Genomic DNA, 144,179 nt, shown 5'->3' with positions numbered 1-144,179 from the left:
CAAAGGCGGAAATTTGACATAAACCTATTGACTGTGATGTTTTGTCCTGTCGTTCTGTTGTTTTGGAACACAGCTCTGTTGCACATAATTCTCTTACACCCTAATCCCAACTGCAAATCCTAAATTTGTTCAAGGACATATATGGATGTACCTAAAGCCTCGTACACACGCGTCGAAAATTGGCAGGGAATTTTCGTCCAACGACCGATCTGCCGATTTTCGGCTTGTTAGTATGATGCTTCCGACAACCGACTCCGACTTTTCGGCCGAAAAAAATCTGGTGTGCAGGCTATAAAATTTTTGTCTGCCGTCAAAACACGGCCGATTTTCCTGCAGTGAGTACAGATTTTGACAGGGAAAAATCTAATGAGCAAGACTGGGCATGCTCAGTGAAGAAAGAACACAAAGAAAGCAATCCAACACATGACATCACTTCTGAAGTAGAATTTTGTTGGGCGAGAAAATTTGTGTGCAGTCTAGGCACATTCCAACCAACAAAACACAACTCTGGACAAAAGACGGACGACCGGTCGGCCGATAATCGTTGCGTGTGTATGGGGTTTTATAGACCTAGAAATGGTCTCATCTGACCTAAAAATACTGAATGTTTGCCTTCTGTTTGTACACCACTGTACACCATCTATGCATAATCAATATCATATCAAATGTCCTTTTTCTCTATTCCTTTTGTAATGTTTATACCTTATATATCAATAAAGAAATATGGAAATTAAACATGTTGCTTACGGGTGCGGTGTATAGTACTGCATGCATTTGTAAGCAATATAATAGAAATAAATATGGCCATTCAGACCTGTGCATTGGGGGCCATAATGTAGCACTGCAACACGTTTAAACACATTTAAACACTGCGGATGTAAATGCACCTAAACATGTCTTAACAGTCTGCCAATAGAAACTGCGTATAGAACTAAAAAATGCACATGTGAACAAGGCCTTACAATGTGCTAATAACCACTATATGATTTTTGTCTCTGTAAGACACTATGTAAGAAATTGATTTTTGTAATTTTATATTACCAAAGATTACAATTACAAATTGGCAATACCAAAGAAATAAATATATGTATATATCAATAAATATATATTTATAAAAGGCAATACAAATACAATGCATATCCAATAAAAGGGGGGGGGGCTAATGGTACTATACAGATACTTAGCAAAAAAACAATAAAATGAGGAAATATATAATAATATACCTGCATACATCCACCAAAATAACAAATGCAGGGTCTTGTATTTCATTTCATTTTGTTGTAGTTGATTTAGGGCTCTTTCACACGGGCGCTCCGTATGTCCGCAAATCATCCTATTTTTTTGCGGATGATTTGCGGACATAATGTAAGTCTATGGCATTGCGGATGTCAGCGGAATACCATCCGCTGACATCCGATTTTCCTCCTGTCAGTTCTGTTCCGTTTTTTGGAACTGAAAAAATCCTATTTTTGTTCCGTTCAAAAAACGGAAAGGAAGGAAAATCGGATGTCAGCGGTGTCATCCGCTGACATCCGCAATCCCCATAGACTTACATTAGGTCCGCATATCATCCGCAAACGAAATGTCATCCGCTCCGTGAAAAAAAAAAAAAAAAAGTCCCGCAGCGGACCTTTCACACGGAAAGCCCATGTGAAAGAGCCCTTAGGCTCCTTTCACACGGCCGCTCCGTGTGTCCGCAAATCATCCCATCCGTTTGCGGATGATTTGCGGACATAATGTAAGTGAATGGCACTGCGGGTGTCAGCGGAATACCATCCGCTGACACCCGATTTTCCTCCTGTCAGTTCTGTTCCGTTTTTACGAATGGAACAGAACCCCATTTTTCCTTCCGTGTAAAAAACGGAAAGGAAGGAAAATCGGATGTCAGCGGTGTCATCCGCTGACATCCGCAGTGCCATATACTTACATTATGTCCGCATATCATCCGCAAACGGATGGGATGATATGCGGGCACACGGAGCGGATGACAGAAATGTCATCCGCTCCGTGGAAAAAAAAAAAAAAAAGTCCCGCAGCGGACCTTTCACACGGTGCGGCCATGTGAAAACGGAAAATTTATATCAAATACTTACCGTAATTTTCCTTTCCTGATGGACTCCATGGCAGCATACGTATCGGGTTTGGCCCCGCCTCCAAACCTACCCATAGGACCTCACTCCCATAAATCTTTGCTCCTGTTCAGCACACGTGTTCTGTAACTATCCTCCACAGAAATCCGGGAGGGAACTCCTGCTGCCATGGAGTCCATCAGGAAAGGAAAATTACGGTAAGTATTTGATATAAATTTTCCGTTTTCCTGACAGACTCCATGGCAGCATACGTATCGGGAAATAACTCGCCGTACACACAGGGTGGGCAGGTGCTGAACAGAAAAGTTTTAATGCATTTTGTCAAACAGACAGGACTTGCAAACCAAAATTCACAGAAGAAAGAGCCGCTGGCTCAACACAGTAATGGGATAAGAAAGTGTTAATAGAGGACCACGATGCTGCTCTGCAAATGACTTCAGGAGCCACATGTCTGGATACTGCCCAGGAGGTAGAGATGCTCCGCGTCGAATGAGCTGTAACTACTGCTGGAGGGGTCAAGCCCTTAGCCCTATAAGCCCACTGGATGGTCTGGATGATCCAAGAGGAAATGGATCTCGTCGAGGCTCTTGAACCTTTGTTTTTTCCATAAAAGGTAACGAAAAGATGTTCTGATTTTCTGAAAGAGGAAGTGGCCTTTAAATATTTCTTAATACACTCTCCAACATCCAGCGGATGAACCGAAGATTCTTCCTCTTCCTGTCTAAAGGTTGGTAATACTGTTTCTATGTTTTCATGGAAGACAGAGGTCCTTTTTGGTCTCGCATCCAGCATGGGGATGAGCACCACTCTGTCAGGAAAAAAGGTTAAGAAAGGCTCTTGTGTCCCAAAGGACCCAATTTCCGACACTCTTTTTGCTGAGGTTATAGCTACCAGAAACACTGTTATCAGTGTAAGCTCTCTTATGGTCAAAGAATCAGACATGTCTTGAATTTGACTCGCCAGGAAATCCAGAACTAGTGGCAGATCCCACTTGGGAAACCTGGGTTTTCTCTGAGGTCTGATTCTCACTGCCCCTTGGAAGAACTGACGAATTAGGGCATGAGTGGCCCAGGAGATCCCTGTAAAAGCGGAAATAGCCGAGACCTGGACTCTGAGCGAACTCACTGATAGAGGCAAATCCAGTCCTGATTGGAGAAAGCTCAATACATCCTGGATCTTAATTGAAGATTGAGGATCAGGCCTTGTATTCAGTTGTGCAGAAAATTTTTCCCAGATTCTCTGATACACCCTGTTCGTTGAGCTTCTTCTAGCACTAAGTAATGTCGAGATTGCCGTTTCTGGACAGCCTAAAGCCTGTAACCTCCTCCTCTCAACATCCAGACCTTGAGATGTAAACGGTCTGGGCACGGATGGAGTACAGACCCCTGGGACAACAGGTCCGGTCTGAAGGGTAGCGGGATTGGGTCTTGGACACTGAGTAGCGTCAGAAGGGGAAACCATGGCCTGTTCGGCCAGAAGGGAATCACCGCCACTACCTCCACTGGCTCCGACCTGAGTCTCCGAAGGAACTGCAACACAATCGGAATTGGTGGGAAGGCGTATGCCCTGTGGAATCTCCACTGATCCGAGAGTGCATCTATCCCTGATGCTTGTGGATCTCTGAATCTTGAGTAGTACTTCGGCAGTTTGTGATTGCAGGGGGAGGCGAAGAGGTCTACCTCTGGAGAAAACCCCAATGTTAGGATCCAGTCGAACGTTTCCTTGTGAAGGGACCACTCGTTGTTGTCCAGATCCACTCTGGACAAGAAGTCTGCTTTGACATTCTGGACTCCTGGAACATAAACCGCTGAAAGATTCGAGAGATTTTTCTGTGCCCAGGACATAATCGGCTCCACTTCCCTCAATAGGGACCAGCTGCGTGTACCCCCTTGTTTCCTGATGTATGCCACTGCTGAGGTGTTGTCCAGGCGCAGCATGACAGGTTGGTCTTTTGTCAGGTGAGCAAATGCTCGAAGAGCTTGGAATGCTGCTCGGAGTTCTAGTATGTTGGATACTATTCCTCGAGTGGAAAACTCCCACCTGCCCTGTGCCACCTCCGACAGACAGTGGGCACCCCAGCCTATGTTGCTGGCGTCCGAGGTAACCACTACCCACGGAGCTGGCTTCAGAGAGTGGCAGTTCAGCAGGTGGTCTCTGCATAGCCACCAAGGAAGACTCGCTCTCATTGAAGGGGTTAGGAAGATGCGTTGATCCAGATGCCACGTATCCCATTGCTGAAGGAATCCCTTCTGAAAGGGTCTCATCCTCCACAAGGCCCACTTCACCATGGGGACTACTGCGACCATAGTCCCGATCACCTTCAGACATTGACGTGCCTGAAGATGAGAGGATGAGAGGGCAAAGCGAATCCTGTCTCGGAGAGTCCCTATCTTTTCCTCTGGAAGAGAGATAGTCGCCTTCTCTGTGTCGAACAGAGCGCCCAGGTAGATCAGGGACTGAGTTGGAATCAGGTGACTCTTCTCCTTGTTGAGTAACCAACCAAACTTCTGGAGAGTGGACACGACCTGCTCCAGATGAACTAATAGTTGGTCTCTGTCTTGGGACAACAGGAGTAGATCGTCCAAATAGTGGTGAAGACGGATACCTTTCAATCTCAGTAGGGCTACCACGGCCAATAAGATTTTTGAAAAGGTCCGTGGAGATGTTGAGAGCCCGAATGGGAGACAGATAAACTGAAGATGTAATCCTCCCACTTCGAACCGGAGAAACCTTTGAAAATCTTCGTCCACAGGGACATGAAAGTAGGCGTCTTTCAAGTCGATGGACACCATCCAATCTGCCGGCTGGACTGACTGCTGTATGGACAACAGGGTCTCCATTTTGAACCTTTCTTTTTTTATGAATTTGTTCAAGAAGGTCAAATCTATTACTGGTCTCCATGATCCGTTCTTCTTTTGGACCAGAAAGAGCGGAGAATATATTCCTTGGCCTCGCTCGGACTCTGGAACGGAGATGACAGCCCCTTGAGCAATGAGAGCTTCGACGTAAGAAAACAAAATCTGACGCCTTTCTTCTAGACATGGTATGGCAGTAGGCAGGAACCTTGAGCCTGGCCTCTCCTTGAAGACCCACTTGTGGCCTGAAGACACCGTCCTGACGGCCCAGGGGTCCTGAATCGAAGCCGCCCAGACATGTCGGAAGGAGCGTAGACGCGCACCCACCCGACATGTCTGAGCGGGCCCACCTTCAAAAGGACTTAGTGGGCTCACGGTCCCCAGAGGAGACGTTCTTTGTCGTCTTCCTGGAAGACTGTCTGGATCTCCAGTTCCGGTTGAACTCCCGACCAGGTCTATAAGAACGAGCTTCCCTGGCCCGGTCAGGCACAAATTTTCTGGTAGGCTGTCCTTTCTTGACGTTGAACTGGCGCCGATCCTGGGGAAGAAACCCAGACTTACCGCCTGTAGCCCGGGTTATGGCCTCGTCCAGTTTATTCCCGAAAAGGGAGGACCCCTCAAAGGGAATACGGCACCAAACTTGCTTTGATGCCGGATCCGCCACCCAAGGGCGGAGCCAAAGAGCTCTCTTAGCTGTGACCGAGGACAGCATAACTCTTGCCAATAGACGGATCAAGTCTATGGAAGCCTCCCCAAGGAACGACGCGCCCAGCCTAAGCTCCTGGATTGGAGCGCTTCTGGCCACCTCCTCCGAAACCGATCTGACCGATTCGTCTACCACATCAGCCCAAGACTCCATGGCTTTGGATAGAGCAGCTAAAGCCAGGACTGGCTTACAGGCCATACCTGCTGTAAGGTAGATTCTCTTCAAATCAGAGTCCATCCTTCGGTCCAACGGGTCTTTAAATGAGACCGTATCCTCTAAGGGAAGGGTCACGTGCTTGACCAGTCTCATGACTGCTGCGTCAACTAGGGGAGGAGACTCAAGATGTTTCACATCATCCTCTTTGAAGGGGTAAAGTTTAGCCATCTTGGATACTAAGGAATTCTTTCGTTCCACCTTTTTCCACTCCTCCAAGATGATTTCACCCAACTCTCCCAGGAAGGGAAAATTAACACGCTCCTTATTGAGCTGTTTAAAGTACTTCTTCTGCTTGGGAGGGGGAACAGCTGACTCTTCCCAATTTAAGGTCTCTCTGACCGCTTTAACCAGGGAAGGCACCAAGGTATATTCAAAACCCAAGCAGGGATCCTCATCTTCAGAGTCGCTACCTGACAAGAGCATCGACTGATGGCTTGTGTGGGCTGACTCGAAATCTTCCTGTACCTGTAGTGCTACAGGGGAGGGGCTTGGGGAAGCCGTTGCAGTGTCTTGAGAACGACTGACACCCAACTCTGCCAAAGAGTCCTTAACCACTCTCTTGACCAAAGCCTCAATGCGCTGATCAGAAGTATCCCTTTCTCCCGCAGCCTGGGAGAAACATCTATCACAGAAAAGCTTCCTCTCCGGGACACTAGCGCCACAGCCTCTGCAACCTGCTTTGTCAGGTCTCCGTGCGTGGCTGGCTGAAGTAGATGATTTTTGATGATGTGAGCCCGAACGGGACTTTCCTGTAGAGTGCCGGTGGCGAGAGCTTGAGCGCCTTTCACTTCTTTGAGAAGAGTGCCTAGTCTCTGAACGAGGAGGGCTGTGAACAAGAGAAAAAAACAGAAAAAAACAGACAGGAAGCTAGGAACACTTGAGTTCCTACCCCCACCCCCTATAACCCACAGCCCCACCAAGAAGCCCCAAATACCTGTTAGGGGCGGGCTGACCACCGGAGGGCAAAGTAGCTTCCATTCTGATGCTGACCTACAAGAATGAGCCGGACAGCAATGTCAGAAAACCAGCAAAAGAGGAGGGGGGGGGGGGGGCTCCCAAACTGGGGCCAGTACTCACCAAGAACCAGAGGTTAGCAGGCAGAGCGGCAGCGAACAGCAGGCGTCCAAAAAACCGATCAGATGCGGAGTATAGAACACCCAGTATCAGCAGTGTGCATAAACACAACACTGCTGACAGTTCTGGGGTTTAAATATGGCGCCTGGTGACGTCATCAGCGATCGCCACCGACGCCAACTCACTGCGCATGCGCCGCGCTCTTACTGCGCACGCGCGAGAGCCAAGCCTCGTTCTCGAGGCGCCGCACATGCGCAGTAGCGTACCGCACCGGCGGCCGGTCAGGAAGTGAACCGCTGACCGGCCCCGGACCACTAGCCACCAGGGAAGGCAGGAAAGACCAGGTAAGAGATACATATATAAACAAGGCAATATAAGCATAAAAAATAGCTGCCATGGAGTGTACTCACGAACCGCAGACCACCAGGGATGGATGCACACCGGACTTATCTCTTCAAGGGTACCGGCCACCCGCAGCAGCTGGGCTTTTTGGCCAAGGCTGCTACATCTTCGCCCCTCCTCCATACCCCGCAGCAGCTGGGGCTTATTGGAGAGCTCCATACCCGACTGGTAGAGCCATCCATCACCCGGAATCCATCTTCAGGTAGGATATCAGGTAATCCTTTGGAGGACAAAAAAAGAACACGTGTGCTGAACAGGAGCAAAGATTTATGGGAGTGAGGTCCTATGGGTAGGTTTGGAGGCGGGGCCAAACCCGATACGTATGCTGCCATGGAGTCTGTCAGGAAAGGAGCCTTATACAGGTTCATTGTAACAATCCTCTTTTATTTGAATAAAATGTATTCATTTGGTTGTGCTGATTTTATACATGCTGCACTCCCCCTGCTGGCCAAGTAGCAAAATAAAGTAGAACTAAAGGCAATTTGTTTTTTTTTTTTTTTTGTTTTGTTTTTTTCATTTTGGATAGAGAAAAGGTAGGGTTTTAACCCCTGTGGGTTTTTTTTTTTTTTTTTTTTGCATTCTATGCCCCTTTGGGAAGTTTCCTTTACTTCCTCCCATATAGCCAAAACAGGAATTAATAGGAAATAAACTCTAAGAGGGTACTAGTAAGAAAATGCATGTTCCCCAGACCCCTAATCTGAGCATACAGCCTAGCTATCCAGGAGAGGGGGCAACAAGCATGCAGCTTTTCCCTACTGCGGAATCATACCAGGGCACATGCCTTTAACTTTGGGGGGGGGGGGGGATGCTTTGCCAGCAAGGCACCTTGTCCCCATGTCAATGAGGACACGGGCCTTATACCCACAACGCTTACCTAGTGGTTTTGGGACCCTATTGGAATCCGGAAGCACATTCATTAATAAGGGGACCCTCAGATATTGCTCTCCGCAAGAATGAGTATGAGGTAAATAGTACCCCTTTATTTTCACAGAAAAAAAAGAAGTCACCTAGAAATAAAGGCACCCAAACATTTGAGAAGTCCTTTATTAAAATAATAAAACCCCCAAAAGGTCCCGATGAAATGAGCAGCTTTGTGAACATCCTAGATGATGAGATTAGTAAATTTCAGATGAACATTTTCGGCAAACCTCTGATATTTCTGGAAGACACAAAGGATGGCAAAGTTTAAATAAATGCTATTCAGTTCGATTGAAAGTAGCCAGTCCCCTGGTTGAACCCCTGAGATCATAGTCTGTACGACTCCATCTTGGACTTCTCTAGTAATATATGTGTAGCACCCTACAAGGTAGGTGCTAGGTAAAGTGTAGTAGGTCTTGTCTGCTTATCAGCAGGGCCATGATTTTCAGCTAGGTTGTCATGGTTCCCAGGTGTGGCTGTTGAGACTGGGGAGTCTCCCCACTGTGCTCAATGAGGGCTCTCATTTGGGCAGTGGAGGAAACCCGACCAATGGCACAACCAGGCTTGTATATACCCCAGAAAGGCAGATTCTGCCGCACAGAATTCTGGGAGTGGGTATAAGTTTGAGGGGAGCACATGACGCAGTGTCTTAGGCGGGAAGTAGAGTCCCAGGAGGGAGAGCACGGCTGTTTCTCCTCCTGTCAAGAGGAATTGGGTGTCCCAGGTGGCTTGCCTGAGGGGACAGAGGGCTGAGCTGAGCTGCAGAGAGGATCCGGTGTGCTAAGGGACCAGCAGAGCTGAGAGGGGACAAGTTTCTGCAAAGCATTCCCAGTTGTGAGTACTGCAAACTGCCCCTGGGGGTCTGCCTAGTGAGAGGGGACCACTCCGGAGAAGGTCAGATGGATCCAGGAGCTAGCTAGCCAGTGCAGGAGCAAAGGAAAGGGGGTGCCAGTGTTGACCCTGAAGAGTAAAGGGGGTGCCAGTGGTTGGACCCTGAAGTATTCAGTGTACAGTGGAAGTGTACAGCGTGCAGTGTACAATGTACAATGTTGAGAGTTGCAGCAGCAGCAGTGTTACTAAAGGCTACCTCAGTCAGGAAGGACTGGAGGGAGCAGTGTCAAGGACTTCTGAGCTAACCAGAGTGTCAGAAGTCAGTCTTCAGGACAGTGCAGGCAAGTCAGTAATTTCAAGCGCCAGCAAGCGCTGGTTCGGCATCTAGCCGGCGTCAAGTCAGCGCTGAAAGGCATTTTTCTCAAGTGTCCCAATTTGTACCTAATTGAGCCAGAGGAGTATCCCACTCATTCCCTTCTCCCATCCCTATATCAAATAAACAAAACAAACCAAAGATGCCGGATTGTTCTTTGACTCAGATCTCACACTTGTGAAATTAGTTTAAATGTGCTGCTGGTGTTACCGGTAGGAATGAGCTTCGAGTTTGAGTCGAGGCTACGTTCGACTTGTACACCGGTTGTCCGATCGTTTGTCGAATGACGAACAAATGTGCTTCTTCGCGGTAAATTCGAGTTTCCATAATGCGGTGCGCGTGCAGTGCATTATGTGATTAGCCAAAGCATGCATCCTGACCTCATGCTTTGGCCAATCAAATGATCTCTGCCATGATTGGACTAAAGGCAGGCTTGCCTTTAGCCAATCATGGCTCAGGGGCCAAGTACACGCCCCACACTACATAAAGGCTGCTCACAGCGTGCAGTGTCATTGTGCAGGCGATCAGACAGGGACAGGCATGTCATTCACGCAGGGAGAGAGTAGTTTTTTTGGAGTCAGACAGTGCAGAGAGACATTTCTAGCAGTGTAGGGAGGGCGAGGTTCCTGTGTGAGGTAGGGATAGATTGATTTCTTTACATCATATCAGACAGTATAGCACCAGTGAGTGAGTAGCAGTGTAGGGAGGGCCAAGGTTCCTGTGTGAGGTAGGGATAGATTGATTTCTTTACATCATATCAGACAGTATAGCGCCAGTGAGTGAGTAGCAGTGTAGGGAGGGCCAAGGTTCCTGTGTGAGATAGGGATAGATTGATTTCTTTACATCAGATACCAGTACCAGTATTGTTCATCGGTCAGTTTCTGCAACTTTCTAAAATCTTTATAGAACTGTAGGAATAGAGATCAATACAGATATGAGCCACAGTATCCTTTGCTCAGTTGTGGTTTTTTCTATAGGGGTCACATACCTGTGTGAATAGAGATCACTACAGATATCAGCCACAGTAACCCTTGCTCAGTTGTGTTTTTTTCTATAGGGGTCACATACCTGTGGGAATAAAGATCACTACATATATCAGCCACAGTAACCTTTGCTCAGTTGTGGTTTTTACTTTAGGGGTCACATGCCCAGGGCCGGCGCTACCCCTAGGCAAACAAGGCAGCCGCCTAGGGTGCACTGCCACCTAGGGCGCAGCCATACCTCCCGCTCCCAAGCTTCCCTGATTTGCCGGGATTGTCCCCGGCGAATCAGGGCTGAGTCCTGGAATGCTCGTGGCGGTGCAGGTGGCTTGGTTCCAGCACGCCGCCCGCGAGTTACACACACACACGGCAGCTGGTCTCTCTCCCCAGCTGCCTGTGTCAGTGCAGAGAGCAGAGACGAGCACTGACTCTGCCCCTCCCCCTTCCTGTGTGTTTCCTGTACACAGAGGAGAGGAGGCGGGCAGCAGCTCTCCACTCTCTGCAACAGCACCGCTCTGATCTGAGGTCTGTGGTGTTTATAACTAATACTAACTTGCAAGGGGGTGGAGTGTATGGAGCTGGGGGGGTGTATAGTGCTAGGGGTTGGAGATGGAGGGGTGTGTGAAGCTGGGGGGGGTGTATGGAGATGAAGGGGTGTATGAAGCTGGGGGGGTGTATGGAGCTGTAGGGGTGTGCGAAGCTGGGGGGGGGGTGTATGGAGATGGAGGGGTGTATGAAGCTGGGGGGTGGTGCATGGAGATGGAGGGGTGTGTGAAGCTGGGGGGGTTGTATGGAGATGGAGGGGTGTGTGAAGCTGGGGGGGTGTATGGAGATGGAGGGGTGTGTGAAGCTGGGGGGGTGTATGGAGATGGAGGGGGGGATGTATGTCATCTTCCTACCACCCCACCTCCTGACATCTTCATCCCCCCTGTCATCTTCCCACCATCCCACCCCCTGTCATCTTCATCGCCCCTGTCATCTTGTATAATAATAATCTTCCCACCATCCCACCCCCTGTCATCTTCATCCCCTGTCAGCTTCATCCCCCATCAGCTTCCCCCCATCCCACCCCTATCATCTTCATCCCCCTGTCATCTTCCCACCATCCCACCCCCTGTCATCTTCATCCCCCCTGTCATCTTCCCACCATCCCACCCCCTGTCATCTTCATCCCCCATCAGCTTCCCCCCATCCCACCCCCTGTCATCTTCACCCCCCTGTAATCTTCACCCCCTGTCATCTTCATCCCCCTGTCATCTTCCTACCATCCCACCCCATTTCATCTTCATCTCCCCTGTCATGTTCATCCCCCTGTCATCTTCCTACCATCCCACCCCCTGTCATCTTCTTCCCCCCTGTCATCTTCCTACCATCCCACCCCGTCATCTTCACCCCCACTGTCATCTTCACCCCCCTGTCATCTTCATCCCCCCTGTCATCTTCATTCCCCCTGTCATCTTCCTACCATCCCACTCCTGTCATCTTCATCCCCCCTGTCATCTTCATCCCCCCTGTCATCTTCCTACCATACCACCCCCTGTCATCTTCATCCCCCCTGTCATCTTCCTACCATCCCACCCCCTGTCAGCTTCATCCCCACTGTCATCTTCCTACCATCCCACCCCCTGTCTTCTTCATCCCCCCTGTCATCTTCCTACCATCCCATCCCCTGTCATCTTCAGCCCCCCTGTCATCTTCCTACCATCCCACCCCCTGTCATCTTCCTACCATCCCACCCCCTGTCATCTTCATCCCCCCTGTCAGCTTCCTACCATCCCATCCCCTGTCATATTCATCCCCCCTGTACCCCACTACCAGCTTCCTACCACCCAAGCCCCTTAAATTTACTGGTGCAAATCATATATGATGGACGCAGAGAAATTTTTTTCTTCCAGTGAAACCACCAATGCAGGGAATTTTTTATTTCAGTGACACCAAGGATGCAGGGACAATCTTTTCTCCAGTGACACCACAGATGCATCTCTACCGAAAAACCTGCTCACCCATAGTGCAGTGACCCTGTTTTTAAAATGTTTTAAAATGTTTTTTTTTTGGGTGGGGGGCGCAAGTAGCTGGTCTTGCCTAGGGCGCCAAATACTCTAGGACCGGCCCTGCACATACCTGTGGGAATAGAGATCATTACAGATATCAGCCACAGTAACCATTGCTCAGTTGTGTATTTTACTATAGGGGTCACATACCTGTGTGGATAGAGATCACTACAGATATCAGCCACAGTAACCTTTGCTCAGTTGTGTTTTTTTCTATAAGGGTCACATACCTGTGGGAATAGAGATCACTACAGATATCAGCCACAGTAACCTTTGCTCAGTTGTGTATTTTACTATAGGGGTCACATACCTGTGTGAATGGAGATCACTACAGATATCAGCCACAGTATCCTTTGCTCAGTTGTGTTTTTTCTATAGGGGTCACATACCTGGGGGGAATATCTTCATCCCCCTGTCATCTTCCCACCATCCCACCCCCTGTCATCTTCATCGCCCCTGTCATCTTGTATAATAATAATCTTCCCACCATCCCACCCCCTGTCATCTTCATCCCCCATCAGCTTCCCCCCATCCCACCCCTGTCATCTTCATCCCCCTGTCATCTTCCCACCATCTCACCCCCTGTCATCTTCATCTCCCCTGTCATCTTCCCACCCTCCCACCCCCTGTCATCTTCATCCCCCATCAGCTTCCCCCCATCCCACCCCCTGTCATCTTCACCCCCCTGTAATCTTCACCCCCTGTCATCTTCATCCCCCTGTCATCTTCATCCCCCCTGTCATCTTCCTACCATCCCACCCCATTTCATCTTCATCTCCCCTGTCATGTTCATCCCCCCTGTCATCTTCCTACCATCCCACCCCCTGTCATCTTCACCCCCACTGTCATCTTCACCCCCCCCTGTCATCTTCATCCCCCCTGTCATCTCCATCCACCCTGTCATCTTCCTACCATCCCACTCCTGTCATCTTCATCCCCCCTGTCATCTTCCTACCATACCACCCCCCTGTCATCTTCATCCCCCCTGTCATCTTCTTACCATCCCACCCCCTGTCAGCTTCATCCCCACTGTCATCTTCCTACCATCCCACCCCCTGTCTTCTTCATCCCCCCTGTCATCTTCCTACCATCTCTACCGAAAAACCTGCTCACCCATAGTGCAGTGACCCTGTTTTTAAAATGTTTTAAAATGTCTTTTTATTTTTTGGGCGGGGGGCGCAAGTAGCTGGTCTTGCCTAGGGCGCAAAATAATCTAGGACCGGCCCTGCACATACCTGTGGGAATAGAGATCATTACAGATATCAGCCACAATATCCTTTGCTCAGTTGTGTTTTTTTCTATAGGGGTCACATACCTGTGGGAATAGAAATCACTACAGATATCAGCCACAGTAACCTTTGCTCAGTTGTGTTTTTTTTCTATAGGGGTCACATACCTGTGGGGATAGAGATCACTACAGATATCAGCCACAGTAACCTTTGCTCAGTTGTGTTTTTTTTCTATAGGGGTCACATACCTGTGGGAATAGAGATCACTACATATATCAGCCACAGTAACCTTTGCTCGGTTGTGTTTTTTTCTATAGGGGTCACATACCTGTGGGAATAGCGATCACTACAGATATCAGCCACAGTAACCTTTGCTCAGTTGAGTTGTTTTCTATAGGGGTCACATACCTGTGGGAATAGAGATCACTACAGATATCAGCCACAGTAACCTTTGCTCAGTTGTGTATTTTACTATAGGGGTCACATACCTGTGTGGATAGAGATCACTACAGATATCAGCCACAGTAATCTTTGCTCAGTTATGTTTTTTACTACAGATATCAGCCACAGTAACCTTTGCTCAGTTGTGTATTATACTATAGGGGTCACATACCTGTGTGAATAGAGATCACTACAGATATCAGCCACAGTAACCTTTGCTCAGTTGTGGTTTTTCTATAGGGGTCACATACCTGTGTGAATAGAGACCACTACAGATATCCGCCACAGTATCCTTTGCTCAGTTGTGTTTTTTTCTATAGGGGTCACATACCTGTGGGAATAGAGATCACTACAGATATCAGCCACAGTAACCTTTGCTCAGTTGCGTTTTTTTTTTCTATAGGGCCACATATCTGTGGAAATAGAGATCACAACAGATATCAGCCACAGTAACCTTTCCTCAGTTGTGGTTTTTACTATAGGGGTCACATTCCTGTGTGAATAGAGATCACTACAGATATCAACCACAGTAACCTTTGCTCAGTTGTGTTTTTTTTCTATAGTGGTCACATACCTGTGGGAATAGAGATCACTACAGATATCAGCCACAGTAACCTTTGCTCAGTTGTGTTTTTTTTCTATAGGGGTCACATACCTGTGGGAAAAGAGATCACTACAGATATCAGCCACAGTAACCTTTGCTCAGTTGTGTTTTTTTCTATAGGGGTCACATACCTGTGGGAATAGAGATCACTACAGATATCAGCCACAGTAACCTTTGCTCAGTTGTGGTTTTTCTATAGGCGTCACATACCTGTGGGAATAGAGATCACTACAGATATCAGCCACGGTAACCTTTGCTCAGTTGTGGTTTTTACCAGTGGACGCCTTCGTAAGGGGAAACACGTCGGGTGGAGAAGCCGCGCTATCACTACTCGCGGACTGTGCTGCAGAGCGGCCGCAAACATCTGTTACCTGTCCATTTTTTATGGGATAGCAGGCAGGACCTTATTCTATACATTTAAATAACTTAAACTAAAATAAAAGAGACTGACAACACCATTTGGAAAAATAAAGGCCGCGGCCGTTTTAATACTTGTATTAAAATTTTGTTAACATAAACTCAATAACTTTAACCTGATCACTGAGATCCAGGTTACCAACAAATTATCATATCAAAAAGCAAATTATCCACACATACTCATCCCAATAACAGGGGATAAAACACCAGAAAAAGTCCCTCTTTGCACCACGCAAAGATGACCCAACAAGTATAAACTGGCCGCGACAGCCAAGGGGAGGGGAGGGAGGGGAACAAAACTTTCAGCTTGACACGACGTTCTTCCTGAGGTAAGTGTGTGCTTCAGGAGCTGAGCCCCCCTTTAAATAGACCCTGGGCAGGCTCAAAGGCGGGAGAAAACAAGAAAATACCAGTTTAAATGTTATTCTTCCTAGCTACAGAATAAGCCCCACAGTGATTGGGGCTTATTCTGACCATACACTGGCTAGCCCAACTAAATCTGCCTAGTAACCTATCTGATATGACTAAAAGGATACCTATTTATTTTCAAAAAGGCCTGCCGCCATCCCATCTAGAAAAAGGGGTTATGAAACCCCTTTTTCTTTACATGGGATAGCAGGCAGGACCTTATTCTATACATTTAAATAACTTAAACTAAAATAAAAGAGACTGACAACACCATTTGGAAAAATAAAGGCCGCGGCCGTTTTAATACTTGTATTAAAATTTTGTTAACATAAACTCAATAACTTTAACCTGATCACTGAGATCCAGGTTACCAACAAATTATCATATCAAAAAGCAAATTATCCACCAGACAGGAGGCTAAAGCCCTCCTGTCACAACCCCCACAGCGCGGCCTTCTCAATACAAGTACTCAGATTGTTGTTGAGGATATCGAGTCCGATATCGGAGAGGTGAATGTCATCAGACCTGTAAAGCCCGGCGATACCACCTTCCAGCTCAAAATGCCGGAAAGATAGAATGCCTGCAGAGCCTAACCACCTAGCTAAGGCTTTGTTGATCCTCCTCCGCACCTTCTCCAACGGTTTAAGGTGCGGGTGTTTGAACCAGACAAGCCGAGGGACAACTTCAGAAAATACAATCCGCATACCAGGGTATGCAGAATGTAAATAAACTAAATCATCCCTTATCCTAAAAACTAGATCTAGTGACCTAAACTTTCCAATGTCATTTCCCCCCAGATGAATGACCATTACATCAGGGGGGGAAAGGACCTTAAGAAGCCTGCTAAGCTCGGGTAACAGTTCAGCCCAACACATGCCCCTCTTACTGAACCATTGGACATGATAGAAGCGTGGATCCAAACCAATGTTCTCCGAGTAAACTCGTCTCCTGGCTCTCGCACGGGCCCAATGAACAAAGGAGTGGCCAACGATCCATACAGAGAGGCAGACAGAACCTAAAAATCAACAACAATTGTTAGGACGAATATATGATACATAAGCATTCGACTTCCATCTACCAATTGCTTTCAAAGCCTGAGCTTTAACCCCCAACCTGGCGGCTTCAGTGGCCGCACCAATCCTAAAGGAATGCGAAGACAGGTGTAAATGCTCCAGGCCAGCAGATAACAAGCATTTGCGCAGAACGGCATTAAATTGGAATTTTGTCAAAGCTTTACCCGACCGATGAACAAAAAAGGGTCCCACAGCAGATGACCGCACTGCCAAAAAAACTGCGCAGCAACAAAACAGGGCACAGTGTAGAATGACGATATTGGTGTAAATTAATCCATTTTCCCACACCTAATTGATCCGTTTTAGAAAAACGCAATAAAATACCGACATCCGCCTCGCGAAGGTCGACGTCGGATAACAACAAATGTATGAGCTCAGAAATCCGCAAAGCGCCAAAAAACATGACCGAAAACGCCGCTTTAAAAAGTGCAGACTCGTAAGGCGAAAAACAAACGCGCTCGATTGCCAAACAAAGTTGCTCCAAAATATGGGGAGTGATCGCCTCCCTGCTATCAGGGCGCCAGTTTGCCTTCCGATAGCCTTTTAAAGCCTGTCGAACAGCAAAAAAGGCAGAGCAGGGCGGATGATTTTGCAGTTTTGCGAAAAAGGAAACGCCAGCAAGAAGCTTATTGACATGAGACCATGAATATTCCTTAGAAAACAAAAAATTCAAAAAGGACAAAACTAAACGTTCAGAAAATTTATCAGGAGATACACCCATGGAACATAGATGCGCCAACCACAGATCCCAAGCCGATTGATATCCGACTAGGGTAGCTGGGGCCAGAGAATTGGTGATATTAAGCGCAACCAGATCTATACAATGCCCCACAGCCGTGCCGGGTAATGACAACCCACTTGATCCGCGTCTGGAAATAGTCGAAAAAATCTCTCCATCTGCAGACGAGACAAAGAATCTGCCAAATCGTTATCCTTACCAGGCACATAGGCGGCCTTTATCCATATGTTCAGTTTCAAACAACGGGATACAAGGTACCGCAACAGATTCACAACAGGAGGAGATTTAGAAGACAAGCAGTTAATGGCAAACATCACCCCTTTATTATCAGTGCGAAACAAAATGCGCTTATTTCGGAAATGTGAACCCCAAACCTCCAGGGCCACAACAATTGGGAAAAGCTCCAACAGCACGCTGTTGCGAGTGTAACCCAATTGCTTCCATCTGTCAGGCCAAGAGTCAGCACACCAATGAGTCCGCCAAACGGCGGCAAAACCCACCGAGCCCGCTGAGTCTGTGGCGAGACAGAAATCCTGATCGGTGATAAACTCATCTTGCCACACCGCCCTGCCATTAAAATAAATCAAAAACTGCACCCAAACCAGCATATCCTCCTTGACATCCGAGGATAATCGGACGTGCGCAGTAGGTGATTTAAGACCCGAGATAGCAGCATAGAGCTTCCTGGCAAACAACTTACCCAGAGGGATGATCCGAGAAGCAAAAGCCAGTAGCCCCAACAGGGACTGCATCTCCTGTAAAGTAACCTTCTTCTTGCGAATCGTTGCTAACAAACAAGATGTCAGTTTTTCCACCTTTTCTTGGGGCAACCTAAATTCCATTAAAACCGAGTCTATGTGTATACCTAAAAATTGAACCTCAGTAGACGGCCACTCCGTCTTTTCATGCGCCAAGGGGATCCCAAACTGCTCACAAATGTCAAAAAATGTCTCAAGCAAATGCAAGCAATCAGAGGACCCCGCTTTACCCATGAACAAAAAATCGTCCAAATAATGGACGAGACAAGAAGAGCCCGACCTACTGGACACAACCCATTCTAGAAAAGTGGAAAAACACTCAAAGTAAAAACAAGAAAGTGAACAACCCATGGGAAGACACCTATCAAAGAAAAATTGATTCCAAAAGAAAAACCCCAAGGAGTTGAAGGAAGCAGGGTGGACTGGCAGCAAGCGAAAAGCGGATTTAATATCCGTCTTTGCCAGCAATGCCCCCCTTCCCAGACCCCGCAAAACCACCAAGGCATCCTCAAAGGAAGAATATTGTACAGAAGCGTCTTCTTCGCTGATCTCATCATTCAAAGACTCCCCCGGAGGGAATGACAAATGATGGATGAGACGATAAGAATTAGGCTCCCGCTTCTGAACAATGCCAAGAGGAGAAATGCGAAAACTGGGAAAAGGAGGAGATTCAAAAGGACCAGCAAACCGACCTGCCTGCAACTCCTTACAAATCTTCTCAGCGACCACATCCTCAAGATAAGTAACAGATTTTAAATTGTTTACCAGAGTGCAACCTGCGCCTTTAAAAATGGGCAAAAAGAAACCACAAGCAAAACCCTCAAGTACTAACGTGGCTTTCACCTTGTCGGGGTATTGCAGAAGCCACGGAAGCATTGCGCACAGCTTCACCGGGGTTGTTGCCTTTTGAAAAACCCCCTGCCGGTTGGGAACTCTGCATCTTTTTAAAGCATTTTGCAACTGGGTGGGAACCCGCACAAAATGCGCATTCGTGTCTATATCTACAATTCCCAGGCCATTTGCATTGGGAATCGTTATAACTGAAACAGACCCCTTTGCGAAAGGAATGGGAAGGAGTAGGCTGCTGAGTAATAGTAGACGGCTGCCTACCAAAGGACGGCTTCTGAGGTAACAAGAGATCCAGCCAAAGGCTGATATCCTTGACGCCCCATTTCAAATGCTGCTGCACAGCCAGCTTCTGGCGGAAGGCGACATCATAGGAGAACCATGCCGTCCCACCAAAATTTTTATAGGCCTCCAACACAATATCCAAGTGCTGGAAAAGACCAACACACTTGGAAGGGTGTTTCTCACAAAGCACAGCCGCATATATGAAAAACGCCTGCAGCCAGTTATAAAAATTCTTTGTCACTGGGCGCCTCCTCTCCTCCTCATCCTTCTTGTCACCCTTGGATACAAATTCCTTAACTGAAGGCAGCAAGGAAAGCATATCAACATACAAACCACTCCAGATTTTCTCCTTCACAGATTCGGATAGGTGAAAACCCAGAGGGGACATTTCGCAAGTCAATGCCTCCCTGAGGCATACCTCAGGGAGATTTTGAGTCCTAGCCAGGGTGACAGAAGCAGGAGGATCAGCTACAGGAGAGGCCAAACTAGATGGCGGATTAGTCACCGCGCTAATACCTAAAAGGCCACCAGATGGCGCCCACACATCCAGAGGGGAAGATGTCTGCACCCGAGCGTCAGCAGACGCACTAGATACAGCCAAATCCCCCCCCCCTGCGGGCACCGGGCCACTGCTAAGCCGTTGCAATGCGGGAGCAGAAATGACTTGCTTAAATTCTTTGAGAAAATCGTTGAGAACTATAGACATAGCATTAGCCGTGGCCAAATGAGGCACTCCCACCCCCCCTTGACTACCGCCCCACTCAGTACGCTGGTCCAACATGGTGGACGGTCGGTCCCGATCCGGAACCTGCTGGGCAGCCCAAGCATGTGGGGGAACCTGAGGAGGGAAAAAATTAGCCGCCTCACCTGGCCCCGGAACGGGGGGACGAACATCATGCTGCTGCTGCTGCTGCTGCTCCGGAACCGGGGTCTGCGACGGCGCCGGGGCCTCGACCAGCCCACCGGTGGGGTACGATGCCGAGCTGGATCGTCCATCCCTCCTGGCGACGAGCGGCTCACTCCGGGAGACGGGCGGCCCCCTCCGAACGATGGGCGGCTCCCTCCGGGCGACGGACGACTCCCTCCGGGCGACGGACGACTCCCTTCGTTCGATAGGCGGCTCCCTTCGGGCGATGGGCGGCCCTCCGCGGACAACCGGCGTCTCCTTCCCGACGATGGATGCTTCTTTCCTGGCAGCGGGCGGTGAGTAGCGGCGGCGGGGCGCCCTCTTCCTCTTCGCCGGGACGGCATCTTCTCCGCGAGTCTTCGGCGCGCCGCGCCTGCTCCCGACCGAAGGACGATCTTCTTCCGCCGGCTCCGGTGCTGGAATTGACCTCCGACCCTCGGCGGCGACGACATCCGGTCCGCTTCCCGACCCGGTGACGGCTTCCGTGCGCCCGCTTGACCCGAAGACGTCATTTTCTCGGAGACTTGACCCGGTGACGACATCCGCTCCACCACTTGACCCGGCGACGACATCCGCTTCACCGAGAGATTCTCCAGAAGACACCGAAGCTGGGAGACGAACAGCAGCCGGCAGAGGCTCCGCCGAAGAAGATGAAGCAGAAGACATGGCCAGGCAACGCCGGATCCAATCTTCGGAACCCTCCTTTCCGGCCCTCTCGAGCAGCTGGCGGATGAGACTCATCAGGACAGCAGAACTGGAACAAAACTTTCAGCTTGACACGACGTTCTTCCTGAGGTAAGTGTGTGCTTCAGGAGCTGAGCCCCCCTTTAAATAGACCCTGGGCAGGCTCAAAGGCGGGAGAAAACAAGAAAATACCAGTTTAAATGTTATTCTTCCTAGCTACAGAATAAGCCCCACAGTGATTGGGGCTTATTCTGACCATACACTGGCTAGCCCAACTAAATCTGCCTAGTAACCTATCTGATATGACTAAAAGGATACCTATTTATTTTCAAAAAGGCCTGCCGCCATCCCATCTAGAAAAAGGGGTTATGAAACCCCTTTTTCTTTACATTCCATCCACGTAAGTGTTTTTCTTTAATAAATTCTCTTGTTAAGAAGATAATGCACTATTGCTTGCCTATATTTTCTTGATACATGGGGAGCTATCCTGCGGATACCTATTGGGAGCCATCTCAAGCATAAGGTTTATGCTTAACACCTAAGAGGAAGGATTCTTTAAGGAACACCTATTCTTGGATAAACTGAGGAATCGAGACGTCCATCTTTTACCCTTCCTTTAAGCGATTGTTTATGTGACATCTGGTAAGAGTCCATCCACATTTGTTTGCACGGGGTGAATCATTTATAGTCTGAAGTTTCCTTGTGGTATTCCATGGGTTTTTTAACATCATGCATGCTCAAGTCATTAGTCGGTAAGGGTACCTTTTCCTCCTTCACAATTTGGTGACATGAGGGACCTGTGTATTCAGCATCTGCAACCTGATTTATGAGCACTTCATCATTAAGAACACTTATTTGCACCAATTTTTTGGACTTTATTTGGAAATTTTTGCATTTGTCAACTTCCTGTTCTCGTCAACAGAGACTTTCACATATTTGTGTACTGCACATGTCACATTCGATTGTGTTGTTAGTTGTGTTTATTTTTGTGGATATACACCTTTATTTGTACCTTCAGAAAGTACAGAAAGTACATATTTATATCAAGTGCACCTTATATCATTTTCCCATTTCACATCACTCCATCCAGGTTGGAGTATCGGTAGCAGCTGATAACCCCATCTTTTGTATTGCGCACCTTTTTTTCTTCATTTTCATACAATTTAAATGTCGTTTGTCACTTTTAACAGCAGGCCCTGTCCCTGTGCCCTGCTAACTGTGAGGGATTACGGTGTTCATGCACCACCTTCCACAAAGGCCCAATTTTTGGCACTTGTGTAGCACATGCGATTTCAAATTTGCATGGCATTCTTACCAGCAGGTCCCATTCCTGCACCAAGCAAGAGTAACTGCGAGGCCTTGGTTACGTTGTTCAGGCACCACCTTCCAGAAAGGCCCAATTTTTGGCACTTGTATAGCACATGCGATTTCAAATTTGCATGGCATTCTAACCAGCAGGTCCCATTCCTGCACCAAGCAAGAGTAACTGCGAGGCCTTGGTTACGGTGTTCAGGCACCACCTTCCACAAAGGTCCAATTTTTGGCACCTGTATAGCAAATGTGATTTCAAATTTGCATGGAATTCTTACCAGCAGGTCCCATTCCTGCACACAGCAAGAGCAACTGCGAGGCCTTGGTTACGGTGTTCAGGCACCACATACGGCAAAGGCCCAATTTTTGGCACTTGTATAGCACATGCGATTTCAAATTGGCATGGCATTCTTACCAGCAGGTCCCATTCCTGCACCAAGCAAGAGTAACTGCAAGGCCTTGGTTACGCTGTTCAGGCACCACCTTCCACAAAGGCTCAATTTTTGGCACTTGTGTACCACCTGCGATTTCAAATTTGCATGGCATTCTAACCAGCAGGTCCCATTCCTGCACCAAGCAAGAGTAACTGCGAGGCCTTGGTTATGGTGTTCAGGCACCACCTTCCACAAAGGCCCAATTTTTGGCACTTGTATAGTTGCTGCTCTGTGTTTACATTTGTGAACGGCTGTGAATGGATTCACAGCCAATCAGATGGTAAACAGCCACTGTCATTGGTTGTTTACCACTGCCGGTGACTAGCTGTGTTCCCTAGGAACACAGCGCCACCGACATGAACGCGCAGCGCGCTCCCGATCACTCATGCGCAGTCTGCTATTTTGGGCAGCACTATTGTGATCGGCTGTGATTAGATCACAGCCGATCACGTGGGAAACAGCCATGTCCATTGGCTGTTTCCCCCCTATCGGTGACGTGCTGTGTCTCAGGGACATGCCGCCACCGACAGTGCAGGGTGGCGCGCACACGATCACGCGCCTGCCCTGCCTGAATGGGCCGCCGTCATATGACGTCGGCCCAGAACAATAGCGGCACCGCTCCACCATCATTTGACGATGGGCGGGCGGCAAGTGGTTAAGGGCAGCAAGAAGCTATTCTGACATTAATAGCTATTACCTCAACGCCTAAGGTCCAGCCATCACTCCATTTTTGAAGTGGTGGCTTTTGATGTGAGTTTTTTTTATCTTTTTGTTTTTATTTTTGTACATTGTACTGGCTTAGAAATGTTTGAGAGCTCGCTCCTGTGACAGTGAAGGTGAACAGCTAGGCATCTCTTAGCAAACGTCCTTAGCATCATCCTAGGAGTTTTCTCAGTCAGGCTTCATGAGGTACGTAAATGGTCTACATCTGTAACAAGGACATTATTCAACTTTGGTCAAAACTGCACAGTTTGTTTTTATCTACAGACATACCTTATCTGCATAAGTAGCTTTTTTGGTAAAGGTGTACCATGTCTTAATTCAGAAAAAAACCTGGAGTTAGGCTTTAACTCATTTTACTTCTGATCAGGGATCTACTAGGTTAGCTTGTCATTTATTTGGACAAATGAGATTATAGAAGTCTGGACCATCTGTATTGTTTTAAATCACTTACATCAGCAGATGGCAGCAAAAGACTATTTGAACTCCAGTGGAGGTTTTTTTGTTTAACGTAAATTAAATTTGAACTCCAGTAAAAATAGAAAAAACATTAAAACTGCACTCTCCAACAACTCTAAAATAATTTTGCACTTACATGGCACAAGGAATAAGTTTTATTCCTTGTGGGTTCTCTTCCAGATCTCTGCAGCAGAAGCTGCAAGGTGCCCTACAAGTCTTCCTGTATACGTAGGTATGCCCTGCCAGTCCTTCTTGCCTCCATTTTGTGGGTTGTGTCCCTGTTTGATTGGAAAAATGAGCATGTGAGCTGAGTAATTAACCACTTCTGGACTGGAAGATTTTCCCCCTTAATGACCAGGCCATATTTTGCGATTCGGCACTGCATTATTTTAATGGTCAATTGCGCAGTCGTGCTACTCTATACCCAAATCAAATTGATGTCCTTTTTTACCCCACAAATAGAGCTTTTTTTTGGTGGTATTTTATCACCTTTATTTTTTGCGCTATTAACAAAAAAAGAGCGACAACTCTGAAAAAAAAATATATATTTTTCACTTTCTGCTATATAACATCCCCCCCCCCCCCCAAAAAAAAATGTAAAAATCTAATTTTTTTAACATTTTAGGCCAATTTGTTGTCTGCTACATATTTTTGGCAAAAAAAAAATTGCAATACGCATATTTTGATTGGTTTGCGCAAAAGTTATCACGTCTACTAACTACGGGAAAGATTTATGTCATTTTTATTGTTAGTTTTTTTACTGCAATCTTTTGCGGGACTGCGACATTGCGGCAGACAGATCGGACCCCTAACTGACATTTTTGACACTTTTGGGGGGACCAGTGACATTACTTCAGTAATCAGTGCTAAAAATCTGCACTGTACCTCTCATAATGACACTGGCAGGGAAGGGGTTAACACTGTGGGTGATCAAGGGGTTAAATGTGAGCCTAGGGGAGTGATTCTAACTGTGGGGGGGGCGTGGCTTGTGAAATTATCACAGAGACATGTGATCCTATATAGAAGGATCACAGGGGCTCTGTGATCATTCCAGAGAGAAGAATGGTCGGCTGTGTTTACAACAGCTGCCCGTCCTTCTCTCTCAGCGGGGAACGATCGCAAATGTCAGGTGGCAATCGGAGCCGCCTGCCTCGTGCATCGGAGTCCCCGCTGTCGAGTGGGGGCGGGAGCGCGCGCGCTCTCCCCCTAGCTGCAGGTGCACAACTGATGTAGGTCTACGTCGGTTCGTGCAGGAGAGCCGCACTGTAAATCGGCGGCGGGCGGTGGGGGACCGGTTAAAACACATACGTATTGCATTTTAATGCGTTTTCCCTGCATTTTGCATGCATTGCTATTAACTACAATACCAAAACACATAAAGGATGCAGTAGGTATACGTTTTCAAAAACACAATGCACTGCAATGTGAAGAGTTTCAAAGAATAAAAAAGGTAACCACATCCATGTGAAAAATTAAGTACATCCCATGGAAATGGTTGAATTCATTAACATATTTGAATAGTCAAACATTAGATTTTTATTAAAACAGAGCCTACAAACAAAAGTGTTATATTTTAATAAAAATAAATTAGCTTTTTCAGAGATTAAAATAACCTCAATAAATATAATGGAATACTGTGCAAAAAGTAAGTACACTTTTTACTTTAAAAGCTGGATTTCCCCTCTTTTGCAAACATTTTTTCCTGTAGTTGTTTTTCATAACTGACCACCAATTTCTGACATCAACGTGATATTTTTAAAACTTCTCCAAGCAAAATTTTCCAAATTTCCTCACAGTATTTCAATGGGAATCAATTCAAAGCGTAATTCCACTATTGTTGAGAAAAAACATTCCCCCCTGGGTGATCTCTGATATATTACAAGGATTATAACAACATTTGTTGCAGATTCCTACCTTTTGTTATTCTGAAGAAATCCCTGTGTGTTTGACTGTATCCATGTGGGAAAGTGAGTCTAATGGGAGTGATGTCAAAATTATCAGTCAGCTGCAGCACCTGCAGGGCTCTAATGTGGAAAGCTGCGCCTGCATCCCTTTAGATGTGATTTCCTATTTCCAAAAAATACATTTTTGTTGCAGGGGATGCCTGAAATCTGACTTGTATCTTAGTGCAGACTTCTGGGAAAATCGGCAAGCCAATCACACAAGCAGGAAATGATGTCTCCCAGAGAAGCCGGGTGACGTCACTTCCGGTCTACGGCCGAGACCGGAAGTATCGGAACATACCGCATCGGTGGTTGTTTGCTGTGTACTACTCGTATTGCTGCTATTTTAACTGTAAGTGTGCTATATTTTTTTGCAATTAAATTAAATTTACTGCACTATGAGAGCCCCCTCTTATCATACTTGATGAGCGAGTGTCCCAGGAATCCACTAAGAATATCGATCCTCATCTGCCAGAAGTGATGATCCTTTAGAAGGGAAGGGAGTATCTATTGTGCATTTTATCCTTGAAGACCTTTTTATATCTATAAGCCCTGATATTGGTGGAGACTATCTGGAGGTCCCCTTTGGTGATTGATCATACCAAAACGCTCATTTGAGTGTTAATGGAGGTGAGCGGCCATTGCACTTAATTTGGATTCAAAGCTCACAAATTATTGCACCTGGCTGTCACCGGAAGTATTTTCTTTTACTTAGCCACTGGATCACCAATGAACTTTTAGTTTCTTCACTTGTCATTAGTAGCGCCTTAGTTTGTGCACTCTAAGGTATCTTTTATATCTTATACACTTTTTTAGGATTGCTCTTTTACACTCATCCTTTTTACATTCATTGTTCTTCAGTTTACGTTCACATTGGCCATTATTATATATTTACAGTTTTATTTGTGGTCCACCACTTTTAGAAATTGAGCGCTTATTCCCTCTCTCTATATATCTTTTTAGTATGTTGTGACACTACTGAATCAGCTGCTGATTTCTGGTGTTCCACTAACACTCCATTTCTGACCCCACATTTTTCTGTACCTCATTGGTAGCGCATTGGTTCCCCTCTTCTTTTGTCTATATAGCAGGATCACATGAGCTCTGTGATCATTGTAGGGAGAAGGACGGTCGGCTGTGTTTACATCAGTCGACCGTCCTTCTCTCTCAGGGGAGAGAGATCGTGGGTGTCAGACGGCAATCGGAGCCACCTGACACCCGCATCGGCTTTCCCACTGACGTTCGGGGGCGCGCGCGTGCCGCAGGCGGTGCGCGAGCGCCCCCTATCGGCCTTAAGGCGAGTGACATAGACCTACGTCGCGTTGCCTGCCCGAGCCACCCTGCCACAGTAAAAAGGCAGCGGGTGGTCAGGAACTGGTTAATGGCACCCCCATACATCAGAAAACGTGGTGCTTTATCAGATGCATGAAACCACATGGTGCCACAGCACCGTGAAGTTCCAAGTGGCTGCATCTTAAAAAAGGGTCAGAGGCTTTCCCCATGTTTTCCCAGAGGTACAGCATCCTATTCAAGTGAATGGGCTGCTGTGCTTGCACAAACTCGGCATGCAGGACCCGAATATGTGTGAACCTAGCCTTAGACAATTTTATTACAGTGAATTGATTGATTGTGAATATTTGGTGACCTTTTTTATTTCCCCTACCAGACTCATAGGCATCCAAAATTTTCTTTATGATTGTTTTAGGTCCCTTTCACATAGGCACTGTACTTAATTTTGTAGTTTTCATGTGTTTTTAATATGCAGTGAACTTGTGTTATAGTACATATAAAACACAAAGATATGAATGGCCGCCAAGACACTGACAGCTCTGTCCAAAGCAGCAGAGTAACAATTTGCACAAATCAAAAACTTTCTTCATACATGTCTTGTCCAAAGATTAATTGCAGGGCAAGGCAAAATTGTAAAGGGCTAGAGCAGGTGAAGAAAGGCAGACATTGTTCTCAGTCAGATCACTACTCTGCCACCATGGATGTTCTGTCAGTGTCTTATATACTGATATATTGTTGAAATATGCCTTGTCAATGGAAAACGGTAACATATTCCTTCATTTTATGGAGCATAGAAACCACTAGAGCTGAAAAGAAGACCTGATCTGCAAAAGGAATGCCATACTACAAATACCTTCTTTTCTTCTGCCCAAGGTCCAGCTTTAAATCTGTGTATATTGTCTGCTGGATGTCACATCATGGTCCCTAAAGGGGTGACAGTCCTTAAGATATCATGTCTTGTTCCTCTACCTTCCAGAACTACCCCTCCTTTATATCTGAGTTATAAATCTGTATACATAAATACACTATTTAGTATGAAAAGATCATTTAGTCCAAGACTTTATGTTTAAAGAGGAAGTAAACTCTGCATTCTGTTTCTATTTTTTAATATAATGTCAATCTACAAGGTATTATCAATCACTGCACAGGGCAATGATAATCAAAATGCTTATTACTTAATATTTTTCTGTTTTTGAAATAAAATCTTCTTCCTGGAATAGGCTGCGCCATCTTTAGTAAGGCTTTCTGCCTCCCCTGTGGACGTAATTTCCTCCCTTCCTCGTTTCCCCACCCGAAATCCCACGCATGCGCGATCGCATGCTATTCAAGCCTCTTTTTCAATCGGCCTTACTGCGGGAGGAGAACCAGGAAGCTGAGAGGGAAAGGATAGTATCGCGAGTCTTTGTAGCTGTGCCGCTGTCAGAGGTAATTACATACACGGCTTGATGTGGATGGGGAAACGGCACACATTGCGTGCCGTAAATCAAATCACAGACCGCGCATGCGCAGATGACGTCAGGAAATACTGCAGGACGGATTGTAAGAAGAATACACAAGTAAGGAGAGTGTCACAGGGAACAATGAATAGTGTTACTAATGTGGCTTAGAATGTGAAAAATTTTTGATGACGAGTTTACTTCCTCTTTAACTTCCAAATGATTGCATATGTTTGAAACAATAATGCAAAGAAAAAACACCTTAACCACTTTACCGCTGCTCACTAGAGCTCTACTGCGGCAAAGTGGTTCGTTATCGTCTGGCGACGTAGACCTACGTCGCCAGACACTCCCCCTTCTCGGTGGCACGCGAGTGCCGCCGGAGGCTCGCTCCCGTTGTATTCAGTCAATGCGGGAGTCAGCCAGGGGAGGAGCGGTGGCGATCGCCGCTGTTCTTCCCCGATCGTGGGAGAATCGAGTCTGGAGATCCGCCCGCTTGTGTAAACAAAGCGGGCGGATCTTGTAAGTGACAGGCAGGGTCAGATTGCAGGGTTCAGCATAGCTGAACCTGCGATCTGTCCCTGTGTCACATAGTCACCTCCCCCCACACATGTCAGTAAGCACCAGGCATACATTAACCCCTCCCTCTCCAATAAAATTAACCCCTGCCAGTGTCATTTTTACAGTAACAGTGCATATTTATAGCACTGATTACTGTAGTAATGTCACTGGTAACCCCAAAAGTGTCAAAAATGTCAGTCAAGGGTCCGATCTGTCAGCCGCAATGTCGCAGTCCCGCAAAAAAAATCGCAGATCGCGGCCATTACTCGTTAAAAAAAAAAACACCAAAAACGACAGAAATCTTTCCCTTAGTTAATAAACTCAATAACTTTCGCGCAAACCAATCAAAATACGCTTATTGCGATTTTTTTACCAAAAATATGTAGCAGAAAACAAATTGGCCTAAAATGTTAAAAAACTCCCTCGACTAAGAATTGGGTAGACAAAGTAACTTCCACATATGAGATGGAAGAAACTCTAGCCATCAAAAAAGAAAATAGCGGACCCTTTCATGACATGTGGAGACCATGGTTGATATTTACTCTTTCTTCGGATTTCAAAAAACTGATTGAAGATTAGCAATCTCACAATCAACCCTCACATTCCACCTGGACCTTTAGTTTACGCTTCTACAATGAGCTACTTGATCAAGTATCACTTACCGATAGTACTCCATTACCTCCCCCTCCCTTCCCTTTACATTTCCTTCTCCTTCTCTTTCCTTTTTATTCGTCTTCTTTAATTCCTATCTTCGCTTCCTTCCCTGCCCTCTAGTGGCCTTCATTGAGACAGGCATATGTCTTTGGTCCTGTCTCACCTGAGAGAGGGTATCTAGTTTGGATACCCCCATTATACCTCAGAAGCTGACTTAAATGTTTAATGTTGTTGCACTAACTTTTGATCCAACATTACATGATGTTGTAATTTATGTACATATTGTGCAGTTATACCAATATGTCATACTGCCTTTGTTAATGCTGTACATGTTTATTATTGCGATTCAATAAAGCTTTTATTGAAAAAAAAAAAAAAATGTTAAAAAACTTTGATATTTACATTTTTGGGGGGGGGAATTTCTTTTAAAAAATGTGAAAAATATTGTTATTTTTTCAAAATTGTCGCTCTTTTTTTGTTTATAGCGCAAAAAGTGAAAATCGCACAGGTGATCAAATACCACCAAAAGAAAGCTCTGTTTGTGGGAAAAAAAGGATCTAAATTTCGTTTGGGTACGGCGTTGCATGACCGCACAATTGTCAGTTAAATTCGCACAGTGCCGAATCGCAAAAAGTGGCCTGGACGTAAGACAGCAAAATCCTCCGGTGGTAAAGTGGTTAAAGAAACAATGTGTATAAATGAAATGCTTTCAAATAAACAGTTGTCCTGTGCTGGGCTTCATGTCCTCCATGTATACAGATAACCATGTGGTGGGGGGAGCACAAAGTCTCTTTAACATAGTGGTTAAAACTATTTCCGGGCAATGGGTTTATGGAATGGAATAAGGGCTGCAGACTCCATCGAGTGATATATCCTCCATCAAAAGGTATATCTAAAATAGTAAAAGTATGTGGTGTAGCGCTACTTAACTTTCAAAGGCTACTATGCTAATCAAATCCAGGCAAAATGCTATAAAAAATGACATTTGTCAGTGGTCTATAATGCACCTCTGTCTTCCCTTTCCTAGGGATATGTGCTATAATTTAGCTGTAGCTACTTACATACAGTATGTGAATTCCTACTTATTATAATTTCATAATGAGAGTGATATAGTGAAGCTCAATAAATTAAAAACTTTTGTGTACTACAAGACACTTCTCGTAAAAATAAAAAAAAATACCAAGGAAAAACATAAAAATCATAAGAGACAAAGCTATATCCACACATCGATGTTCAATGTCCTCTATTGTGCTCCATGTGCAACTCTTGTGCTGGAACTATAAAACACCTTCCACAAATATACCTATATACATAGGCCTTTCCAAATCAAGTGCCTGCATCATCGTGTTTTTAGCCCTGATGAAGGGGGAGTGCTGAGCCCCCGAAACGCGTTGGCTGTTCCAAAATAAAAATATTTTAAAAGTTTGCATAAGCTGGTGTGGAGCTCCCATCCTTTCAAAACTTCAACAAATATATATACAGTATATAGTTTATGAACAGTCTCTGGTGAAATTTCAGCATGCAAAGTGAGCCTTTCCTAAGAATAGTACCACTTGTGCCCCCCTCCACTCACCACAATTCCTTGACCCCTTGTTGATTTAGAAGGTCAAACTGCACTTGTAATGAAAATCTCCATCCTTACTCCTCCCAATAGACCATATAATGTAAATCAAAAGAGGGAATCCTCCACAGTGTTATACCGTTTATTAAAGTACAGTGCCTTTTTCAAAGTATTTACACCCCTTGAAATTTTCCACATTTTGTCATGTTACAACCAAAAACGTAAATGTATTTTATTGGGATTTTATTTGATAGACCAACACAAAGTGGCACATAATTGTGAAGTGCAAGGAAAATGATAAATGGTTTTCAAATTTTTTTACCAATAAATATCTGAAAAGTGTGCCATGCATTTGTATTCAGCCCCCTTTACTCTGATACCCCTAACTAAAATCTAGTGGAACCAATTGCCTTCAGAAGTCACCTAATTAGTAAATAGAGTCCACCAGTGTGTAATTTAATCTCAGTATAAATACAGCTGTTCTGTGAAACCCTCAGAGGTTTTTATAGAGAACCTTATGGAACAAACAGCATCATGAAGGCCAATAAACACACCAGACAGGTCAGGAATAACGTTGTGGAGAAGTTTAAAGCAGGGTTAGGTTGTAAAAAAATATACAAAGCTTTAAACATCTCACAGAGCACTGTTCAAGCCATCATCCGAAAATGGAAAAAGAGTATCGCACAATTGCAAACCTACCAAGACATGGGTGTCCACCTACACTGACAGGCCGGACAAGGAGAGCATTCATCAGAGAAGCAGCCAAGAGGCCCATGGTAACTCTGGAGGAGCTGCAGAGATCCACAGCTCAGGTGGAAGAATCTGTCCACAGCACAACTATTAGTTGTGCACTCCACAAATCTGGCCTTTATGAAAGAGTGGCAAGAAGAAAGCTATTGTTGAAAGAAAGCTGTAAGAAGTCCATTTGCAGTTAGCAAGAAGCCATGTGGGGGACACAGCAAACATGTGGAAGAAGGTGCTCTGATCACCATAAACATACCATCCCCACCGTGAAACATGGTGGTAGCAGCATCATGTTGTGGGGATACTCTTCTTCAGAAAGTTGATAAGAAGATGGATGGAGCCAAAATACAGGGCAATCATGGAAGAAAACCTGTTAGAGTCTGCAAAAGACTTGAGACAGAGGCGGAGGTTCACCTTCCAGCAGGACAACAACCCTAAAAATACAGCCAGAGCTACAATGGAATGGCTTAGATCAAATTATATGTATGTGTTAGAATGGCCCAGTCAAAGTCCAGACCTAAATCCAATTGAGAATCTGTGGTAAGACTTGAAAATTGCTGTTCACAGAAGCTCTCCATTCAATCTGACAGAGCTTGAGCTATTTTGCAAAGAAGAATGGGCAAAAATGTAATTGTCTAGATGTGCAAAGCTGGTAGAGACATCCCCAAAAAGACTTGCAGCTGTAATTGCAGTGAAAGGTGGTTCTACAAAGTATTGGCTCAGGGGGGCTGAATACAAATGCACACCACACTTTTTACATATTTATTTGAAAAAAAAATTTGAAAACCATTTATCATTTTCCTCACACTTTACAATTATGTGCCACCTTGTGTGGGTCTATCACATAAAATCCCAATAAAATACATTTAGGTTTTTGGTTGTAACATGACAAATTGTGGAAAATGTTAAGGGGTATGAATACTTTTTCAAGTCACTGTATATAAGTTTGTAAAATTACACTTGCAGGATAAAAAAAAAAAAAAAAACAAACACACTGGCTCTTTAAAAACCTTATGGTCCCGCTGCTCCTGCGTTCCCCGGAACCAGATGACAAACCAGGAAGTGATGCAATTAGCGGAGCACATTGATGTTTGGATGTAGCTTTGTCTCTGATGGTTTTTATGGTTTTTCACTGGTGTTTTTGAAGGTAAGGCTAATCACATGATACCACGGCCACATTTGTGCTGCTCCCAACCAGCCATTTATATGCTAGGGCACCCATAATACAAAATCCACAGAACATTATAGGTATTTTAAAAAGAGAGCCTACCATTACCAAAAGCTATTTGCCTTCAGGCTGTCTCTCTCTAATTGAAACTTTATAACGAAAAGAGCAGAAGAGAAGGAGAGTCATGTTCTGACTCATTGACATGTGTGTAAATTTCAGCTATTGAGCTTTTTTGGGAACAAGGCATTTTAACCAGCAAAGCAGGTAGGGATAGATAAGTAAATGTGTGCCCACAGCACCACCTACTGGCTTCAAATGGTATACAAAAAGACAGAAAAGTGCCTCTAAAGGCCCGTACACACGATACAAAAATCGGAAGTAAAATTTCATCCAACGAAAGATCTGCCGATTTTCGGATTGTTAGTATAGTGCTTTCGACAGCCGATTACGAATTTTCGAAGGACAAAATCTGGATGTGCAGGTTATAAAATTTTTATCGTACGTCAACACAACGTCTGATTTTCATTTAATTAGTACAGTTTTCGTCCGAAAAAAATCGTTAGAGTAAGACTAGGCATGCTCAGAAATAAAAGAACACATACAAAACAATTCAACACATGACATCACTTTTGACGTTGAATTCTGTCGTACGGGAATTTTCGTATGAAAGTAACCTCTTCACTTTTGATATGAGACTAGCATGCAACAAAAAAACGGACGAAAGATCGTTCGATAATCTGATCATGTGTACAAGGCTTAGGTGTAATATGCTTTAATCAAAGGGCTGACAGCCCAGGTGCTCTCTGCACCAGGAACGGCATGCTTGATGTTCTTACCTGATAGAGGACGTTCTATTACAGATGAGCATTGATTTTATCTTTTACATGTGAGTTGGCAATTGTCTACCCTGTCAGTCCTTTGATTAAAGCATATTACACTTAGAGGCGCTTTTCTGTCTTTTTGTATACCGTTTATTCAGAGTTGGCTTACACGCCTGAGAAGAGCTATTCATTGCCCTAATTGTCGCCTGCTAGATACTTCAGAGACTACACAGTGGTTCTTATAGTGACTTTTATCTCCCTGGACTATACCACTTTCACTAAGAGTTCCTATTGTTTTACATGTGGTTTCATGGCTCAATCTGAGCGCCTGTGATCTATGTTTTGTATACTGGCTTCAAATGAAAAATACAATATATATATATATATATATATATATATATATATATATACATGTGGGATATTTCATTTTCACTTACTGCAGCTAAAATAAAGGGAAAAAAAATGGTATTGTATTTTTTTAGTCTTAAGTGTAATACATAAAGAAAATATAAATCACTATAGACTGCATTATAGCTTTAGTATTAATTTAAAACTTGAGAGCAGCTTCAGCTCTGGGCTGGCAGTCATGACTTGAACACTGCTGAATCTCTCTATAATCAGCTGAGCCCCGAGGGTGTGCAGCTTCACCCAATGATAACATCAGGTAACCTAAAATAAGGTATGTAATGAAAATGAAAAGGCTTTATTTAATCATTTTATTAGCATGTCAAGAGGGGGGACCAGAGAAGGCAAAATTCAATGAATCAAATTAAACGTAAAGTAGAACTATAGGAAAACCTTTTTTTTTTTTTTTTTTTTTACATTTTGGATAGAGCAAGGGAGGATTATAACCCTTGTCAGATTTTATTTATTTATTTATTTTTTTTGCCATCTGTGTCCCATTGGGGTGATTTCCCTTCACTTCCTGTTCCATAGCCAAACAAGAAGTGAGAGGAAATCCCTGTAAATGAAGAGAATTCCTTGGGGACCCCCAGGCCACCAGAACTAGTGTCCCCATAGGAAGATTTCCACACAATTACTTTTTTAGGGATAACCTATAATGTGGGATTTTCTTGTATGTTCACTTTCAATGATAACAGTAAACAGGACCAATAGAGAGGATGAATCTCCCTAAAGGGGACACAGACAGCGAAAAAATCTGACAGGTGTCCTCTCCACTCTTTCCGAAACGAAAAAAAGTTTTGTCTTTAGTTGTACATTAAAGTGATTGTAAAGTGCCATTTTTTTTTGTTTGTTTTTTTTTTAAAATAACAAACATGTTATACTTACCCTCTCTGCGCAGTTGGTTTTGCACAGGGCAGCCTTGATCCCCCTCTTCTCGGGTCCCTTGTTGCTGTTTCTGGCCCCTCCCTCCTGTCGAGTGCCCCCACTGAATTTTAGGTCCCATTCTCCAACAGACCAGTGGTCACCTTTAGGGGTGCACCTTCCCTTAACCCTCCTCTTATGTTAGCTTTCTGTTACTATCCAAGATGTTAACGGGTCGGTTTTGACCCGTGTCTTAAATCAGCCATAAAATACCCTCTGAACAATTATTTATCATCCAATTTGTTTTTTACCTCTTGGTTACCTTGTTAGGCTTCTTTATCCTTGAAAAGATTGGCTTTAATATTTTTGGTGTGACCCCTTAGACCTTTCTTTTGATAGCATACCTCTCATTTTCAAATTTAAAAAAATGATAAAATAAACCAGCAACTCTGAAATGTATTGGTCCTATGTTTCTTTAATTTATTTAGAGAAGCAGACAAGCAGGCAAAGAGATAGGCCCCTCCCTAACTACAGCTCACAGGGCTGAAAGGTGATTGGCTGTCAGTGTTACTAAGCAGAGAGAGTGTTTATGATTTCAGTTTTGGCACTTATTAGTGTCCTAAAATCCTATATTATAACTGGGCCAGAATTGACCCTAACACCATAAACGTCTTAATTTTCACCACAGTATTTTATAATTTAGTGAAAAGGATTCTTTTTCTATTACATTGTTTAAATAGAGGTTCCTGACAAAGTAAAAAAAAATCTTGATGCAATAAACAAATTTATGTGATACTTATAGACATTCAAAACCTGAAAACGGGTAGGTTCTGACCCTAACACAAGAGGAGGGTTAAGGGAAAATTGGCCCCTAATGTATTGGACCCACCAGTCAAGCCAACATTTTTTATGGATATGATCAGGTTTTTTCCATGTCGGGGGTGCAGGGTGTGTAAATTGAATTGTGACAGTAGAAGGAAATTTATTTCTTTCTATTCTACAGTCACCCATTCCTTATACCACATCAAATTTTTTTCTACCTTTACTACCACCCATGTTGTGTACCTACTGACCTGCCCATGCCAGAAACAGTGTGTGGGTCACATCACTAGGCCTTTTTATATAAGGGTAAACAAGCACATTACCAATATCATCCAAGGTAAAAGTAATCATAATGTACCCAAACACTATTTACTTTACCATCATAAAGATCCTAGAGGTACATTATTTCAAATCATTGATCGCTTTTCGGCACCCTGGAGAGGTGGTTCCAATAAACTTGGAGTTTCACGTCGTGAAACTTATTGAATATACATCCTCCAATCCTATTCCCCGCATGGCCTGAACATCGAATGGGATATCAACGCATTTATCAATGCCGCTTAAATGGATGATAATCCCTTCGAAGGTCAACCTTACGCATTTTTTGGCCTTTTTTCGTGACACTTCATATTTGCTATTCTAATATGTTCCTTTATGGATTTTTATTTTATTTTACCTAATTCATGTCTTTCATGCTCACCTCCTCTTTATTTTATATATATACCAAAGGGTGGTTTGGAACGCACTCCGCCGCCATTTTGATTGATATGGTGGCGTTCGGCAGCGATTTCACAGGTGGGATCCGTTTGTACATCAAATTAAACATATAAATACTGGGGATTCCTCTAATTCAAGTAGGCAATATCCTTTGAAAATGTCTGATACGACGAAACGCGTCAGTATCTCGTTATACACAGCCTGCTTTGATTGCTTACTATTTGTCTGTACCGCTGGATGCTTGTAAGTGCATTTCTGCTTTATTAATAAACTGGCTTTAGCAGTTTTACACTATATTCTCTTCCTTTGGTTTGTATCTTCATGTCATTTGTGTTGAGATGTTAAGCAAGCGTTTCATTATTCCTCCACTCCATCTGATACTCACCTCTGGAGCTTCCGTGGTTACAGTTTGACAGAGAGGAATCCAGGATCTCTTGTATGAGCCTCCTATGACCCATATGCTATATGGCAGTTTGGGTCCATGACATCTGGTGAGCGCATATCTATTTCTCTCCATTGGTGTCGGGATCTGGCAACCACTGTGATCACTTCTATCACTTTGGATATATTATCTCACCTTCACACATGGGACTTTTTTTACTACCTTTGATCACTTATTTTGGTCACATTTGAACTAGTTGGTTCATTCACTTGTTTGATTGTGTATAGCGAACTGTTATGGTTCACTCATCCATTTAGCACTGCACTTATATATTTTTTTGCTATGGGGGTACCCGAGCCGAGCTGCAGCTCCGTGTGTCCATTCAGACAGTTTTGGCTGTGATTCCTCCTCTCTGGTCCTGTCTTCGAAGTTCCTGTACCACAAACTCACCATTAGTTCTCATTCTCATGCATCAACAGAAGAGATGTCACCAGGATAGGACACAGATCAGATTTTTATCTGAGAGAGGTTCTAACTCATCCTATATTTGGAGAGATATTTTATCACATCCTGTCCTTGTGACCACCTGTCTCCAAAACTGGAAGTTAGGGAAAAGCTCCTCAAAGGTGATGTAGACAGCAATAAAAACCTGTTTTTAACCTTTCCATACTTTATTTAGACATAAAAAATATGTATTGGCTGAAGTTTGGCTTTAACATTTGCTACCATGGAATTGTTTCATGTAAGCAATGGGCTGGCTCTTGGGAGCAGTTATGCAAATATCAAAACATCTTCATAGATGGATGTCAGTCTGGAGGAGTGGGTGTACCTAGGCAGGCTGCATTTCCAGGTAGACAGCCCTAAGTGACACCCATATGTGATGCTGAGCCTCCACGATTGAAACATCTGAAATCCAATAATGAAAGGGGCTGACCAGGGACAGCATAGCTCCTAACTGTCTCTGATTTGGTACAAAGTCCCTCTGTCTCTCTTTCCTCCATTTGTCCCTCATTTTGGTCTGATCTGTATAGTTGTATAAAAAATGCACTTTTTAACTTTCAAAAAGTGTCTCCCAGTGTTAGTTTTCTTCCAATTTCTAAATTGCTGTGTAGCTCCCTATGGATAGGTGCTATTTAAATGTATAGTGGGCCTTGTCTGCCTAACAGCAGGGCTGTGATTTGTTTAGATAAGGTGTCAGGGCTTCCAGATGTGCCTGCTGAGGGGAGAAGTATCCCCACTGGCTCCTGTGAGAGGCTTCTCATAGGGCAGTGTGGGAAGCCCAATCAGGGGACACATCCCAGCTTGTAACTACCCCAGAAGGCAGATTATGCTGCAAAGGATTCTGGGAGTGGGTATAAGTTGGGGGGAAGTGCGTGGCACGGTGTATTTGGCGGGAGCAGAGTCCCAGGAAGGAGAGTGCGGCTGTCTCTCCTCCTGTCTGAGGAAGGCAGATGTCTCGGGGTGTCGCCTGAGTGTCCAGAGAGTGCTGAGTTGAGCTGAGGGGATCCGGTGTGCCGAGAGCCTGCGGAGAGAGAGAGAGAGAGGGGTCCAGTCCCAGGAAAGCCTACACAGGTCGTGAGTACGGAGGATTGCCCCTTGGGGTCTGCCTGAAGTTAGAGGGGACAACTCCAGAAGAGGTTCTGGGATCCAGGGTCAGCTAGCTGTAAAGGGGGTACCTAGGTTGAGGACCCTGAAGCTACAGAGGGGGTACATAGTCAGTGGACCCTGAAGAGTTCAAGGTCAAAGGGGGCACCTGCAGTTTGGGCCCTGAATTGTACAGAGCATGCCAGTTAAAGTGACAGCTATATAGAATTCTACTATATACTGCCTTAAGCTGTGCCAGGCGGGGGAAAGTACTCAGTGACTTTCACAGTACAACAGTGTCAGGAGTTCTACAGTTCCCAGTCTTGGATCTTCTGGACTATAAGTCGAGGATTCAGCACTTCTTCTGTTTAACAGAATATTCTCAGTGTCAGTGAGCATTGGCTGGCGTCAAGGAAGCACCAACGGGCATTTCAGAAGTAAAAGTCCCAATTGTAATTAGTTAAGCCTCAAGGAGTTTCCCACTCATTCCCTAATCCCATCCCCTTAATTCCAATAAAAACCACAAACAAAGATGCCGGAGTTGTCGCTGCTTCAGTTATCACACCCAGGGTCACAGCTCACATGGGCTGGAGAGATTACCGGTACTAATGGCAGACCCACATCAGGCCATAGGCCTGGAAACCTTGCAACAGCTGCATTAACAAATTTCAAAAGCAAATATAAAGGTATAGTAGTGGTAAAAAAAAAAAGCACTTGTGGGTTTAACTGATAGATTTTTTGGTATAATTCTCCTTTAAGGGGGGCGTGGCAGGGTGTGTGTCCTATACCTACATACTTTTACTTATAGGCGTCCCTTGTTCTCATCTCAAAAAGTTGGGAGGTATGAGGACAGTCAAGCATAGGAAGAAAGGGCTAGATGATGCAGGACTCCTCCAGCCAGGAAATGAGTCAGGCTGTACCTGACTTGCTGCATCTTCTAATGTACATTGTGAGAAGCTCACAGTGTACATTGAGATTAGAGTAAGAACTTCAGTACAGGAAAGGAGCCTGTGCAACTGTGTTATGGAAGGCTGGAGATCCGTTTTAAATATACAATTTATGTGTAAAATATAGATTCCGTATCTAAAATATTGTTATGTCTATGAATGGAAAAATTTGATCACATGGTTACTATAAAGTGAAAATAATCGTTCCTACTCACACATATAAGGACCCCCTATGCTACTCCAGGCAAGTACATGGAATAAAAAACAGAACACGTGTAGAGAAAAAAGTCCAGAGCTTTATTATAAGGGCACAGCAAAAAAGTACCCAAAAGCACAGCTTTTATTTACTGTCAACAATGTTGGATGATACGCTGGGGTTGGCAGAAGGAGAATGAAAGTGAGAAGAAGAATGAAACAAAGAGCAATAGAATTGGATGTTAGACTCTCCACAGACATGAGATCACCATCGCCCATTGTTGTCATTAACAGTCATTCTAGGAAATGGTAATTTATATATAGACATGCTCGGCAGCTAACCTCTGATTGACCAATCTCAAAAAATCATTTAGAATCTACTTTTGTTTTCCCAAGATAAGACTGGCCCCTCGGGTGTTCGATCACTGTATAAACCTGAACATTCAGATAAAAGGATCTTCTATTTTTTTTTTTTTTTTTATATTCCAACTTATTTATAAAATATTGTGAGGAAAGGAATTTCCCCCGATGGCTCATAGCAATCAAAAAGATTCACACTTTCTATATCAACTACTATATAAGTTGCTTCTTCCAAAAAAAAAAAAATAGCAGGAACTACCTATCAGCTGTAAGATGCCAAAAATGGAGCTGTGTGCCAGTGCGGTGCACATGTGCCGGAGTTACATCATCGGTGGTCACCCAATGCCTGAAGAGTAAAGACACTGGATGCAGAAGACAGGGGGGAAGATAGCAGCGGCCATGGGTGGAGTGATGAGGGGGACCTTACAATGCTGAAGGAGGGCACCCTAGAAGGTAAGCCTGCCACTAGCTTCTAACGTGCCAATCGTTTTGTCCTCAAAAAGAGTTGTATGTGGCTACTAGGGGTTGACCCATACACATTCATTCGGGAATTGGTGAGAAAAAATTACAATAAAGCCCCCCCCCCCCCCCCAACAAAAAATGTAGTATATCTCAAGCTTACATAATTCAAACTTTTGTTTGCTATAATTTCTGGAGCAAAGGTAGACTTACAAAAATACTGTAAGAATCTAATAATACTGTCCCCCCCCCCCCCCTGGAAAAATCATCTGAAATTTGCAGGTGTAAAAGTTGCTCTTACTCTTAGCCTTTTGCATCTCTGAACATGTTGTCACAACCCTCCTGGAAAGATTTTTGCAAGAACATATTTTTGCCAGATTTTAGCTGCCCTTTATTCCCCAGGTTTTAGATGGAAGATGACGTCAACTTGCCTAGGCTCTCCCTGATGAAAGTCAGTAGTAAGGTAAATACAAATCAAATTTATTTCCTTAGGTATCTCCCTGGAGAAGAGACGTCTGAGGGGGGACATGATAGCAATTTATAAATATCTTAATGGGGATCCCAGCTTAGAAAAAAAGCTGTTTATTCGAAGGGATTGCATGAGGACTCGAGGGCATACAATGCGATTAGAGGAGAAGCGTTTTAACCTCAGGCAACGAGGAGGGTTCTTTACTGTTAGGGCAACAAGATTGTGGAATTCTCTACCACAAGAGGTGGTTTCTGCGGGTAGTATGGTGGCTTTCAAAAGACTCTTAGACTTACATCTCAAGGATCAGAACATTCAGGGGTATGAGAGATGATTACAGCCACACACACCTACACAGGTTGAACTGGATGGACTATTGTCTTTATTCAACCTCACCTACTATGTAACTATGTAAAATCTTTTAGGAGGACAGTATAAACAGACTTTGCTTTCTTGTCCTCATGCAATAATCTTGAAGTCATTTTTAATATTTCTGTTTCCCAATGTGCTATTGTGGTCCTTGTGCTTTCTATGACCAGCTGCCCATGGAGCCCTTGCCTACATTCATGTGGAAGAGAATCTGGACAGGAAGTAACACATGGGTCATATACATAACAGCTATATCAAAATATATGACAGGAGGTCCAGTTAACTGTAAATGCCAACTTCCTGCTGTCCCTGGATAGCAAGGTTGACTAAGACTTATGGGTCTTCCACAGTTGGAGCGCAATAGGATGCCTGAGCAAAGTCCATAACAAATTATACTTTGATACTAATAGAATACCCAACGCAACACAAAACACAAATGATCAGCATACACTGTATAAAATAGCATACAACAGTCAAAATTAACTTTCTGGCCTCATGCCATGCCCATTAATTTTTAATATTTGTGTTTCCCAATGCGTTATTGTGGTCCCTGTGTTTTCTATAACCAGAAACAGATGACCATGAGGATCTAAAAATCTAAAATAAAAATATAAACGATCAGCATGTAAAAAATCATGACACAAACGAATTAATGCAAGACAAGCCATGGAAGCAACAATCAAAATGTTAAAAAAAATATATAGAGTAAAACACCAGCCATACTTTAAACATTGTTTTAAAATTATCTGTATGGGTTGTAATGCTTGGAGGTAGGTGAAAAAAATAAATAAATATGTTATATTCATAGGTCATATGGAGCTTGCTTACTTTACCAAAGTCATTTGTGGTGTCAGAGAGTTTTTTGCTGACCATGCATACCAGTGTATATTGGGCAATTCCACAGTACAGTCTTCTATATACTGCTCTGTACAGTTGCTCAAACATCAATTACTGGCTTGGGACCATGTAAGAGTCTTCTTTTGGGACTGTTCCAGCCACATTCCAGCCTGGAGAACCTGCCTTAGTATGGCACATGTTGGAATTGTCTTGGGAATACCATGGAAACCCCCAGAAAGAGGTTGAGTCTGTAGCTGACCAAAAGGAGAAGTTTTTATTGGCTTAATCATCCAACCATTTAATAATTCCCAACAGATGATAATGAAAAGAAAATGATAAATCAATTGATGATACAAATAGAGACCAATGCATATCACACTCCAGGTTATGATTTCCTCAGTTTGTATACTGATTTTTACAACTCAAGCTATATTAGAGCTTAACTCTAGGTATATCAATGACACAAATGAATGCAGCCCTGTAATAGATAATACATCATAAAATATATATTTTTTAATAGAAACAGTGTAAGTGCTGAAATTTGACCCAGTATCAGCCTCTTGAAGTCACTGTACAGCAGGGCAGGAGTGTGAGAGGAAGAAGCAGCACAATAAGCCAATGTAACAGACTAGTGGGCGGGTCCAGGTTGACCTAGGCACTGGGGAAGTGGGTTGAATGATATGGCCATCAAACTGAGGATATTCAGCAGCAGAATAAAACTACTAAAGATCAAATGTCTGGATTAAAGTGAATAATATGGAAAAAGTAATTTTGTTATTTTATCTTTTAATGGGCTATTCATTTTTTTATCTTGTTGTTTTTGAGTTCTGCTTTAAGTAAATGAAGGTAAATACTGGATGGCTTTAGTCTTTTTTGTCAGCTTGTGTATCTGAGTTTTGTTTCTTTGCCTTTCTTCCCAATGAAAATTCCATGTTTCTGTCCTCTGAGGACTCTAATCGGAGTTTCTTCTTGTTGTGGTTTCTGGTCTTATCTTTTAAATCTTTCGTTTTTCCTGATTTTTTGCCATTGTTGTTGAAAATAACCTTTGGGTGTTTTGATTTTTTGTCCTTTGTTTTTGGAGGTTTAGTTGAAGTTGGCCTCTTTGGCACCTTTGTTGTCAAAAGCATTTTGAAATTTGTCCTATTAGTCATTTTTGTATGTTCTGTTCCAGGTGTGTTCTTGATTGTGCTTTCAATAATGGAAGCTTTGGTGCCCTGAACTTCAGATGACTTCTTTGGATGTTTCACTGGTGGTGGTTTTTTTATCTTGTCCTTCGTTGGTCTCTTGGTAGGAATCAGTTTAGTAGGTGGAATTTTACGTACACTGGCTTTGGTTGGCTTTGTTGAAAGTTTAGTTGGTGATGGTTTTTTAGGAATATTTTTTGTCGGCTTTTTCATGCTTTTGGTAGGCATAGGCTGTTGAACACTTGGCTTAACTTCCTTATTTTTATCTTTAGTTGGTGATGTTGCAGTGATGGTGACTTTTGTAGGCCTTATCAGTGTCCTTGATGGGGTTTGGGTGGTAATGAAAGTTGAAATATTTGTCTTTTCAGTTGGGTCACACTCTGTTACAATAGGTTTTGTAGGAGCCTTTGTTCTCTCAGTGGGTGCTACAGTTGTCGGAACATCAGTAATGACAGTTGAAATATTTGTCCTTGCAGATGGATCATAGTCTATGTCGCTGGATTCTGTAGGTGCCTTTGTTCGGTCAGTAAGTGACACAGTCTTCGTTGTAAAAGGTTTCTTAGTAGTAGTTAATTTGACTGGAGGTTTAGTTGTACGTGGAGGCCTGGGGGGCCTGGGGGGCCTGGAGGGCCTGGGAAGCTGTTTGACTGGTTTCTGCTGTGTTTCCATTTCTTCATTAAGAATTTCAAGCACGGTCCCTGGAAAAAAAAAAGAAGATGATATAATCCACTTTAAATATTATTTAGAACTTTTGTGGCTAGATGTTATTGATCCCTAGACATCGAGGCCAAATTAAGCAACAGCATGGGTCATTCTTATAAAACAGTGAATGTGACATTCTACAAACATGCACCACCAGTGAATCACTTTTGTTTAAAGCACGTGTACAATGAAGATTTATCTGCAGTAAATGTTTGGTGAATATCAAATTCATTGATTTATAAATATGCCCTATTTTCCTGGGTTATGTGACAATAACTCTGAGTAACATTCCTACCTAAACAGTATTTATGTTTTTCAAAGGACATGAAAGGGTTTTATTTTGATACAATGTTTGAATTTTCATATTTCACATATTTACAAAATTTTACTTTTTTAAACTTTGTTATTATCATTATTTAATTATTATTTAAAATACTGTTGTACTGTCAGAGACACAGCCTAATGCTTGCTATTTTTCAGTTTTGTTTAAAAAAAAAAAAAAAAAAAGGCTCTCACAGCACTTGTAAAAACAAAATACGTATATGACTTGTCTCCAATATTCACCTCCTCTCCAGCGCTGTCCCCAGCAACCTCTTTTTTGTCACAAGATGTCCTCATATCAGCCCGGAAGACGGAGGAGATATTGTGAGTGCAAGTTGTCATTGGCCCACCCCCTTAGGGAGGCATCAGCTCAAGATCTTGCACACAGAGTGTATAGGTGCCCAACCAGTGCTCTTCATTGAAAGTCTGGTGACTCACTTTGCTGCTTATGGAGGAGGAACAGATGTAAATATGGGCATGACACAAATAATTTTCTAATAATGCGCCTGAGGAGGAACATGGACAAATAGCAAAACCAGGGCCGTCTTTTCGGATGGGCATGCACGGCAGTTGCCCGGGGGCCCCACTTGCCAAGGGGCCCCACACCCAGGGTGGCAATTTACACACTGATCTGTCCCCCCCCCAGGCCAGATTAGTTTACCTGGTGGTCTAGGGCATCAAACACCCCCACACCCCCCCCGTTGTCTGCTGGGAGCTGGCGCCGGCTGTTTTGGTGTGGCTCTGAGTCTCTGTTGCACTGGGTGCTAGGAAGGCCAGCCGACTGGCATCTAGCAACCAGTGACATTCTGAGGAGGACCCATCATGCACAGCGGAGGAGGATCCTCCTCGTCAGCTTGTCCTCCTCTCCTCCGCGCCTAGAAGAATGGCTCCACCCACCTCCTCCTTTCATGTGCTGTGCGGCTGGTGGAAGGTAATCAGACTGCTGCAGGCTGCTTGATTTCTTTTTTCTTTCTCTCTCTCCATCGACTGTCTGTGCCATCCTTTTCCTGCCATATACATCCTCTGTGTGCCACCCTCTGTGTGTGTGCCATCCTCTGTGTGTCATCCTCTGTGTGTGTGCCATCCTCTGTGTGCCATCCTCTGTGTGTGTGCCATCCTCTATGTGTGTGCCATCCTCTGTGTGCCATCCTCTGTGTGTGTGCCATCCTCTGTGTGCCATGTACATCCTCTGTGTGCAATCCTCTGTGTGCCATGTACATCCTCTGTGTGCCACCCTCTGTGGGCCACCCTCTGTGTGTCATTTACATCTTCTGTGTGCCATCCTCTGTGTGCCATGTACATCCTCTGTGTGCCATCCTCTATGTGCCATGTACATCCTCTGTGTGCCATCCTCTGTGTGCCATGTACACCCTCTGTGTGCCATCCTCTGTGGGCCACCCTCGGTGTGCCACCCTCGGTGTGCCACCCTCTGTGTGCCATCCTCTGTGTGCCATGTACATCCTCTGTGTGCCATGTACATCCTCTGTCTGTGCCATCCTTTACATGCCATGTACATCCTCTTTGTGCCATCCTGTGTGCTATCCTATATCTGTCCTGTACATCCTATGTGTGCCATCCTCTGTGTGCCATCCTATATCTGTCCTGTACATCCTCTCTGCCATCCCATACCTGCCATGTACATCCTCTGTGTCACCCCATACCTGCCATGTACATCCTCTGTGTCATCCCATACCTGCTCGGGGGCCTATAAGGCTCTTAAGATGGCACTGAGTAAAACCTCCTATATATTGAATGAGAACTGAATCATCTACCCTTCAAACAGGAGGGGTGCTGGATTAAATATTTTTAGTATTAATAAAGGACATTTGTGAATCCAAATACTTCAGCCTCATATCACAAAATGATTGCCAGATTCTGTAAAAATATAGGTTCATGTATGAAAACTGTGGAATGTAAAATAGCCATAAAAAGAACAGATTTTGGGAACAGTCCTTTTTCACAGCAAAAAACTGTGTTTTTTTGTTTTTGATGGGGTCTATATATGGAACAAAAGGACATGAAAGGGGTGTTATTATAATGCCTATTCGCAGTTCATTGAGAACTACAAGCTGTCGGCCCCAGAGGATGATCGTACTTGTAGTTCATTAAAGAGGAACTCCCCTGTAAAGTAAATGCATAATGTGCTAGTATGCATCGCATACTAGCACATTATGTGACATTTACCTGCAACGAAGCCCGCGTTGTCCCAGCTGCCGGCCACATCCATCTTCACCCCTCTTCCTTCCGGGCCTGCAGACTCCGGCTGTATTACTGGCTGGAGCTGCGTCACGGCACTGGCGGCTGTTTCTTCAGAGCGCATGCGCCGATGATATAATCGCTTCATTCAATGTAAATATCTCCTAAACGGTGCAAGTTTAGGAGATATTCACAGCACCTATAGGTAAGCCTTATTATAGGCTTACCTATAGGTAAAATTCATCAAAGTGGGTTTACAACAGCTTTAATTTACAGAACTCTATGTGTGAACGACACACATGCCTGCTCTGTTTTCAAATTCTGACAGCAAATGCAGGAAGAGGATCACCATATGCATTCACAGGCAGGGGGAATCGGAGGGAGAGGCTGCAGGAGCTGGAGCATGTTACATGTTTCACCCTAAATAAGGGTGGAAAATGTAATGTTTTAAAAATGAACTCATCCTTTAAAATGTTTTTAGTCTTTTCTTCCTTTTTTTGTTTAAATAAATTAAATGAGAATTCAATTAAAGTGGTATTAAATTGATTGTAAAGTCTTTTTTTATTTTTTATTTTTTTTTATATACTTGCCTGGATCCTTCTCTTCTCGGGTCCCTTGTTGCTGCTTCTGGCCTCTCCCTTCTATCCATCGAGCCGAACTGCAGCTCCGTGTGTCTATTCAGACACTGAGCTACTGTTCGACCCTGCCCCTCTCTCTCCTGATTGGCTTACTGACTTTGATTGACAGCCATGGGGGCCAATGGCACCATGGCTGTGTCTCAACCAATCTGGAGGGAGAGTCCCGGACAGTTGATGGACTCCTGGACATCGCTGGATCCAGATGGGTTCAGGTAAGTATTAGAACAGTGATGTATTTAGGTTTTGTGCTGCCCTAGGCCTGACTAATCTTGTGCACCCCCTCATTTAAATATGACCCACCCCTTCCTGTAAATGCCACACCCCTTCCTGTTTCTGACCCATTCTGTCATCTGTAAACCACAGATCACAGCCACAGTGTATCAGTGCCCATCAGCGTAGCCTCATCAGTTCCCATCAGTGCTGCCTCAATACTGCCCATCAGTGCAGCATATCAGTGTAGCCTCATCAGTGGCCATCAGTACAGCCCCATCAGTGGCCACCAGTGCAGCCTCTTAGTGGCCATTAGTGCAGCCTAAGATATTTGGACTTGTATTTGCTGCCACTGATTGTAATTATAGGAATATTTCACTTATTCGTATAATGACTAGGATGTCCATAGTCATTATACAAATAAGTGAAATAATTAGTGGCAGCAAACACTTGGCAGCAAGTCCAAATATCTTATAAGATTGGAGTAATCTTACTAATCCAGTGACATATTTTGCGATAGAACATATGAGGTAAGCAGGTCCAAAATAATATTGCCATCTTATACAATTAAAAGTCTTAATTGTATATGATGCAATTCAATATGCTTGCTCAAGGACAAGGATATTTAAATAATGAAATGATATTATTGACATGATGCCTGCCATATCTGGGGGCAGAGGAGGGTAGGCGGAGCATTAGTCTGCAGTGCCACACCTATTAGCATTGGGGGCCGTCGGGCCAGTTGTATTAAGTGTGGTTGGCGGCCTGCGGTCTGTCCGAATGTCCTCACCTGCCGATATTATCATTCTGGCAGGTAGCAGTGTGAGTGCTTTATGTGGGTGCCAGACTTATTTGCTACCTGGACCCTACCCTCTGGCCCAATTCACCTCATAAGACTGGCACTATACTAAAAAGTGTTGCGCAAGCCGGCAGGGACCCTTTTCGTGCAGGAGCAGGGAGGAGGCTGTTTTTTGTTTTTTTTTGTGTGGGGGGGCAGCATTTTTGTTGCCCCCCTGCAAAGTGTCGCCCTAGGCCTGGGCCTTGTTGGCCTAGGCCAAGATACAGCACTGTAGTAGAATGATTATATATAGCCACAAAAACAGGGGCTACCTATAGCGCTTGCTCTGAATGTAGTTGAGGCTAGATAAGGTGCTTAACCAGTGCAAAGGTAGTATTATTAAAGAGGTGGGTATCAATTATAATGGATCTGAGTTGCTGTGCTGAAAATGATCTTATAAGTGCTAATAGTGTATAAATAAATATGATAAATGGTTGATGAACAATCTAAAGTGCTAAACGTGCTAGTAGTGATATAAATATAAATACAAACAGGTCATATCAGATGGGTGCACCTGAACAATAACATATAATGCAGCACATATGCAATAGATAATATGGCGATTTTTCCTGTGATTCTTAATAAAAATTGATTAATGAAGACAATGTGCTCAGCAAAACATAATATTGCTACAATAAATAAGTGCTAATTGACATCTCAGTGCAAAGTGCAGAATAATTCATAAAAAACTATTAAAAACCAAAAAGCATAGTTCATGAGTGACTGAGGTGCAAATATTAAGGTGATAGGTGTTCAATCAATGCTCAAAAAATAGTTCATGAAAATCCTCATAAAATAAAGTTCATAGGTGACTTGAAGTGCAAATGAGGCAAATATTTCCTGGGTGCAACTAAAGTGCAGGTGCTCTGTGCTCAGCTTCCAGGCGATCAGGTGCTGATACTTGCTGCCACCGTGGAAGGTAGTACAAATACACATTCGCCAAAGAGAATGGGTCTTAAATACCATATAGCATTAAGATATGACGTGATTGTATTTATATTTATATCACTACTAGCACGCTTAGCACTTTAGATTGTTCATCAACCATTTATCATATTTATTTATGCACTATTCGCACTTAGGATAATTTTCAGCACAGCAACTCAGATCTATTATAATTGATACCCACCCCTTTGGTAATACTACCTTTTCAGTGGTTAAGCACCTTATCTAGTCTCAACTACATTCAGAGCAAGCGCTATAGGTAGCCCCTGTTTTTGTGGCTATATATAATCATAGCCTTACCCTCTCTATAGCAGCTGCATACATTTAAATTTGAAAATCTCTCTTCACCACTTTATAACCCATTGGCGCGGGGGATATACACTTAAGTATATTTACTCTTCACTCAAGTATTAGAATGCATTAAGATAAAAAAAACCTTCTGCCTTTACAACTCCTTTAAACTCAAAATGTAAACTTATCCCTATAGGTAAGCTTATAATAAGTCTTACCTGTAGATACCGGGAAAATTTCCTAAAATTGCTCCAATTAGCTTCAGCCAATGACGTCACTGGTGCATGCACAATACGATCTGCATTCAGGGCACACTGACTGTGCCTCGCAACAATAATAGACGGAGAGCATGAACCTTAAATAAAGACTGGGCAAAAATGTGGTGGGAGCGATGACAGCTTAGTGCTGGAGGGCTCCCTTTGAAATATAAGTTTGTCATAATGTGCTGTTATGTGGTGTATAAACCTGCAAGGGGTCCATTTAAAAAAGAAAAACCACGTTAGGTTTATTACTGCTCCAATATAAGTGGATTGACCAGCTCGTAAAAATAGGCTACATGGATAACATAAATGGGTATTTATATCTCCTTACGTTCACGTGGAACAAATGGGATGACCTTGCTTCTGGTCCTTACTGGAGTAGGATTATAGTTGCACTTCCCAGGGGGCGCTCTCCTGAAAAAAAATAGAGTTATATATAGGTAGAAAGTTGACTTGTTCCCAGCGAACACGGCTCCATTTGGAGCTCATGCTGCCAAATGCACAAGAAATAGATAATTGACTTATTAACTGACCAGGACAATTTAGGGGCATTCAGGGTGCATTTGCATTGCGTTTTTCCTAAGCATTTATCCTCTTACATTTCCTTTGAGGCCACGTCCTTCTTCTTTGGGCGTTTATGTGTGCTGTGCTTTATTGCATTTCAGAGCATGTATGTGCATTTCCACTTGTTTTTGTGCAGTTACAATGCAAGAAATTGCAGCTGGTTGTATTTTTTTTTTCACTGCACGGCACAGTTCTGTAATGGCCTGAACTATGCCCATGGGATAACCTGGATTTTGGACTGCCTATGTAGTGGAAATACATTAAAAAATGTGAATGGGCCCTTAAAAGTCAAAAGTTTACATAGAAAAAAAGAGATTTCTGCATGTTATTGCGTGATAGAGAGCCTGGTGACTAAGCAGACCCTTTCCCAGGGCCCTTACATTTTTAAGGACCCCCAGAAGTTTCTTAAGTGTCCTTCATCTCTCCCCCTTTATGAAAAACTGCACCTTTACAGCAGCAATGAAAAAGTTGCTCAACAGCACCCTGATGACATCACAAACATCAAAAACTTTATTCCCCAGAGTGACAATAACAGTCCTCACCCCAGCACCAACTGCCTAAATGTTTCACTCACACAAGCTTAGATACCAGATAGAGGATTCCATATATACACATATTGGGTTGACCCAGTTAAGAACTGGTATTTCCTAAAGGAATCAGCACAGTGTGGTTTAGCCTGTCTAAAGTGATGTATTTAGCCATATGAAAAAAAAAACTACAAAAAAAAAATATATAAATCGATACATTTAATTATGCAAATTATATATATTGTGCATAACCATAAATACATCAAAAATATATCAATAAGAAAATCTATCAAGACTATTTATTATTAAACTGAACTATCAAAAATAGTTATAAGCCTGTTAAGACATAAAAAAAAAAAACTTTTTCTTTTAAAAACTAAAGAATCCAAAGATTCCAATACTGAAAACAATGGACAAGGCTGCCAAAGAGTTTGTTTTCTATGTTTAATAAAAGAGATATACAATGCATTGAATGGGACAAACCATGGTAAATGTATGGCAGGAACAAATTAAGAGATAGGAACCAGGGGAGAGGGATTGGTGGGATGTAAAAGGAAACCAAGAGAAAAAGGGAAGACGTTTTAACACTGGGATATTTTATTCATAAAAGTGTGTCACATATCACTCTAAATACATCTACCTGAGGATCCTAGTATCCATTTTAAAGATCCAATAAACTTTCCTTTTTCTCAAGAGAGAGAAACAATCAGCACCTCTGGTCAAATGATCACCACTTTTATTTGTACTCTAAACAACACCAAATCCTGATTATGGCAATCCACAAAATCTCTAACTACATTCATTTATTTTGTGAGTTCTGATGCTAGAAAGATGGTATTTAAGTCAGTCACAGAGACGTCTTATTGTTCTACCTACAAATTTCTTACAAGTCATGCAAAAAATAATATACACCACATACCTGGTCATATAGGGTAACCATTGTTATATGACCTAACCATGTGTGGATTATCAAGGTAGACACAACTTGAACAAGGACCATGACAGAGGCATAACTAGAACCTTCAGGGCCCTGGTGCAAGAAACCATGAAGGGCCCCCCTCCATTCCACCCGAGCCCCCGCCTTCCAGTTTTAGGAGGGCATCCATGGACATCCTCCCAGAACCCTGCCTCTTGCATGCCCCCTGGGATGCATACAGCTGATCACAGAAAATGGTAAAGGGGCAATTTCAGAGGCCCTTTACCATGTGATCAGCTTGTCAAATGTAAACAGATGCTCCTGATGACGTCATTCTGCCAAAACGCATAGGGCAGAGACAAGAGCGTCATTGCGTCACTTCCAACAACTTCCGGTTATTGGCCGTGGAACTCACGGAACCCAGAAATCCTGTACACGGAGCACAGATTGCTGAATATGGCTGTTTTTTTTTAGTAAGTGGATATGTTTATGTAAAATAAATTGAATTATACTGGTACACTATGGGCTATTGGTATTGTCTTTCTGGGCAAACAAGCAAAACCTGATAAGCATGGAGTGAGAGATCCGGTCACTACCATGTTGTTGAAAGGCTTGAAACCCCCTTGAAGGGACTGCTTTCTGGTGATTGTGGGACCATCAGGGGAGCACTATTTGAGCACTGCAAACAATGAATACAACCTTGAAGCACTGTGAAGAGCACCTGTCACTTTAATCTGCTGATATACAGGCTATTAACCATAGATATATACTTTACATAGATATAATTTATTTCTACCATATATTAATCGGACCACAGGTGTGGAGACATCAACTATCAGTTCTTCTAGCAGCACCAAACCCATCAACTTTTAATTTTATTTTACTATACTTCCCTTAGGGGGAGGAGACGGGTGGGCAGCAGCTTTTATTTAACATTTACTGTATATATTTCCATATCCATACTTTTTGCGTGGGATTAATTCCAATCATTTATTGTATGAGAGAGATGCTCTCAGCTCAGAGCCCTGCAGCCAGCAAACCCACTGGGGCCCCCCTGTCAGTGGCAGAGCACCAGGGCCCGGCCTTTGTAACCCTGGTCATTCTGACACTGGACCTTTACCTCATTTGAACATTCTTGTCGTGTTCAACCATGTGCCTGTATTGGTTTTAGAAAAAAAAGAACTAGGAGATAACATATTTATAATGATAGGTGTCCCCCTAGCTACAAAACCCCTGGTATAATTCCTGCTTCATACCCTTGTCACCATTTAAAAATGGCAAATACCTGCAAACACTTTGTTTAATTCTCTCAAATTCTAGGCTGTAACAGGTGGACTGGAGGTCAATATTCCCCCAACTACTACTTTTTTATTTTTATATTGTTGTTTCTTCTCCTTCAAAACAATTTCACTGGGAGTCTGTTTAGCACTAGTGTATGCTTTTCTTTTAATTGACTGATTTAGCCAGGCTCTAGAAATCTCTCCATCATGTGCGCCCTTCTTTGTAAAGCCTCTAAAGTAGAACAATTTCACTGGCCCCTAATTAAGTGGTCCTTGGGTATGGTGTGGTTAACATGGGTTGGGTAACAGCTATCAGCATTGAAGAAGAGCAAGTAACAGCAGTATCATGTCTCCCAGCATGACCCATTCTATACCATAAAATATACTCTTCTTCTAAACATCCACACACTAGTGAAATCTTAAAAAAAAAAAAAAAAAAGACCTTGTCACCAACCTAAAAATGTTCAGGTAAAAGCAAAAAATCAAGTATTTTACATGCTTGTTTACAGTTTCTGTTCCCTTCTAATAATTTTTTAATTATTAACTGTATTTTCATTGGGTCTTTGAACTTACTGGAATATTAGGCCACCCCTAGAGAGTCAGTTCCTTTCCACAGAGCTCTCTTCCTCCTTGCACATCAGAGCCCTTTCCTTTTCTGGGAGTGTCTAATTACCTTCTGTGCTGGCCAAGCTCCTCTCTTCGCTTCCCTACAAAACTTTTTATGTAGCTAACGGGGGAAGGAGCAAGGAGGAATCAGTATAGATTGCTTCTTGAATGACAGTTCTGAGCACATTGAAGCTGCTGACACCACACCCAAGATGTCAGCACCCAGCAGCAGTCTCAGGGCTTTTAGACGTCTGCACAAAGGGAGACTTTACTTGGTAAATAAAATGCATAAAATACAAAAAATATATACGGTATATATTCTTATGGGAGTATTTTTGTTAAAATACAATCTCTTAAAATATGGTCTCTTTATTAAAAAAATTAAGGGTAGAAAGATGCATGGGGGTAGAACAGTCTGCTCCTTATGAACTGGGTCATATTGGAAAGCTTGCCACATTCAGCTCCACTTCAGTATGACCCGGGGGCCCATACATTCTAAAACCAGCCCTGCCCCCATCTTCATCAATCCTACTGTATTTACATAAAAGTGGTGTGTACATCCTTGACTGATAATTGAAAACATGGATACAGAAAGGAAGTATGTATGGAGGATAATGGACCCTTCAAAAGAAAGCAGACTAGTTGTGGCTGTAATAAATACCTCCAATGGAGAACACGTGTACATTTCTCAACAACAGGAAAATATCGGAAAGCAGATATAGGACAGATATGATCCAGCAGGCACTTATATTCCATTATACTGTAGATGTACTGGATATTTACACTGCTTTAATATACAAGGAACAGGTGGCATGTATTAGAGTGTGCTTTGTAATCACTGAGCTATGTTGAGCATAAACTGTCATTTACAATTATTCATATAGGAACCCTAAAAGGGCCTCAACATCCACAAGGCACCTTCTCTCTGCCTGGGTCTCAATGCAGAAGCTTCTATCTATCTATCTATCTATCTGTCTGTCTGTCTGTCTGTCTGTCTGTCTGTCTGTCTGTCTGTCTGTCTGTCTGTCTGTCTGTCTGTCTGTCCGTCCGTCTGTCTGTCTATCTATCTATCTATCTATCTATATATCTGTCTGTCTGTCTGTCTGTCTGGGGAGGACTGGCACAACTGTGAGCTAAAAAAATGTTCCATGAACTATGTGCCATGGTGTCACAGTGGTTGATGGGAATAGTGAAACATGGATGTTCCAAAAGGGCATGGCTGCTTGGGACACGCCTTTACAAGTTTTCCAGCATCAGTTTCTTTGGCGGCCACAAAGAAAGTTGGTGCTAAAAGTCTTTCCTCTGCCAGATGCAGGTCTGAGTGGGGAGCAGATAGTTACTGTATATAATGCCCATCATGTGCCATGCACTGGGGTCCCATTCTGAATAAGGTCTTAACGGTGACCATCTCCTCTAAGGGCCACCATTATCACCTATATTAATTATCTATATATAGCTCTCTATCAAAATGTTTGTGGTCAACATAAGCTAACTCAACAGACTGAAAGTGCAAGCTTTCCAAACACTTTGGGCTTCTTTCTCAGAAATGGTATAAGTACAGTTCATGAAGCCCCATAGCAGAATTTTGATGGGGACCCCTGGTGACCTCTTTCTGTGGCACCTGACAGTGTCAACTGTAACACTACTATCATTGATCCTAACATAACGTATGCCTAAATCCAGGACTAGTAACATGATAGCTGTCAGCATGTCGTACAGTACTCTCCAAAGGATCAGTGCTGTGGATAAAACCTTTTAGAGGGAAGGGGGCAGCAGTGCAAGGAATTAATTTTTAACCTTAAAGTTCCAATTAACTACTCTGTCCAGTACTCTATAACCCTAATACAAACTTTTAAGGTAGCTAAGGATTTGTGCCTCAGCAAACAATAACCAGCTTTTCAAAGCAAGATTCAGGTTGGCTTCACAATTACCAGTCAGTAAACAAATCCAACAGTGGGTAGCATATTTTTTAGGGCAGTCACAGCCAAAGTACCTAACATTTAACATCCTGTCCCTTACTGTTGCCCACAGACAGTATAGAAGGGTGCATTGCCAACAGCTTTTAAATATATAAAAAATAAATATTATAGCACATTCCATAAATCCTTCAAACATTCATAACATGTCCACACCCAGTGCAATATTTCAAGCGTAACCAATCAAAAACAAAAATAGTCCAAAAAAATTATTGAATAGTGAATGCAAAATACTGTTCCACTTGACTCTCTCCTTTGCTAGTAGCTGTGTCAAAGTGATCCTTATATGCTACACAAATATCCACCACCAGCCACCACTGAGTGAATTGGCCACTCACCTTAGGATATGACCATATGGTCACATAGCGCGTTTTCTAAAAGTGAGTACACCCCTCACATTTTTGCATCCTCAAATGGAAGGTGGAGGAGCGCAAGGTCTCTAACATCCACCAGCTCGTTCCGTGATGTTGTCATGGAGGAGTGGAAGAGGACTCCAGTGGCAACATGTGAAGCTCTGGTGAACTCCATGCCCAAGAGGGTTAAGGCAGTGCTGGAAATAATAGTGGCCACACAAAATATTGACACTTTGGACCAAATTTGGACATTTTTACTTAGGGGTGTACTCACTTTTGTTGCCAGCGGTTTAGACGATAATGGCTGTGTGTTGAGTTATTTTGAGGGGACAGCAAATTTACACTGTTAAACAAGCTGTACACTCACTACTTTACATTGTAACAAAGTGTAATTTCTTCAGTTTTGTCACATGAAAAGGTATAATAAAATATTTACAAAAATGTGCTTGCTCAAATATATAAGTAAGAACTCATAGGGCAATATTGCTAAAGTATAAGCCTCTTTATTTGAATAAAAATATACACTCACAATAAAATTCAGCTTCTATAGGTGATGTATTTACACAGAGACACTGTGCTTTAATTTTTACAGTTTATATTTGCTAGCAAATGCAAGAGGGAGAGCTAGGATAGTCTCACTCAGACATGAGAGGAGAATCTGCAAAGTGACAGCACCAGGCTGAGAGGCACGGAATCGGACCATAAGGGTCCCTCAGCTATACCATTAGTCATCCAGACAAGGCTCTGAAGAAGAAGGTAACCTCGAAACGCGTTAGCCGATGTGTCTACGAGCATTGTGAATTTACATATATGGACTTAAGCATCTGATGTTATGTCTAAGCTATGATGCAAGCATTGGTTTGTGAGTACATTCACCTCCATTTTATGCCATTTAATAAAACATGTTTTGAGGATAATGCGCTAGGCCTACGCATCTTCTTTGTTTCCTATACTTAAACCTTCTTCCATTGCTCTTTGGTCTAGTTCTGATGCTCACGTATGCACTTGCACTTTTGACTGTGGACACGGATCAGCATGGGCACCGTAACTGAATTGCAGCTATGCGGCCCCATATACAACAAACTGTTATGCACTGTGTGTTCTGACATTTTTCAATCGGAACCAGCATTACCTTTTTCAGCAATTTGAGCCATAGTAGCTCTTCTATTGGATCAAACTACAAGGTCCAGCCTTCACTCCCCACGTGCATCAGTGAACTTTAGCCACCCTTGACCCTGTTGTTGATTCCCTGGTTCACATTCCTTGGACCACTTTTGGAAGGTCCTGACCACTGCAGACCAGGAACATACTACAAGAGCTGCTGTTTTGAAGATGCTCCCGACCCAGTTGTCTAGCCACTATAATTTGGCCCTTTGTCAAAGTCGCACAAATCCTTACATTTGTCAATTATTTTCTGCTTTCAACACATTGACTTCAGAGACACCATGTTTACCTGCTGCCTAATATATTCCAGCCACTTTCTGATGCCAATGTAACAAGATAATCAATGTCATTCACTTTATCCATGGTCACAATGTTATCGCTGATCGCTGTACAACAACATTCTTGTGACAGAACTGTCCCACACTCAGCTTGAGTGCTTGCGTCAGTATACTGCTTTCTCCAGTCTGAACATAGATATCTGATATTATAGTCGCATATTGCAACCAAGAACTAGACGGGACTAGCTCAGCTGCAAAACTGGAACTCTTTTTTGAACAAGAATACAGGGTTTATATACACTTGAGAAGAGAGTTTCATGCACCTCTTACAATCCTTCAACCTCATTTTGTGTTTTGTTATAGGGATGGAGACGCCAGGCAACACCAGCTTGGGTCTCATTTAAAGTCCCACCTAGTCCAATATGTATAAGCAACCAGGGATGGAGACGCCTTGCTTACAGCTTGGTGCCTCATATAAAGTCCAACCGTGCGATTTTCGTGCGTTTTTGGTGGATGCAGTTTTGATTTGACCTTAGTGTTTTCCGTATACAGGGATGGAGACCAATAGCATGACCTGCTTGTCTCACATAAAGTCCCAAAAGGAAATTAGGGATTTCAAAGGCCGTGTGCCTTACAGGCCATGCCCCATACATAAAATCCCTTCCTATCTATATGCTGCATCCACCAAGGGGATGGAGGTGTAATGCTTTTCAGCTGGTCTTTTCCAGTTTGCACAATGGTTATAAACCTAATTATTTGAGTCTTTGAGACAACAGCCAGTTGTGGATGGGGATGGGTTGGGGGAGGTTGGGCTGTCTCCCTCTCACCTGTCCCCCATCCACCCATTAGCGGCCATGTGCCTCCAGTGTGAGGACACTAAATTAAGAGTGTAGGACTGCAGATATAACAGGGTGCCGTGAAGTGGCTCTGCAGCTTTCACATGTGTTTGCAAATGTGTGTCAACTAAACCCCTGTTCTTTGTACCAAGAGACAGGTTTTATTTGGTTGGTGACAGACTGGAGGGTGAGTACATCAGACTGGGGGCTGGCTGACTTTCATGCACCTCTTACAATCCTTCAACCTCATTTTGTGTTTAGTAGCTCTTCTATTGGATCAAACTACAAGGGCCAGCCTTCACTCCCCACGTGCATCAGTGAACTTTAGCCACCCTTGACCCTGTTGTCGATTCCCTGGTTCACATTCCTTGGACCACTTTTGGAAGGTCCTGACCACCGCAGACCAGGAACATACTACAAGAGCTGCTGTTTTGAAGATGCTCCCGACCCAGTTGTCTAGCCACTATAATTTGGCCCTTTGTCAAAGTCGCACAAATCCTTACATTTGTCAATTATTTTCTGCTTTCAACACATTGACTTCAGAGACACCATGTTTACCTGCTGCCTAATATATTCCAGCCACTTTCTGATGCCAATGTAACAAGATCATCAATGTCATTCACTTTATCCATGGTCACAATGTTATGGCTGATCGCTGTACAACAACATTCTTGTGACAGAACTGTCCCACACTCAGCTTGAGTGCTTGCGTCAGTATACTGCTTTCTCCAGTCTGAACATAGATATCTGATATTATAGTCGCATATTGCAACCAAGAACTAGACGGGACTAGCTCAGCTGCAAAACTGGAACTCTTTTTTGAACAAGAATACAGGCTTTTTATACACTTGAGAAGTAGGTCAGTCATCAAATGTACTATTTACCTAAAACACAATAGTTTAGATAATGAGGTACAGTGGACTCATGGCTAATCCCTTCATAGAGGATCCTTAAGAGTTTAGTCAAATTAGCCAACATATACTAGAAACATTAAGTTGATTACACAACTAGCCACCTGGACACTCAGAAGTCTCCATCCAGGTCAGACTTGCCGGCATCGAGCTCACAAAGTACAATACACATTATTACAAGTATAAACACATCCCCACAGTAGTTTAGTAGTTCGCTAGCAGACAATAGATGTGTTAATTAGCACAATTAACAATACAAACAGTGATCAGCCCCCTCCTCAGACTAGTAGGCAACAGACTATAGCAGGAGACCTACTTACAATCAACACATTATGGCAGGGGACCCCAGTGGTTTGAGCAAATTACAATAACATCTACAGTCATTGCTGGTTTGAGGCATAGAGGCCCCAAACATGGGTATGGAACCTCCAGTTCTCAGAGTCTGTGTGTTTTTGGATATACGTTAAGGGAAAAAAGTATTTGATCCCTTGCTGATTTTTTACATTTGCCAACTGACAAAAAAATGATCAGTCTATAATTTTAATGGTAGGTTTATTTTAACAGCGAGAGACAGAATAACAACCATAATATCTAGAAAAACACATTTCAAAAAAGTTATAAATTTATTTGCATTTTAATGAGTGATATAAGTATTTGATCCCCGATCAATCAGCAAGATTTTTGGCTCCCAGGTGTCTTCTTTACAGGTAAAGAGCTGAGATTAGGAGCACTGTCCACAGAAACAATCAGTCAATCAGATTCCATTCTCTCCAACATGACCAAAACCAAAGAGCTGTCTTAGAATGTCAGGGACAAGATTTTAGACCTACACAAGGGTGGAATGGGCTATAAGACCATCGCCAAGAAGCTTGGTGAGAGGGTTACAACAGTTAGTGCGATTATTTACAAATGGAAGAAACACAAAATAACTTCCAATCTCCCTCGTCTGGAGCTCCATGCAAGATCTCACCTTGTGGAGTTTCAATGATCATGAGAACAGTGTGGAATCAGCCCAGAACTACGTGAGATAATATTGTCAATGATCCCAAGGCAGCTGCGACTATAGTTACCAAGAAAACAATTGGTAACACACTACACTGTGAAGGACTGAAATCCTGGTATTTGGTATAGGTCTGCAGTCTCTTTTAAATTTAGGGACAGTTATGCTGTGTGCACCAGAGACAGATCGTCAGTGACACAAATCGCTCTGTTAAGGTCCACAAAAGTAATTTTAAGGGCTGCTATTTGGTATAGGTGTGCAGTGCACTATACAGTGTATAGGGGTGTAATCCACGTATAATATACTTTGTAATATAGAAAGCATATTATAGTGGATTTGTATTGTGCACTGTGCAGCATTGTGACTGGTGTGGTGAGCGTTGCTGCAGCAATACTACAAACAGTGACAAAAGCACTTTTAATGTATTATAACTGGTGTGATAGACCAGTGGCCCCCTAATACCACATATTGAAGTGGGGTGTTATTTAACAGTATACTTTTCTAAGAGTGTATTGTAATCCTGCAAAAATTTAGCCTCTTTTGATGTGTTAACTGTGCTACACACAGTGACAACAGTTACTGGCCAATTATTTGTAGAACTGGTGTGATAAAACTGTGCCCCCCCCCAATACCACAGATTGAAGTGGGTGTTATCTGAGTATACTTTCATAAGTGCATTTGTGTCCTGCAACAATATTGCCTCTTTTGCTGTGTTAACTCTGATACACACAGTGCCAAACTCACTGGCCAATTTTTTGAACAGCTGGTGTGATAAACCAGTGGCCCCCAATACCACATATTGAAGTGGGGTGTTATTTAACAGTATACTTTTCTAATAGTGTATTTTAGTCCTGCAAAAAAATGTGGCCTCTTTTGCTGTTAACTGTGCTAAACACAGTAACAACAGTTACTGGCCAATTATTTGTAGAACTGGTGTGATAAACCTATGGCCCCCCAATACCACAGATTGAAGCGGGGTGTTATATACCTTTTTACAGATATACTGTGATTCTCTAGAGACTTTTGTCACAGGGTAATTTAAAAAATGACAGGCAGAGAAAGAGGCAGGCCCCCTCTTTTTGGAAAAAAAAAAAAAGAGGCAGGCCCTTCCGCAGGGTAGTAGGGGTAGGGAAGGAGCAGTGGGCCGGAGCCAAAGTGTGAATTTTTGGAATGTGCGTTCGATTACGTCAAAGGACAAACCAGACTTGGTTGAGTGGCTCCTTCAGCCTTCCTCTTCTGCACCCTCCTAATCCTCTCTATCTGCACCCTCTTCACTCTCTGCTGTATGCACCCCCAAAGACACCAGCACAAACACCACCACCACCACCATATACCCTCGGCGTTGAGTCACTGGAATTATTTTCCGATCCATCACAAGACATTTGCGATGCGCAGGAAGAGGAGGTAGCAACAGCCGCCACTCAGCAGTCTAACGACAGTACCCAGATCAGCCCAAGGAGGTTGGTCCCCGCTGTTGCTGCCTACTCCGAGATCTCGGATGTTAGTGGTGGGGAAGGTGACATGGATGATGACGTGTCTATGGACGTCACGTGGGAGGCCACAAGAGAGGAAGAGGAGGGGAGTTCAGAGGGGAGACAGACCAGCAGATAGGGAGGAGAGGCAGGTGGAACTTGCATTGCACAAGTGGTACAAAGCAGACTGCAAATGTATCAGGAGCGAGCTATCAACCATGTACAGTCATCTCCCAGGACGCCGGCACATGGCTCTGCAGTGTGGGCTTTTTTTAATGTGTCCGCTGCTGACAACAGTGTTGCCATCTGCAGCCTTTGCAGTCAACGCATAAGTCGCAGTAAGCCCAACACTCACCTAGGGATGACCGCCTTAAAAGGCACCTGAACTCCCATTATCAAGCCCAGTGGGAGCAACACCGTCAGAACCCACAAAGCCACACTCCAGGCTCTCACCGTCCAGCCTCTTCTCCTTCTTCTTCTCCTCTCTCCTCACAATTGTCCTCCACTCCACCTTCCATCATGCCGTCCTCATGTTGTTCTGGAAAAAGGCAGGCTTCTGTGGCCCAAATGTTGGAGCGGAAATAAATGATGACGCTGGATAACCCTCTTGCCCAACGTTTGACTGCTGGCTTGTCGGAACTGATAGACCGCCAACTACTGCCATATCAACTGGTGGACTCAGAGGCCTTTCGTAAATTTGTGGCTATTGGAACACCACAATGGAAGGTCCCAGGCAGGAAATATTTCTCGCAGAAGGGCATTCCAGAGCTGTATGGCCATGTTCAGTGGCAAGTGAATATAACTGGCAAGTGCTCCAAGATACATCTGACCACAGACACATGGTCTAGCAAACACAGGCAGGGAAGGTATATCACTTTTACTGCCCACTGGGTGAACCTTCTGAAGGCTGTCAAGCATGTAACCCGTGGCACCCGTGTAGATTTGGTTGTACCGCCACGGATTGCATGCAGGCCTGCCTCTTCTTCTACTCTTTCTCCTCCTCCATTGTCCCTCTCCTCCTCGGCTGACTCCTCCTTTTCCGCTGCTATCGTCTCTTCCGCTGCGCCGCCCAAGATCCTCAGAACCTATTCCACATGCCAGATGAAACGTTGCCATGCTGTGCTGCGTCTGTTGTGCCTGGAAGCCAAGAGCCACACTGGTCCTGCACTCCTTTCAGCTTTGCGTTCACAGGCAGATCAGTGGCTGACACCGCTCAATTTGACAGTTGGTAAAGTGGTGTGCGACAACTGTGCCAATCTGCTGAGTGCGCTGAAACAGGGCAAAATAACACACGTGCCATGCATGGCACACGTCCTGAACTTGGTCGTGCAGCGATTCGTTGCCAAATACCCTGGGGTCCAGGACGTCTTGCGGCAGGCCAGGAAAATCTTGGGCCATTTCAGAAGATCTTACGCAGCCATGGCTCACCTTGCTGACATTCAGCGGCGACACAACCTGCCCGTCAGACGTCTTATTTGTGACTGCCCGACGCAATGGAACTCTACATTGCATATGCTTGATAGGCTGCTCCAGCAGAAATGTGCAGTTAACGACTACCTGTACAAACTCTGCGGCAGGACAGGTTCTGGGGAGCTTGGGTTTTTTTCACCTTGTCAGTGGCTGCTCATGCGGGATGCATGCAGACTTCTGCAGCCATTCGATGAGATCACCAACTGGTCAGTCACGGCCAGGGCGCCATCAGTGACATCGTACCTTATGCCTTCTTTCTGGAGCGTGCATTGCGTTGTGTCATTGATCAAGCCGTCGAGGAGCAGGAAGATAAGGAAGCTGCAATGTTGGATGAATTCCCAGTGGGTGCTACTCCATCTGAGACAAGTCAACAACAGGAGTCTGAAGAGGAGTCAGTGGAGGATGGTGCCAGGGCAGATGAGGAGGAGCAAGAAGAGCATGCTTTAAACCTTTCTGGGATCCCTGGAGTTATCCGCGGATGGGGGGAGGAGGACGAAATTATCCTGGATGATGAGCTGGAGCCAGGCCACTACAGTTCACCAGTTTAGTGGGAATGGGGACCTTCATGCTCCAGTGTTTCAAGGGGGACCCCCGTAAAAAAAGCATAAGGGGTAAGGACCAGTACTGGGTGGCAACGTACTTAGACCCCCGGTACAAACAAAAAATGGCAGAAATGTTAACAGCATCACAGAGGACGATCAGAATGCAGCACTTCCAGACCTTGCTGCAAGAAATTCTGCATTCTGCTTTTGCATGCACTGGCAGAGGAATTTCCAGTCACAGAGAGACAGTTGCGGGTAGCAATCCAACAGCACCTGCAAGAAGAGGGCGGTTTGAAGATGTCTTGGTCACTTCAGATATGAGATCCTTCTTTCAGCCGACCCATCGACAGCTGTACTCCGGATCCAGCAACAGGGAACGCCTAGACCGACAGGTGTCCGACTACAACGGGTAACAGCCGATGTGGACGCTCTGAGGAGAGATGAACCCTGGACTACTGGGTGGGCAGGCTTGACCTCTGGCCAGAGCTTGCACAATTTGCAATGGAACTGTTGGCTTGCCCCCTGTCCAGTGTCCTGTCCGAAAGGACGTTCAGCGCAGCAGGGGGGATCGTGACCGATAAGCGCACTCGCCTAGCTCATGACAGTGTAGACTACCTCACATTTATAAAAATGAATGAGGCATGGATCTCTGAGGAATTCAACACATGTGACCAGTAGACCATGTTTCATTGAAATTCCTCATGACAGGCCACAAATATCCGCCAGACCGCCATCCACCCACAACAATTCCTGGTCCTTGTCTTCGCTAAATACAGCGGCATAAAAGGCATTTCATGTCCATTGAATGCCTAATTTTTGGGGCCTTTCATGGCCGACAATTATTTTTTTCTGTCAAAGCCTAATAAACCTTCAGCCACCAAATACTACGTTCTTAGCTGTCAGGTAAACCCATGTGGGCTAATTTTTGGGGCCAATACTGGCCGACACTTACTTCTGTATCCTGTGAATGCCTAATGTACCTCCAGCCACCAAATACTACGTTCTTAGCTGTCAGGTAAACCCATGTGGGCTAATTTTTGGGGCCTATACTGGCTGACACATACTTCTGTATTCTGTGAATGCCTAATGTACCTCCAGCCTCCAAATACTACGTTCTTAGCTGTCAGGTAAACCCATGTGGGCTAATTTTTGGGGCCAATACTGGCTGACACTTACTTCTGTGTCCTGTGAATGTCTAATGTACCTTCAGCCACAGAATACAACATTCTTAGCTGTCAGGTATACCAATGTGGGCTAATTTTTGGGGCCTTTCATGGCCGACACTTACTTCTGTATCCTGTGAATGCCTAATGTACCTTCAGCCACAGAATACAATGTTCTTAGCTGTCAGGTAAACCCATGTGGGCTAATTTTTGGGGCCACTACTGGCCAACACTTACTTCTGTATCCTGTGAATGCCTAATGTACCTTCAGCCACAGAATACAACGTTCTTAGCTGTCAGGTAAACCCATGTGGGCTAATTTTTGGGGCCTTTCATGGCCGACACTTACTTCTGTATCCTGTGAATGCCTAATGTACCTTCAGCCACAGAATACAATGTTCTTAGCTGTCAGGTAAACCCATGTGGGCTAATTTTTGGGGCCACTACTGGCCAACACTTACTTCTGTATCCTGTGAATGCCTAATGTACCTTCAGCCACAGAATACAACATTCTTAGCTGTCAGGTAAACACATGTGGGCTAATTTTTGGGGCCAATACTGGCCGACACTTACTTCTGTATCCTGTGAATGCCTAATGTACCTTCAGCCACAGAATACAACGTTCTTAGCTGTCAGGTAAACGCATGTGTGCTAATTTTTGGGGCCTGGAATGGCCGACATTACTTCTTTATCCTGTGAATGCCTAATTTTTGTAAGGACAGGAAGGACAGGATGAACAGTAATACAAATTCTTTGGTAAAAAAAAGAAAAATTCCTATATGTAATTCAAAAAGTATTTGGATGTTTGTCTGGAGTTTAGCTTTAATCCTCTTACAGTGATAATTACTGAGACCAGAATGCAGAGAGCACCTCATAATGTCACTTATAGTCTTCTTCCCTAGACCTGTTCAGACTGCGTTCCTTACACCATTGGCTTTATATCCAAGTAAATACAATTGAGGGTTGAGCTCTAAAGGGGAATCTAAAGTAACAGGGATGGGTGTATCAGGTGCGCTAATCAATAAGGTGATGATTGAAATAGATCTTTTGCAAGGTGCAAACAAGGGAAGGATTTTAAACAAACCAACCGTGTACTGAAAACATCAAAAATAAAGGTGTACAACAAAATGTGCTAATGACATTAGAAGGGTTGCATAAAACACAAACATTAAACCACAGCAATCACAGTGAAAACATCAATGTGTGTCTCAGGTGTGCATGGTGATGTATAAAGTCCCAAGTGATATATAAAAATAGTCCAGTTAAATTTGTTGTGATGAAGCCTTAAACAGAAGAGGTGAAGATCACGTGACTAAATTCAATGTCCCACCACCAGCGTAGCTTCTTACCAAAAACATGAGAATTTAGGCATATATATAAGTGATTCCGCTCCAGAGATCAAACACCAAAAAGGTTGGGAAGATGTGACCCCTAACACCATCCAAGAGGAGTGGGGATGTTGAGCCTCTTACCAAATCAATGAATGGGTAGAGCTGTAAATCAACAGACAGAGGTTAAAAGTTAGAGGAGAGAGTGCAGAGCAGTTTAAGTCCTGTTTACCGTCTCCATGCTTTATATTCCGGTCTCTGACTTCCTGCTTGGTCCAGTATTGGTGACTGTACTAGCTTGAAGACCACAAGAAAAAAAGTGAGGTTAAGAACAGTGAATACCCACCAGAGACAGACCCATCACCTACCGTGTTGGAAGGGAGAAGTGTCTGTTGATTTACAGCTCTACCCATTCATTGATTTGGTAAGAGGCTCAACATCCCCACTCCTCTTGGATGGTGTTAGGGGGTCACATCTTCCCAACCTTTTTGGTGTTTGATCTCTGGAGCGGAATCACTTATATATATGCCCTAAATTCTCATCTTTTTGGTAAGAAGCTACGCTGGTGGTGGGACATTGAATTTAGTCACATGATCTTCACCTCTTCTGTTTAAGGCTTCATCACAACAAATTTACTGGACTATTTTTATATATCACTTGAGACTTTATACATCACCATGCACACCTGAGACACACATTGATGTTTTCACTGTGATTGCTGTGGTTTAATGTTTGTGTTTTATACAACCCTTCTAATGTCATTAGCACATTTTGTTGTACACCTTTATTTTTGATGTTTTCAGTACACGGTTGGTTTGTTTAAAATCCTTCCCTTGTTTGCACCTTGCAAAAGATCTATTTCAATCATCACCTTATTGATTAGCGCACCTGATACACCCATCCCTATCAAGTTCACTATCAAGCTCTAAGGTAGCAGCTTCTCAATACCTAATCAGCGCACTTTCATTTTTTCAATCTAAAGTAACACCCTGCTAAGAATATAAAATATATAATATGATTAATTCTTTGGGCACTTACATAGAGTGTACATGTCCACTATAGATGTATACATGTATTAGGAGATACATTACATCTGAGGCAAGTCAGATGATTGCAAATATATGAGCACATATTGTAGTGACAAGTAACTGCAATTCAGCATCTATACTTTTTGAACTCGATCAAGATAATACGTCACAAATGTTTTTGAATTTTTAATAACTCAAACAGTACATATTAAGTACTAAATATTCTCTATAGATACCAACCTGGATGGGTCTACAAAACGGTACAGGGTTCCATAGGGGGACAATGAGGTTGGATCCGATGTTGACAGAAAATACAGTTCCCCTATAAAGAATATAAAAGAAAAAGTAAGTTTCGTTCTATGTGCACATACATGTGATTGGTCACTGGGGGTTGCTGCCCATTTTATAAAGTTTAAGGGGCCTAAAATATTTATGCCATTTAAATTAAACTGCTAAATAAATATTAAAGAGGAATAGGAGAATCAGCGCAAATATTCTAAATACGGTGAACCATAAATAAAGTACATGTATAAATAGATAAATATATAAAATGTAAAATCTTCATCAATCCTCTAAAATATGATGAAATAAAGGTGCCAAAGTGCTCATGTGCCAAATAAATATCAATAGATAAGATGAAATAACAGTGCTAATAGATAGTGTAATAAAGGTGATCCATATAAAATCTATTACAAATTATTTAATTTGCAACTGAGTGAATATCCTGTGAAGAGTGAACCAAAGTGACTTTTCAATTGCACGAGTGACTGAATATAATGAATTCAATCAGGTGTTGATAAAAATAAAATAGCAAAAGGTGACAAAAAATCATAAAATGCCTTATGAAGAGCAAACCACTGTGACTCTTCAGTTGCACAATGGAAAAAATAAATCCATTAACAGTGACAAATAAGTGATAGTATTGAACGTAACTACAAGTGTTGAATATATACACTGTGATTAGTGTAATGATGTTACTAAATAACAGTCCCAAAATAAAGTGCAAAAAGTGCACACAGTGCTAGAAGGTGAAATATTATATGTATATATTTATACATGTACTTTATTTATGGTTCACCGTATTTAGAATATTTGCGCTGATTCTCCTATTCCTCTTTAAACTTTGTTGTATGTGGTGACACTAAAGAATTGGCTGCAGATTTCTGGTGCTCCATTCATCCTCTGTTCTCTCATTTCCGTGTCCTTCTCTCTATTGGTAGCGCATAGGTTTAGCCCTTACTAAATAAATATTGTGACAGACCCAACCAGGACAGGGGCTTTTGGAGGGGACTGCAGGCTAGCCTCTTGCCTACTAACTATGGGCCCTGGCATTCGAGGGAGCTACAAGCTTTTAGGAAGATGTCCAGTGGCGGCCCGTCCATGCGCCTGGCCCCTAATGTACATGCAGTGCACCGGACGCATGGATTCCAATGGGACTTTTTTTTTTTAGAAGCACATGATTAGAACCAGAGGCTCTAATTGGCTTCAGAAAGGGTAGGCTCGGGGCCCAAAGCCCACCCAGTTGTGTGACATTAGCGAATTAATATTCGCTAATGTCTCCCTGTTTCTCCTCATGGCCAATCGGGAAGCGGGTCCTGATTCCCGATTGGCCAGGAGGAGAATCGACTGCCAGGACTACGGAGGAGACGCAGGGGTGAAGACGCCACCTGCATGGGGTAAGTGAACTGGAGGCTCTAATTGGCTTAAAAAAGGGTGGGCTTGGGGCGCAGAACACTGCGCCCAAAGCCCACCCAGTTGTGGGACATTAGCAAATTAATATTCACTAATGTCTCCCTGTTTCTCCACATGGCCAATCAGGAAGCGGGTCCTGAGTCCTGATTGGCCGTGGGTCCTAACTCCTGATTGGCCGGGAGGAGAATCGACTGCCAGGACTAGAGAGGAGATGCAGGGGTGAAGACATCACCTGCATGGGGTAAGTGCAAGGGCTTGCGGGGGGCCTGACAGGCAATCGATCGATAGAGCGATGGGGGTTATATGGTTGGCTGGCTGGGGGGGCTGTGGGCTGCCCCCCCCCAAGTAAATTAAGCACCAGCAGCCACTGAAAATGTCCTGTATACAGTATAATGCAAGAGGACATTATTACATTTAACAGTCAAGGAAGGCAAGATGGTCTCTGCCAACTTGAAACTTAGTAAGCAGATGTATGTGAAAAGAAAACTGGTTTAATGAGATTTGAACAGCCCTGGGTGTTCTTGAATACTGTTGCCAGAGAGTCTGGGATTCCTATGCATTGTCTAGATATGAATTTCCATTCACCTATTGTTTCTGTTTGTTAGCTAATTTGACTAACTCTTGGAGGTTCCTATGATGGGATTAACCTTGTTTCAGCTTTACTACCTCATTATCTAAACCATCATGTGATGTTTTTGGTAAATATTTGGGTTTATTGTTCATGTAGTGACTGACCTACTTTTCAAGTGTATAAAAAGCCTGTATTTCTGTTCAATAAAGAGTCATTCCTTTGGTTCGATCCCAACATCTTGTCTGTACACAATGCTTTGGGCATCCATTGATAAAGAGGACGTTGGGTGCCTGCACAACATCCATGTTTGCCCCTCCCCTGTCCTTCTCAGTCAGCATTGGGGTCACAATAACTGAATGAAGGAGAGAAACGAAACGTTGAAATACTAGTCAGTACCAGTGTGCAAAGGTGTATTTGCTTTGGAAGAATAAATCACCTCTAACATTGAGTTTCCTAAATGTGTGGATGTTGCTGCATTATGTAAAACTATTAACTTAGTTGTTTTACATTTAAGAATAGGGTGCCTTGAAAATGTGCATGTTTTTAAAGGGTACCTTGACTGAAAAAAGGTTGAGGAACACTGCTCTACCTTCATACCCAATGTATTAAGACCCACTGGTTAACTGTGTGTGTGCCAGTTACTTGCAATACACCTCTTTAATATTTTCAGACCAGGCATTGACAACGTTCAATACTTTACTTGAAAAAGTTCAAAATAGACATTTCATAGCCCAACAGATAAAGGCATTATTATTCCTAATTCCCTAACTATAACTACCAGCTTATGTACCTGCAAAAGTGCATTGCAGCAATCATAGTGCTTCAAAGGTTTTCTCGCATAAGTATAAGTTCATCAGAAGCATACTCCAATGTTGGTGTCTTCAGGGTGAACCCAAGTTAAAAGTCTCTACGTGTGGACAGTATTCCAGGTCCCAATTTGCATCTAAATCCCAAAGTTGTCTCACAACCCACAGCTGGGCTGTAACACTCTGCACTTGCTCCCTTCTTTCCCAAAAAAACCTCTCTGAGCTGGACCACTGACCCAATTTATATCACACAGGACCAGGGGCCGGACCCAGACAGGAACATGCCAAAAAGGCCAGGAACCCGGCATGAAATTAACTCTCACGGGCAGCACCTAACTAACTGTTTCAACCTGCCCACATGATGGCTATACCAACACATTTTGTTTTCTCTTAGAGAAGAAGGAAAGTCTGATTTGGTTATTGAGACAGTAATGTCATAATGGTTTAGCTTAGTCGGTTTAATAAGTTACCTGCTTCATCTTCTGCAAAGGAAATTATGTATTTGGTGTATTTGTTTATTAGCTTTGGGAAAGCGCAGACTGAATTGTCTCCCATACAGATATCCTGCCTTGTCCATTTATTTGTTTTCTCATCTTCATGCAATGCCATAAGTCGACTGAAAAACATAATGTTAACTCGTTATAACAAAGAAACATTTATATTCTACAGATGGATGACCCAAGTATTTGTCTCCTACCTTAGGGAGGACCCATTAATGGAGCATAATTTAACAAATGGGTGGAGATGAGGATCGAATCACTGGGGTTCCCAAGTGGATTTTGATGTGTGAATTGTGTAAAAGATTTCGTTTTTTTGACCCTCAGAACATTCACAACAATGTGTTCCAGCACCAAATATTTAGCATGTTCAGTTTAGTATAGACAATAAAATGTTCAGCTAATATAGCCATTTAAATATTTATAACCACATTAGTAGAGTTTTTCATCACAATGACATCAGTTTCCCATGTGGTTTAGAGTTAGGTTTACAGGGCAAGATCAACAGGTAGATTGAATTTAAAGCAGATGCACTCCCTGAAAAAAACTTTCAAGCTAAACTCTGGGAATGGGACAAAAGCCTAGTTCACATGGGCATACTTAAGTGTACGCCCACACAAGGGCTGCGGTTTCCAGCAAGTGCATCCCTGTGCTGGCAGTCCCATTTATGCCAACTGGGATGCAGCCAGTGGCGGCCGGTCCATAGGGGGCGCCAGGGCGCCGCCCCCCCTAAAAAAAGAAAAAAAAAAAAGAAAGAAATTACAAAAGAAGCAATAAAGTTTTCAAAAAAAAAAAAAAATTGAGTTCGCCGCTGCCGGCCTATGTGGAGGCTGGGGGTGGGGGGGTGGTGTTACGACCCAGAAGAGGCGCCGATTGGCTGCCTTCTGGGGGCGTAACCTGGGCGCAAGGCACAGCGCATGGACACCCCCACTTCGTGGATTCCTGGCTGTGATTGGTCCAGACTCCAGCCTGGACCAATCACAGGAGGACATCCCGGGACGGTCCTTTGGTCACGTGACGCGTGGGGGTGGTGCACTGCCCCGGCGTCACGTCCTTCCCGCCCGCCGTCGCAGAGAGAGGGGAGCATGTATGCTGGTCACTACATTGAGGGGCATGTACGCTGGTCACTACATTGAGGGGCATGTACGCTGGTCACTACATTGAGGGGCATGTACGCTGGCCACTACATTGAGGGGCATGTACGCTTGTCACTACATTGAAAGGGGGCATGTACGCTGGTCACTACATTGAGGGGCATGTACGCTGGTCACTACATTGAAAGGGGGCATGTACGCTGGTCACTACATTGAGGGGCATGTACGCTGGTCACTACATTGAAAGGGGGCATGTACGCTGGTCACTACATTGAAAGGGGCATGTACGCTGGTCACTACATTGAAAGGGGCATGTATGCTGGTCACTGCATTGAAAGGGGGCCTGTATGCTTGTCACTACATTGAAAGGGGGCATGTACGCTGGTCACTACATTGAGGGGCATGTACGCTGGTCACTACATTGAAAGGGGGCCTGTATGCTTGTCACTACATTGAAAGGGGGCATGTACGCTGGTCACTACATTGAAAGGGGCATTTACGCTGGTCACTACATTGAAAGGGTACATGTATACTGGTCACTACATTGAAAGGGGGCCTGTACGCTTGTCACTACATTGAAAGGGGGTCTGTACTGTGGGGTTTGTGCTAGGGGGTCTGTACTGTGGGGTTTGTGCCACTCTCAGTCAGTGAATCCCATAATAGGGTGTCTCTCACAGTATATCCCATAATAGGGCCCCTGCTCCCTATTATAGGATATACTAGTACTGATGGACCCCTTAATATGTGATATATTGGGAGAATTTGTTCACGCAAGCAAAATACAGGGGACAAAATGGGTGGAGTCTATAAGGGGTGTGGCTTCTGAGAAATGGGAGGGGTCAAATTAAAAGGGCGGGGTCTTGCGCCCCCCCATCTTAAAACTTCACCAGCCGCCACTGGATGCAGCGACTGCATGGACACAGCTACTGCTCCCAATTTGAATACCGTTTGGGTGCCAGTGTATGAGGGTCCACAAACACACACCATATGCATTCCACACTGCCACATACCCACAAAGCTGTCAAATTTGGACCAGCGGCTGTGCCTCAAGTGACATGAATGGGGCTCATTTCACTAAAGAATATCTCATGAGATAATTGAATCATGTGACACATTTTTTTCGAATTATCTCATGAGATGCTAAAAATTTAAATTCACTATTACCTCACGAGTTATCCTTCTCCACTGTATACATTCCACTGGGCATTGTGTGAGATAAACTACAGCATAGTTTCATGAGTAAAATACCTTACATTTTTATGAAATAACTAATGCTTTATTTTAGTAGCGTTTTTTGTGAATTGCAAAAAAATGTTTGAGCAAAGCTAACGGTTATTTTATCTCAGATTTTAAGAGTAAGACAACTCTTTATGAATTGAGCCCAGGGACTGCCTGCATGGGAATGCATGAGACACCTTTGCATTCCCATGCGGGGCAAGCATGGTCCTTTCACAGGCATTCACTTAAAGTAGAACTATATGCAAAATGTTTTTTCTTTTTTTTGGATAAAGTAAGGGAGGGTTATAACCCCTGGCAGATTTTTTTCTGCCATCTGTGTCCCATTGAGATTTACCTTCACTTCTCCGAAAGCCAAATAAGAAGTGAGAGGAAATCCCAGCAAATGAAGGGAATTCCCTTGGGACCCCCCAGGTCAGCAGGACTAGTGCCCCCATTGAAAGTTTTCCTCCCTATTGCTTTTCTGGGGAAAACTCAGAATTTGGGATTTTCTTTTACTTTCATTTTTAAAGAAATGGTAAACAGGACAAATAGAGAGGGTGAATCTCCTTAAATGGGACACAGAAAGCAAAAAAACTGACAAGGTTCCAATCCCTCTCCATTCTATCCAAAACTAAAAAAAAGTTTTGCCTTTAGTTATAATTTAAATATGCCTGAGTGAATTAGGCTAATGCCTACCCTTGTAGTGGGCCCTCGCTCTGCAAGGGTTAAATGCTAATTTATTCTAGGGGTGCATGGATTAGGTGTATTACTTACCCTAGCCATTGGTCCAGCAGGCTCCAGCACTGTTCTTAAGGCTGTGGGTGGACTGTGGGCAGTGCCTCTGTGTCATCACGCACAGTGCAGGGCCATTAGCCCTGCATTGTACACAAAAGGTTAACCTGCAACTGCAACCTGAAGCTGCTTAGAGTGGATGCATTGATTAGCCTGTCAGAGCGGGGAAAAAGGTACGCAAAACACCTAAACAAGCTAAACAAGCATTTAGGAGTGCAGGGCGGGTAGGGGGGTCCACTGCAAAGTTACATTTTGTTACACTCCCCCACACAAATGTACACTTTTAAAGATGTTGGTGCGCGGAATTTCTTTACTGAATGCTCTTGCTTTCAAAATAACCAAAATTTGCCAATTTTAAAAGTGAACCTGTGCTTTTCCCATCCAGGGCAAATCAACAAGTTAATTTAAATGCTGGTCCCTAGAGCTGCTTATACTTAGGTCCCTTTGCTCCCCTGTCATGTTCACCCATAGGAGTAAAGAGTAGAAGCCCTGTGTAAGCTCTTGTTGTTCTGGTCAGAACTTACACAGGAAATAGGACCCTCTCCCCACCCCTGATTAACAACATTGATGCATAATGGCAGAGAAGGCACCCGGCGTTTCCTCATGGAAGGATGGAAAATTAGTCTCTTGCTCCTCACACTCAGAACCAGAAGAACAGAGAAAAGGTGGCTTATAGGAAAGGTATGGGCATGGGAAAAGCACAGGTTCACTTTGAGAAAATAAGAACTAACTTACAAACTTGAAAGACAAAGGAAAGCAAAACCACTCAAAAATGAAATATTCATGTTCAGCGGAGGTGGACTCACAGCCTTTAAAGTGCTGACAACCGCTTTGTTGACTGAGCCAAGATCTCACCTTTGATTCCCTGGAATAGGTGACATAGGTATAATTACAATATCTGCAGACTGTATTGCCTCAATTCTTACCCATTCATGAAATCTCCAAAGATGTAAAGGCCATTTAAATTTGGTGAGTCACAGCCTCGGTAGACATACCCACCAGTCACTGACTTGCCAACACTGTGACCGTAAGAGAAAATTGGTGGAATATCACCTATAAAAGACAAACCAAATGAAATAGTCATGAATGCACAGTCACAGAAAAAAAGAGTTACAGAAGAAATATACCAAATATGAATTTATTTAGCAGCAAAAAAACAAAAAAAATTTTAGCCAGACATGATCTGTAATTTTCTAAACAATATTATAAACAAAAACAATAAATAAATGTAGTACCATTTTCTGCTATGGCAAAGAGATGAATCAGAGGAATTGACCTTCTTGTCAATTTAAAAACAGTGTTTTCTCCTATGGGGGAACTAAGAAGACCTGTTTCCAGACCTTCATCCCTGAACACACAAGCACCTACAGTAAATACAGGTGCCACTCGGTACAGCAAACAGCCCCATCCAACTACAGGTTGCCATAGATTTTGACTTTCCTGCAGGCAGCAGGGCAGGATGCTGCACCCGTCCTTGAATGGAACACGCCTAGATGGCAACATGTTCAAGGGGCCTAAAGCTGAACTCCAGGCTAAATGCACAAATGATATATGGAAGCCATTTTACCTATCGATATGTCGAGATTATTGGGGGGTGATTAAAATAATAATAGGTAAAAAAAATTTATTTAAAAAGCCATGTATATTCCATATTATGCATATAAGATTCTGAACAGTTTAACTTCCATCTTGTTTTTAAGGTGAAGGAGAGTTCATATGTACTTGTTAAACAAAATGTCTCTTACAAGCTTACAATAGGGTCTTATAATTTCAACAGAGGTCTTTGTATCTATGTGGTCATAAATAAGTGGAAAACTGACGTTCTTTTAGATAAGACTCAGTCAGCCTGACGCTATGTTAAGGGGGTGATATCTCCTTAATTGTCTGTATTTTAAAGATGAACAATAGGTACATTTAATCTATAAGTTTTAAAAGATACATCATTATGTGTGTGAAGATATTAGCCATAATTGTGTCATTATATTATGTAGGCATATACATATATATTTAGGAATGTTAAATCACATTTTGGGTTTATATTCTTACAGTGGTAATCTTACTTAGAATACATTATTTTTAATTGTAAGAACATATGTATCTCGTCACTAATTACCTAATTTCAGAGAAGTTTGTGTTTAAGTGTTCAAAGGTATCATAAATACCAGTCCTAGACGAGATGTCTGACAGCCTATGGCATGGTCAAATAAGTAATGGATTTTCACTAGCCAACAGGTCAATAAGGTCACTTTTAATAGTAGGCCATTGTGTGTTGTGACGTATTCTAAGCACGAAATTTAATGAACAGTGCAATACTGCCTCCTGTAGACGAAATACCAAATGCAGTTTTGGGATATTTCAGATATTCCCATATAGAAATATTATATTGTATTAAAAATATAGTAATTGAAATAGCATTGCTTGCCAAGGTGAATGATGGAGATACAGATGGACATTTATGTATGTACTTGGAGTATGGACAAAGTTTTATGTTGTGTTTTGTGATTACTCTTAAATATAGAGGAATCATCCTTTAATTTTATTATCATACATTGGGTTAATTATCAGGAGAGGTGTGGCTCTGACCTCACCAGTTAAGGTATAGAATATCCCAACCAATGGGGATAATGTTTCATCCCTCTGGGTTTAACTTATGGTAATTTTTATAGCCCTTTGTTCATACCATATAAAAGACAACCCAGATAAGACACACATGACATTACACAACACTACTGACAACACACCTTACACTTACATCACACACGCTACTACGTCCATCTATAGACTCATCCAGACATACTCCATCATCCATCATTCATCTGAAACTTTGAGGGACGCCAAACGAAACTCCTCCCTCACTGGCATCCATCTTAAGACTCTGGTAACGACCATTTGAAGCTAGCTGCCATCTTAAGTGTGGTAAATATAATCCTGCTGTGTTATTTGATTTTATTCAATATTGTTTATTTCCTTCCTTATATGTTTTATATTGCATATTTAAGGGTAATAAGATTACAATCCCAGCCGTATAAACCATGGTAGATTTTTCTCTAAAAAGCTGATTTTTGTTTTTATACATTTTTATTAATATCAGATTTACCGCATTATTGCAAATTTAGTCTTCCATTTTGCATGGCTTATTCTCACTCCATCTGCAGTGGAATGACTTTCGGCCGTGTGATTCGCAGACAATTGTGGTCTGTTTATATAGAACATTCATTTATGGCTTATACTATACCTGGAGAAATGGTAATTTTGCTTTCGTTTCACTTTCATCATTGCATTGATTGTTTGAAGTTAGTATTTTTATGTAAGAGTTATCTTTTTGTGTCACTTCTTGTTTGATCATATATTGAGATTACATGTCTTGAGAATAAATATTTTATATATATATTCCATACTGTAGACTGTACTCACTAAGATTGGTATATGCTTTTAAAAAGAAATTAATCAATTAAAAAGAATTCACTACATATTGATTTGTGGAAATAAGCGGAGACTCTCCTACCGCACAGATCTTTGCTTATTAACCATAAATAGACACTGCTATATTCAGAGCAGTATAAATATTCTGACATAATGAAGTACAAGCGCGAGATATTATTATTAAATATTATTACAATTATTATTTGAATTTTTATCCACCCAGTGCTAAGATTTACACAGGACTGCCACACAGCACATCCCCATCATGCAAGAAAGGAGACCTGATTTTTCTCTGCTGCAGTTCAGTAACACTTGCTCCACCCAAATGGAACAAGTGAAAGGAGAAGCAGCAGACTCATAAGATCATCTTACTCCCCATCTGTCCTCCTATGAGCACTTCAACACAATTGATTGGCTCCTTGTGCTGCTTCTTCCTCACCCCCTTCCCCTTTCCCTCCGTTGTACAGGGACTGGAAGAGGTTGATACCAAGTCAAATTCAGGTACTTATACTGCTTGCATGAATAAGGTAGGTATAACAATTATTAATAACACAGAGCTTCAATAATTTGAGTGTTTTATATGTAGAACTGCCCCCTGTGTGCTGACACCTGTCCGCTGACTCTAGCCACTGGAGTGGTCCCTCTTCCTGGCAGACCCCTATGCAAGTTCCTCTGTACTCATGGACACTGTTTTTCCAGAGTCACCGTTGCCTCCAAACTCCACAGTCAGCTTCCACTGGGCCTCTGGGTTCAGCCACACTTTCTGGTTCACCAGGCCGACTGCCCGTGAACACCTTCCACAGCTTCAGAAGAGGAGACAGCCATCACCCTCCTTCTGGGACTTGGCTTCCTGGCCAAAGACCCTCTGCCACATGTGTCCTTGGCTTTTATAACGTATCCCAGGATGCACCACTTTCCTTTGCCAACCCACTGAGATAGTCACAAAAGCCTGTGTGTCACTGGCTGGGTTTCCACCTCTGTCCAACAAGCCTCCCTATTGGATACAGTGGGGACACTCCCTCAGCCCAGATTAATCGCACCCTGGACACATGCAACAGGCCTAACTAGAAAACCTGTTCCCTGATAAACAGACAGAGCAACTATTTTTTACCTGCTACTCCCCTGATAAGCAGGCTGAGAAAATTACACTCCCTACCCAGCACCTATCTAGGAGGGTGCTACATATATGTGGCTTAAGTTCAGCTTTAACAAAATAAATATGTTTTGTAAAAAAAAAAAGAAAGTGTTTTTGGTCTTGCTATGTTAAGCCAGCAAAAAACAGTTGGACTCATGGCCTGTTCAGCAGTGACCAGCCAAAATTAAAACCATATATGTGCAGGCTGATTGTACCCACATTGATCAATCGACCAACTTGGGTACAACCAGCATGTCTGATCTTTCTACATACGGTTACTGCCAGCGCCTATAGCTGCTAGCAGTAACCATTGTTTTCTGCCGACAAGGATTATTCCCTGCGCCCCCCGCTGAAACAATACAATATTGCACAGGGTGGCATTCCCCTATCAACACTGATTAGCCTTACCAGGCACAGGAACAGGTGTGCTGCTCTCATACAATCTAGCCATTATCATTGACAGATTTACATAGCCCCACCCCACAGCCTTAAGAAATAAACCCCTTGTTTGGTTAGTGATTAAAGTTATACTAGGTATACATACAATATATTGTCAAAAGTATTGGGATGCCTGCCTTTACAAGCACATGAACTTACAAGCACATGAACTTTGTTTTTTTGCAGAAAGAAAAAAAAAAAAATTGATGCAAAAATTTCAACAGGTACATCATAATAGATGCAATATTCAATAAAAATACAGTTGGTAAAATATATGCAAAATAATATTAAACCAACTAAGATATATATATGCAAGTCTTGAATGATGTACAAACGTAATCAACAGCAAGATATGGATTACGTCACATCAAAAGTATAATGCAAAAGAACAAACAAAAAAAAAAAGGAAAGAAAAGATTGTCTTCATAGGGATAAGCTCTCACTAGGGATGATCGAACTTTTGAAAAGTTCGGTTCGGCCAGAACATCGGAACTTCCCGAAAGTTCGGCCCGGATTTCAGAACCCCATTGAAATCAATGGGACCCGAACTTCGGTAATCAAAAAACACAATTTTTAAGCCCTAAAACCCAATAAATGCCCCTAAAAAGTCCCTAGGGTTCTGGGTCATGCCCCATTAACTATTAATCACACAAAAAAAAGTTTTTAAAAATTGTCATTTTTGATAAAAAAGCCAATTATTGAAAAAAAGAGAGATTTTTTTATTTTGACTTTGGATTTAGTATCTGGGGGGGGGGGTCTAAAAAGTGTACATGTGAAGTTTCAGCTCTGTAGCATGTCCAGAACCATGAAAAAAAAAAAGATAATTTTTCAGTAGAACAGGGATGTGGGACCCTCCTTTTACACCTATATGATCTTTTTTTTCTGGTTCTGGACATGCTACAGAGCTGAAACTTCACAGGTACACCTTTTAGACCTCTCAGACACAAAATCACACAAAAAAAGTTCTTAAAATTGTCATTTTTGATAAAAAAAGCCAATTATTGAAAAATTAAAAAAAAAAAAAGAGATTTTTTGATTTTTACATTGGATTTCGTATCTGGGGGGTCTAAAAAGTGTACATGTGAAGTTTCAGCTCTGTAGCATGTCCAGAACCATTAAAAAAAAAAAAGATTGTTTGTATTAGAACACTTTCAGCTTAGGGGGTTGGCTTCTCTTCTCGGTTTTCACACCTTGCCGGTTTAATAGCAGGCATTTTTTTGGGTTCTTTGCAGTCAGGAAAAACATCTGAACTTGTGTACAGTGGTACTGTGCACAAGTTCTGATGTTTTGCCTGCCTCCAAAAACCCCCAAAAAATGCCAGCAAAAACACACCTGGGCATTTTTTTTTTGACGCTAGCGTTTTTTTTTTGGCATTTTTTGGGGTTCTTTTGAGGCAGGCAAAACATCTGAACTTGTGTATAGTGGTATATATACACACATAATTATATGTATATAGACACCTAGCCATATATAGGTGTGATAGTAGCAGAAATATATTACTGTAAATGATTTCATTAGCGCAAGCATATATTTCTGCTACTATCACACCTATATATGTCTAGGTGTGTATATAAATATATGTATGTGTGTATATACACCACTATACACAAGTTCAGATGTTTTGCCTGCCTCCAAAACCCCCCAAAAAATGCCAGCAAAAACACACCTGGGCATTTTTTTTTTGACGCTAGCGTTTTTTTGGCATTTTTTTGGGTTCTTTTGAGGCAGGCAAAACATCTGAACTTGTGTATAGTGGTATATATACACACATAATTATATGTATATAGACACCTAGCCATATATAGGTGTGATAGTAGCAGAAATATATTACTGTAAATGATTTCATTAGCGCAAGCATATATTTCTGCTACTATCACACCTATATATGTCTAGGGGTATATATACAGACATATATGTGTATATATACCCCCTATACACATGTTCAGATGTCATGTCTGACATCAAACATGTCCTCAAAAAAGCACTGGCAGTGGCAACCCCTGCAGCATGAAAAATGCTTGCTGGTGAGAAGCCATATTCCTGTCCCGAAGCAACTCAGAGAAATGATCATTTCTCTATAGCGGTCACCCTGCTATGGAAGGGTTTTGTCACCCTTCCATAGCAGTCACTGTCAGTTAACCCTACACTACACTACGGTCCCCTTACACTTAACACTTTCCCTACAGAAACTAAATTTTTGAAGCTAACTTAAGTGTAAAGGAGCACTCTAACTACACTAGATATCCCTTTCCTCACACTAAAAATAGCTAAATGACACTTTGTAACACATTAGAACAGAACAGCATTCCACTCTCTTCCATGTCCCGTACAAGAATGCTAGGAATTTGGCGGGGGCGATCTTATATACTGGGGGGCGTATTCACTAATGATTGGTCTATGGACCCCCTTGTCACTCCAATCACATTCCTAGCATTCTCCTGCCCCCTCAATTGGCTTTTGCTAATGGTTCTGGTCCAATCACGGGCTTTTAAAGCCCATTTCCTGAAGCATTGCATTTCGGTCGGTTCTGGTTGCTGAATTCCGAACTTTTTGGGCAAAAAGTTCTAAATTCGGCCGAACCTCGAACACCCAATGTTTGGGCCGAACTGATGGTGGACCCGAACCGTTCGATCATCCCTAGCTCTCACTAGTCACAAATCTCCCTGTAATACTTCAGCGCTCAAGTAAACTATTCAGCACCAGCTGATGAGGTGCAAGGCCTGGAACATCCAACCAAGGTTGCCACATTGAATACATTTTTTGGGGACATTTCTATGTTGGTATGGTTATTTTTTTATGAATAAGCATAGTATTCATGTGTTCCAACCATTTATTTCAGTTTGCAAGCAATATACAGTAAGTGTAGGACCACCACATGTGCAGGTGGAGTTAGTGTCTCCTCTTCTAGGGCTCCCAACAAACAAACAATGGGATCCCTAGAAAGCTGGAAGTTGTATACCTGTGAAATGGTACTTGTAACCTCTGCCTAAAATCGAATGGGCTTGGGGAGTCTCCATATGGAGGAGGTCCCCATGATCCTGCTAACATTTTGGACATAGAGGAGTGTCCCTACTCCACAACCTTTGCAGCAAAAAGAGTTGTGAAAGCTTCTGTGAAGCCAAGACTGAGACTAAAGGTGCTGAGGCCAAGCAGAGCTCCCGGGTGTCTCTGTCGATAGCACCCACATCCTTCTCCCATCCCTTCCTGCATGGTAATGTAGAAGCATTCTGTGGGTAATTGAGTAAAATTGAATAGATCCCTGAAACCATACCGCTTTTGTCCTTTGCCAGTAGGACATCTCTCACTATGGAATGGTCTATCAAAGTGAGCCTGGATATGCAGGACTGGGAGTAAAGAGTATGTCTCAGCTGCAAATATCTGTAGAATTGGCCCCTAGGAAGAGCAAATTCCCCTTTGTAGATCCATATAGGATTTGGGTACATTACCTGTATACAGCTGAGAAATAAACCTGACCCCCAACCTTTCACATTCCCTGAAGCCTTTTAACTTCAGTATTTCCTTATAATGCGGATTATGCCAGATCGGGTAATGCAAATGAACTTTAATGGCATTCCAGGGTTCAGCATTGAGTTGGCCCACCCTTTGCAGCTATAACAGCTTCAACTCTTCTGGGAAGGCTGTCCACAAGGTTTAGACGTGTGTCTATGGGAATCTTTGACCATTCTTCCAGAAGTGCATTTGTGAGGTCAGGCACTGATTTGGATTAGATAGACCTTGCTTTATGCACTGGTCCCAAATCATTTGGTGGAGGGAGGATTATAGTGTGGGGTTGTTTTCCAGGGGTTGGGCTTGGCCCCTTAGTTCCAGTGAAGGGAACTCTTAAAACGTCAGCATACAGAGACATTTTGGACAATTTCATGTTCCCAGCTTTGTGGGAACAGTTTGGGGATGGCCCCTTCCTGTTCCAACATGACTGTGCAGCAGTGCACAAAGCAAGATCCATAAAGACATGGATTAGCGAGTTTGGGGTGGAGGAACTTGATTGGCCTGCACAAAATAAAAAAAATACCTCTGGGATGAATTAGAGCAGAGACTGCGAGTCAGGCCTTCTCGTCCAATATCAGTGCCTGACCTCACAAATGCGCTTCTGGAAGAACGGTCAAAAATTCCCATAGGCACACTCCCAAACCTTGTGAACAGCCTTCCCAGAAGAATTGAAGCTGTTATGGCTGCAGTTGAGTGGGTCAACTCAATATTAAACCCTACGGACTAAGACTGGTATGCCATTAAAGTTCATGTGTGTGTAAAGGCAGGCGTCCTTGACTTTTGACAATATAGTGTATTTGAAAGGTCAGTCCACCCAAAACTGATATTCCATTTTAGAGTAAATAATGAGTTAATCCACCTAATAGTTTCTCACACCATGTCTTCTGGACTGCTTATTTATTTTACCCTATTAAGAATTTAGGAGAAGATGCTTGGCACATGAAGTTGGATGAGAACATCCAAAACCCCAGGTGGACAGGAACAGAGTCAGTAATTAAAGCAGAGAGGTCTCACTGTTGGAGTTTCGTAGACATGTAAGGAGTTGACTTATCCTACCAGACTCCATCTTTGATTAAATATCACTTTTGGGTGAACTGACCCTTTTAAGAGTTAATTCTATATGTCATCTTTCGTATCCAGAACACATTCAGAAGACAAAAATATGCAAGCTGAAAGCAGGTCCAGTGACAGGACTTACGTAAGGAAGAATTGAAGCACAACATGAGATCAAAACATTCAGGGCCCTCTTTGGCCCTCCATCCAAAATTTCCCCCTTTGACGATGATGTCAATTTCTTCATATCTGCTTTGGCCAACATCCCCACAAAATATCCTCCCTCTTCCTTTCCTTGTCACCCGATCGCCTTGATCAACAGAACACCGCCACATGTTACGACACCCATAGGCATAGACCTCCGGAGCGGCGCCACGATCAGACACAAATGGATTGTCTTTTGGAATTCCATAAGCTTTTCCTGGAGCATGTTGCCCATCGACATCTATCCGGAGAACCTTACCCAGCAGGGCACTCCTACAGCAGATTCAAAGCATGGAAGGAATGTCAGCAATGTGGAAAATTCCATATTCATATATTTTGTAATTAGCTGTAAAGTGGACTCTTAAATATATGCAGGATAAGAAAACTAAAAAAATATGACTTTTGAAATCTAAAAGCTAGAAAAAGAAAAAGCTTCTGGAACGAATTAGAAGGTAAGATATTATGTGAGATGAGGAGTGTGGAAGAGACACATATTTGTTTTTTGATCAGGTTGCCTCCCTGTAAATTTGGTAAAAGTCTTAGAGAAGCTTCTATGACCCAATCCCATTCCTAGTCCAATGGCCATTTATGGAAAAAATCCTGCCATGAGAGGAACCCAGGAAAAGAAGAGTTTCCAACACCTCTGCTTTGGATGTGGCAAGCCTTTCCATGTTCTCAATCAACAAGATATTGGGCAAACAGGACCACACATTGCAGTACATGAAGGGTGTGTCCAAATGTGCAGTAAAGCATCAGGTTTATTTTAAAAGAGACCTCAGCAGCAGCTTATACTTTTGTAAGAAGTACAGAAATCTAGTGAATTTTCAGAGGGTAGCTTTAAGTTGAACTTTCCTAAACAGGTGCAGAGTTGGATTAAAATGCAAATAGCGTCAAAATAGCAAAAGGGTGTGCAAATAGTACAGAACAAGATTAAATAGATTATGAATCTGTGCAAACAGATGCTCATTATAGCAATGTCTCTACAACTCAAAAAAGACACTATGTGGCAGTACAACACAGTCTTTATAAGGCGCTGTAGCCACAGATACTAGAAAATGGCCAATATTTTAGAAAAAAGTACAATACATAAACAGCTATTTGTGCTTAGCCTCTGCATCAGTGTCTCTCACAGTGAAGTCTGCGGTATGTCTCATAACCCAGGTGAACAGCTGAAGGGATCTCAGTGCTAGTAACTCAGGGAAGTGACTGGAAGAATCCCAGGGCTGTGCCACAGGCAAGCAGCTGAAGAGATAAGGTCACTCCACTTGAAGTACAGTACTTTAGTAGCAATGAGAACAGTGCTCCCAACAGTAGCTGAGTCTTCCATAAAAGCTGTGTGCTATTGGGCTCATGCCTACCTGCCGGTGTTCTAAAATTTAGTCGGACCCGTGAAAATTCCGGACCCTCGTCACTTCCGGTCACTTCCGTCACCACCAGCTGCTGCGAGCCCCGGTGTGCATGCGCACAAGGCATTTTGAAGGTCCGATGAAATTCTAAGACTTACGAACAGCTGAGTGAGAGGAGGAGGGGCTGAGGTGGGACGCACACACCGCTGCGGGATAATGTTACAACAACGCCGCATCATCGAGCAAGAAACATGTTGCAGAGCGGACTTAGAGGAGGCGGGAAGGAAGTGAATACTCATACTAAATAGTAATGATAAAAAATGTTTAGTATTTCTTTTTTATCATTACTATTTAGTATGAGTATTCACTTCCTTCCCGCCTCCTCTATGTCAGCTCTGCAACATGTTCCTTGCTCGATGACGCGGCGGTGTTGTAACATTATCCCGCAGCGGTGTGTGCGTCCCACCTCAGCCCCTCCTCCTCTCACTCAGCTGTTCGTAAGTCTTAGAATTTTATCGGACCTTGAAAATGCCTTGTGTGCATGCGCACCTGGGCTCGCATCAGCTGGGTTATGACGTAGTATCACTGGAAGTGACGAGGGTCCGGAATTTTCATGGGTCCGACTAAATTTTAGAACACCGGCAGCAAAAAAACTACCCCTGTGTAAGCTGCAAGTGCCCTGAGCTTCCTGCCCCCAATGTCAGTGCTGGATCCTTACATACTGTAGTTATGTAGCCAAGCACCAGGCTATCATGTTGGCCTCTAAAACAAGATTGTCTAACCTCCAAGCCTGTTGCAGCAAGACTAAGCTCATTTACTGACAAATAGGACAATGACTCTCCAGCAGAAATAGAAAAAGCTGTACTTATGGTATAGATGTTTTATAAACGTCCTTTATAATTTCCTGTGACTTACTTGTTCTGTCCATTTCCAAATTCTCCATGTGGATCACCCAGTTCTCCTCCATCTCCAGTGAATATATACAGATATCCGTCTATGCCAAACAGCAGCTGACCCCCATTGTGGCTTCTGGCCGGCTGCACAACCTCCAAAATATGCCTATGCAGGAGATAATGTAGACATGAGACATCATTGTCAATACTGACTTCGGGCTGTGCATTCTCGCATTCTAAAAGACCTATGGACTGCCACTGCAGACAATCTTTAAAAAATGCTGCTTGCCTGGATATCTATGGTTTTCAATGCTTTTTGAGGACCCAACCTAGAATAAGCATTCAGAAAGTCAGACTAAAGTCAGAGCTCCAGATACCTTGTTCCTTGTCAGTGCAACTAAATCAGCAATACAGACAGGCAACTGAATGAGGTCTTCAATACAGACTTCATATTCTCTCCTCAATTCCTTTAACCATTTTTCTATAAAACTGTTAAAAACATTGATGTTGGTTTTGGTAGGAACTCAGATCCCACCAGGTTCTGGTGGAGCTTGTGATAATCATATTTGTTGCCATGAGTATGCTGCATACTCTTCCTTTCCTTCAAATGCAAAGATATACTTATTCAGTACAAAATTAGCACCTGACTGAGGCACAGACATTTATTTAAATTTTGGATAGATTAACAAGCAGAATTGGAGGTTAGAAATATGTCAGGTTTTCATTGCTCACTATCCAGAATTTTCATGATTATGTCATCTATAAGCAGGGATCTCATGATGCCTGAACAAAAATGGCTCCATCCTTCCTTCTGGGTAGAAAAACAGATGAAGGTATGGTAAGATTTATTGTATTTTATGTATGTTATTTACCTGTAAATTCCTCCCTTGTGTGGACATCCAAAAGTCCTGGAACTGCAGCTGATGCCACCATCTTGGATGTGATGTCAGCAGCCCCAAGTGACAATCTATAGTATTCCCCTTCCCCACTCCCACAGCTACATAATATGGTTATGTAGGGAGGGGAGAGGTCAAGGAGGTCTAGGAGCCAAGCCAGCAGAGAAAGTAATTTAAAAAATTCCAGAAGAGGATAGGCATATGGTGTTCTGGGTAGGGGGAATGTGGCTGTACCAGGGAATTCTCATTCATGGAAAGAAAAACTCAGTGGCAGCTTTTTAACTCTTACATTTCACATGGGTAATAAACCTTAGGATCACTTTATCAGTGGACAGCGAATTAGCGATCCTAGGTCTGGATCACTTTAGGACAGAATACTGATAGGGAATGGGGCTGATCTTTCCACTTGAAACCCAATCCTAGTATTGAAAGGCACATGTGCTGCAATCAATATAATAGCTAATGTCTGTACACTGACAAACCTCATGGATTTAAGTTAGTAACCCATATACCTAGAGTGCCAGGCTGGTATCTTCCGGTGGCTGAACTGTGTGTGTATTCTCTTTTATTTTATGCTAACAAGTGTAAAGAGAATGAAAACAATGAAGCCTTCAGAACTTATAATAGCAGGAGATCAGTGCTGGACAGCTCCTGAAATCATGAATCTTCTGGTGTAGGTTTAAATGAAGCCAAGGAGAGCACACCAGCTGGGCACCAGACATCAAATTTACAAACTGTGACTCTTTCCTTACTTTTTTTCCATCCTATGGACGAGTCGGTTCACACTGGGGCGACACGACTCCTTACTACTTCGGGAGGCGACTTGTCAGTCCCATGCACCACGACTTCGGAGTGACTTGCAGGGACTTCACATAATGGAAGTCTATGCAAGTCGCTCCGAGGTCGCCCCCCGAAATAGTACAGGACCCTTTTTCTAAGTCGGAGCGACTTGTGTCGCTCCTATTAGAACGGGTCCTGTAGCGGTCAATGGGCCGCGAGGGAGCGCGATTTGTCAGGCTGACAAGTCGCCTGACAAGTCGCGCTAATGTGAACCGAGTCTTATTGCTAAAGTCATCAAGAAAACTATAGAGGGAAGGGGGTGCCAGGGATGGGAAGGGAATCTTCCAGCTTTTTAAAATGTAGGAACCATGAAACCATCTCTCCGTTTTATTATTTGGTGGTCTCAGTGCCGGGACTAGGTAATCTAGAGCCCTGGGCGAACATGCCAAACTGTGCCCCCCCCCCAAGATATATGAGAATTATGTGTCAGCAAAATTCTCCCACATAAACACTGAGCACTAATCTGCATGCTTACCCCCTAAGCATAAATGCCCCCTCCTCCCAGTACAAATCTGCCTCCCTGCTTATATCCCTCTCTCAGCATAAGTCTTTGCTTCCACATCCCCAAAATCCCTCCCAGATGAAATGCCCCCCCCCTAAAGAAATTCACCCCTCCCCCCAGGTGTTTTTTTTCAAGTCCTATTTATAAAGCAGACCCTGTGCTTCCTCCAATAGAGAACTATAGGGGATGTTGGTGTTTGGAGGGGAATCGTTATGCTCCTAAATTCAGGAAACATGAAACCATTTCTCTGTTGCATTGTTTGGTGGTCTGTACCATTAAAAAAAAAGACCTGCTTTCTCCTATATCTTATTCTCTCTATAGTTTTAACAATCATGACATCACTTGACATGCTTAAAAATATGGCTTGTATATGTAGCAGGATTCCCAGCCGTTGCGCTGTATATGGGTCCCCCTGGGCCAACGGGCGCAACAAAAGTACCCTTGTGAATATTCCTTCAAGTGTGAGTGCTGAGACAATGATCAGTTCAGTATCTTTGGGTTTTTAGGTTTATTTGAGAACTTGGATGGGAGAAGGGAATGAGTGGGGTACTCCTCTGGCTCAACTATGCACAATTTTCTAGGGACAACTGAAAACGCTTCTTGGCGCTGACTTGAATCTGACTAGTTGCCGGTCAACGCCGGTTGACGCTGGTTAACGCTGGCTTGCTGCCTGTTAACTCCAAACTGACCTTGGACTGCTTTCTCACTTAAAGAAGTCCTTTCTTTAGCTCCCTGAGCACTCCTTGCTGAGGTAGCTACTTGTACTGCTGCTGCGCTGCTAAACACTTCAGGGCCCAAACCAGCAACCCTTTCTGTAATCCTTCTCCTCAGGTTAGCTGGGTCCTGGATCCCTTTGACCTTCTGGAGTGGTCCCCTCTCCTAGGCAGACCCCTATGCAGTCCCAAGTACTCACGATACTGTTTTCCCCAAAACTTCTGCCCAGCAGCTCCACTCGGTCCACAGCACTCTGGATCCCTCTCTACAGCCCAGCTCAACCTTTGTCCTCTAGGCCGACCGCCCAGGACACGCTCACTTGCGCTGACAGGAGGAGAGACAGCCGTCTTCCTAGCACCTACCTAGGAGGGTGCTACATATAAAAATGTGTCATAATCCCAGCATCCCTAAGGTAGCATGATGTCTAAATACAGCTCTACACTTGGTGTAAATGAAACTGGTTCAATGCATAGTAGCACGCCAAGCACGATGCATTACAGTGCATTTCAGTTTTAACGGCATCCCAGCACAGAATGCACCTGCACCACAGAACACCACTGTGAATGATAAGCATTGGTATGTGTAGCTTTAAATAATTTAATAAAGCAAGAGAAATAATTCCTGCATTGATGCCTATTCAGAATGTATTGGCTTCAGGAGCACAGTATGGCCCATGCACAATAAAGCACGGAACATGTGTAGGCGCAATGCTACAGGGAGTGAATGGGCTCCAAAGATCCTCAACTTACATCTAAAAGGAAATGTTTACCACTCTCATGCACAATGTACATATTTTTGAAAGACTCAAAGAGCTCCTTTAAGAAAAAGCCTAGGCAAAGAGCATGGGAGCATTGTGAGTAATTCACATCTTTAGAAAAAGGCTCACTCTGGTAAACTTATAGTGAGCTAAGAGGAACAACAAGGTCCAAAGGAAGCAGAGCCTTTTTTTTTAACAGGTGCAGAGCCTGTATTTAAAACTGAACTACAGGCAGATGTGAAATACATAGATTAAAGCAGCTCTGTATATATTAAAGGATAACTTCATAAAAAAAATTAAAAATAATTATATAAATGTATATGCAATATATATATATATATATATATATATATATATATATATATATATATAAATGCACATTTATATGCGGGTTAAAAAAAAAAGTGAAATTTGTATTTTCTCTCTCTTCAGCAGATTGTGGGTGCAATGTCAGACTCCTGCAGACACTCAAGACTATAGTTGTCTACCTGAACCTCCCATTTGGGCAGAATGAAAGGTGCACAATAACATGTTGAATGCTACGGCCTAAATTTGGGTGTAACATGTTACCAAAGGTGAACTTAGCCTTTAACACAACATTAGGTGTACTTTTTAATGCACAATAAAATTTAAATTTGACTTTGTAACTGCCTCTGGCGATCTGGAGCTCAGAATGGCAGAAGATGAATCAGCACAGCATTCTCCTAATGCTGTTTCTCTGCCTCCCAGTCTGAGGATTGCAAGGGATGTGTTGATAGGGGGAAAGAGCAGAGTGATAGAACGTTAAGCTCATCGGTCTTAACTTAACTTTTCGTTCGATGTCAAGTCACAGGTTGGGGGAAGAACAAAACCTGTGGATGTGACTTAAAAAAAAAAAGTGTGACCTAAGTGCGGGAGGGAAAAACTGGGTCTTTATCTCTGCCAGCAGGGCTGGGCTGTAAATCATGGGACTTGATGTATAGAGTTACAAATCCTTGGCAGATACAACAGCCCCATATCCCTTTAAGTGGGTCATGATCGTGCCAGATCACGGTCAGAACTAGAGACTAGAGACCCATAGACGCATTTGTGCAGAATGTGGGTGTTAAACTCCACGCTCTGCTGCTGCACAGATGCGTTACATGGGCTTCAAGAGATTACTGTTCAAATGATACTGCCCCAATATACATACAGTATCTTACGAAAGTGAGTACACCCCTCACATTTTTGTAAATATTTTATTATATCCTTTCATGTGACCACACTGAAGAAATGACACTTTGTTACAATGTAAAGTAGTGAGTGTACAGCTTGTATAACAGTGTAAATTTGCTGTCCCCTCAAAATAACTCAACACACAGCCATTAAAGTCTAAACCGCTGGCAACAAAAGTGAGTAATCGACATGGTCGACTAAAGAAGTTAAATTCACGTGCTCAGTGTCATATCCAGAGGTTGTCTTTGGGAAAAAGATGTATGAGTGCTGCCAGCATTGCTGCAGAGGTTGAAGGAGTAGGGGGGGTCAGCCTGTCAGTGCTGAGACCATACGCTGTACACTGCATCAATTTGGTCTGCATGGTTGTCATCCCAGAATGAAGCCTCTTCTAAAGATGATGCACAAGAAAGCCCACAAACAGTTTGCTGAAGACAAACCATGTCCTGTGGTCTTATGAGACCAGGATTCACTTATTTGGTTCAGATGGTGTCAAGCGTGTGGTGGCAACCAGGGGAGGAGTACAAAGACAAGTGTGTCTTGCCTACAGTCAAGCATGGTGGTGGGAGTGTCATGGTCTGGGGCAATATGAGTGCTGCCAGCACTAGGGAGCTACAGTTCATTGAGGGAACAATGAATGCCAACATGTACTGTGACATACTGAAGCAGAGTTTGATCCCCTCCCCTTGGAGACTGGGCCGCAGGGCAGTATTCCATCATGACTCCAAACACACCTCCAAGATGACCACTGCCTTGCTAAAGAAGTTGAGGGTAAAGGTGATAGACTGGCCAAGCATGTCTCCAGATCTAAACCCTAATGAGCATTTGTAAAGCATCCGTAAATGGAAGCTGGAGGAGCTCAAGGTCTCTAACATCCACCAGCTGTCATCATGGAGGAGTGGAAGAGGACTCCAGAGGCAACCTGTGAAGCTTTGGTGAACTCCACGCCAAAGCGGGTTAAGGCAGTGCTGGAAAATATTGGTGGCCACACAAAATATTGACACTTTGAGCTCAATTTTTTAATTTTCACTTAGGGGTATACTCACTTTTGTTGCCAGTGGTTTAGATATTAAAGGCTGTGTGCTGAGTTATTTTGAGGGGACAGCAAATTTACACTGTTATTTAAGCTGTACACGCACTACTTTACATTGTAGCAAAATGTCATTTCTTCAGTGTTGTCACATTAATCGATATAATAAAATATTTATAAAAATGTGAGGGGTGTACTCACTTTTGTGAGATACTGTAAATATTACAGACCACATATAGAAAAAGAGTTTTACATAATTAACCTGTATCAATACAGTTACGTACATATATCAAGATTCTCTCCTCCGTATGTCTGTTTAAAAAGCATTAAAAAGTATTTATTCCCCCCTTTTTTGCCATATTTATCTGATTCTGCTTACCTTTCAGTTCTCCTATCTGCTCTATTTATGTCATAGCGTGAGACCCGAAACTCACTGATTCGTATTTTCTCCACATATTCATCATCCAATATGGAATAGTAAACATAGAATTTGCCATTGTAGCGGAATTGTGGGTGGAAAGCCATGCCAAGGAAACCCCTTTCATCTCCATGCCATGGAGTGGACACCACACTGTCCTGCAAGTATAGAAAGGGCTCATCTAACCGTCCACCATCTGGTAAGTAGACCCAAACTATCCCAACCTGCTCCGCTATGAACATCCTGTGAGTTCCATCATTAGCATGGATCATGAGCACAGGATTTCTAAGACCATTGGCCACTTCTACTAAACACATCTTAAGACATCCTTCCTGGTCCTCCACCACCGCCCCAAGCCTGTTGTTGAGGTCCATGTTTTGTATCACATCTGGGAAACAGTAATCTGGATCTGGCAATTCCATAAGATTACAAAACAAGTCCATGTCCTTTGCTGACTCCCTTATGGCAGAGTCATTGGTGAGAAGGGTGATAATGTACTGGCAGTTGTAAAAGAAATCGTAGCAGTATTCAAAACACAGGCCAGGGAGGGTCCTCAGTGGGGTTCGGGGGTCTTCAGCATCGTACAGATGAGCAGCATATGGAGAACACTCCTGCGGAAAAAAAAAACAAATGAAATATTGAATTAATAGCACTTATGTGTAGTTTACCACAGGGTCAAGTTATACCAGGCTAGGGCTTGGCTTCACATTTACATTTTTAGCAATGCAGGAACACAACAGTTTGCCATATTCTTTTATTGAAAAATAATTGTTCAGTTGTAGTTTTTCTCTGTGTACTTAGAGTTTATTTATAGGCAAAATAAATCAGTGTGTAAAACTAGAACTACTATTAAATACAAATGCAACCTTTACTATATATATTACTACCAACTGTGTGTATCAAGGCTGCCGAGGCATGATCACAGCCCGGGACTCTGACCTGCTCTGCCAAGTGAGCTACTTCTGGGATCGGAGGCAGCAGCCACCACTGCCTCCTGCTTCTACTTTGCTTCCCTGTCACTTAAAGGTTAGTCCACAGCCGCCCCTGGTGTCACCCAGATGCGGTCCGCCCCCCCGGAGCGAGGCCACTGCTTGTAGTTTCCTAGCTGCCTGGGAGTGGCACTGCCCCACTAAAAAATTCCACCCAAGGCAAATGCTTTGTTTGCCTTGCAGTAGATACGCCCCTGGGTGAAAGTGTGTGTTACAGACGTTTATTCAAAAATCATAGTTGTTATTACTAAAATTGTGAGTTTCCTCCTTCTCTGTAAAGAGGGGGTGGTGGCTGTTTAAAGGGTTATTGCTTAATTAACGTAGCCCAGTGACAACTGCTCTCTGGCTGTTGGCACCTAGATTGTGTGCCCACAATCTAGAAAATCTTTGTGCAGGGTGCAGCTGCTTTGTTATGTATGTGACAGTGCGGTGTGAGATTGGTCACGAGTTGGTGAGAAGGGCAGGGGTCTGATATCGCGTTTTGTCACTCATACTGGCCCTGGAGGAGTAAAGACTATAGTGACCCCTGTTATGATGTTATAGGGGCAATAAATAGGAAGGTAAGTTAAAAAAGACAAGTAGCTAGGGGGAAGCGGGGAGGGACAGTTGGGTTGTCAACTAGTTACATGTGAGAGAAGAAGTAAGTCAGGGAGGAATATGAACAGAAAATCTAAAACAGATAAATACTTTGAAGACTAAGAAAAAGTAGACAAGATAGTGATAATTTCTTATTGCCGGCTTAGAGGAGAACTCCACTCTAGTTAAAAAATATAAAAAATATACAACTGCTGCACAGGCCATATTGTAATTTTATTTTATTTTAACCACTTGCCTACAGTGAACTTTCACCCCCTTCCTGCCCAGGCCAATTTTTAGCTTTCAGCGCTCTCACATTTTGAATGACATTTGCGCCGTCATGCTACATTGTACCCATATGAAATATTTATAATTTTTTTCACACAAATAGAGCTTTCTTATGGTGGTACTTAATCACCTCTGAGTTTTTTATTTCTTACAATAAAAAAATAGAAAAGACAGAAAATTTTGAAAAAAAAAAGTTTTTCTTATTTTCTGTGAGTACATTTTGAAAATAAATACATTTTTCTCCTTCACTGATGTGCACTGATGAAGCAGCAATGATGGGCACTGATAGGCTGCACTGATTGGCACTGATGAGGTGGCACTTATGGGCACTGATGAGGTGGCACTTATGGGCACGATGAGGTGGCACTGGTGAGGAGGTACTAACATGCCACACTGATGGGCACTGATAGATGGCACTGATAGGCGGCACTGATGAGCACAGATAGGTGGCACTGATGAGCACTGATTGGTGGCACTGATGGGCACTGAGAGGTGGCACTGATGGGCACTGAGAGGCGGCACTGATGGGCGGCACTGATGGGCACTGACAGGCGGCACTGATGGACACTGAAGGGTGGCACTGATGGTTGGCACTGATGGCCACTGATAGGAAGCACCATCAGTGCCCACAATCAGTGCCCATAATGCTGCCAGTCAGTGCCCATCAGTGCCTAGATGAGCAGGTACTGATGGGCACTGACTGGCAGCACTATGGGCACTGATTGTGGGCACTGATGGGGGGCACTGATGGCGGGCACTGTGGGCTCTGATGCTGGGCAGTAACTGGCACTTTATTTACATTTTGTGTAATCAGGGCACTGATGATCAATGCCCTGATTACTTGTTTTTGTCTCCCCTGTGAGGAAGAGCCGCTGATCGGCTCTCCTTGCCTCACACACTGACAGTGTGAGCCGAGGAGAGCCGAATAACGGCACTTCCTCATTTACATGTGAACGGCTGTGATTGGACACAGCCGATCACATGGGTAAAGAGTCATGTCATTGACTCTTTACCGAGATCGGGATCGCGCAGTGTCCTAGCAACACGGCGCGTGACGATTGACGCTCTGTGCGCCCCCAGGGACGCGCGAGAGAAGCTGTTCTGGTGCGCCATCATACAACGGCGTCCCAGAATAATAGCTACACCGCTCCGCCGTCAGTGGTTAAATTACCTTTAAATTTCACTGCATCCGTGTTTTTTTCTAAAACTACCAAAAAAACAATTGAATGCAATGTGGCAACCTGGAGGTGTTCTGTATAATGTTGGTGCACAGATTGCCCCCAGAAATCTAATTTCCTGCTTGTCTGCCTGTGATTGGCTCACTGACTTTTTTAGCAGTCTGTGCCAAGATACAATTAAATATTTAGACATCCTCTGTAATAGGATTTCAGTTTTGATGATACTTTCTAAGGGCCGGCTCACACCAGGAATCACACAGAAATACGATGCGCATTCCTGTGCAATTCACATGTGGTGTAGTGCGGTGCGATTTGAGCCCATTCATTTTGAATGGGCTAAATCACACTGGACCACACCTAAACGAATGTATGCACTACTTAAAAAAAACGCACTGTAACCAGATCACATGGTAATTCTGCGACCTGCATTTGGGATTAGCATTGACACCCACTGCAGACTTCAAATGCAGTGTGTTTTGAACATGGTACAGGAAACACATACAGAACCCGAGTTTCCCACAATGCATTATGGGGTGAACGAACCATAAAGACTAACTACTTCTAAAGGGATGCAAACGCCGTAGCTTTCCTCATCAGGACACTGAGATTTCCCCAGGTAGTTATAATGAGTGCTGGGCTGGCTGTTCCATTCAGGAATCAGTCTAGAAAAGACAAGGTGAACAAAGCAGCTATTTCTTCAGAACAGAAAAAAGTATGAATCTTCAGTAAGGATTTTAAAAAATTCTTGTACTCTAGATCAGTGTTTTTCATTATTTTTAAGTCAAGGCACCTGTTTAAATATAGACAATCTCAAGGCACCCTTTAAAATTATGAATAGTCTTGAGGCGTCACCAATCTAAAATGTAAAAAACTATTCTAATAGCTTTACCCAATGCAGCAACACCCACACGCAGGACACCCAACCTTAGAGGTGATTTAATTTTCCAAAGCAAATACACTTTTGCACACTGGTACTGACGAGTATTCCAATGTATCTCTTCTCCCTCAATTTCTCTCCATCAGTCAGTTAACGTCACCCCAGTGTTGAGGTGTTGAGGGAGAGGGGCAAAGGAGGGTCAAACAAGGATGCTGTGGAGGCAACAGACATCCTCCTTATTACCTGATAATGTCATTGGTTGTTAGGCTGCCAGTGTCTAGAAAGTCGTAATGGTGCATATTGAGAACACATGGCTTTGTGTAACTAAAAGGCAGACTTGATCCACCTGCTGGCTTGTATACAAATTTTGATCAATTTTTAGGCATTTTGCCAAGGCACACCTGAAAAAACCTCACGGCACCCTCGTTTAAATAGGCTGTTCTAGATCACCCAGAAGGAATTGTTTTTTTTTTTTCTCAACAAAAGTGGAATTGCACTTTAAGTTTGGACAGCGAGTATGATGATAAGGGCTCTTTCACACGGGATGTCCGTTTAGATCCGCCTGTCAGTTTTTTAGGCGGATCTGATCGGATCCTCCATGCAGCTCTATGGGGCAGCGGATGTCAGCGGAGACACTCCCGCTGCCACCCGCTGCCACCCGTATCAGATCCTGTCCGTGAAATCTGGATTGATGGAAACCCTATTTTTCCATACGTTCAGGTATCGGATCGGATGATAGCGGACAGGCGGTCTGCTCTCATCCAATTCCCCATAGAGAGCAGCGGGGGCTGTGACACCTCCCTCTCCGCCCTGCAAGCGGAGACGGAGCTGTCATACGCCGGCTCAGCAGGGATCGCGGATCGATCCCCGCTGAGCAGCACGGATCCGCCTACGGAGGCGGACCGTGTGAAAGAGCCCTAAGGGTACTACACAGCCATCACTATAAGATATACAAAACCAGCAAATAAGAATCAAATAAATAAAAATATATTATAATAAATGTTATGTTTATATCCAGTGTATAAAATACACAGGATTATGATGAACCATATACTCCAAATTTTTAAAGTGATTTCCCACAATGCAAGTGAGTCTAATATTAAAAGATCAAAGATCATATTTAACTACCTCCCATCCGCGCTGAGCCTATATACGGCTGCAGCGTGGACTTGAATTTTCGGGAGGCCGTCTTTATACGGCCTCCCAGAAACAGTCTCCCCGCGCGCTCCCGCGAGCACACATCAGGGAAAATCTTTATGTCGGCCGTGTTCCTTGGACACAGCCGATCACAGATCGTGGTGAATGGCCAATCACAGCGGCCATTCACCACGTGATCGGACCGTCCAATGAGAGATGATCTCATATGTAAACATATGAGATCATCTCTCATCGCCAGCGCGCCTTCCTCACACGGAGCCTGCAGTGTGAGGAAGGAGGGGGAGCCTCACAGCGCCGGGGACACAGAAGAAATGTAATCAGGGCACCGATCACCAGTGCCCTGATTACTAGAGGTAAAACACATACACAAATTGCCACCATCAGTGCCCACAGTGCCCGCCATCAGTGCCCCCCATCAATGCCCACAATCAGTGCCCATAGTGCTGTCAGTCAGTGCCTATCAGTGCCTGCTCATCTAGGCACTGATGAGCACTGACTGGCAGCACTATGGGCACTGAGTGTGGGCACTGATGGTGCTGCCCATCAGTGCTCATCAGTGCCGCCCATCAGTGCTCATCAGTGCCATCCGTCAGTGTCCATCAGTGCCATCCGCCAGTGCCGATCTATCAGTGCCCATCAGTGCCACCCGTCAGTGCCGCCTCTAAGTGCCCAGCAGTGCCACCTCTCAGTGCCCAGCAGTGCCACCTCTCAGTGCCCAGCAGTGCTGCCTATCAGTGCTCATCAGTGCCGCCTATCAGTGCTCATCAGTGCCGCCTATCAGTGCTGCCTATCAGTGCTCATCAGTGCGGCATATTAGTACCTCCTCATCAGTGCCCATAAGTGCCACCTCATCAGTGCCCATAAGTGCCACCTCATCAGTGCCCATCAGTGCAGCCTATCAGTGCCCATCAGTGCCGCCTCATCAGCGCCCTTCAGTGAAGGAGAAAAATTTATTTTCAAAATTTACTCGCAGAAATTAAGAAAAACTTTTTTTTTTTTCAAAATTTTCTGTCTTTTTTCTTTTTTTTTTGAAAAAAATAAAAAACCCAGAGGTGATTACATACCACCAAAAGAAAGCTCTATTTGTGTGAAAAAAATGATAAAAATTTCATATGGGTACAGTGTAGCATGACCGCGTAATTGTCAGTCAAAGTGTGAGGGCGCTGAAAGCTAAAAATTGGTCTGGATGGGAAGGGGGTTTAAGTGCACAGTAGGCAAGTGGTTAAGAAAACAGTTACACCAAACCTTTGCCGAGCCGGAAATGTATGTTTTCTATTGACCCCTCTTATTCAGGATACTACATACACAGAGAGCCATGTGCTGATTGTAAACACATCTTTATTTAATTCAGCAATTTTCTTTAATGTGTCTTTGAAGTAAATCGCTTTTTCCATGATTTTGCTCCATGATGCAACTTAGGGCCCCTTGATTAAACTCTGATCCATCCCACCAATGTTTTCCATTTTCATTATTTATAAATGCTTTTACTACCACTAAGCAATGTGTGTTTTTTTGAAGCAGCTGCATGTATACACTGATTAGGATTTTACCTGCAAATACCCCCTGTCATTTAGCTGGCTAATGCCATATCTTCTGCAGTAGAGGTTCTACCAGCATTCAACAGTTGGGACAGGGCTTACCATTGGGAGGGATGGGGCTTCAAATTATCTTGGAAAGAAGTCAAAGTACCATGTACATCCTTAGCCAAGGATCAAGTTGATAAATAAGAGCTCATGGATCGACCTGACTAAAATGTTCCCTAAAGATCACAATGTATCCACTTGCTGACCACTGACCAGGCCTTTTTCTGACACTGTTATTTTTTTTTTATTTTTTTTTTTACAAGAAAATTACCTAGAACCGCCAAACAGTATATATATATATTATATATATATATATATATATATATATATATATATATATATATATATATATATATATATATATATATATATATATATACAGTGGGTACGGAAAGTATTCAGACCCCCTTAAATTTTTCACTCTTTGTTATATTGCAGCCATTTGCTAAAATCATTTAAGTTCATTCTTCTTCCTCATGAATGTACACATAGCACCCCATACTGACAGAAAAACACAGAATTGTTGACATTGTTGCAGATTTATTAAAAAAGAAAAACTGAAATATCACATGGTCCTAAGTATTCAGACCCTTTGCTCAGTATTTAGTAGAAGCCCCCTTTTGATCTAATACAGCCAGGAGTCTTTTTGGGAAAGATGCAACAAGTCTTTCACACCTGGATTTGGGGATCCTCTGCCATTCCTCCTTGCAGATCCTCTCCAGTTCTGTCAGGTTGGATGGTAAACGTTGGTGGACAGCCATTTTTAGGTCTCTCCAGAGATGCTCAATTGGGTTTAAGTCAGGGCTCTGGCTGGGCCATTCAAGAACAGTCACGGAGTTGATGTGAAGCCACTCCTTATTTGTTATTTTAGCTGTGTGCTTAGGGTCATTGTCTTGTTGGAAGGTAAACCTTCGGCCCAGTCTGAGGTCCAGAGCACTCTGAAGAAGGTTTTTGTCCAGGATATCCCTGTACTTGGCCGCATTCATCTTTCCCTCGATTGCAACCAGTCGTCCTGTCCCTGCAGCTGAAAAACACCCCCACAGCATGATGCTGCCACCACCATGCTTCACTGTTGGGACTGTATTGGACAGGTGATGAGCAGTGCCTGGTTTTCTCCACACATACCGCTTAGAATTAAGGCCAAAAAGTTCATCAGACCAGAGAATCTTATTTCTCACCATCTTGGAGTCCTTCAGGTGTTTTTTAGCAAACTCCATGCGGGCTTTCATGTGTCTTACACTGAGGAGAGGCTTCCGTCGGGCCACTCTGCCATAAAGCCCCGACTGGTGGAGGGCTGCAGTGATGGTTGACTTTCTACAACTTTCTCCCATCTCCTGACTGCATCTCTGGAGCTCAGCCACAGTGATCTTTGGGTTCTTCTTTACTTCTCTCACCAAGGCTCTTCTCCCCCGATAGCTCAGTTTGGCCGGACGGCCAGCTCTAGGAAGGGTTCTGGTCGTCCCAAACGTCTTCCATTTGAGGATTATGGAGGCCACTGTGCTCTTAGGAACCTTAAGTGCAGCAGAAATCTTTTTGTAACCTTGGCCAGATCTGTGCCTTGCCACAATTCTGTCTCTGAGCTCTTCAGGCAGTTCCTTTGACCTCATGATTCTCATTTGCTCTGACATGCATTGTGATCTGGAAGGTCTTATATAGACAGGTGTGTGGCTTTCCTAATCAAGTCCAATCAGTATAATCAAACACAGCTGGACTCAAATGAAGGTGTAGAACCATCTCAAGGATGATCAGAAGAAATGGAAAGCACCTGAGTTAAATATATGAGTGTCACAGCAAAGGGTCTGAATACTTAGGACCATGTGATATTTCAGTTTTTCTTTTTTAATAAATCTGCAACAATGTCAACAATTCTGTGTTTTTCTGTCAGTATGGGGTGCTATGTGTACATTCATGAGGAAGAAGAATGAACTTAAATGATTTTAGCAAATGGCTTCAATATAACAAAGAGTGAAAAATGTAAGGGGGTCTGAATACTTTCCGTACCCACTGTATATACATTTTTAGCAGAGACCCTAGAGAATAAAATGACGGTCGTTGCAATTTTTTGGAGAAAAAAACACTATAATTAATTAAAAAAAAAAAAAAATAATAATAATATATACCCCAATTTTTTGTATAATATGAAAGATTATGCTCCGCTGAGTAGATAATGCATACCTAACATGAATTACCAAAATTAGGGAAGAAACTGCGCTAATAATCAAAGATATCAAACAGTTAAGCAGTAACTCATCTGTGAGATATACAGTAACACAGTCCCAAATGATGTATCAAATATGGAGTTGCGATAATAATGAATAAATGAATCCAAATAACAGTAATAGCAAGAGTCCAATCGCAATAAAAGCGTTTCTGAAAAGGTATCCACACCATCCACCACCTTGCAGTGTGTGATCCTTCAATTAACACCTCCCTCAGAGATAAAATGCTCGCTTACCAGCTTGTAAAGACCTCCTATCATGGAAGGTCAGCAGCCTTAAACCCACCTGGAGCCTTTACACTGTCCAGAGAACCTCAATAAAGCCTTAACAATATCCAGAGACCTCTTAAGGAGTGTGGAACGACCATCCAGGGGGCGTTAGCATATGGGATCCCCAAAATACGAAAAACACGCCATAGCATGAAATCCTTAAAGCTGTTATTCAAGTACTCAAAATATTGCACTTACATCAAGCAAGATGTGTAATCACCTTAAAAACAAGAAAGCTGGCCGGCTGAATTAGCAGTAGCCAGTCCTTCGGGACTTGAGGAACGCGGTGACATCAGCACGTTGCTTTGCCCTAATTTTGGAATAATGATAATTCTAGTTGATGTTTGGTGGTGGGGGAGACTAGTGAGTATTTTGTCTGGATTCATCAAGATACTTGAGGCTGTATCCTGGTGTGACCAAGCCCTGTGTGAGGCTGTGTTTTGGTGTGCCATCTCTTTTCTATTAATATCATAATTGATGTGAAGTCTGTACTGAATGGGATTTTGAGGAAATATGTTGACGCATATTTAGAAACCTTTTTTCCCCCCTAAATTGGGTTGGACACCTGGATGCAGTGGGACCGCTCTCTCTTTTTTCCTTTATGGTGCAGGAGATCTTGCCTCGCTTTTATATATGATTGAGAATCACAGATGTCTTGGCTTATCAACAATCTGGACTATGGCAAACATTTACTACCCCTTCTTTATTAAAATCACAATCATATTAATCTGACATTGTGAACCCTCTTCGCCCAATACCCCTGAGAAAGCTTTAGAAGCAAAACGCGTTGGGACGGCCTTGCCCTTTGATATGCACATGGGCACACGGTTATTCAGTGTGTCTCTGTGAGAGGTTAAGCCTGGGTTTTGAAGAAAGGGTCATTTTACTATTTCTATTTATTTTACTGTTGTATAATGACATAGTCATCACAGTATGAACCAATCATGTGTTGGATTGAATTTTATTTATAATTTTTTGATATGAATAAAATTGATGTTTTAAACATTCTTGTCAACAGTGTCATACTGAGTGGGGTAGTCTAGCACCGGGAAAGCCCCGTTTTCTTCTTTGCAGTTTTTATACATAATTCAAATGGGATTTATTTCTAATTAAATACATTTATGTTTTGGTGTTTGTAAAGCGCCTTGTAGGTAACAGTTGGAGTCATCTAAATAATGTCACTTCTGATGATAGTGACTCTGTGCAAGCAAATGGAATATTTCCCGTGGATAATTATAGCAATACAATAATGCTTAAAAATGTTTTGGGGCTATATGGTTTTTTGCCACTGGGTGTCACTAAGAAAGTTTTCTTATTAGAAGGAGAGGGGTAGGGCGCATAAAGCAAGGGACTTTCAAAGCAGGGGTGCTGGTAAGCAAAGAATAGATAGATATAAAATGTCAAATAGATTCTTTATTTTATTGAAAAAGGAAAACAAACAATATTAAAATGTATACTGTATATTAACAGATACACTGATAATGTAGACACATTAATGATAAAAACAATCAACCATTGTAGATCATGTTCTTATACATAGAGTACAGACAGTGTTTATATATGACAAATCCTACATAGGGGTAAACCGTGATGTTATTTACCCTTTACCATTTGAAAATTATGTCTGTGCGGGAAAATGCAGATACCCACAGATATAACCCGACATGTTTCACGGCATTAGCGGCTTCCTCAGGGGTATTTTTTAAAAAGGGGTATATTCTACACAAGATTCAAACAAGAGCACTAAAGTAGAAAAAAGAAAAAAAGAAAAATATAAGTATAATAGATAAATACATATGAAGGAAAAAATCCCATATACATCATCAATATATGCAAATGGCGTGGTATCATATAACATTTGATATCTCTTATAATTGTGTCTATTTAAATAGGTCAAACGAATATGAAAAACAGTGTAATCAAATATTATCACACCTGTCTGGTATATGGTAAGCCACCGGATGGTATAGATCCTGGACTACAAGGTAAGGGGAGAACCCCCCCCCCCCCCCCGGGGCGAACACGGGAGCGTAGCCAAAGTTTTCTTGTTATGACCCCATTAAGGGAAATGTGGCATCTCCTGAGTTCAGAATTTAGTTGCATAACTGTAACTATGTTTTAAAAAACATTTTTGGTGCTATATAATTTTTATCCATTAGTAGCTAGTCTGGACAATTGTGTGAATTTTTATAGAATGTCACAACATTACATGCTGTGAGAATCTTTTAGTATTATTACACTTTGAACCTTTTTGGCATTATGGGGTTTCTAACCTAGAGATGTCATATAGGAATTGAGTGTGATGATTCCATCAGAGCAAATGTAACACATCTTATGGTTTGAGTGTAGTTGCATTAATATAGTAGTTTCTTTGGAAAGTTAGGAGGATGCCGTTATCGTGTTCATTCCCATATTATCTTTAGAGCTATATGTTTTTCAACCACTAGGTGGCATTTAGGATGATTCAATGTAGTGACTTCATTTAAGAAAAATGACACTTCCTGTGGTTGGAATTTAGTTGCTCAGTAACAATTGGTGTGGATGCTGTCATTGCACTTGTTTTTTTTATCTTCCTGGTAGTAACAAGAGAAGTGAGCAATAAGAACTTTCCACTCTACCGCAGCTTTTGAATATTTGGTGATTGTGTCCCTTCCCGATTGTATTTATTTGTAGTTAAGGTTTAGTTGTTTTATTTATGTTTTGAGTGGCACTCCGAGGCTCAGACTGAGGCTTAGTTAACATCCATTGTATTTAATGCAGTGACATTGCACGCCACCAGTGCCCCGGACGTCCTTTTTTGATGAAACGTGTAGGGCGGAGTAACGTGCTGATGTCACTGCATTCCTTGAGTCTGTTGCTAATTCGGCTGTGAAAGATTGTATTAACATGCCTTATTATATTTCATAATATATTTCAGCTTATGCCCACTTATCAATGGAATGTGGTCCCTTGCAATTACATAGTAATGAGCCAGACTAACACTCATTCATACACCCTGGACATCAGACAGCTGTATTTTGCATATAGATGGCGAGACGTTGACATGTTAAACACCTTTCCATTCATTCATTTGAACACTTGACAGTTGGATATTTTGCATAAACAATTGACAATTGCCTTAAATATGAGCGAAACTTGCAATAAAATCAGATGTTTCTACGCTAAGCTTGAGTGCTGTGTGTCGTTATGTCTCCTGGCCAGAGGAGAGAGAATTCACTATCTAGGGAGATTGGGACTGAAGGGCCGTATATCATCTTGTAAATTGCCTCCTGATGAGATTGGAGCTAACAGGCTGGCTTGCTTGTTTTTAAGGCAATTACACATCTTGGTTGATGTAAGTGCAATATTTTGACTATTTGAATTAAAGTTTTAAGGATTTTATGCTATGGCTAGTTTTCTGTATTTTGGGTATCCCATAAGCTAACGCCCCCCCTTCCCCCCCCCCCGGATGGTCAGTCCACACTCCTAAAAAGGTTTCTGGATGTGGTCAAGGCTCTGACAGGGTTTATTGAGGTTCTCTGGACGGTGTAAAGGCCCCGGCTGGGTATAAGGCCACAAGTGCTACTGACCTTTTGTGATAGGAGGTCTATGCAAACTGGTGAGCAAGCATTTTATCTCTGGTGGAGGTGTTAATTGAAGAATCACACACTGCAACATGGTGGATGGTGTGGATACCGTTTAAGAACACTTTCATCACGTTTGGACTCTTGCTATAACTGTTGTTTGGATTATTTATCTATTATTAGCGCAACTCCATATTAGATATCTGTATCAAATATGTCATGCTTTAAAATTGCGCATGCTCCTGAAATGGCGCCAAATCAAGGTACTTAAAAATCTCTGAAGGCATCACTTTAAAAATTTCTACAGGTTACCAGTTGAGAGTTACAGAGGAATTCTAAAAATATTTTTCTCACTCTGAAATTCCTGATGATACCTCACATGTGTGGTTTGAATGCTGTTTACATATGTGGGCATGACCTACGTATGCATTCACAACTGTGTGAGCACTTTACAATTTTTTTTTATCATTTGTTTTATTCCACTTTTTTATTTTTACACTTTTCCCTTAATTTTTTTTCTTTAGCACTTTTATTGCTATCCAAAAAATTTAAACATCCCTTGCGATAGCAATACAGCATGACAGGTCCTCTTTATGGAGAGATCTGGGGTCAAAAAGATCCTAACTCTCTCCTCTATCTCTAAAGCAAAAGATTTTAAAAAACATATATATATATATATAGTGTATATAGATATATATATCTATATACAGTATATATATATATATATTATCTTTTGCTTTAAGAAACAAAAGCAGTGTTTACATGGCCTGAGAACAAGAATTGATGTCATGACCTCACTTGAGTCCTCTAAGGGCATAGATATGAGCGGCAGCCATCCTGCTGTCGCTTATCTCTGTGGCAAACCTCTGCTGGCACCAGCTGGTTTCCTGGACTCAGCGATCGGTAATGTAAGCCCATGAACCACCAGGGAGAGGTGGGGGAGCACCCCTTCCGCCGCTTCTAAAAATAAAAACTTTCCGTGGTGATATTTTATCTGAAAGTCCTGCCCTGTCAAAGTCTTACCTTGCCCACCTGTTGGCAGCCATCTTGGACATATGCAGACTGCTGCCTCTTATAAACTCTGATTGTATCATCACTTGCCTGCTGCCTGGGTGTCACATATTGATGATGCTGCACACCTGACTATATCTATCACCTGATGTCTTGCAGTCCTTGCCCATGTGTTTGTTCTCCAAGATGCATCTCTGCTAGCAGTTTTTTGTTCTCCTTGTTCCTCTGTGTATGACCTGGCTTGGCTGATGACTCTCCTGGCTCTCAACCCCGCATCGGCAGACTACCCGCTTCTGGACTCGACCCCGAATTGGATGACTACCCGCTTCTGGAGTCTGGACTTGACCCCGGCTTGTTCCTGCTCTCACGTCCTCATTCTTGCTGTGCGTTTATTGCTGTTTGCTCCAATAAACTGCCTAATTTTACCTACATTTCTATGTGGTCTGGTTTCCTGGCACCCTGACGGGCACCTGAGGGAAAAGAAGTTACCGGGGTTATTTCACCTAGCTGCAGCCATAATCCCAGTATTTCAAGTCAAACAAATGACGTATTTTCCCAGTTAGGCGGTCGGCGAGTGTATAAACTTTGATTTTATAAAATCAGCATTATGAAAATATTAGAAACAATAGTTGTATTTGACAATGCAATAAGCTTACTTGAAAAATCTTCTTTCTTTGCAATTTATCTCTTTTTTATTTAGGAATTCACATGGTTATACATAACATTTCCAACAACATATACATCTTTTTCATAATATATATTATGATATATAACATCTCTATCTGCTATTTTCCTAAAAAAAATTTCTCCCCCCCCCCTTCCCTCCCCTTCCCTCCCTCCCTTTCACCCAACACAACAGAGAAAAAAAAAAATTATTGTGGTGAACAGAGATGGGGGAATACTCTCTCTCTTTCGCTATCTCACTTTTCTTCTCATTTTATTTTGTAAGGTATGGTTTCCCTTCTTCAGAACATATAAAGTGGTTCCACAGTTCCCAAATCTTCTTTCATGTTGTGAGTGCTGCCTGTCTGCTGGTCATCTCTTTCCAAAACTTTCTTGATTCCCTGCATGCATTGCAATTTTCCTCTGCTGCCTACTTCCATTTTCAAAGACTACCTACCCCATGGTACCTTTCTGCCTGCAATCTGTAATTCCTGTACAGACTTCACCTCCTGAAACTCCTCCTCTCTGCACTGTAGTTCAGAGGGCAGGCTCTGTGAAATGTGTGACACAGCAGGGCCACCACACAGGGCATGCTGAGGTGTCACAGAATTTGAGGAAGTAAATGTGTGGGGATCTTTATAATGTGTGTTTACAAACTTCAAGATCATTCAGATTAATAGGAGTAGGCTAAAATTAATTGTAATTCAAGGTGTAAATTCATATATGAATTTACAATTTGACCATAGATACTTTAAAGGATATCTAGACTGAAAATATAGTATTCTGGTTACTGTATGGGGCTAATATCTGTAATGATTGTATTCAGTATATTAATTCCTTTTTTTATTTGACATACGGTGGGGAAAATATGTATTTGATCCCTTGCAGATTTTGTAAGTTTTCCCACTTACAAAGAAATGAAGGGTCTAAAAAAATTTATCATAGGTGTACAGTATTTTAAATGATGGAGGCAGAATATCAACCAAAAATCCGGAAAAATACACGATACAATTGTTATAAACTGAGTTGCAGTTCAGTGAGTAAAATAAGTATTTGATCCCCAAGCAAAACATGACTTAGTACTTGGTGGAGAAACCCTTGTTGGCAAGCACCAAGGTAAGACATTTCTTGTAGTTGGTTATCAGGTTTGCACACATCTCAGGAGGGATTTTGGTCCACTCTCCTTTACAGATTTTCTCCAAATCCCTAAGGTTTTTTGTCTGTCACTTGGAAACTCAAAGTTTCAGCTCCCTCCATAAATTTTCTATAGGATTAAGGTCTGGAGACTGGCTAGGCCACTATATTTACTTAATGTGCATCTTCTTGAGCTACGTTTCTGTTGCCTTGGTGGAATGTTTTGGGTCATTGTCGTACTGGAAGACCCATCTATGACCCATCTTCAGTGTTCTGGCTGAGGGAAGAAGGTTCTCATCCAAGATTTTACAATACATTGCCCTGCCCATTGGCTCCTCAATGCAGCAAAATCGGCCTGTATCTTTAGCAGAGAAATGGCCCCAAAGCATAATGTTTCCACCTCTGTGCTTGTGCTTAGAGCCACAGTCAGTATTTTTCTTCCTCCAAACATGGGGAGTCAAATCAGTCCCGAAGAGCTAAATTTTGGTCTTATCTGACCACAGCACTTTCTCCCAATCCTTCTCTGAATCATTTAGATGTTCACTGGCAGACTTTAGACATCCCTGTACTTGTGCCTTTTTGAGGAAGGGGACTTTGCAGGCACTGCAGGATTTCAATCCATGGTGGCCCAATGTTTTACCAATGGTTTGTTTGGTGACTGTGGTCCCAGCTGCCTTGAGATTATTCGCAAGCTTCTCCCGTGTAGTTCTGGACTGATCCCTCACTTTCATCATGATCATCCTTACCCCATGAGGCAAAATCTTGCAAGGAGCTCTGGCCCGAGACGATTGATGGTTATTTTGTATTTCTTCCATTTGCGAATAATCACTACAACAGTTGTTTCCTTCTCACCAAGCTTCTTGCTGATGGTCTTGTAGCCCATTCCAGTTTTGTGCAGGTCTACAATCTTGTCCCTGATGTCCTATGACATCTCTTTGGTCTTGCCCATGATGGTGAAGTTTGAATGGAAGAAAGAGATTCTGTGGACAGATGTCTTTTATACACATAACGAGTTGTCGTTAGGAGCACCTTCTTAAATTTACAGGACTTAATCTGTGTAAACCATGAGCACATGCTGTAGCCAGTCTGTGGGAGTCAGAATTATTGTAGGGGATCAAATACTTATTTTACTGCACTGCAACCCCAATTTATAGCATTTGTATCATGTGTTTTTTCTGGGTTTTTGGTTGATATTGTGTCTCTATCATTTTAAATACAGCTATGATAAAAAATTATAGACCCTTAATTTCTTTGTAAGTGGGCAAACTTACAAATTCTGAAGGAGGAAATTATTTTTTTACCACTGTACCAAGCTGCCCAAAAAAGGAACAGTTAGGACAAACCAAAGCATTCTTTGATTTGATGAGGTGGAGAGCGTGACGCCACTGTCCTACCTCTTCCTATCGGAGAACAAACCCCCTCTGTTTATGATGCAGCAGGGCAATAAAGAGGTATCCCACAGGTATGGTTTATGCATAGTTACATCGGTTTAGGCTGGACCAATGTAACTATGTATTAAATGCCGTACCTAGAATTCTTGATAAAAACAGAATACCGTATTTATCGGCGTATAACACGCACTTTTTCCTCCTAAAAATGGAGTGCATGTTATACGCCGATATGAAAAAAAAAGTCCAGGAAGCAGCGCCGAGAGGCAGAAGGGGGCGGGCGGAGACGAGGAGAAGGAAGGACGCGCTGTCATCGGAAGCCCCGCCTCCTATGCCAACGTCTATCATAGGCGCTGGGACTTCTTACGACAGCGCGTGCGTCCTTCCTTCTCCTCTGCCCCGCCCGCCCACTTCTACCTCCTGGCGCTGCTTCCTGGACTTTTTAAAAAGTGATCCAAGTAGAATCAATGGCGCTGGCGAGGCTGCAATTACTGGCACTGCGCTGGCGAGGCTGCAATTACTGGCACTGCGCTGGCGAGGCTGCAACTACTGGCACTGCGCTGACGAGGCTGCAATTACTGGCACTGCGCTGGCGAGGCTGCAACTATGGGCACTGCGCTGGTGAGGCTGCAATTATGGGCACTGCGCTGGTGAGGCTGTAATTATGGGTATTGCGCTGGCGAGGCTGCATGTATGGGCACTGCGCTGGCGAGGCTGCAATGATGGACACTACGCTGGCGAGGCTGCAATGATGGACACTACGCTGGCGAAGGGCTGCATTCGTGTGCACTGGTGAGACTGCATTTGATTTAAAAAAATGTTCTGAGTTCAAAGCTGTTAATTTCAAATTTCAGCTTTTTTCCTGAAATTTCTCTCCTAAAATTTAGGTGCGTGTTATACGCTGGCGCGTGTTATACGCTGGCGCGTTTTATACGCCGAAAACATACGCTACTTTGCTTACAGTATCTAATGATCTGTGTAAAGTATGAATTTTATTATACTTATAATATAATTTTATATACTTAACATATACTTACTTTTATATACTTATACTTAATATACTTTTTTTTTTGTTTTGTTCTACAGCTATCATTTTCCTACAGGGTTTTTTCACTCTCAAAAAGAAAATGCTGAATAGCGGTTTAATGTTTTGTTTATGCCTGGCCTTAATTTAATTTGTGATGTGAATGGAACACATTACAATTTTTATTATATGATCAATAAAGGAAATAAAAGAGAATGCAATAACACAGCAATCACTGATAACTTCAAAGTTTATCTGTAGTAGTGCTGTATAACACATGGAATTCACGTTCTTGTGCCAATATTGCTGAATTCAGATTACTTTACAGTGTTTCTGGAGAGGATTAGTGGATGCTACAAATCTCCTGTAATTAGGTCTGTTTATAGGTGGAGCATTATTCAGCTAAACACAATCAATGTGTGAATGTTGTATAATGTTGTAGGACCAGAAAGGGTCCATCAAACGATATATGACCTTGTAAATTAATGTGTAAACCATGCAGATGACCTTCGGGGGCCTCAAGACTGTCTGGTGCCCATAAATGATCTAAAGAGGACCTCTTATTAAAATTCACTCTTCTCATAAATCAGTGGGGGACATGTCAACATTAAAGTGGTTGTAAAGACATGAAAAATGAACAAAGCATGTCCCTCTATAGTGTTTACTTGTCTCTACCATCATTTCTCTCTGCTGCCTCACTTCTTGGCTTTCTGCATGAGTTTCTTCCATCATGTTTTTCTAACACCAAGAGGTAAAAAGGTGACAGGAGAGGGAGCTCCAGCATGCAGCCTGTGATTGATAGCCTCAGTTCTGTTCCTGTGTGCTGTGTGAAGGGGGTGTGTCCCTTCCCTCCAATCAGCTCTCAGCCCCCCCCCCCCCAATGTTTTTAGAAAACTCAAACAAGCTGTAAATATTCTGGACTTTGAATGACTGTGGAGAAGAGCATGCTGCAGATAAACAGGTACAGCTTAAGTAGGAGGATTTGTTTCATCTCATTGTATCACCCGATGCCAGTCACTTCACTAGGTATATGTAAGGGTGTCCCTGCAGGAGTCAGGTTCTGAGACCAAGTAGCAATGGCAGTAAAGAGGCTCCCATCAACCAGCAGGATACGTACACAAGCAGGTCACCCTGCTGGATGACACAAGTTCACCTAAGGTTCTAAGCACTAACCAGTTTTTACCAGGTCATAGTCCTCAGCATCACACCACTAGGAGGTGAGCAAGTTGGGGTCCAGTAGCAGATATAGTAGGTAGGGATCAAGCAGAAGCATAGTTGAGGAACAAGCCAAAGGTCGATAATGAGTCATTGCAGGTTGGGAACAATCAGAAATGCAATTGAGGAACAAGCCAAAGGTTGCTAACAAATGGTAGTGGACAGTGGCGGCCGGTGCATAGGGGGCGCCAGGGCGCCGCCCCCCCTGAAAAAAGGAAGAAAAAAAAAAAAGATAAAAAAAAAAAAAAAGATTGCAAAACGAGCAATAAAGTTTGAAAAAAAAAAAAAATTGCGTTCGCCGCCGCCGCCACCAGCCGATGTGGAGGGGGTGGGGGGGGTGGGGTTACCACCCAGAAGAGGCGCCGATTGGCTGCCTTCTGGGGGGCGTGGGGGGCGTAACCTGGGCGCAAGGCAGATTCCTTGGAAACCCCCACTTCGTGGATTCCTGGCTGTGATTGGTCCAGCCTCCAGCCTGGACCAATCACAGCATCCAGGACATCCAACGCTGACCCCGCTGACGTCACTCGCAGCAGTGGACCGGACCGCGGGCGATGGAGTCGGGTGGACACCGGACGGGAGTGACGGCGGCACCGGAGAGGAGACCAGACCACCGGAGGTCATCTGCTGGAAGAAGACATCACCACCGGTGAGTCCTCGTGGTCCTCCTGTCCTGTCAGTCCTCCATGACCATCCATCCAGCTTTTCCACCGCCATCCCCCTATGCTCTGCCTCATCCCATGAGTCATGCGATGAGGCAGAGCAGAGGGGGATGGCGGTGGAAAGGCTGGATGGATGGATGGTCATGGGATGAGGCAGAGCAGAGGGGGATGGCGGTGGAAAGGCTGGATGGATGGTCATCATGGGCCATGACCATCCATCCATCCATCCATCCAGCCTTTCCACCGCCATCCCCCTCTGCTCTGCCTCATCCCATGACCATCCCTCCCACCGCCATCCCTTTGCCTGATCCCATCTCTCCCACCACCATCCCTCTGCCTGATCCCATCTCTCCCACTGCCATACCTCTGCAGGGGGCATGTACGCTGGTCACTACATTGAAAGGGGGCCTGTACGCTGGTCACTACATTGAAAGGGGGCATGTACGCTGGTCACTACATTGAAAGGGGGCATGTACGCTGGTCACTGCATTGAAAGGGGGCATGTACGCTGGTCACTGCATTGAAAGGGGGCATGTACGCTGGTCACTGTATTGAAAGGGGGCATGTACGCTGGTCACTACATTGAAAGGGGGCCTGTATACTGGTCACTACATTGAAAGGGGGCATGTACGCTGGTCACTGCATTGAAAGGGGGCATGTACGCTGGTCACTGCATTGAAAGGGGGCATGTACGCTGGTCACTGCATTGAAAGGGGGCATGTACGCTGGTCACTGCATTGAAAGGGGGCATGTATACTGGTCACTACATTGAAAGGGGGCCTGTATACTGGTCACTACATTGAAAGGGGGCATGTACGCTGGTCACTGCATTGAAAGGGGGCATGTACGCTGGTCACTGCATTGAAAGGGGGCATGTACGCTGGTCACTACATTGAAAGGGGGCATGTACGCTGGTCACTGCATTGAAAGGGGGCATGTACGCTGGTCACTGCATTGAAAGGGGGCATGTACGCTGGTCACTGCATTGAAAGGGGGCATGTACGCTGGTCACTACATTGAAAGGGGGCATGTACGCTGGTCACTACATTGAAAGGGGGCATGTACGCTGGTCACTGCATTGAAAGGGGGCATGTACGCTGGTCACTGCATTGAAAGGGGGCATGTACGCTGGTCACTGCATTGAAAGGGGGCCTGTACGCTGGTCACTACATTGAAAGGGGGCATGTACGCTGGTCACTACATTGAAAGGGGGCATGTACGCTGGTCACTGCATTGAAAGGGGGCATGTACGCTGGTCACTGTATTGAAAGGGGGCATGTACGCTGGTCACTACATTGAAAGGGGGCCTGTATACTGGTCACTACATTGGAAGGGGGCATGTACGCTGGTCACTGTATTGAAAGGGGGCATGTACGCTGGTCACTGCATTGAAAGGGGGCATGTACGCTGGTCACTGCATTGAAAGGGGGCATGTACGCTGGTCACTACATTGAAAGGGGGCATGTACGCTGGTCACTACATTGAAAGGGGGCATGTACGCTGGTCACTGCATTGAAAGGGGGCATGTACTGTGTGGTCTGTGCTAGGGGGTCTGTACTGTGGGGTTTGTACAAGGGGCCTGTACTGTGGGGTTTGTGCCACTCTGTCAGTGTATCCCATAATAGGGCCCCTGCTCCCTATTATGGGATATACTAGTACTGATGGAGCCCTTAATATGTGATATATTGGGAGAATTGGTTCACGCAAGCAAAATACAGGGGACAAAATGGGTGGGGTCTATAAGGGGTGTGGCTTCTGAGAAATGGGAGGGGCCAAAATAGAAGGGCGGGGTCTTGCGCCCCCCCATCTTAAAACTTCACCAGCCGCCACTGGTAGTGGAAATAAGGACAGCTGCACGTATGCAAGGAGCAAGATACCAGCTGGAGAGAGCACAATAATATGGCAAACAGGAAATTCAGAGATATGGCTTAAATAGGAAGTTCATGGGAGGAGCAAGGAGTTTAGGGTTTACCAGAAACAAGACACAAAGCAAGATTGTCCTGGGGGTTTAGACAGGGAGCTGTCCAGCATTTCAGGTGGCACAGTGAGAAGAGCCATAGCCAGACTTCACAGAGGTCCAAGGTTCAACAAAAATTCTCCATACATTAGATGGCTTGCTGAATGCCGCTTGAAAGTAGCTGGGGGTCTGTGTGTGACCTTTTTGAACTGATCAAAATCTGGAAGCCCCCTTTTAAAAAAAGAGTGCCAAAGGATTTCCTCCTTCTTTGTGAAAGAATAAGGGATATATAATACGGTATAAATGTATCATCAATCATGTATTCTAATGATGTAGATCCACGTCAATCATGATGATCAGTGGGATGCACTCCCAAAGGACTCTCCCTGACACTGCAACTGAATCTAAATATCCGGGGTGACATTACTGACCAAAGTACTCATTCATGTTGGAGGGGGGTTTATCTGGGGGTCCCCTTATTTTAACCACTTCAATACCAGGCACTGTCTCCCCCTTCGTGCCCAGGCCAAATTTCAGATTTCAGTGCTGTCACATTTTGAATGACAATTGTGCGGTCCTGCAACGCAGTACCCAAACTACATTTTTAGCATTTTTTGGAGACAGATAAAGCTTTCTTTTGGTGGTAATAAATCACCACTGGGTTTTTTAATTTTTTGCTAAACAAATAAAAAAAGACTGAAAATTTTGAAAGAAAAAATTCTTTTTCTTCGTTTCTGTTAAAAAATCTTGTAAATGAGTACTTTTTCTCCTTCAATGATGTGCACTGATGAGGCTGCATTGACAGACATTGAGATGTGGCACTGATATGCAGCACTGATAGGTGGCACTGATATGTAGCATTAATAGGTGGCACTAATATAGAGCAGTAATAGGTGGCACTGATGGGCAGCGTTTATGGGTACTGATAGGCAGCAATGAGGGCACTAATAGGCGCAGCAACAGGTATTTTGTTTTTATTTCAGGTTGCATAATTAGATAAGGGCTTGTTTGGATTGGGTCCTGCTTCACCCCTTGCCAACTACGTAATGCATATATGCGCTAGCAGGGAAGGTAGGCTTCAATGCCCAGCTGCCGCATGCTGTATATGCATCCACAGGAGCCAGAGGTTGTGTGCAGAGAGCGCACACTCACTACACACTTCCAGCACACTCAGCTGTCACCAACAGCTCTGCATTACAGATTCTGATTGGGAGGCAGCTGGATGAGCTGTGTGATGAACTCGTTCACATTGAATGCGGCTTTGAAATTGTGCAAATTCATCTGAAATCGCATGTCAGTGCGACCTCAGGTGCGACTTTGAAGATGCAGTTGCACCTGAAATCGCCAAAAGTAGTGAATTAACTACTTTTTTAAATCGATGCGGCACTACAAAGTCAGCATCTCATTGATTTGAACATGCAATAGTGTGGGACTTGTCATGCCCATGACAAGTCGCTCTAATATGAATGAAGCTTAATCTAAATCAATCTAAAAGTCATTTTTTTCTTTGTAAATGTCATTTTTGCTTTAGAACATTATACAGGGGGTGGTCCTGTAGTTCATTTTCCCCACATCTCCCCTTGTCCACTTGTGTGAATAGAATACAAGAGTGCGACTGCTACTCTTGCACTTTTAAGAGACAATATGGCAAGTCCACAGCAGCAGAGCCTGGGAGATTAAAGCTGACAGTAAATCTGTCATTTTTTGCATCCCGTCAATGTAGCATATACAGCTTTAGAGATAACTAAACTTCACCAGTCTAACACTTTCCTGGAGTTCAGTTTGGCTTTAACACATCCCCCAAGTAGGTTATTTTAAAGACTTGTGCATTTTTATTGTGGCACTAACTAATTAAAAGAGCTGCTGACCACCTAATGGTATTCTTTCTTTTTTTTTTTTTTGCATTGTTTAATGTTCCCCCTGACAGTGCCCAGCTCCCCTTACCCTTTGTTTGACAATCTTATGCCTACTGGCCTTGAAAATGCAGAGAAATGATTTGCCCTCCAGTGACTTCAAAGGCATTCGCATTAAAGTTCGCAATTTGCAGATTTTTGGACATGTTTGCTAAATGTACACGCAAATCGAATTTAAGCAAATTCACCAATCACTACTGTTGAGGTTTCAAAGGAATCAGAAGCCAGGGACTCTCCAGCCCATGAGGCTTTACATATACCTAAAATTTTACTTTGGGGTGAACATGTCCTTTAAGCAAAATTCTTTATTAGACAGATGGGTGGAATACTATTTGCCAAGAATGTGAATACTAAACAGTATTATATGTGCCTTTAGCATGTGCTTACCATTTGTGTTTAACAAACAGATGCCTTGCATGCACATGCGTGCACACTGCATCTGCTTGTAAAGAGGAATATTGGCCACTACATACCAGGTAAATAGAAAGTGCCTTGTTTTTAGGACTGTAACACAGAAGCCCAAATCCTTCAGAAATCTTTCAACCGGTCGGTAGCCAAACACAAAAGCTAGTGTGCAAAAGTCCTAAAAAGGTCTAGAGCAGAGCTACAGCCTACAGTTCAGTATATGTATTAGAGTGGATTTAGGCAGGCATCTAAATCTCCCTTACCTCTAAAGCCTGATCCACATTCGGATCGCTCTCTAGAGGCAACTGACAGGCAGTTGAGGAAGTGACAGCCTCACAGCCTGTTTTAAACACCATTTGTGCCAGCAAACGTGCCGCATCCATATGCGTCTCAACAAGGCCTTTCTCTCTGGCCAGCAGACTGGTGCTACTGACGCAACAAGTTTCTCAAGATCAAAACTACAGATAACAGAGGGAAAAAGCTAACATCTGGAGATAGAGGTTCATATACAGTGTTAGACATCTGTAAGCTTTGCTGTGGTGGGGGAGATCATAGAGACATCTGTCAGTGTAATGAGAACTTCGATCCATGCTGGAGATGGGAAACTGGTTTACGCTGCCTTTTAAATGATGACTGGACTATTGATCTGTGGAAATGTCTGCCATATCTTGGGAAATTGCATCAAGAGTGGATAATATTTTATCAGATTTGTTGTGCTATCTATCTATCTATCTATCTATCTATCTATCTATCTATCTATCTATCTATCTATCTATCTATCTATCTATCTATCTATCTATCTATCTATCTATCTATCTATCTATCTATCTATCTATCTATCTATCTATCTATCTATCTGTCTATCTGTCTATCTGTCTATCTGTCTGTCTGTCTGTCTGTCTGTCTGTCTGTCTGTCTGTCTGTCTGTCTACCTATCTATCTATCTATCCATCTATCCATCTATCCATCTATCTATCTACACTATATTACCAAAAGTATTAGGACACGTCCCTTTACACACAGATGAAATTTAATGGCATTCTATTCTTAGTCTGTAGGGTTCAATATTGAGTTGGCCCACCCTTTGCAGCTATAACAGCTTCAACAACTCTTCTGGGAAGGCTGTCCACAAGGTTTAGGAGTGTGTCTATGGGAAAGTTTGACCATTCTTCCAGAAGCCCATTTATGAGGTCAGGCACTGATGTGGAAAAGAAGCCCTGGCTCACAGTCTCTGCTCCAATGCATCTCAAAGGTGTTCTATCCGGTTGAGGTTTGGACTCTGTGCAGGCCAGTCAAGTTCCTCCATCCCAAACCAGGCCTTCTCATCCACACCAGTGCCTGACCTCACAAATGCGCTTCTGGAAGATTGGTCAAACATTCCCATAAACACACTCCTGAGCCTTGTGGGCAGCCTTCCCAGAAGAGTTAATGCTGTTATAGCTGCAAAGGGTGGGTCAACTCAATATTGAACCCTATGGATTAAGACTTGGATGCCATTAAAATTATTGTGTGTGTGAGTAAAGGCAGGTGTCCCAATACTTTGGGTAATATAGTCTATCTATCTATCTATCTATCTATCTATCTATCTATCTATCTATCTATCTATCTATCTATCTATCTATCTATCTATCTATCTATCTATCTATCTATCTATCTATCTATCTATCTATCTATCTATCTATCTATCTATCTATCTCTATCTATCTATCTCTATGATTGGACTATTGATCAGTGGAAATTTCTAGCACATATCTTGAAAGGACATTTGCTACAATTTTCACTACCACGTTCCTTAGGTGACACATATTGAGCAATGTACCTCATGCATGCATGTCCAGATCACAGATACCACTATACAACCTCTTTGGAACCTCCATAATATGTAAACGGGTATATCAACAAATCCTCAAGAATACAAAAATAATAAGAAATACGCTGCTCAAAAAAAATTAAAGAAACACTTTGAAAAAACATCAGATCTCAATAGGGAAAATAAATGATCATGCTGGAAATCTATACTGTTATGGACTGGGTAATGTGTTAGGAATGAAAGGATGCCACATCGTTTGATTGAAATGTAAATTATCACCCTACAGAGGGCTGAATTCAAAGACACCCCAAAAATCAAAGTGAAAAAATGATGCAGCAAGCTAGTCCATTTTGCTGAAATTTCATTGCAGCAACTCAAAATGGTACTCAGTAGTTTATATGGCCCCCACATGCTTGTATGCATGCCTGACAACATCTGGGCATGCTCCCGATGAGACGACGGGTGGTGTCAGGTGACCCCTTTTGGAACGTGGATCAAGGAAGAATCCCTGCCTTTCAGTGCCTGTCAGCCAGCCTTTCTGCATTGGGGACCTTGATGCTTTTCTCGGACAGCTCCGGGTGGCCTCCGTCTCTCGGGGCACGTCGTGGCTGCATGAACAGGTCTACTCTTTATTAGGGGGGGGGGAGACCTCTGCGACGGGGGGGGGGGGTGCTGGCCATCAGCCTGGATCCTCGGTACCACCCATCGCTCATTAGGACGGCGGATATGGCGGGTCAGATGCCAGGTCGGAAGGGGAGCTGTCTAGCTCCGAATATGGGGAAGTTCCAGGACCCTTGCCAGTGGTAGAAATGGGATCTGCAGCTGAGGGGCTTCGCCCTGGTCAGCCTGGTGAGTCCCTTACATTTACTGGCTTTTCCTTACAGTCTGCTTTAAATTCTTCAAATGTGGTGTTAGAGTTGGGGTTTAGCTGGGGGGGAGGGGGCGAACCGGGGTCCATTGTGTCTTGTGCGGCTTTGAGTCTACAGGATTTGCTGGTGGGTTTGCGGTCTTTGGTACAGCGTTTTGAGAGTAGGTGTCACTACAATTGAGGCACATGTGGCTGCATGGGTGCCTGGGTCAGCCGCAAGCTCCGTGGCCAGCGACGCTGCAGTGGCAGGGCTCGGCATGGTTTCCTCTTCAGTTGGGGGGTCAGGTGTTGTCACCAGGGGCAACGTCAACTGCGCCAACGATGGGGGACAAGGCAGAGGACCCCAAGAGTGGAGGTAAGGCGGCGGACACTATCTGCTTAGCGGATTACGCAAAATGCGAGGTATACGTGTGCTTTGAGGGCCCATTGGGGGTGCATCTCAAGCCCGAATTGCGGGAAAAAATCTGGAAGGACGAGTATGTAGAAATATTTACTTTGCTACCTTTAGAAAAATTCAACTTGGACAGGCTGAAGCTGGAAGAGTTCAAGAAGGAAGAAGAGGAACAGTGACGGTTCCGGTTGATTCTGTGCACTTTAGGTAACTGGTAGCAGGCCTTTGCCATTTTTGCTAGTGTGTTAGGGGAGAATCGTCCGGAGAATTGCTCTGCCTTATTTTGCTATCTAGATGCTATCAGTGAGGCCCACAGAGTGTATGGTTGAGTTGCATGTCTTCGTTATGGCAAGCAGTTCCGTCAACGTAAAGCCATCCGACCTTCCTTGAGATGAGATCACAAAGACATCAGCTTATGGATGCACCTTATGACCTCAGCATGGGCTTCTTTGTCCTTTTTTCCCAGCGGGGTCAGTAGTCCAAATACCCCAGGGCAGCTGGCCACAAAGCGTTGGGGGTTCTGTTGGCAATTTAATAAGGGAACGTGTCGATTCGGCTCTGCATGTCGCTTAAAGCACGAGTGCTCAGGATGCGGGGGCGCCCATTCCCTCTCACATTGTTTTAAGCAAGGTAGGGCCCGTTCCAGAGATGCTTTGAGTAAAAGGAGCGACGCCAGTGAGGGTAGAAAGGATGCAGCCTTTTCTAAGTAGGTATCCGGATCGGGCGGCCGCTCAGTTGTTGGAGTCTGGGTTTTTCTGTTGGCTTTATCATTCCCTGCTTTCTTGTCTGCATTCCCCCAATAGTGGACAACTTGTGTTCTACAAACGGGGAATCCTGGGGTGGTGTCAGAAAAACAGGCAAAAGAAGTCATGTTAGGACGCATGGCTGGGCCTTTTACTCACCCCCCCCCCCCCAGCATATTTAGTAGTCTCCCCTTTGGGCTTGGTCCCTTAAAAAACAACCTCACAAGTTTCGTCTTATTCCTCACCTTTCCTTTCCCAAGGGTGGTTCAGTTAATGATGGGATTGATTCGGAGGCCTGTGCGGTGTCTTACACCTCTTTTGATGCTGCCATCTTTTGGGTACGACATTATAGCCAAGCTAAAACTAACATCGAGTCCACTTTTTGGTTGCTACCCGTACAAAGTTTTCTTCTTCTCTTGGGTTGTAGGTGGTTGGATTCGTTTAATGTTGACCGCTGTCTACCCATGGTTTGCTCAATCTCTTGTGCGTTTTTTGAAACATTCAGCTCTTTTGTTGAATGGGGGGTATGGGAGGTGTCAGGGGTCAATTTGGTCATCCATTATTTGGATGACTTACTATGCACGGGCCCTCCTTCATCCAACTTGTGCGGCATTTTTCTGGCCACGATTCAACATGTGGCGGAACGTTTTGGTATTCCATTGGCAAGGACAAGACTGAGGGCCCGACCGCAATAATCAGTTTTTTGGGTATAGTTATTGATTCTATTGCCATGGAATGTCGCTTGCCTGAGGACAAACTGCTCAACCTTAAAGCTGAAATTTGCTTGGTGGTCGGTAAGCAAAAATGTTACTTCGGCAGTTGCAGTCCCTCCTCGGTAAGCTCAACTTCGCATGCCGCATTATGCCGATGGGCAGTATATAAGGCCGCCGCTTGTCAGCTGCCACAGCTGGGGTCGCCTCGCCTCATCACTTTATCACCAGAACCTTAAGGAGGATTTGAGGGTCTGGTACGTTTTCTTGGATACCTTTAACGGCCGTTCCCTTTGGCAACAAGGCCCTGTCAGCTATTTTGATATGGAATTATACACTGATGCTTCTGGTTCCACTGGCTATGGCGCGTTCCTTGGAGGCCAGTGGAGTGCAGAGCGTTGGCCGGGCGAGTGGCGGGAGGCTGGGTTTTTGCGGAACCTGGTCATCTTGGAACTCTTTCTGGTGAATGTTGCGGTAGAACTGGGGTGGGATGACTTCCGCAATAAGAAAGTGTGTTTAAACTGTGACAACATGGGGGTGGTGCAGGTTAATAATTGGCTTCCGGGTTCTTCACCGCCAGGTTTTTAGATTGTTGCGTCATCTCATTTTGCGTTCCTTGCAGTTAAATGTTTTCTTGTATACCGTACATTTGCCAGGGGCGACTAACACATTGGCAAGTTCAGATTCCGAGAGTTGGCACCGGCTGCGGAGCAACATGGAGTGCCTTGTCCTCCGGAGCTGTGGCGAATTGCGTTGGGGTTGCCGCTGGTCTGTTATGGAAATCCTTGAGTGAGGCCACGTGGTCAGCCTATTTCAAGGTATGGCAAGAATGGAGGAGCTTTTTAGCACAAGTGGGAGAAGAAATGGTAAGTATGGAATCTCGCTCTCTCTCTTGTTATATCTTATCTGTTTGAATTTTGAAGGAGTGTCGACATTGGCCATCAATCGTAAGTTATTATTGGGAGTTCAGGATTTTACTAAAGACTTTATTGTTAAACAGGCTTTAAAGGGTTATAGGAGAGGTTTCCGGAGGTCCCATCGTCTGGTCTCTTTTGGTATGCTGCAGGAGCTCTTGGGTCAGGTGAGTCTAATATGCGCCTCTGCATATGAGTCGCTTTTTTTCGGGACAGCGTTTGTTTTGGTGTTTTATGGAGCGTTTCGGATCGGAGAGTTGGTTAGTCCTTCAAGGGTGGTGCAAGGGGGCCTGCTGCCTAGTGAGGTAACTTGTTCCGATTCTTCAGTGGTGCTATTTATTCGGCGTTCCAAAACCGATCAGGATGGCAGAGGTACATATTTGCGCCTGTATAGGGTGCGGGGTTCCCCAATTTGCCCTGTGTAAGTCGTGGAGGAATTTCGGCTATTTCACCCACAGCTGGAAGGCTCACATGGGGGCGGCTATTGAAGCTAGGTGGGGTTTGGATGAATCAATTTGAAGCTCATAGGCAGATGGGAATCCAATCGTTTTAAGGGGGACTGCATGCTCGGATAAGGGTCTGGTATGGATTTTGGGGGGGACCCCATGCCGTTTTTTTCCGGGCAACTATTCCGATTCAATCAGCTTTCCTACGCGTGTCATCACCGTCATGTGACTTCATCAGGGTGCACACCCCAACAATATTTGTCTCAAGTGAATACCTGTTAGAACTTTTAAAAATCAACTCAGAATATTTATCTCTTGGTTATTCATCTATCTTCATTTTTTTATGTCTTGAATTTAAGTCTTTTTATATGCATTTTATTCACAAGATTTAAGATACAAATTTTTTATTGCACATTTTGGGGGGGGGACCCCATGCTTTTTTTTTTTGCAATACCTTGCATATAAGCTTTTAAAATGAGGACTTTTGATGTTTCATGTCCCATAGACTGTAATAGAGTTTGCATGTTTGCTAGAACTTTTTCCCTGTTCGAGATGTTCTGGTGCGAACCGAACAGGAGGGTGTTCGGCCCATCACTAGTTGTGGACATATGTAGGGCAGTTTAAGGTGAAAAAAGATTTCACTATTGATCTGCATCTGGATTATATTTTGGAACAAAATTCCTTTCATTACAGCACATTTTATTTTTGTTTCTTTATTGACAAGACATCCTGTCTATCTATCTATCTATCTATCTATCTATCTATCTATCTATCTATCTATCTATCTATCTATCTATCTATCTATCTATCTATCTATCTATCTATCTATCTATCTATCTATCCATATCACATTATTCTATCTATCTATCTATCTATCTATCTATCTATCTATCTATCTATCTATCTATCTATCTATCTATCTATCTATCTATCTATCTATCTATCTATCTGTCTATCTGTCTGTCTGTCTGTCTGTCTGTCTGTCTGTCTGTCTGTCTGTCTGTCTGTCTGTCTGTCTGTCTGTCTTTCTGTCTGTCTGTCTGTCTGTCTGTCTGTCTGTCTGTCTATCTTTCTGTCTGTCTGTCTGTCTGTCTGTCTGTCTGTCTGTCTGTCTGTCTGTCTATCTATCTATCTATCTATCTATCTATCTATCTATCTATCTATCTATCTATCTATCACGATTTGTATAACATCAAACAAATTTATTAACATGTACAAAAAGCAAAAACAAAATATCAATATTAAAATCACAAAATACATTCAAAGTGCATAAAGGGGTCCCTCTCTGTAGTCCCTTATACCTTTCCAGAAGGATGCTAACCGAGAACTACCTCCGGAAGAGCTGAAGGTATAGACGTGCAAACTTTCAACATGTTTTGTGGTTGCCTGCTTCTTCAGAAGAGAAAGGCAACAAAAGAGGGGGACCAAACACTATATATGATAATAGAGAGCATAAGTATATAATATATTATTCGGCTGGTGACATTAAACTGCATTTTCTGTAAGTATTCAAAAAAAATATATGTAAGGATATTTACTTCGGAATTTAATCAACCCAGTCAGCAGACCTGAAGAGGCACCAAGGTCAAAGGGCGAACATGGGAGCATATCTAGGGGACCCTGCATATAGTCATAGCATAGTCCTTATGGCCTGATTATTTTACTTATAGGATTTCATCTGAGTCTCTGCTTCCCTTCCTTCAATTTCTAAATTGTATAAGTAATGAACTGACTACCTATATTGGGTAAGCTTATACCTTTCTCATTTTTCATTCCCCCTCTCCATTGGGATCTTAAGGAGTTTTATTTTTACATTTATATGTCTGGTTTGGTAATTAGTAAATTTTTCTTTATATCCTTCTCCCTTTAGAATACCCTATTGGAACCTATACACCACTAAATCGGTGGAAATGAAGTGAGATACTCTCATATTGATACAAATCCTTGTTTAAAATCTCAAGATCCATCTGAGTTCCATCCAACCCACCGCCTATTTAACTTGTGACCCTCTTTTTGTATGCCATGATGGTATGTATTTATGTCATGCATCTTGCTGTACATGTCAACAGTGCATTGGAATTTACTATTATCATAAAATATCATAATACATTGCATTATATCTAGCATCAGCAGGGGGCCCCTAGATCTGCTCCCATGCTCGCCCGCAGGCTTGGACCTTGGTGCCTCTTCAGGTCTGCTGATTGGGTTGACTCAATTCCTGAGGTAAATATCCTTACATATATTTTTTTGGAATATTTACACTTAATACTTACAGAATATGCAGTTTAATGTCACCAGCCAAATAACATATTATATACTTATGCTCTCTGTTACCATTTATATTGTTTGGTCCCCCTCTTTCGTTGCCTTTCTCTCTTGAAGAAGGGGGCAACCGTAAAACATGTTTAGAGTTTGCACGTCTAAACCTTTATCTCTTTCGGAGGTGGTTCCCGGTTAACATCCTCGTGGAAAGGTGTAAGGGACTACATATAGGGACCCTTTTATACACTTTGAATGTGTTTTTGTGATTTTAATATTAATATTTTGTTTTTGCTTTTTGTACACGTTAATAAATTTGTTTGATTTTATACAAATTGTGCAATGGCTGAGGACAGTACCATGAAAATCCCTTTGCCCCAACTCTCCAAACAATTCTATCTATCTATCTATCTATCTATCTATCTATCTATCTATCTATCTATCTATCTATCTATCTATCTATCTATCTATCTATCTATCTATCTATCTATCTATCTATCTATCTATCTATCTATCTATCTATCTATCAGCAGGATTTCCTACTTTAAACCCAATTAGAATATCGGTCTTCCATTTTCAAATCAGCACACGGATATGGGGTTAGATATTTTAAGTTTTTTTTAACTTTAATTAACCACTTAAGCCCCGGAAGATTTTACCCCCTTCCTGACCAGGGCCTATTTTGCGATTCGGCACTGCGTGATTTTAACAGACAATTGCGCGGTCGTGCGATGCTGTACCTAAACGAATTTGGCGTCCTTTTTTTTCCCACAAATAGAGCTTTCTTTTGGTAGTATTTGATCACCTGTGCGATTTTTTGATCAAGCGCTATAAACAAAAAAATAGCGTCCATTTTGCAAAAATAACAATATTTTTCACATTTTTTATATGAAATTCCCCCCAAAAAATGTAAAAATCTAAATTTTTTAACATTTTAGGCCAATTTTTTTTTTTACCATATGTTTGGTAAAAAAAAATCGCAAAAAGTGTATTTTGATTGGTTTGCGCAAAAGTTATTGTGTTTACTAACAAAGGGAAAGATTTTTGTCATTTTTGTTGTTTTCTTTTTTAACGCGTAATGGCGGCGATCTGCGATTTTTTTTTTTGCAGGACTGCAACATTGGGGCGGACAGATCGGACCCTTGACTGACATTTTTGACACTTTTGGGGTTACCAGTGACATTACTACAGTAATCAGTGCTATACATATGCACTGTTACTGTAAAAATGACACTGGCAGTGAAGGAGTTAACTGTATTGGAGAGGGAGGGGTTAAGTGTGTCCTAGTGGCGTGTTTCTAACTGTGATTGGCTGTGCCTTGATGTGTAAGAACAATGATCAACAGGCCTACATAGTAGAACCGTTTGATCACCATTCTTACACAGGGAGAACTGACAGGCGGCTTTGTTTACACTAGCCGCCTGCCTTTCTCCCGCTGTCACGGACGATCGCGAGTGCATAGCGGACATCAGGTCCGCCGGGCACACGCGCGTGGCGGTCCGTGGCCGAGCGGGAGCGCGCATCCGGCGGCGTGCGCTCGCTCCCAAAACCCTTACAGGCTAGCGACGTAGCCCTACGTCTCTCTGCCTGTGAGGGGATGACTGCCGACGTAAATAGTCGTGCGGTAGTCGGCAAGTGGTTAAAGTATCACATAGGAGTTGATTTGCTAATACTGGAGATTGCAAAATCTGGTGCAGTTCTACATAGAAACCAATCAGCTTCCAGGTTTTATTATCAAAGCTTAGATGAACAAGCTTACGTAAGAAGCTGATTGGCTAAAATGCACAGCTGTACATGATTTTGCACTCTCCAGTTTTAGTGAATCAATCTCAAAGTGACACTTCACTCATATCACTGCACAGCAGCATGGTTCGTTGCACATGGGATTCCATCCTGTTCGCTGGGGCCAAAATACACACCTTCTGCACCTTTGTACCAGCATTGAGGTATAAATGGGGCACGAAGTCTATATGTCCTCGCAATGACCAGCAGGTCACTGCAGATAGTGTGAAGGAGCCCTTACAGGTGGACATTGATGGCCTGCATCACTAACTTATTTCATATTTTTCCATCTGTTTTCTCCAGCCATGGAGATTCTTTACACAGGCTGTATGTTAAAACATATAATGTACATATGAATTAATTAGCTGAGAGTAGTATCTCATAAAATGGGCAGTGTTCATTTTGTCGCTGAAAATACTATTTTAGTTGACTAAAGTACAACTAAAACTAAAACAATTCAGATGACTAAAGTACGACTAAACGAAAATGGTATTTTAGTCAAAGGACTACGACTAAAACTAAATCAAAATTTGATGTCAAAATTACACTAGTTATATATCACAACAGCTATATCTGTGTCTGCAGTGCATGTTCAAACCCTAATACCATAAATAAAAACATGTTTTTAGATTTTTATTCCAGGAGTAAATAATGAGTTTGGAAATTGTAGAGAACTGCTTAATTAATGCATTACAGGTTAACTAAACCCTTAAGATTTTAGTCGACTAAAATCTACTGGAGATTTTAGTTGAGTATAATGCGACTAAAACAATTCAGATGACTAAAATACAACAAAAACTAAAATAGCATTTTAGTGAAAGGCTATGACTAAGTGCCGGTTCACACTTGTGCGGCTGTGGAGATCGCATGTAATTCGGAGCGCACTGCTCCTTCATTATTGCGATCTCATGTGCGGTGCGAATTTCAGCCATACACTTTGTATGGCTGAATTTGCACTGCATCCGCACCAAAGACGCACAGGAGGCATTTTTGGAGGCGCCTCAAAAACAGATCGCACAGTGGTTCACACTTGTGCGATCCGATTCTGTGCGTACTTGCAGATCGCACTACATAGTTACATAGTTACATAGTAGGTGAGGTTGAATAAAGACAATAGTCCATCCAGTTCAACCTGTGTAGGTGTGTGTGGCTGTAATCATCTCACATACCCCTGAATGTTCTGTTCTTTGAGATGTACGTCTAATAGTCTTTTGAAAGCCACCATACTACCCGCAGAAACCACTTCTTGTGGTAGATATGGCACTGCGATATGCAATCAAACTGGGGGCATCGTTAACTTTTAATTGACACCCCCTGCATATCGCATATGGCAGTGTGAACTGCCAGATGTGCGGATGTGATGCGGGAACACGTTGCATATTCGTGTGAACCGAGCCTAAAACTAAATCAAAATTTGACGTTAAATTATCACTGATAATGGGCATTACTGATGGACAAAAGTGAGTTTACTGCCACATTGCCCATGGGGTATTGAGTAGCTCAGCTCTTTAGCTTCCACCCAAAACTGAAATTCTCTGAATGAACTTGACCCTTCATAGCAGCAGAACTCACCTGGCATAAAATGTTCTTGACATAATCTCCGCACAGCTCCTGCTCCTTATAGTCAAAGTTGTCCATGACCGACCAGTATTTCTCTGCTATGATGTTGTCCTTTTGCTGGTCACAGCATCCAAACTCTTCATACAAGGAGCAAAACTCCAAGTGTACAGGGGGCTTAAATGGGGGTCCAGAATCCAGGCACTGCGGATGACTGAAGACTCCTGTCTGGATAAGGATGATAAAGGATGATAGAAGATGAACACCTTTGAAGAAGGTTCCATCTTTCCATTGTGGACACAACAGCAAGGAGCATCCAAGAGCTGCAAGGGATGCAGTCATCTTCACTGACATCTACTACTCACATCCTGTGGCCACCGTGCTTGAACTTGTGTGTGCTCCTTTTTATACCAGCCCTGAGCACTCCCTCACCACTCTTGAAACTTCATCTCCACATTGCCTCTTCCATTCCTGATCTTCACATATCCTGCTCATCCCTGTTCATCATCATCAGGATCCCTCTCAAAGATCTGTTGCAGTTTCTTGCATTTGCTCTGTTTGTCACACTTCATTCCTTCCTTAACATCCAGCTCCATCTGGATTTACACGTGCCCACAGCTTTTGCTTTTCCAAAGTTTTCTCCCTACACAAATCTTTAACATCAATGGCAATAACTAGAAACACCTGAAATGCCCTATATAGTGCTTTATCTACTTTTTCTTGACTTAGAAAAGGTTGAGGGTTAAAAGCTCACGGCTGGCAAAGAACATTTCTTTTTGATATTTACCTTTTTTTTATGCATGTGTGTTTTACATGGCTTTGGCTTCTCCCACATTTCAGTCAGCACAGTGAGAAAGCTTAAAAAAGTGTCAACTAGGTTTGACAGTGATAATCCATAGAGGGGTTTCTTTAAATTGGCCTGTATGGGGATTTCTTTTGGAAAAAACTGCCTTGAATACACCAGGGCAAAAAAAAAAAGAGAATTACATTTTTTTTATATTTTTACTGTGTGTGGTCTATAAAGCTCCATTCACACTTGTGGGACCTAAAAATACTGCAATTTCCATTGAGACTTGATGCGATTTTGGTGCGACTTTGGATGAGTGTGACTTTGTTACAACTTTGGCAAATGTGATTGTTTTTTTGTGCTTCACAAAGTCATTAGACATGTGCAGAACAGACCATTTTCTTTTTCTTTAGTTTGGTTAGGTTTCTTCATTTCTAACAAATTCCAAATTTTCAGAACAATTCAAATTCGAATTGATCGAAAATTGATTGACTAATTTAAATTCTGTGCTGGTTGTTAGGGAGTGGCCTGGGAAGCCCGCTGCCACATCCTTTATAACCTATGACTCATCAGCTGTCAGTGGATTTCCCCACTGACAGCTATATAAAAAAAAAAAAAAGAATGTCGGCAATGACAAATCAATTTTAAAAATTGCGTGGGGTCCCCCCTTTGATGCATACCAGGCCCTTCGTGTCTGAGGGAACTACATGCTAATTTTTTTTTTCTTTAAACGGTATGGGTTCCCTACCAGGATTCATACCAGACCTTTATCTGAGTATGCAGGCCAGCAGGCCAGAAAAGAGGAGGGGGGCGAGAACCTGAACCAGGCCACATGCCCTCAGCATGATGGGGGGGGGGCTTGTCCCCATGCTAATTGGGCCAGGGTTGTGGGGGTCTGTTTGTGGGGGGCTTATTGTAACCTGGAACATAGGGGGCTTAACAATGCGTTAAGCAATTATTAAGAGCTTGTTCATTCTATATAAGGTGACCTGAATTTTCCACACTGGATAAACACAGGTCACATAGAAAATAACTGTTTTCTATGTGCCCCCTTTATACCTCAATATTGGTGTTATGTCTAGGGTGGTGAAGGATCTAAAAATGCAGCATGTGTGCTTTTTTCTGTACTGAACTGGATGGCATTGCATGTCACTGCATGGCAACATGACGCAATTCATTGCTGTACAGTAACGTGACTGCAGTGTCACTACAGTGTTTACTAGTGGTAACAAAAAAAAAAAAAAGCAGTGTGATGTACTGAAAAATGTGTAGGAGGGTGGCAGGACACGTCCTTATTTGGCAACTAGGTGGCGCACACTGAAGGTAAAAAAACATCAGTGTGCAGCTTAGCCCCCCCCCCCCCTCAATACCTACTCTAGCATGATCTCGATTCAGCGATGTGCACAAGAGTGGTTGCTCTCCCGGGTCTCTGCCTCCTCATTGGCTGATATGCAGCAGCAGGAGCCATTGGCTCCCAGTGCTATCAATCACAGCCAGTGAGGAGGGAGTGGGGGCGGGCTGTGTCACGCTCTCTGTGTCTTATGGACACACAGAGTGGGCTCGGGAGCGAGCATGCACACTGCTATATGGTTGGTGGTCACAAAGAAAGATGAAAGCGGTCCATGCTCAGGAGCTCAACATGATCCAGCCATGGGCCACAGACTCTGAGGTACTTTGCATGGTTATTGGCAAGCATTGGGGTTCATTTCTCAAGTGTCATGGTCCCCAAGAGCCTTTGCTTGACCTCAGCGAATTGTATCGACTGTCATCTCCAGGCCCCAGCCAGGGTCTGCCAGGATGCTAGGAACATGTACCCGCCAGCTTCCTTTGATATTTAATTAGGTGTGGAAAAGTAGTAAGTAGAATAAGTAGCAGCTTCGAGGCATATTTACATGCCATGTAACCTCACCAGGCAGAGGTATTCACTAGCTGGAGGAAGCCTGCTAAGGTCCTCCAACCCTCAGGGAAATAATAGGGACAGGATAGATGTGACCCACTGGAGGGGAAGGTGCTGAGGAACCGCCATAGAAGTGAAGTACTGCCTCTGTATCGTTATGTACGTTAATATGAAAAAGTAATAATACATTTGTATTACCACTATAAAGTTTATTATTATATAGGATTTATATATCCCAAACAGTTTGCTTAGCGCTTTACAATATAAAGGGCGATAGTACAATTAAGACACAGTTCAATACAGAAGGAATAGGAGAGCCCTGCTCATGGAGCTTACAGACTAGAAACCTGGATACTTCTAGATGTTGGATACTGTTTTTATTGCTGGAGAGGAAGCTGCTGTACCCGAGAACCTGCAGTGCAAGGATCTCCCTGCTTATGCTTCATTCAATCTGTGGATCGGTACTTCCTTCACCTTGCCTGCTGCTTCTTGATAAATACCCTGCCAGTCATCAGAGCACCAGTAATCAGGTAAGCAGATCTAACGTGAGGAAGAAAAACCTGGCTCTTCCACAAAGATGGCCAACTCCACATTGTTCAACTGTTCAACAAGTTACTTGTCCACAGCGACATTATGTGGAATCCTTTGAGATTCCCAAGAAGGGCAGCTTTGTTTAGGTGTGGAGCTTGTGAGTATTGCCCCTTTATGATAGAGAGAAACACTTTGACCTTGCCGACTGAAAGAACCCTGAGGTGCAAGCAAAAGGCCATTGTGAAACTATGGGAGTCATATATTTCATCCTATGCACTTGCAGGTCCTTTTATGTTGGCAAGACTATCCGGATGATACGTAAAAGACTACAGGACCACAAATACGAGATCTCTAAATGCCATCTGAAGGCTCCTCTAGCGAGACACATAGACCTAAAATATGATAGAGACCTCGATCTTTAAAATGTTTTGTCCTGGAGGTGGTCTCCCTTAGCTTGAGAGGTGGCAACTTCAATCAGCTTGTACTACAGTATGACACCAGGTGGACCTGGGAGCTGGAGGCAACCAGACCACCCGGTCTCAATGACACTTTGAGTTTTGCCTAATTTGTGAGAGATTCATTACAATCTGCCTCTCTGGTGGCTGTGGATAGTCCTGAATTGTAGTATGCAAAAGGTACTCTCACACTATCATACAGGGGTAGTCAGATAGTCGACTGCCGCATGCACCGATCAGCAAATCCTAGGCCGAAAGACAACAGAAAATAAAATAATGGTGCTGCGCTGTCAAATGACAACTAATAAAGGTGCTAAATAAATTAATTATTCCGTGACATAATGTACATATCACAATAAAGAGGTGTAAAGAGGCCTCTCGTAAACGTAAGTTTCCTGAAGTCAGCACTGTAGCTTTGGAGAGGAGTACTGGGATAAGAAGATTGCCCAGAAGATTTAGCTTTACTAAGCCTGCAAGTGGGTCTGCGTTATGTACAAGTCATTTGTCTGCTACATTAAGCCGTAAGTAGGGCTCCGATCCTCCATATTGAAGAAGGCAGGGGTTGTCGCTCACCACATTTACTTGTCACACAACTTGGCAAGGTTTTATTCACATCAGTTCACAAAAAGAAAAAGGGCTTTGTGATAGAACATCCATATAACCCCAGCAGAGGCCACTACAGGCTGCTCTCCTAAATTTAGCCTACAACCTTCTCCTTTCCATCACATAGGGAGGAGTGCTGTGTATTCACCGAAGATAGTTAGGAAAGTTGATACCATTGTTTGACATATATTTTCAGTACAGTCGACCCCCGAAATTTGTGGGGGTTACGTTCCTAGAGCACCTGCAAATTGTGAAAAGCCGCACATTTTGGATGTGGTTAAAATAAAAAAAATGCCTAGGAATGCCTATTTTTATAGTTTAAACCCTAAATATGCCCAAAATATGCTCCCAAAACACTTTAATTTCATTTCAAACTCAGCTTAATAAATTACCCTTAAAAAAAAAAGAATGTAAAGGTAAACCTGTATACTATACAGTACTGTACTGCTATGTCTCCCGCAGTGATAGAATGTAAAATACCGATGTTATCCCTATATGTACTGTAATTCATGCAAGCGCGTTTTCTTTGGTATGCGCTGTCTTTTTCTTTGGTATAAATAGGGTAAAAAAATCTGCGAATGACTGAGGCCACGAACGCTGAACCGCGACTTCATGGGGGTCAAGTGTACACAGTAAGGCCGGCCATACATGGTTTAAATCTCGGTCATTTCAGCAGCAACCGGCCAACATTCAAACCGTTAAATTATAAGTCCAGGCAAAACCTAACTAACGCTCAACCTGCTCTGTGCCACATTCTAAACCTAATCTATCTAACCCTGTAAAGCAAAAATCACTGTACTTACCTATTCTGCAGCCGACCTGGTCCAGTCCCACGCTGAACTGTCAGTGGCTGCTTCAGCGTGGATGTGGATGCAGGAGAGGCATCCGACAACAGAAGACCCATAGTAAGTCTAATTGTGTCGTCACTTCCCATTCATTTCACAGCTGTTGTCGGTCCTCTCCTGCACACAGCTTCCACCGCTGGAGACTGGAACGGTTGGGGTGCAGAATAGGTAAGTACAGTGGTTTTTGCTTTACAGGGTTATATAGATTAGGTTTAGAATGTGGCACAGAGCAGGTTTAGCATTAGTTAGGTTTTTCCTGCACCTATCCTTTAAAGGCCAAGCTGAATGTACCAAGTTGATTTATCGATTAACTTGGGTACAACCAGACTGCTGGATTCCCTTACAATTATTGCCATCGGCTGCTATAGCAATAATCACTGTCTTCTCCCGGCTAACTACCAGACAGATAAGTAAATACAATTTTGTCTTCTTTCCTTTTTTTGCGGGGAATAGGATGAAAACACTTGAGGGTTCTCCTCCCAAGGGGAGGTTTGGTGCCCAGAGTTCTCTGTTCAGTAACTAATTAAGAAAGTTTTGCAGCACATAAAAAGGTGGTGGCTTGGTACCCATGAAACGCATTGGCTGAGATATTGTGGAACTCCCTCTAATTGAAGTCTTCATAATATTAAGTGCATACAACTACACAAGCTGAATGTGAATAAGTATATTAGTTACTTTTTTGCAGAGGTGGTAGAAACTACAATGCACTGTGAAACATACTTTTATAGGTACAGTTTTATACATGTAGCAGGATTCCCAGCCAATTTGCTGGATGTGGGTCCGCCAGGGTTACCGCTAGCAACAACAGCCCATTTAAGCATGTTCCCCAAGTGTGAGTACTGAGACATGAAACAGTCCGGCAACTTTGGTTTTTGTATTTATTTTAGGAACTTGGATGGGAGAAGGGAAAGAGTGGGATACTCCTCTGGCTCAACTATACACATAGAATGGGACACTGAGAAAAATGCCTCTTGATGCTGACTTGACGCCGGCTGAATGCCTGTCAACTCCCGTTGGCGCTTGTTAACGCTGACTTGCTGTCTGAGAACTTGAACTGACTTCTGACACTTCCTTGTGACTCAAAAGTCCTTTGTACTGCTCCCTTTAGCCTTTCTGGCGAGGTAGCTATTTCAAAGCACCGCTGCAACTCTTAACTCTTCAGGGCCCAAACACTGACACCCTCTTGCTCTTCAGGGTCTAAACACTAGCACCCCCTTTCTATAACTTCTGCACAGGCTAGCTGGCTCCTGGATCCCTCTGACTTTCTGGAGGGGTCCCCTATCCTAGGCAGACCCCGGGGCAGTTTACAGTACTCACGATACTGCTTTCTTGGAAACTCCCACCACAACAGCACCGCTTGGTGCTCAGCACAGTGGATCCCTCTCTGCAGCTCAGCTCAACCCTCTGTCCTCTTGGGCCAGCCACCTAGGACATCCACGCTGACAGAAGGAGAGACAGCCTTCACCTCCCTCCTGGGACTCTGCTACCCACCAAAGACATCCTGTTATGTGCTCCCCACAGACTTATACCCCCTCCCAGGATGCATTGCGGCAGAATCTGCCCTCTGGGATGGATACAAGCTCTGGTGTGCTATTGGTCAGGTTTCCTCCACTGTCCAATGAGAGCCCTCATTGGATACAGTAGGGAGACTCCTCAACTCAACAGTCACACCTGAGAACACATGACAGCCTAGCTGAACAATTGGACCCTGCTGATAAGCAGACAAGGTCTGCCTCTAAAGGTTACCTAGCACCTACCTGGGAGGGTGCTACATCCACCCCCCACAAAAATGAGTCATGTCCCCATTGACTCTGAGGCAGCCGCCTCCTACAAAAAGTTTTTGCCAAAAACTATGGAGTATCCCACAAACCTGGAAAGGGGGAAAAGGGAAGAAACAAATGTACAAATAAATTACATGAAAAAATATATATGTATCTTTGCTGTACAAATATACAAACATTCTAAGGTGCATGAAAAGATGCACCCCCATCAAACAAACTCGCTTGGTGGGATTTCAAGCAAACATGTACTTCCTCACTATCTACCCCTACTGTGAGCCCCCCTGTAGAGAGAGGAAAAGGTTAGCTGCATACATAAAGAAATTACAGGACAAACTATCTGAACAGTTGAGTGAGAAGACCCTCCCCGCAGGGGCGGCCTTCTCACTCCATTCCCTGACTCCTCTGCTATTCAGTGCTTGACTAGAGATGTCCCGAACTGTTCGCCGGCGAACAGTTCCCGGCGAACTTCGCATGTTCGCGTTCGCCTCTGCGGGCGAACATATGCAATGTTCGGTCCGCCCCCTATACTTCATCATTGAGGCAAACTTTTACCCTGTACCTCACGTTCAGCAGGCACATTCCAGCCAATCAGCATACCCTCCCTCCCAGACCCTCCCACCTCCTATAAAAAAGCAAGGGCAGCATCCATCTTAGATTCATTCTGAAGCTGCAGTGTTAGTTAGAGCAGGGAAAGTGCTGCTGCTGAATTAATAGAGAAATCATTAGCTAGGCCAGTGTTCTGTGTCCACTCCTGCTGTAAGGACAGCATCCTGACAGGACCCCAAAAAGCCCTTTTTAGGGCTGGTATATCAGTCTGCTTTTATTTATTTATTTTCTATATATTTATCAGGCATTTTTGGAGGCAGGCATGACTTTTTTTGGATTAGTGTCGGGGGGGATGGGGGGTCTAAAAAGTGTAGAAGTTTCAGCTCTGTAGCATGTCCAGAACGAGAAAAAAAAGATCATATAGGTGTAAAAGGAGGGTCCCACCATCCCTGCTCTACTGAAAAATTATCTTTTTTTCTGGTTCTGGACATGCTACAGAGCTGAAACTTCACAGGTACACTTTTTAGACTCCCCAGAGACTAAACCACACAAAAAAAGTTCTTAAAAATTGTCATTTTTGATAGAGAGCCAATTATTGGAAACATTTAAAAAAAAAAAATGTCTTTGGATTTAGTGTCTGGGGGGGGGGTCTAAAAAGTGTACCTGTGAAGTTTCAGCTTTGTAGCATGCCCAGAACCAGAAAAAAAAGATCATATAGGTGTAAAAGGAGGGTACCACCATCCCTGCTCTACTGAAAAATTATATTTTTTTCTGGTTCTGGACATGCTACAGAGCTGAAACTTCACAGGTACACTTTTTAGACCCCCCAGACACGAAATCACACAAAAAAGTTCTTAAAAATTGTCATTTTTAAAGAGAGCCAATTATTGAAAAAATTAAAAAAAAATTTCTTTGGATTTAGTGTCTGGGGGGGGGGGGGGGGTCTAAAAAGTGTACCTGTGAAGTTTCAGCTCTGTAGCATGTCCAGAACCAGAAAAAAAAAGATCATATAGGTGTAAAAGGAGGGTCCCACTATCCCTGCTCTACTGAAAAATTATCTTTTTTTCTGGTTCTGGACATGCTACAGAGCTGAAACTTCACAGGTACACTTTTTAGACCCCCCCCCAGACACTAATCCCAAAAAAATCATGCCTGCCTCCAAAAATGCCCGATAAATGCCTGCAAGAAAAAACGCCGTAGAGAAGCCGTATTCCTGTTCTAATAAAAATTATAAGAAAAATGCTATTTTTTGGGGGGTTCTGGACATGCTACAGAGCTGAAACTTCACAGGTACACTTTTTAGACCCCCCAGACACTAAATCCAAAGAATTTTTTATTTTATTTTTTATTTTTTATTTTTTCAATAATTGGCTCTCTATCAAAAATGACAATTTTTAAGAACTTTTTTTGTGTGATTTAGTGTCTGGGGGGGGGGGGGGGTCTAAAATGTGTACCTGTGAAGTTTCAGCTCTGTAGCATGTCCAGAACCAGAAAAAAAGATCATTTTTCAGTAGAGCAGGGATGGTGGGACCCTCCTTTTACACTTATATGATCTTTTTTTCTGGTTCTGGACATGCTACAGAGCTGAAATTTCACATGTACACTTTTTAGACCCCCCAGACACTAAATCCAAAGACATTTTTTTTTTTAATTTTTCCAATAATTGGCTCTCTATTAAAAATGACAATTTTAAGAACTTTTTTTGTGTGATTGATAGTCCGTGGGGCATGACCCAGAACCCTAGGCACTTTTTAGGGGCATTTATTGGGTTTTAGGGCTTCAAAATGGTGTTTTTTGATTACCGAAGTTCGGGTCCTATTGATTTCAATGGGGCTCGGGTGTTCTGGTCGAACCAAACTTTTCAAAAGTTCGATCATCCCTAACTGTAACCCTAATACTATGTATCAAATCCAAACCCTAACCCTATGTATATAACCCTAACCCTCTATATCTAACCCTAGCCCTAACCCTAACCTAACCCTCTAACCCTAACTCCCTAATGCTAACCCTAGGTATCTAACCCTATGTATCTAACCCTAAGTATCTAACCCTAACCCTAACCCCCAATCCTAGCCCTAGACAAGCCCTAACCCTAACCCAAACCTCACCCAACCCTAACCCTAACCACTAACCCCTAACCTTAACCCCTAATCCTAACCACTAACCCTAACCTTAAGCCCAACCCTAATCCTAACCCTAAACTATAACCCTAACCCTCTAACCCCAACCCTAACCCTCTAACTATAACCAAAACCTAACTGTAACACCCTAACCCTCTAACCCTAACCCTTACCCTAACCCTAATCCTAACACCCTAACCCTAAGTATCTAACCCTATCCCTAACTCTAACCCTAACCCTATAACCGTAAGTATCTAACCCTAACCCTAACCATAAGTATCTATCCCTAACCCTAAGCCCTAACCATCTAACCATAACCCTAACCCTCGAACCATAACCCTAACCCTTACCCTAAACCTAACCCTAATCCTAACGCTCTAACCCTAAGTATCTAACCTTAACCCTAACCCTCTAACCCTAACCCCCTAACCCTCTAACCCTAACCCTAGCCCTAAAAATAACCCTAGCCCTAATTCTAACCCTAAACCTCTAACCCTAACCCTAACCCTCTAAACCTAGCACTAAAAAAAACCCTAACCCTAGCCGAAACCATAGCCCTAACCCTAATGCTAATCCTAACTCTAACCCTAGCTCTAGGCCTGACCCTAACCCTAACGCTAACCCTAAGCCATAACCCTAACACTAACCCTAACCCTTAACCCTAACCTTTAACCCAAACCCTAAACTCTAACCCTAACCCCAAACCCTATCCAACCTTAAAACAAACTCTATCTAACCCTAACCCCCCTAACCCTAACCCTAAATCCCTAACCCTAAATTCTAACCCTACCCCTAACCCTAACCCTCTAACCCTAAGCACTAAAAATAACCCTAACCCTAGCCCTAACCCTAACCCTAGCCCTAACCCTAATTCTAACCCTAACTCTAACCCTAGCCCTAGGTCTGACCCTAACCTTAATGTTAAAACCTAAGCCATAACCCTAACCCTTAAAGCCCAGTTCCTGTCCCATTTTGGTCGGTTCTGGTCTGTTTGCGGTTGTTTGCGGTGCGTTAAACGGGGAGTTGGGTCTGTCAGAGTTTGGTCTGTCACTGTGAAGCGGGCGTAACCCTTACACTACCTGATTGATACAACATCATACCTGATCGTATACACACACTGGATGTTTTAAAGCACGTTATTCCAAACAATTTAGGAATGTTAGGTGATTTATACCCTTTATGGATTAAAACCCGACTCTGCGTCAACTACGTAATTTTCCATGGGAGTTTTGCCATGGATCCCCGTCCGGCATGCCACAGTCCAGGTGTTAGTCCCTTTGAAACAACTTTTCCATCACTATTGTGGCCAGAAAGAGTCCGTGAGGGTTTTAAAATTCGCCTGCCTATTGAAGTCTATGGCGGTTCGCCCGGTTCCCCCGGTTCGCGAACCTTTGCGGAGGTTCGCGAACGGCAAATTTTAGGTTTGCGACATCACTGTGCTTGACACGCCGAGCCAATTCTCCCCTCCTCCTGGGGAATCTGTGCCCTATCAGTGACTACCTATGCAGAGTCCTTTGAGAAGTTAGACACAGCATCTTCCTGCTGTCACTCAGACCGCTTCTCCTTAGGAAACAGGGCAAACCACTAGAGCCTGAGTGGCCTGCAGTCCTGCTGAGTCAGGGAAACATAAGGGGTCCTCCGGAACACCCCTCTTTAGACTTCCTGGGTGCGCCGCCAAAGGCTGTGACGGCCACCCGCTGTCTCTGCCTTGAAATTTGCAGTTTCTTGCACAATATCTGCAATCCAGAAAGATCCTGGCCCGGTGGCCCAAGGGATCTGATATAGTCAAGAGTATCTTCCTTAAGACCCTGGCCCGATTGCCCAAGGGGTCTGCAAACCAACACAACACTTTCAACTTTGGAATGAAAGTGTAGAACTCAGCATTATAGTTTGGTTCTTCCTCTTTTTTTTTTTTCTCTAAATTTAATATTCTGGGTGAGGAACCCTAACATAAGCACCCTGATCATCTTTTACTCGGACAGACCAAGCATGGCCTGACCCGTCTGGGCGGCGGACCTCCACCCTGTCAATATAGATAGACCCCCCATAGTTCCACTGTGCCTTGACAGCCTTGAACCTCTCCTTTAGATCAGCTTTTGGTGAGTCTCTATAGGGCTTGGGAATGAAGAGAAAGTCCCAGATAGCTTCATCACACCAAAAGTCCCTCTGCTTTTCAATAAGCAGCATGACCTCTCTGGGAGCATAAGGATAGTCACATCCGTATTCTAGCGCCACCTTGCTCTACATCCATCTCTGCATCCTGGACAATCGGGGGAGGGTCTTTCTGTTGCCTCTCCCTGGCAGAGAAAAAGGGGTTTCCACCCACTGAATTAAAGTATCATAGGCTGTGTTCTGATTCCGAGCCTGGGCATAGTTTGTAGGGGGAGATTAATCTGGTATCCTATTAGTGTATGCTTCACAGAATCCCAGCCTTTGCGCCAACTCCCCTCTTCCTATGGCCTCCTTGGCCTCTTTATCAAGAGCAATAGCAACTTCAGGGCCTGGGGAGCTGCTCCTAGTCTCTGATCCCCAGTCCCACTCAGTTTCGTCAGCGGATCCACAATCATTAATCCCCTCCTCTATGGATCCATATTTGTACTGAAATGATGGGGATCCTATGTTAAAAATTCCAGCTTCTTCCTCACCACTAATGCTTGTGGGTGATGCTTTAATGGCTGCAGGCCCTGCTTGCTGCGGAATTGTAGTAGGGGCAGACCCCACTGCTGCTGTGACTCATGCATCCTCTGGCCACCTCTTGGCCATTTGCGCCAGCATGTATCCTCCTCCCAGAGCTCCCAGTGACCGAGTCCCTCTTGTTGATAACACTGGCCCACTGTCAGTGTGCATGGCCTCCAGCTTCATCATGACACATATCATGCCCCTCCCATCTCCGTGGAGGAACCTGGACTCCGACCCAGTCACCTCTTGAGTGAACCCGGACTCCCAAGAAACACACATCTTCTTAGGCCGGCCTTCACTCCACTCTGCCTGCAGCAGCAGATAGCCACATTGCCAACATTGGACCCACGCTTGCACCTTCATCGCAATACTAGTACATTGTGGACATACCGTTCTTAGGTACTCCAGGCTGCTACCCGTGCACAGCGCGAGTCCTCCTTCAGGCACCATCCGGATGCCTGTGTTCCACACGGATGTCTGGCTGGGCTGTCGGGTCTGCTCCGGTGTCTGCCTAGCAGGTTCCCTGCCAAATGGTGAAGTTACTCCGGTCACACACTTGTTCTCACTAGCAAGCTCCATGTTGCTCTCTCCTGCACGTGTCTCCCTCTCAGCCACACCCGAAGGGGGGGTATTAAGTGGACTCCCCTTGTCACTCCTAATTGGCTGGGTGCGACCGATGTCTCCACCCATTCTCCATGTTTGGCGGTGGCTCCTCCTGCTAAGCAGTGCTGTATGGATCGCGCTTTCCCGCGCAGTACAGTAACTCTTCCCCTGCCATGCTCTCTCTCTCTCTCTCTCTCTAGCCCACAGGGAAGTTACTGTAAAGCGGACCATGTCCCTCGCCAGACGTGCATCCACTCTTCTTACTTGCAGCAGGGCCCCAGCTGCGCCTCCCTCTCCCAGAGCCAGCTGTCCCTCTTTGCCAGGCAAGAGAAATAGCCCGCTGTCATAAGCACGGTCAATAGTCCTCTCCCCAACACATGTGCAAGTAAGGCTCTCCATACTGTCTCCGAAGATAGTCCCACTGCCTCTCCCGACATGGCCGACTGCAATCTTCACAGTATCCGTGCACTCACTGTATAGAATGAATGTCCTGCTGTCATAAGCAACATTAGTCCATATAGCTTGTACACACACCTGGCCCCTGGCACCTTTCTCCTCATGCCCCTGGCTTCCATTTTCTTCGTCCCTCCCTGGACCTTTCACTGTTAAGCAGCTGCAGCTTTTATACACTGAAACGCTCTTCTTCCCTGCTTTCCAATGCCTGATAGCAGAGTACGTCATAATCAATATGGAAGGTTCCCATTAGAGATCGACTGATTATCGGCAACACCGATATATCGGGGGCCAATATACACTTTCCCCGATATATCTGCATCGGCCTTTGGATTTACTGATATTGCCGATATTTTCGTGACGTCATTCCGTATGTTGCGCGCACACGTTCTGTCATCTAACACCGCCTCCCATGCCTGCGCGGCCCGTACGTGACGCCATTTCACTGTGTGCTTAACACCGCCTCCCACGCCTCACACAGCCTCGTGTTACAGCCAGCTGCAGTCCGGTCACGCTGCCAGCCATCCATCTATCCACCCACAGGCCCTAGCCTCAGCCACCCACCACAACAGGGTGCCAGCCCAGCGAGCAAGCAACCAGCCACCCAGATGACACCAAGCCAGCCACCCGCCACTGTGACCAGTGTTCCAGCAAGCCAGCTACCCACCACAACAGGCCAGGGTGAGTGAGTGACACCAAGCCAGCCACCCACACAACAGGGGTAACCCCAAGCCAGCCCCCCCCCCCCCCACCACAGTGTTCCAGCAAGCCAGCCACCCACCACAATGTTTCTGCAAGCCAGCCACCCACCACAGTGTTCCTGCAAGCCAGCCAGTCACCACAGTATTCCTGCAAGCCAGCCAGCCAGCCACCACAGTGTTCCTGCAAGCCAGCCACCCACCACAGTGTTCCAGCAAGCCAGCCACCCATAACAGGGTGACACCAAGAAAGCCACGCACCACAGTGTTCCTGCAAGCCAGCCACCCATAACAGGGTGACACCAAGAAAGCCAACCAGGCACCACAGACTGTTCCTGAAAGCCAGCCACCCATAACAGGGTGACACTAAGCCAGCCACCCACCACAGTGTTCCTGCAAGCCAGCCACTCATAACAGGGTGACACCAATCCAGCCAGCCACCACAGTGTTCCTGCAAGCCAGCCACCTATGACAGGGTGACACCAAGCAAGCCAGCCACCACAGTGTTCCTGCAAGCCAGCCACCCATAACAGGGTGACACCAAGCCAGCCACTCACCACAGTGTTCCTGCAAGGCAGCCACCCATAACAGGGTGACACCAAGCAAGCCAACCAGGCACCACAGACTGTTCCTGAAAGCCAGCCACCCATAACAGGGTGACACCAAGCCAGCCACCCACCACAGTGTTCCTGCAAGCCAGTCACCCATAACAGGGTGACACCAATCCAGCCAGCCTCCACAGTGTTCCTGCAAGCCAGCCACCCATAACAGGGTGACACCAAGCAAACAAAGCAGGTACCACAGACTGTTCCTGAAAGCCAGCCACCAATAACAAGGTGACACCAGTCACCAAGCCAGCCAGCCACACATAACAGGGTGACACCAAGCCAGCCAGCCATCACAGTGTTCCTGCAAGCCAGCCACCCAAAACAGGGTGACACCAAGCCAGCCACCCAGTGCCACCACAGTGTTCCTGCAAGCCAGCCACCCAGAACAGGGTGACACCAGCCAGCTACCACAGTGTTCCGGCAAGCAAGCCACCCACAACAGGGTGACACCAAGCCAGCCACACTGACATGCGTCAGCCACCAACCCACAACAGGGTGCCAGTGCCAGCATCAGCAGCAACTTCAGCTTCAGCAAGCCATTTCTTTAATATTTTTTGTGTCTTTCAAGTTGAAATAGAGATGGATGAGGAGAGAGAGAGTAAAATTGTGGTATGGGACTATTTCTCATCTCAACCATCTCCAGGAAAAGCAGCAGTGTGTAACACATATACAAACAACATAAGCATGGGATCAGTAACTGCAAGAAACAAAAATACGTCAAATCTTTGGGCCCATCTAAGAGTTCATCATATTGAATTGTATCATGCAGCACAGAAAAAACAAAATGAATATCAATGTGATTTTGAGTCAATACCTCCTCCACTCTCCCAGGCAACAATAACAGATATGAGTATCTTTTAAAGTATTATCCCGCGCACTGGGAATTTTATATGTTTAGGAAAAAATTGAGTTTGCAGCCTGCCCTGTATTCCCTATGGGAAATCAATTAGTGAACAAGAGAGTTTGGGGTAGGCGCTCCTCTCCAATGCTATTATTAATTAATACTTCATGTGCATACAGTAAGTATGCACCACTGTGATGTGTGATGTGTGATATCAATAAATACAAAAAATATAAAAAATCATATGTGGTCATGGGTAGGTGATGTATGTGCAATAACATAAAACTTTGAATACACACGTTGCAAACTAATGTTGGAAAGTGCTGTGCATGCTTGTGAATAAAATGCAAATAATGGGCAATAAAAAAACCAATGTGTTACTTGGTGTTTTCCCTGCTGCCACTAGAGGGAGTGTGTGCAGCTTGGATAAATAGTGCTGTGATAAATAAATAAATAGATAAAATTATATTCTATATGTGCCTGTAAAGTGCAGTGCCAATGTGCAAAAAGTATTACATGTGATGATAACAGAAATATTGTAAAGAGTCCAGACAATATTCTGTAACTGCAAAGTCCGTAAATGTTCCAATAATTTTCCAGTGTTTGAAAACAGGAATCAATGCAGGGTTTCTGGGTTATGGAAGAGGCTCTTCCATATGAATCCTCGATACAAGAACCATGCTTTTTCCTCTGATGATGTATTGGCTAAGGCGAAACAATGGCAGACAGAAGATATGGAGGTGCAGGAGGTTCCTGCCGAAAAGAAAAGTCCAG

General features: G+C 43.5%; 1 protein-coding gene across 1 annotated transcript; it reads right to left on the bottom strand.

The window, feature by feature from the left end:
- Positions 1-43,256: 43,256 nt before the first annotated feature.
- On the bottom strand, positions 43,257-128,300 carry HHIPL2 (HHIP like 2; the record flags this gene model as incomplete). The annotated part of the gene is made up of 9 exons (XM_082250983.1): positions 43,257-44,275; positions 50,310-50,392; positions 67,633-67,714; positions 70,932-71,077; positions 74,989-75,115; positions 83,764-84,095; positions 86,084-86,227; positions 92,371-93,020; positions 127,974-128,300. 9 exons carry the CDS (start codon positions 128,298-128,300, stop codon positions 43,257-43,259), a joined length of 2,910 nt encoding a protein of 969 aa, XP_082107109.1.
- Between the last annotated feature and the right edge of the window lie 15,879 nt (positions 128,301-144,179).

The sequence above is a fragment of the Pelophylax lessonae genome (assembly GCF_965119305.1).
Source record: "Pelophylax lessonae genome assembly, chromosome: 3".
Classification (NCBI taxonomy): domain Eukaryota; kingdom Metazoa; phylum Chordata; class Amphibia; order Anura; family Ranidae; genus Pelophylax; species Pelophylax lessonae.
Note: the sequence above shows the minus strand (reverse complement) of the source record. Positions and strands in the feature narration are given on the sequence as shown.